A 144,179-nucleotide genomic window follows, 5' to 3' on the forward strand; every position below is an offset into this window, starting at 1 on the left:
AGCGCGCATATGAGTAACCATGCTTGGGCAGGGGAGGTATCACCTGAACGGGCTCATATGTATCAATGCGGAAAAACCAACCTTTCGGAGAACAGAGGTACAGCTATTGTGAGGGCTATGGCTCTGTCTTTTGTGAGACACACATCCGCATAGAACAGACCATGACAGAAACAGAAGTATTCAAGTGGGAGAACCTGCCCACTGTGTCCCCACAACTCACTGGGTGTCTACTGCAGTGTGGAAAAACGTTGTAGCAGCACAAGCAACTGCAAGTGGAAAAACAATGACTGGCACAAAAAGTAATACACCTGGAAGTACCCCAAGCACTTGCAGTATGGAGGCACTGGGTACAGGATTAGCATTAAATGGCTACCACAAAAGACCTGAGGCTGTAATTAATAGGAAGACAGACCTGAGGGAAGAAAAATAACCTTCGATCAAGTAAATGCAGAAAAGCGCCTCACAGGGTATGTTAGGACAAGAGGGACTAATTTGGTGATACTTAGGCAAGTATGTGTGTGTGGCCTGCCTTTGTATGATAAGGATGTTGAGTTCCAACCCAGTTCCAGCACTCTCTTGCCTACATGTTGTCCAAATCACACAATTTACATACTTCAAATTATTATATAGTACCAAACTTACAGCCCAATCCACTGTAACTCCCTATGCAGCATGCCAATGTGGCATCCGCTCTATCCCACAGGTGAGTTTCAACGTGCTGAAGCCTCCTCAGGGTAAGGGAACATTTGATTCCTTGCACTGAGGTAGACCCCCACTGCTGCCATGGGTCAGTGTGGATCTGCACTAGCAGTATCGCTGGTGCAAGTTCATGTTGACCTATGAAGGTGGATCAGGCCTGGAAGGGGGTTAGGATTCAGTGGGCACTTCCAAACTTACCCCTTACTCAGGCCCAATCTGCCCTCCACCCTGCCCCATCTCTTCCTGTTCAGCCCACCCCCTGTCCTGTTCCACCCACTCCACCTCCCTCCTTACTTACACTAGCAGGTGACCTCAGCATCGTTACACAGATCTGGCTGCCTGTGGGTGGCAGCCAGGCAGCACAATCCAGTAGTGTCACATTTGTGACAACTGCAGAGTGTGTTATGCTAGCAGAACATGCATTCCACCAGCATGATGGGCCCATAGGACTGGGCCATTAATGACAAACACATCCCCAGGATTCGGAATCACAATCGCATCCTTAAAACCATGTTATCAAAGGAACATTCATCCTGCCTCTCCATATTTTGATCAGTGTAACTCACTGAAAACTCTTACGATAAGGCAGGTTCGAAAGCATAAGACATAAGCATGGTTCTAAAAGCTCAATTTAAAAAATGATGTTTCCACTGAAAGATAAGCATCATTTTAAGAGTATCTATTTTTACCATTTAAGTTCATGGGACTCTTACAGCTCATCATTTTCCTGCAAAAACCAGATTCTTTCTTTTCCTTTTTTTTTTTTAAGTGATAGGCTGGAGGGGAAAAAAATGTCTGCTCATGAATTTCCTGTTCTCTAAGAGATAACCACTGCATCAGCCACTGGTTTATCTTTACCCCCAGGCAGGAAATTTATCATAATTTATTCTAGTGCATTCTAAATTGCCCTTGTTGATTACTGTTGTGTAAACAGTGGGGAACATTTGCTACAGTTTGGGCTGCCAGTGATGGGGAGCAAAGATTGCCTGAAGAGCTTCAATTTATTAGTGAAGTGGCTGTAATATCAGTAACAAACACCAGTATTCTCTAGCAAGCACTGAAACCCTTTAAGAAAGGAGGGAAAGAAAGGGGGATGCTTCCTCTCTATAGTGCTAATGGACCACTTATTGAAATATATCTGTTTGGAGAGAGAAAGACCCAAATGGGCAAGGTTATATCCCATTAGAAAGTGGCTTCTCCACCTACAGCATGCAATCTCCTTCATTCAAAGGTTTGACATTTGGAAAGGTCAGGATGAAAGGGTTCTAGTGAAAAATCTGTTTGCCCTGCCTGTATACAAACATAAGTCAGGCACAAGTATTCCCACAGCTTCATAACAAAGTCAATCCAAGTCCAAGTAAGATTTAAAAAAAAAAAATCTGACTGAGAACAGACTTCCGTTAAATAGAGTACAAGCTATTTGGGAAGTCTGCAGATGAACACCAGCTGAACTGCGGCACAAACTGAACATGACTAAGCACTAAAAATATAAATCAGTACCTAAATCGCACTTAGCTGTCTTTATTCACACAATTGCCCTGTAATTTCAGTAGAGCTGCCTACGCCTGAACCAGTTTTATAACTAGGTATGAGCAGAAAAGTAGCATGAGGCTCCAAAAGCTCTCTGAGGTTCCTAGAATGAATTGATCCACCAGTTCACCAAGACTTTGGGATGGATTGTAGAATCTAGAATGGCTTCCACAATTCACTTGGGCTGCAAATGGAAGCTTATTTATTATTCCTTCATTGCATTTAGATACCACTTTTCAACAAAGAGTTCTCAAAAGCAGTTTTCAAGAGAAAGGAATGAGGCCATTCCCTGTTTGAAAGTCTTGCAATCAAGAAGAGGTACAGGGAAACAAGAGAGGAAGTGGAGCAGGAGGAATGTGGAAGCATAGATTGATGAGGAAGAAAATACAAATTATACACCCAAACCCACAGCGTATGGATAATGAAGGGAAAGGGGGGCAAGACTAATTTATAAACTGAGACACTGAGGACCAAATCCTATCCAATCTTTCAGCATTGATACAGCCCTGAAGTAAGGGAACAAATTTCAAGATACAATGCATGTCCCATTTGCATGGCTGCATCACAGCTGGAAAGTTGGGTAGGATTGGGTCCTGAATCAAATGCATTGAACTGATCACCCTAGAAACTCAGATTGGCTGGCATTGTTTGTTGATATCCTACAGCCTTTGCTCAACCAAGACATTTAACTGATCAACTGATGCATGGTAATCAAGATTGGGTTGCCTTATGGCTGACCTGCAAAACTCAAGAGTTAATAGAAGATGTTAGAGTGGTGAACTAGGACTATGTTGTAGCTTGTTAGTACTGGGTATGTGAGAAGAGCTGGGCATAACAGATTCCTTCTGCTATTTATTACTCACTGGAAAGCCCAGTGCATAAAAGTAAGTTTAATAAAGAAGAAGAAAAAAAGCACAGCTTATCTGCAGACAGTCTCTAGTCCCAGCGGGTGGCATCAGGGGTCAGTCATGACAGGCACTGGTTGACAGCCCACATCCATCAGAGGGCCTATGTGGCTGAACTTACCCCTGAGCCAAGACAAGGGCAGTGGTGGGGCTAAGTGTGGAGCTTTTCTCAGGCCCCTGATGCTACAACATAGCCCTAGTTCACCATTCTAACATCTCCTATCAACTCAGTATTGTCTGGTTCATTTGGACTGAGGAATGTTTAGGGCTGTTGAGAGATCTGATAGGCCCAATCACTTACACAGGCTTCAGTTGCATTACTGAAACTGTCCCCTCCCACCCCATTCTCTGATGTGGCCTTCTCATCCTGAGGCCTTCTGAAGCAACCTCTTAAGAAGTCAATACATAACAATGACTGTGCATGAAAAGCAACTCCTGGAAAGAAAAAAAGAGGGAATGCAATTTACTCCACCAATAACATCATAGGAGGAACAAGCTGGAAAAGGACAGATCTAGTTAGAGATTTTTCAGTTCCATAAAAGTCCCTCAAATTCATGGCAAGTGTTTTCATTGTGAAGTCATTAATTGGTTTAAGTATTTACACCCCACTTGTCCCCTCTAAAAAAGTCATACAAGGTGGCTAACGCAAAATACAACAGTCATTGAAAATACAGATTATAAAGTTGAAATATCTTTAGGACTTACCAGCTAAACACCAACACACCACACCAGGTTTCTGTGCATAAGGATGTGTCCCCACTAAATGGACAGCTCTGCCAGTTCTCTCTGCTCTCTCCACATATGACAAAATGCCTCTATAACCTTTTTAGAGCAGACCTGAGATCTGAAAGTCCCCTCATTGCCCCAGATACCATGTATCTTTTTTTCTGCCTGAATGAACTGGTTCTGCGAGTTTGTAGCACCATTTAGACTGAATCAGGAAAAGCTGATTCCTCTTCTGCAAGGGATGGTGCAGTATGGGTGTAGCAGGTGAGGCAGAGCCACATGGGAAAGCACAGCAGCTGCCCTTCCTGCTTACACCTGAGAAGACTCTGCTTACTCCTGAGGAGACTCTCTTTACATCAGCTTTCTCAGGTGTAAGGAGACCTTCCTCAGGTGTAAGCAGGAAGGGCAGCTGCTGTACATGGCCACTTTCCCATGTGGTTCTGCCTCACCTGCTACACCCACACTGCACATCCCTGCAAATTGCATGAGGGCTCCTGTTGACTAGTACCTGTGACACATACTGGGTCTAAACAACATGTTTTTCCTTCCTATCCCCAGAACAGTCCTACAATTGTAAGAGCTGTGCAACTGTTGAACAGTCTGCCTCATACAGTAGTGGGTTCTTCCTTGTTGGAGGTTTTCAAGCAGAGGCTGCACAGCTACCTGTCAGGGATGCCATAGTAGTTGCCTGCAGGGCCTATGAGAAGAATTTTAGTATGGGGTACAAAGCTTCTTCTGGGCCCCTTCCCAAAGGGGAAGGGGGGCAATGGGGGCAGGCAGAACAGGAGGCAAAACAGGGCAGGGGAGGGTGCTGATAGCCACAATAGTCTTTGGAGCTCAGGTCTACTAGGCTTCCTTATGAAGAGCCCAGGTCTACCCATGCGGCTTTGGTAGCTAGATAAAGTAATATGGAAAACCAAACACATGCCTAAGTCTCTCTAAAAATTTTGAAATACAGAAAATCAATTGCAGAAAATAATAATAATAATAATAATAATAATAATAATAATAATAATAATAATAATAACAACTAAGTATTTATATACCACCTTTCTGGTCATTAGATTACTCCTCTGACTTTATTCAAGGCGGTTTACATAGGCAGGTGTTTCTAAATCCCTCAAGGGAATTTTTACAAACATAGAGATTCTCTCTTTCAAGAACCAACAGTATTTCAGAATGGATCTTTCTGGTTTGGTCTCTCTCCAGTTCTCCCAGGCAGGCTGACAAGCAGCTCCGTCTCTCAAATGGAGGGCAGCCAAGACGCTTCTTGCTCACACCAAGAGCAGGTGGAATCACTCAACTGGGCTTGTCAGCTGCTTCAAGGTCTTGCCATTCTCAGCTGTTCAGGGAGCTGCCGGTGTTCTCGAACTGGTGACCTTCTGATGTTATCTTTGGGCTAACAGAGGCTCTACCCTCTAGACCAGACCTCCTGCCCAAATTAGCATCATTGTATTTAGGCTTCCACTAGAATGGATCAAAATGAACTTCTGCAGCAGCTGTATCCCCACAGTTGGGTTCCTAAGCTTCTATATCCTCCTCCATGGTTATGGAATCCACAAGCCAAAGAGCTACTGTAGCAGGCCAGTTTCCTCCCAGATTTGACATTGTGTTAAGGAGGGTCATGGATGCTTTTTAGGCCTGATGTGTATGGCTTGCAGCAGTGGTTAACACTGCATGCACGTGGTTGTGCCCCAGCATTATGTGCTGGCAGTGAGTTCAGATGAGATAGGAAAATGTTCAGGTCCCAGGAACTTTCTGGGCCCCCTCCTTTGGTTCTTGGGCCCCCTTTCTGACCCTGGGTCCAGGTACAAATTACGCCCCTCTCCTAGGCCCTGGTTGCCTGCACTGAGCAAGGGGCTAGACTCTCTTTCAATTATAACATTTTATCATTCTTACTGTTCTTAGATGGTTTTTCTTTTTTTCTTGTTAGTAAGTTGAAGGATGAATGGACCTGCATGTAAAATAGTGGTGTGCATTTGTTTCAAAATTATTGCTGAACTGGGACAAGCATTTCAACCACTGCATTCTGTTCAACGTTGATCCAAGCTGAATTCAATGGTCACAAAAGAGTCTTAGACCACAATCTTAGGTGGCGCTAACACTGCTGGAATGAGTGTTCTGCTAGCGGCGTGTGCTTTATGTTATGGCATCATGAAATGTCTTCTGGAAGTGTGCAGAGCCATGCAGAGTTCTGGGTGGCTGTTGCAAAGAAGATCCCCCCACCAACTCTGGTAAGTAAGCAGACTGTACTTAATGGGGTCGGGGTGGGTGGATCAGTGCAGAACAGGGGGAGGGTTGAGTGTGTCAGAGGTGGGAGGGGGTGGCACTCTGCACAGGTGACTTGCACCGGATACTAAACCCTCCGGATATGCTCCCATTGCCTCCTCAGATGCCCACCAGCTAAAGAAGTGGCATATGTCCCAGAAGACACACAAGAGGTAAAACTATATTTCCCCTTACCTCTACCAAGTCTCCTGATTGCCCACCATAGCATGCAGTGCAGCCTATTTTGGCATAGCTGCATGCTATTGTGGGTTGGGGATATAGGGCTGTGGGCTGTTAAGAGGGCAGTTATCTGGATCTGCTTTATTCCTTTGGTTTTTATTTCTGCAGCCAGCCATATCTGAGAGAGAGAGAGAGAGAGAGAGAGCAGGGGGAAGCTGACAACACACTCAGGCATAGTCTTGCCAATATCCAAGAATATGATAGGCTTTGTACAGAAAGCTCCAATCATAGAGGGTGGGCGAAAGGGGAGTGATGTGAAGAAACATCAAATACAGGTGCGTTCTATTCATTCCAGATGACATTGACAGGAAATGGTAAACAGTTTTTGAGATGTCATACCTGAAGCCTGATGGAATCAAAGCAATCATGAGATGCCAGCAAGTCTAAAGAATTCAAATTCATTTCACATCCAAAATGTGAATTCGCATCTTGTCTTTGAAATTTCTCAGTCAGAATGTCTATGGCAAACTAGAGAGATGCACTTAATTTTGGATATTTGTCATTTCAGCTCTAACCTGTGCCAAGTCCATGTTCTTTTCCAGATAGGAAATGCCATTTCCTGAATGCCCAGAAAATGCAACATTTCTGCAAGGCAAGTGGGCCTTCATTGGAAGACATGCAGGCTGGTTGCAGTATCTGCAACAGTATGTATTCACTGCACAAAAAGCAACTGTGTGGGATGGCCCTTAGCCTACTTCCACATCTGTTGCCACCCAAAGCTGTAACTTCAATATGCGGCTTCTAGACACTCCTTAAAGATAATGAATTGACTCACCACTGAATGTTTAGGAGGCTTTACTTGCTCCTTAATTCTTCCTCCAAGGATATGGGCTATAGAGCCTGTGCCAAACAGTGGTTAAAGTATTGGATGAGGAACAGGGCAATTCTGGTTCAATTCCCCAGCCATCCATGAATCTCACTAGGTGACCCTGGGCTACCATTTCTTGGTCTAACCTAGGGTTAGGGTTGTTGTGAGGATTAAATAGGCTGGAGAACCTCATGAGCTCCCTTGATTTCCTTGGAGGAAGTGTGAGACAATGCAAATGTTAAGGAATTTAATTCAAATAGAAATTCTGATCAATTACTGATACACATCCAGGGAAGAATAGAGCAACTCCAGCAGTTATTATGCCGTTGTTGTTCTTTCCCTAATGTGCTTGAGGTCAAACAGCTCCTTGGGTTTAAATTATTAACACATTGGAGGGAAGCCCCATGCGAACAACTAGCTGGCATTTATTGTGCCCGGAAACAACACATTAATTTAATGATTTACTAGAAGGTTATACAAGAACTCTTGAGTGTGCTGCCCTTCCTGTCAGCTATTCATGTGTTGCACTATTCTGAACATCAGCTTCCCAAAGCATTTTCATTCTGCTGTGTGAATGTACCCCAGCTCAAGCAAGTGTTTTTTAAACTATGCATTACTGTGGCAGAGGTTGGTTACAACACTCTCAGCTACCAAACTATGATGATACAGAGATAGATTGTCTAATGTTCAGGATGACTTTTGCCTACCCACATATTGAGCCATGTGATTCTTCAGAAAGCAAACTGATTGTAAGGCACTCTTGGAGTTTCAGTTTGGGATTCCCTGCAATCTGGTTCCAGTGCCTACCTCTGTGTGCCACACACAGCACAAGTCTTTGGTTTCCTACAAGCCTGGCAGACTCAGCTCTGTGCTGTGAATTGGCAAGAAACTGCAGAACAGATTGGATACCAGTTTCAGACACATGTCACACAAATCCTTATAGGATTTCTTTGTCTTGCATTTGACAATTCCCATAATACATCAAAGGTCTATATTTACAACCATTGTTTTCATGATATCTCTTTCCAAATTGGTTTATTTAACCTGTTCCAAGTTCATGCTGTCATCTTGCTGATGTTGGAGCAGTCCAAGACCACCCACTGGTATAGAAGCAAATTGAAGGATGTATTAGGGGACCATCATTAAACACGCACTAGCATCCTCCCCACATATCAGATACAATTTATCTGATAAATTAGATCTGATTTTGGCTGCCTCTGAGGGATCTTCGATCTTGGCTGCCTTTGAGCAAGCTTGGCTCTTAAGGAGCTTCTAAGGAGGTTGTGTTACTGTATTCACTTGCTTCAGAATCCTCTATCATTCCCGTTCATAATCTGTTGAGGGATTATGTTCTTTTTTTCCAACAAGCACAGAAGTGCACAACTTTCCATGTCTGGGAAAACAAAATCGTACTGACTCATGAAATGGTTCACCATATGTAATTTCCCCCCATTCTTCTATATTGTCACAATGTTAGTTGCATGAAATCTATTGAGGGTTTCTCCCAATGATGTTAATGGGACTTGGACCAGTCCCTAAATGAGTAGTGAACATTTTACCTCTCCTCAATTTATGCTTAATTTCCTAGCTCCACAGGATCTGTTTCATCCATATTCCTTATATCATTTTTCATTACTTTCCTTGTTATACTAAGGAAGCAATAATATGTAGAACAGCCAGATGCCTAGATTGTAAAGAGTGTAATGTATATTCCCTGTGGTTCCCTGGATTTCCCACATGAAAGGAAGAATATATGGAGTATCAAAAACTATGTTCAAAGTTCATCCAAAATGCATCGCTCACTCGTACACTTGTGGCCCAACTTTGGCCAAGGGTACATTTCAGTACAGATTTAAGGTATTGTTTTTCTTCTGTATTGGGAGTTATAACAAATGTCCCCAAATGTAGACATTTGCATGCATTTCTGATAGCAGAATAATTTTACTATTCCCACAAAAATGGAAAAACCCAGATATTAAGGATGAAGATACGGAGTAAATGTATTTTCTGGGTGTGCTGCAGCCACACACAGAAACAAATATGCGTGATCTATGTAAAAGCCTGCCCCCCATCATGTGATGATATCCATCACATGGAGAATGGGAGATTTTCACTAATGGATGGAGACAAGCAGCTTTGAGACTATGGGGCATTGAAGCTGTAGATCACCCAAAAGTATGTGGATCTGCAGAATGCCCTGGTTCTGATTTCATGTACAAGGCAAGCACTGGGTCTAATTAATTCCTACCTTGTGAAGTGGTAGTTAGGAACATGTCTTAATTTCAAGAGTTCAGTAAGTTATCTTTCAGCACAATCCTCTACATATCTACTCAGAAGGAAGTTCCATTGTGTTCAGTGGAGCTTACTCCCAGGAAAGTGGATACAGTATAAGATCACAGCTTTAGGCAACTCCAAGGTCAACAAGTAAATATTTTATTCCAGATTCTTGTAACACCGTCAAGCCCAACAAATGTGTTGTGGTATTAAAAGGTCCAGACTACACATGATGTTAAATACTTCTGCCCCCTTTCCTGCCCCCTTCTGCCCCAGGCACTGCAATGGGGCTACTCAAGTCTGCTCCAGTTATATTGCCAATGCAGACAAGAGAAGCACTGTGTCAGGCTTTGCAGCCCAACATGAGGCACAGGATCTCATGGATCCTCTACACAGGATCTCATCTTTCCTCTACTGGTCCCACCCCCCTCCCAAGCTGATCCCTCCTTCATTCCACCCTCCCCCAACACAGAGCACCTCCCCTGCCCCCAAAAGTTGCCCTTCCACCTGGCAGTGCTATTTAGCAGCAGCGGCTTGGCAGCGTTCTCCTCCTGGCGCTGAGGCCCAGTGCTGGTGTTCTCTCCTTCCCTGGGGCTGTAAACATCACATTACAACATGTTTGTGACACCCAATGCCAGCGGTACGCACATAGCACCAGTGCTGGGAAGGATAGGATTGGGTCTCAAATATCCTTCATCTTTGATACCTGCACTCAGGAGTACCAAAACCTGGGACACCACCCAAAGCATTCGCTTTTAGGGCGTAGGAAGCAGATCAATGCACCTCACGTCTATAGCAGGCTGGAAGAAGGTCACAGTAATGGCAGACCTGGGGTGAATGGCACCCCAAATCAGCAGCTGATGCAACCTGTATCACCTCACCTCATATCTGCCTCTGCTTGCACTATTTTCTGCACTAAAAATCCTCCTCCCACCTCTAACTGCACAACACATTTAAGGCAGGAGGTCTGGTCTAGAGGGTAGAGCCTCTGTTAGCCCAAAGATAACATCAGAAGGTCACTAGTTTGAGGACACCGGCAGCTCCCTGAACGGCTGAGACCTTGAAGCAGCTGACAAGCCGAGCTGAGTGATTCCACCTGCTCTTGGTGTGAGCAAGAAGTGTCTTGGCTGCCCTCCATGTGAGAGATGGAGCTGCTTATCAGCCTGCCTGGGAGAACTGGAAGCCAGAAGTGAGACCAAACCAGGAAGATCCATTCTGAAATGTGGTTGGCTCTTGAAAGAGAGAACCTCTATGATGGTAAAAATCCCCTTGAGGGATTTAGAAACGCCTGCCTATGTAAACCGCCTTGAATAAAGTCAGAGGAGTAATCCGATGACCAGAAAGGCGGTATATAAATACCAAGTAAATAAATAAATAAATAAATAAATAAATAAATAATGATAATATTTAATGTCACATGTAGTTAGTATTTCATACATCTAATGAAGCTTGTGTCTACGAAAGTTCATGCTGGTCTTTGTATTGTTTTGAATGCAACAGAACATCACTGCCTCCCCTCTGGAATTTATTCTAGACTAGTGGTTCTCAATCAGTGGTACGGGTACCACTAGTGGTACTTGAGGAGGTGTCTGGTGGTACTTTTGGGACCCCTGGAAACCTGCTGTCCAGCAGTGAGATCAGGAACATGACACAACAAACAGTGGTAGGGAGCCCCAAAACATGCTTTTCCATGCTCACAAAAGCCCTGCTGTCCAACCTGAGCCTCTTACTAGTGTTTGTTGTGTCACATCTGGCCTCCCAACCCAGAGGTAACTGGCAATAATGTCATCACCAGTTACTTCCGGTGGTACTTCAAATAGGTGGACCATGCAAAGTGCTACAGCAGTGGACAAATGACAGAAACACTGTTCTAGACTATCCCAGTCTGAAAAAAGGAAACAGTTTGCAGTAGCTTGAGATACAATTCATTTATTTCTTTGTAACTGATCAAATATGCATGTGAAAAGTTACACATAACAGAACTGAAGAAAATTAAGTGAATGATTGTTTCAATCATGATAACCTCTTTGCCCAACCAAATGTCAAAAGTCCAACACAACAGATGTTGCTCAGTGTAACATAATAAGCAGACCCTTATTTCAGCACTGTGAGATGGGAAGCCCAATCTTAACTTGCACCAGCACAGCCAGGCTGCATAGTCTGCACTGTATGCAGTTCAGATTAGGAGGCAACTGGAGTAAGGGGATACATTTTACCCCTGTTAATGCCCCAGCCACCCCATGGGGCTTCTTGGATGCTTGCCAGCTATATAGCAGGCGCAAATCCAGGAAGCCTGTGCAGGTTAGGATACAGAGTGTGAACTGTCCATCTTATCCCCCTCCCAGGCCCAATCATCCCCCATTCTGCACTTCACCTGCCCAAAAATGCAGCCTCCATTCCACCCTCCCACCACGCTGTCCCGTCTCCCACACTGCCTAGTGCAAATGTGTCTGCTCTGGATGGCGCAGAGTTTGAATGCGGGTTTGTGCCAGCACTGTCAGCCTCGAGTCGTTGCAGACACGCCTTATGGCATGTTTGCAATGCTCAGAGCAGGCATGGATGGCTGTACTGGCTCCAGCAGGTGAAAAGATTGTATACCACCTGAATTCCTTGCAGGAAGTGTGTGACATAAATGCAAATCAATATGCACCTGTCTGGATCAAAACATTCAGTTAACAGTGGACAGTTAAGCTGTGTCATTTATCAGACAATAGAGAGTTATCTTCACTTGAAATGATATTTTCTAGGTTGTTTTTTATTAATACAAAGCACAGGGTTAACCTACAACTCTGCCCCCATGTAACTCTGCCTTCTTCTCGGACCTTTCATTTAAGATCATGTAACACTAGTCATATTACTCTACCTCTTGCAATGTTTCAGATTAGTCATTGTCTACGAATGATATCATTTCTTGGCTTGTTCTTCATTAGCTGTTCTGCTACCACATTAAAGAATGTAGATTTCATGCACTTGGCCACATCTGCTTGGGATATTACACATTTCATTTCATGTTCATCTTTTTAAAGTGTAAATAGAAATACTTTAAGCAACTGTTTTATAGGGTCAATTTCCAAAAGGCTTATACACTGAAATTTATGCCAAAACAGGCCAAGTGACTTCAGTAAGGCTGTTTCAGAACAATTAGTCCATCAGCTGGAGACGTACACAGTTTTCTAGCACATAATAAATGCCATTGGTAAAATTCCATTAAAACCAAAAGAGAATGAAGCAGTTCAAGAACAAGAGAATCGACTGGAGAAAGTTCAGAACCTCATAAATCTATGTTTCAAATTTTAATTGATTTTATACCAAATTATGACTTCCTCCAAATAATACTGGGAACTGGTGAAGATACTGAAAATTATCTGTTGGAGGTTCTTATCACTCCTCACAGGAACACAGATCCCATGATTACTTGGGGAAAGGGTCTGGTGGGCCACTGTAAAATACAGGAAGTTGAACTAGATGGGCCCTAGGCCTGATGGGCTCTTATGATGTGGGAATGACTATTAAACCAGTTTAGTGCCCCAATCCTAACTGTCTCCCCCTCTGATGTAACTAGCATTGTGCCATCGGAAGCTGCTTTATGGCATAAACCAACCTCTGCCAATGAAAAGGGCGGGAAAAGGGGGGAATGGGGGCAGGGAGAGGTGTATTGGGGCAGAGGGCAAAGGGGAGCATTTTAGGCCCAGGAGGGGATCGGTGGTGCTGGCCTATGTCGAATCCTATTCCCTTTTGCCAGCTTGAAAGCTCAACGTGGGGCTTCTCAGACATGTGCCTGCAATTTAGCTGGCGCAGTTCCGAATAGCCCCATTGCACAGACTGGTTCTTGACATGTGGTAATGTTCCCTTCTCACAAGGAGACCTCCAACCTGCTCCTAGCCAATGCTGGATACAGTGTGAGCCACAAGGCCCCACTGCACCAGCATTGGTTACATTGGGCTATAAGTTAACTGTGCAGGCAAACACCTGAATGTATGTGTTTGTAGACAAGAGCTACCCAGTGAGGTATTAATGCAGCATTATCAAACATGTTGCATACTCCCATCACTCAGGCCAGGCAACTTTCTGAGCAATGGCAATAGTTCAGGCTTCTATATTGCAAATGACAATTTGCACTGGGCCCTCAGCCTTCACAATTCTTCAACAAAAAGTTGAAAAGTTGAAATTTGCAAGAAACATATCACAATCTAAAATTCTTACAGTTTTGGTTGATGTTGTCTTGAATTAAAATTTATGATGTCAGAATGACTGTAGAGATCTAGGGATGAGCTCACAGAATTGTGACATTCATGTGCATTTTGTTTCATTAGCATAACGAACTGCTCTACCTAACTTATTGGGAATCTGACTGCAAATTGTTAAGCACCTCTTCCCAGAATAATTTCAAACAATCCACTCTATACTTTAATTATCAAAAATGGAACAAACATTTCAGCTTCATCTGTATCACCCAAAAACTGTGTTACTTTCCAAGTGTAATTTCAATGAGAAAGTATGTTAAATTAAAATCTTCCAGTGTGGCATCCTTCAATTTTGTTTTTATTACCGAAAGATCAAACAACTTGACACAGCAAAAATTCTCATGAGTTTGTGGAAAAATGCTGATTGGTTTGTTGGCTGATGGCCGGGGAAATGTTATGACCGAGTAATTATGTGTTCTGGACAGATGTATTAACCAGGCTTCGGACTGGAGCCACTGGGTATTATTTTAGTCATGAGGCTAAAGGAAAGTCATCGTTTTCAAAGCACTGGCTAACCAGTGCTGCTTTTGAGATGCCTGAGCCAATGATTCCTTGGCAGTAACTTCCAAAAACTTCACTTCTGATATAGTAAACAAAAATGACATTAAGGGTTTGGAGTTTCTTTCCATTTAAAAAATTGAGTTCATTTCTACTGAGATATTTTCCTAGTTAGCAATTGACACTGAAAATAATTGTTAAGTTTCCCATCTTTGTTTTGGTGTTTTCCTCAAATGAACTGAAATGGTAAATCTAAAATAGTTTTAAAAATGTTTTTAAATTAAAGTCTTGGACATCAGTGTATTCTCTATAATAAGCACAATATAATATGCCAGCAGGCTTCCCTACATATTGCCCAACTCCTTCAAAATTTGCTGGCCTGCATGATGCAGCATCTCTGATGCAGCTGGTACTGTATCCTACAGATTGGCTGGGGGCCCAAATGATGGAGAGTTAAGAAATTTTTCACTTACTTCCTCTGCAGGTACCTGATCCCAATGGGCCTACTCAGATCTATGATAGCTGATGTAAATCTGTTAGGTTCAAGGGGGCATGTCAGACCCAGGATGGGATCTCTGGATCTCACAGAACTGTTGCCTCTGAGATCCACAGCCAGCTTGCCAGCAGCCCGGCCTGATCCCAGCTGCAGCCTACACCTGATCAGCCCCTGCTGCCACCTTACCTGCTCTGCCCATGTGGGGTTTACTGGCTTCTGTGCCATTGGCAGTGAGCTGCTCGCTATCGGAGTGACTCCAATGATGGCAGCCTGCGCAATGCTGTGGTGGATCACAATATGTGATGACAGATTGCGAGATCAGCCATCCCATCATGAAAACAGCATTGGACAATAAAGGATTATTCCTTAACTGCAGTGCTAGGCATGTTTCCTCAGAAGTAATCCCATTTAGCTCAATACTCTTACTCCATAGTAAGTGTGCTTAGGGTTGCTGCCCAAGATAGTGGAACAAAAGAGAATGTTAAAGGAAAAGTTCAGAGATGCAATTGAGGCTTTGTGGATTATATGACAAGAAGTTATGAGCATATAAGTATTTGTATTAGCTTTGATGATTATTATTTTTTATGCAACCTGTTTATAATTTCTAATTTAACATGCAAAATTAAAGAGAATGACTAATTACCATACCTGTAACTAATCGGTATTGATGTTTGCCAACAGAAGGTGTTAGAAGGGAAATATATGGGAGCTACCAAGGCAAAATTACATCAAACGTTTGATCTGCCCTTGCATCTCATCTTTGTAAAGCTTTTCCTTTCAACCAAGAGCTACGGTGAGAGGTAGAAAGATATACAGCTGATGCTTCAAGCTGAATGACACCACGATAAACTAGGGTTTCTCTAGAAGATAAAATACATCATAAATCGATCCAACACTTACCTCATTTTAAATATTACTGTCTTCTTTTATCAGGTAACACTATATAACCTCCCTTTACCTCCCTCCTTCCCATATTTTATTTGGGATTTTAATTCTGAACAATGATCACAACCAGCATTTTTTGAAAATTAAAATACAATATATAGCTTTTGAGGTTTAGGTTATCTGATTGAATGATTTAATTAAAAGCTACAGGGGAGTCTCTATTATTTCCTGCAGATAATGTCTGTGGAATAGAGGGTGTTAAAACTTATTCTCTCCTTATCATCTAAGGAAATGACCTGCTCTTTTGAGGGTGAACAAAAGTACCTAGGTGTCTATTGTGGCTTGTTGTTAGAGCTAGATGAAAAATTAATCAGTTGTACTCAAGTAAGGGCACATTAACAGCCCAATCTTAACTCACTCCCTGTGCAGTGATATAGCAGTACTAATGCAGCCTCCACTGTATCCTGCAAGGAAGTTTCAGCATGCGGAGTCCCTTGCCCCATGGTAAGCCCCAGCAGCTTCCATGTGTCAGCTTGGACCTGCGCAAACTCTATAGCTGGAGAAAGTCTGTGTTGACCCATAAAGGCGGATCAGGCCTGGGAAGGGGGTTAGGTTTTGGTGAGCACTGCTGCCACCGCCAAACCCACCCTTTCCCAAGACCAATCCACCCTCCTCTCCATCCTGTCACCACCCTGTCCTACCCACCAGCCCCCATTCCTCTCTGCCCCTGCCCTCCCCTTGCAAACCTATAAAGGCTTACCTGGGAGTAAGTCCCATTGAACTCAAAGGAGTTCAGTTCTGAGTAAACACACATCGGATTGTGAAGTGCACAAGTGGAGCAGTTGTTCTCTGTGCTATGGGATACTTGTACCTATTGACTAATTAGTAGCTATACATTTGGTAAATACCAAGTATATTTTTATAACTATATATATTTATACATCACATATATTTACAACTATCCATAATATATATTTACATTACATAAAATTATTAATCTTAATTTTGGTCAACAGGACAGCATGAAACAAAATACTCTACATCATTTTAAAAAAGGTCTGAGGACACACGATATAGTCACCTAGTTGAAGCTAGGCAGATATAGATCAACCTGGATTAATGCAGTAGCATAGCTAGAGGGGGTGCAAAGCACTACGTTTTGCAGGTTCCTGAACACCTCTGTTTTGCTCTCACCATCTGGAATGGCTCTGAGGGAGGGGGAGGGGCCACTTGCACGATACTTTCAGGCACCTGCAAAACTTAGTGCTTTGCACCCCCTCTAGCTATGCCACTGGATGAATGACCTTCTGGGAATGCCTTGCAAGGCATCTTGAGTTCCATGATGGAAGAAAGGTATGATAGAAATGTAACAAACAAGCAAATACATCAAATGATAGAAAATTAAAATTACCACCAGCCTATTCAAACCTCACAATTATGAATTAGTCCAAACAAACAGATCTGAAAGCCCAATTCATGCTTTCACATGAGGAAGTGGGAATGAAAACTCACTTTTACTTGACTGGGGCTTTACATCACAGTTGTAATGAATATACATATGAGGTTGCAGGCATTGAAAAGCAGACTGTGATCTAGCTTGCTGGTGCATCACAACTGTGATACGAAGCCCCAACTATGCAAAAATAGTTTCAGACTAGCAACCCAACAGTAGCACATTAACTGGGTTCTAGAAAGTAGTCAGGATTCAAATTTGAAGGATATCCAGCAAAAAAGTGCTTCATGATTGTGGGGCAGCCACTTATAACGGCCCTGTACATATGACTACCTACATAAATAGCAGTGATTTGATAGCTAGTCAGTCACCTCACTTTTCCATTTTCAAGAATCGGGAAATTTGGGTTTTTTTTCCATTTTTTGCATAATGTGCAAGAAATGTCACATTTCTAGTGACAGCCTTCCAACTATCATCTACTAAGCATCTACTAAGCATCTACTGCCAGACAACTGAGGAGCTGCATCCTGCAAGCAAAATACACATTTGTTTTGGGACCAAAGACATGCATGTGGGGACACCATAGTCAGCCCATATATAAGGTCAACTGAAGAAGTTGCCACAGCCAGCAGGCTGCTAGGAGAGCACCAATCTCTGTCCACCTACTTGCCTCCATTACTCCTCCTTCTCCTTACACTTCCTGGCTTGGAAAAGGAAGAGGGAGGTACAGAAGTAGAGGAAATGCAAAGGGGAGGATAGTGCTGAGATTGAAAATTAGAGAACAAGACAAGTAGATGCTGGCAAATCATTAGGTAAGGAAGCAGTGTTTGGCACGCTGCCTCAGCCTTCTGGAGGTCTTGGGACGACCCTAGAGAATGCGTTAGGTGGAGGATGGTAGTGGCACAGAAGAAAGCAGAGAGAATAATTGGCATAAGACCAGAATTCCCTTTCAACCTAGAGCTACAGCTGTGTTCCGCTCTTCCAGTGCAGTTGCTATTAGTTGAGTAACAGTAGAGGTGTCTCTGCTCATTAACAAAAGAGCAGTAGCAATAATAGTCATTGGTGATGTCATAACTGGGTCCTTTGAGGGTGCTTGGGAATGTGGGGAATTCTCAAGTCTTGCCCTGTATCTACTATGAAATACCATCTGTGTGATTACATTGTGACATGTTGACTGTAGCTGAAATATATGAGCTTGAGTTACGGAAGGCCTGACTTTGCTCCTTACACTGTTGCAGGAAATCAGGTGGAATTCCACTTGGAATTTCTTTGATCTGAGAAAATGATTGTTTTTTTTTAAGCTATGAACTCCAAAAACATAGCTTGTAAATCATTGTCGAAGCTTTGCTTAATTCAGGAAGCATGAGGCCTGTCCATTGCTCACATAACTGTTCTTTAATCCTTCAAAATCATGCTTGGGGAGGGAGCTCATAAAACAGCCACAACTGTAAATTCTTACATGGTAATGTTGCATTGAAATAATCAAGATGACCCTAGAGTAAGAGGACTGAAGGCTGTATCCTTAATTTCAGTTTGACTTAGGGCGTAATCCTAACCCCTGGGTTAGGCTGGCACAAATCACTTGTGCTGACCCAAGGATGTGGCAAATGTGCTGTAATGCACGTTTGCATTGTCCTAAGATTCAGGGAGGCCAGTGCAATGAGTTACACTGGTTTCCCTACGCCGGATCCAGGCCTGCAGAGTACATTTGATTTGGCTGAACTTGGTCAATGCAGGGGTCTTGGAGGGCATGGGGAGGGCGGGAAGAAGGCGTTTTGGGGTGGGAGAGGGCAGGCATTGAGCATTCTCAGGGCCAGGCGGACCAAGAGTGGGAGGTGGGGCCAGGATCCGGCAGTTATGCTGGATCCTGACCCTGTTCCCGGGTACGAAGCAGCCTCCTGAGGTGGCGCATATCTGAGTAGATCCATTTGGGTAAGGGGAAAGTTTTCCCCTTGCTCAGGTTACATTGATTCTGGCCCCAAACTTGTGATGGATACAGCACAGGCCCACTAGCCTGCCTGTTATAGTGCAAGTTAGGATTGGGCTGTGAATCATGAGAAGTTGGGCAGAATGTTAGCCTTGTTCTCAGAATCTTTTCATGTCTCTAAATTATTCTTTTATGCAATCAAGAAGAAAAAGGTCAACTGATTTGTTATTTTTTCACAGTTCAGTGTATTTTATGTGTGGAATATGATCCATGATGTTATTTATTATGAAGACAGAAACACTGTGTGTTATCCTGGATTCCATAATTTAGAATAAACTAGAGTCATTTTATGTACACATTCCTAGAGCAAGATACATAAACCACCTTAACCAAGATACTTGTTCTTGTGCCTCTATCAGACTTAGAGCCCATAACTGATGAACTGATTTTCATACACATTGTCTGTGGAATTGTGGTAATCTATTTCAGAGGCAAGTACAATCTCTCAGCCACTTGTATCCTTGTGAAGATCTTCAAAGAAGTTCTTCAGATTGGATCTCAAGTCCTATTCATATCTTCTCCACTCAAAGAAGGAGCACATGGAGGGGTACCAAGATCATGTTGTACTAGCCCAATCCATTCTAATGTGCCAACACATTCCCAAAGCTTGCTGTTCTGAACATGGAGTTTCTTTCTCCATGTGTTTGCTATCCTGAAATGCTCCAGGATAGTGAACATGGGAATAAACTCCTCCCAGCATTCAGCATTTGTTGTGGGGTGTAGTTTTTGAATCACATTGATGTTGCTGTGGGTCTAGCAATCCCAGCGGCCCTCCGTGCACTTCTTCTATGTATGAGGGAGGCTTCAATGTCTTCAAATTCATCTTCTGTGAGAAGGGAGACTCTGAGGAAAAATGTATTTATGTTCGTATTTGGGCAAGGACTTGGTATTGGTTTACATATGCATGCACACGTAGTGGCACTTGAAGTTGAGAAACTTCCTACAAAGCCATGCTCTACAGATCTGAATGCCTTAGAAGCAAGATACCACAAACACTGCTATGGGGTTTTCTTAACAAAAGGGAGACGTTTTTGGTCAACACCAAAAATGGAGCACAGTTTTCTTCTCAAATTTTGTATGGGTGAGTTTGCAGTGAGCTGTTATCTTCATGCAAGCAGATTGACAGGGGTTTTGTGTGTCCATTTATGTCTGCCTACTCACCTCCATTGCTCCTTTTTCTCCTTTCACTGGTTTGGAAACGGAAGAAGAGGACAGAGAGGAAAATGAAAGATGAGGGTAGAAGAGTGCTGAGCTAGAACATGGGAGAGTGTGAGAAACAGAGGCTGGCCCATTCTTGGGGAAGGACAGTAGCATTGGGGAAGGCAGTAGACTCATGGGGAAGATAGCAGCCATAAAATAAAAATCTTATACCTGTATTGGAGAACCCACTCAGCGCTGCACACATTTTTATGCTTCTAGCTTTGTATTGTTGCAAGAGTCTAATCCAGTTTTTTCTCTGGTGGTGGAAATCCCTTGGATGAAATCACGCATGTGGCCTCTGGGACCCCAAGTGCCAGGTAAACTGAGAGTTTAGCATCTGGGCGAGGAGAAGGCAAGTGAGTTTTGGAGAAGGAGAGGAGGAAGACGACGAGAGGGTAAGAGTACTCTTTCTAACTCTTTGTCTTTCTAACTCCCTGTCTTCTAACCTTAACTTTAACTTTAAATCAACCTTAAAGCAAAATTGAAAGTTAGCACCTAAGGGAGGTACGTAGGTCTACTCTGAGCAGGAGCAGAGTCCTACTCATGAGTAAGAGCCCAAGGGTCAGGCACTTAAATCAAAGTTGAAAGTTAGCTGCACCTAAAGTAGCACCTAATCGAAGGAAGAGAGGAGGATAAAGTGGAAAGCAGGTTTTTCTACTTTGTTTTAAATTAACCCTATACTTAACCCAAGTTAAACTTAATCTAAGTTAGAACATAGCCTAAACAGTTCAGTAAATTGGGACACAAGATCTAGACAGCAATAAATAATTAAAAACTCAAATAAAAACTAGCTTGAGGTTACAAAGCAGTCCAGCCTAAGAGAACAGAACTAGGAGGGAAAGAACCTAGGAAGGGCCAATTCCCATTCAGGAGCCTGCAGAGTAGGTTACGCCCATCAGCAGCCTTTTGTCTTCCTGAGCTTTTGTAAACTCACCTGGGAAGACCAGCCCCCCTTTCAATCAGGAAGGAAGGAGGGAGGAGGAGCCAGCCAGGAGCATAAAGCTAGGCCTGCCATAGTGTGAGGCTCTCTCCAGATGCATGTGGCCTCTGGGAACCCTAAGTGCCAGGTAAACTGAGAGTTTAGCATCTGGGCGAGTTCAGCAGCAGGGCGAGGAGGCCAGGGCCCCATATACTGCCCTTCCTCTTCCCTTGAGAAGAGGGCTGCTAACCAGTGTAGGGTTTATAAAAGTACTCCTAAATAAAACAACAACAACAACAACAAAAAAGCTATGCAGTCAGACAGCCAGCAGCAGGGAGGGGGCTATCCAGTGTTCTGCATTGAGTGCCACATGTATGATTATATGCCTCTGGGGCATAAGTCATGGGTGTGTCCTCGGTGCAAGGAGCACCAGGGTCTCAGGGAACGCGTCCGCTCCCTTGAAGCCTTGGTGGCCGACCTGGAGAAGCGCAGGCAGGCAGAGGAGGACCGTGGGGAGACTTCCGGGGACGATCAGGCTTCATCCCAACCTCAGGCGTGCAGCTCCTCGGCTGCCCGGGTGGGAAGTCTCGGGACTGGAGGACATCATCCTGGAGAGGAGGGAAACAATCCCCTAGGGAGGACCCCTTCTCCAGGGGATGGGCCTGTATCCGAACGCACTTGGGATACTCCTCGGCGAGAGGGGGGTCGGGGGCTTCTTGTAGTGGGGGATTCGATTATTAGAAACATAGAGAGGGGGGTTTGCAATGGATGTGAGGACCGCATGGTGACTTGCCTGCCTGGTGCGAAGGTTGCGGACATCACTTCTCGTCTAGACAGGCTAGTAGACAGTGCTGGGGGAGAGGTAGCGGCTGTGGTGCATGTCGGCACCAACGACGTGGGCAAGTGTAGCTGGGAGGTCCTGGAGGCCAAATTTAGGCTTTTAGGCTGGAAACTGAAAGCCAGGACCTCAAAGGTAGCGTTCTCTGAAGTGCTACCTGTTCCACGCGCAGGGCCAGCTAGGCAGGCGGAGATCAGGGATCTCAATGCGTGGATGAGACAGTGGTGTAGGGAGGAGGGGTTTAGATTTGTTAGGCACTGGGGAACGTTTTGGGACAAGTGGGGCCTGTACAAGAGGGACGGGCTCCACTTGAACCAGAATGGAACCATACTGCTGGCGCATAACATTAAAAAGGTGGCAGAGCAGCTTTTAAACTGATCCTTGGGGGAAGGCCGACAGGAGCCGAGGGGCATCCGGTTCGGGACTCCTCATCCCTATGGGATGAGGATGGGGAGGTTAGAGAACAACAAGACAAAGGCAGGGTAGGAGAAGAAATTGGCAAAGGTAGCGTGATGGGATGTGATAGACGGTTTGGCACAATGAGAGGATGCGGGGACATAGGAGCGAATAATCAGCCCATCCTAGGGCATTCCGTGTACAAATGCTTTTATGCGAATGCCCGAAGTCTACGAGCAAAGGTGGGAGAACTGGAATGTCTGGTGACAAGGGAAAACATTGACATAGTGGGCATAACGGAAACCTGGTGGAATGCAGAGAATCAGTGGGATACCGCAATCCCAGGCTATAAACTCTACAGGAGGGAGAGGCAGGGGCGTGTTGGAGGTGGGGTGGCCCTTTATGTTAAGGAAGGGCTAGAATCCAGCAAAATAGAGATTGAAGGTGGGTTCGACTCCACCGTAGAATCTCCGTGGGTTAAATTACCAAGCTTGTGCAGCGATGTAATACTGGGGGCATGCTATCGTCCTCCAGACCAGAAATCGGATGGGGACCTTGAAATGAGGAAGCAGATGAGGTAGGTGACAAGGAGGGACAGGGTTGTAATCATGGGGGACTTCAATTATCCTCATATTGACTGGGTCAATTTGTGTTCTGGTCATGATAAGGAAACCGGATTTCTTGACGTGCTAAATGACTGTGGCTTAGAGCAGCTAGTCACGGAGCCCACCAGAGGACAGCTGATTCTGGATTTAATATTGTGCAGTATGCAGGACCTGGTTAGAGATGTAAATGTTACTGAGCCATTGGGGAACAGTGATCATGCTGCGATCCGTTTTGACATGCATGTTGGGGGAAGAATACCAGGCAAATCTCTAACAAAAACCTTTGACTTCTGACGGGCAGACTTCCCCCAAATGAGGAGGCTGGTTAGAAGGAGGTTGAAAGGGAGGGTAAAAAGAGTCCAATCTCTCCAGAGTGCATGGAGGCTGCTTAAAACAACAGTAATAGAGGCCCAGCAGAGGTGTATACCGCAAAGAAAGAAGGGTTCCACTAAATCCAGGAGAGTGCCCGCATGGCTAACCAGCCAAGTTAGAGAGGCTGTGAAGGGCAAGGAAGCTTCCTTCCGTAAATGGAAGTCTTGCCCTAATGAGGAGAATAAAAAGGAACATAAACGGTGGCAAAAGAAATGTAAGAAGGTGATATGGGAGGCCAAGCGAGACTATGAGGAACGCATGGCCAGCAACATTAAGGGGAATAATAAAAGCTTCTTCAAATATGTTAGAAGCAGGAAACCCGCCAGAGAAGCGGTTGGCCCTCTGGATGGTGAGGGAGGGAAAGGGGAGATAAAAGGAGACTTAGAGATGGCAGAGAAATTAAATGAGTTCTTTGCATCTGTCTTCACGGCAGAAGACCTCGGGCAGATACCGCTGCCCGAACGGCCCCTCCTGATCGAGGAGTTAAGTCAGATAGAGGTTAAAAGAGAAGATGTTTCAGACCTCATTGATAAATTAATGATCAATAAGTCACCGGGCCCTGATGGCATCCACCCAAGACTTATTAAGGAATTGAAGAATGAAGTTGCTGATCTCTTGACTAAGGAATGCAACTTGTCCCTCAAAACGGCCACAGTGCCAGAGGATTGGAGGATAGCAAATGTCACACCTATTTTTAAAAAGGGAAAGAGGGGGGACCCGGGAAACTATAGGCCGGTCAGCCTAACATCCATACCGGGTAAGATGGTGGAATGCCTCATCAAAGATAGGATCTCAAAACACATAGATGAACAGGCCTTGCTGAGGGAGAGTCAGCATGGCTTCTGTAAGGGTAAGTCTTGCCTCACGAACCTTATAGAATTCTTTGAAAAGGTCAATAGGCATGTGGATGTGGTAGAACCCGTGGACATTATATATCTGGACTTTCAGAAGGCGTTTGACACGGTCCCTCACCAAAGGCTACTGAAAAAACTCCACAGTCAAGGAATTAGAGGACAGGTCCTTTCGTGGATTGAGAACTGGTTGGAGGCCAGGAAGCAGAGAGTGGGTGTCAATGGGCAATTTTCACAATGGAGAGAGGTGAAAAGCGGTGTGCCCCAAGGATTTGTCCTGGGACCAGTGCTTTTCAACCTCTTCATAAATGACCTGGAGACAGGGTTGAGCAGTGAAGTGGCTAAGTTTGCAGACGACACCAAACTTTTCCGAGTGGTGAAGACCAGAAGTGATTGTGAGGAGCTCCAGAAGGATCTCTCCAGACTGGCAGAATGGGCAGCAAAATGGCAGATGCGCTTCAATGTCAGTAAGTGTAAAGTCATGCACATTGGGGCAAAAAATCAAAACTTTAGATATAGGCTGATGGGTTCTGAGCTGTCTGTGACAGATCAGGAGAGTGATCTTGGGGTGGTGGTGGACAGGTCGATGAAAGTGTCGACCCAATGTGCGGCGGCAGTGAAGAAGGCCAATTCTATGCTTGGGATCATTAGGAAGGGTATTGAGAACAAAACGGCTAGTATTATAATGTTGTTGTACAAATCTATGGTAAGGCCACACCTGGAGTATTGTGTCCAGTTCTGGTCGCCGCATCTCAAAAAAGACATAGTGGAAATGGAAAAGGTGCAAAAGAGAGCGACTAAGATGATTACTGGGCTGGGGCACCTTCCTTATGAGGAAAGGCTAAGGCATTTGGGCCTCTTCAGCCTAGAAAAGAGACGCCTGAGGGGGGACATGATTGAGACATACAAAATTATGCAGGGGATGGACAGAGTGGATAGGGAGATGCTCTTTACACTCTCACATAATACCAGAACCAGGGGACATCCACTAAAATTGAGTGTTGGTTAAGCGGGTTAGGACAGACAAAAGAAAATATTTCTTTACTCAGCGTGTGGTTGGTCTGTGGAACTCCTTGCCACAGGATGTGGTGCTGGCGTCTAGCCTAGACGCCTTTAAAAGGGGATTGGACAAGTTTCTGGAGGAAAAATCCATTACGGGGTACAAGCCATGATGTGTATGCGCAACCTCCTGATTTTAGGAATGGGTTAAGTCAGAATGCCAGATGTAGGGGAGAGCACCAGGATGAGGTCTCTTGTTATCTGGTGTGCTCCCTGGGGCATTTGGTGGGCCGCTGTGAGATACAGGAAGCTGGACTAGATGGACCTATGGCCTGATCCAGTGGGGCTGTTCTTATGTTCTTATGAAGTCAGACAAGCTGGCTTACTGATCATTTCTGAAAGGCCATGCTTGAGCTGAGCTTTCCCTCTTCAAAGATTCTAGCCCAATCAGGGGCCACCTTCCATGAATCCAGGGGAAATGCCCAAGGGAGCCTGGGGTGAATGGCCATGCCCTCCTTTGTACTGAAAAAGGGTTAATTGCTTTCTAGTTGTTGTAGGTAATACAGCAACTGAAGTCCTTAATCTCTGGTCTTAGCTCTTTCATTGACTGGTCCATGACATTTCTTTGACCTCATGATTTCCTTTAGCCTGTTTCTTGGGTGTAAAATTCCTTAGATAGGGGCCCTCTCCCTGAACAGTCCTTGGCTGCTGCTGGTCTAGACAGATATTTTAGCATTTTAAGGCCTGGTTAAAACTTATGCTAAGTGAATTCCTTTTCCAGATGCAAGTCAGATGCCACCAGGGGAATCTGCTGAGTTTCACTAAGCTGCTGTATATATGAGAGAGAGAGAGTTCTAATGATTGCTGCAGATAAAGTTCTGATATCTTGTTTTTAGATATATCTATACTGTTCAGGGTGTCTTTCTGTTGAGCAGAAAGTTGGAGAGGGTTGATTTGGTGGCTTCACCCATTCTTTAGAAGCATACAGAATTAACCTGATAAACTACACATTATAGCATCAACAAAAATGAGTGCGATGAAGCCACAATGTTTTGTTTTAATTAACGCAGCATAAGCAAGCTGCAGCTTTGAGTACAGAAGTGGTGAGGTGCTTATGTTATTCCTTGCTGTCATTTTTCCTTCCAGAATCATGAGTAACCCTGAGAGATGAGTGTCCAGTAATACATGAGAAACAGGCCTCAGTGCAACCCAGAAGTGACTCCTGGGAGCTCCAGAGACTGCCTCATGGTCTACTGTCCCAGGAGCTACAGATTCATGGATGCCGGAATCCACTGATAAGACCGTGCCTTCTCCCTGTTCTTCCCCGTCCCAGAATGGCTCCCCCCCATGCCCCCACTCACTTCGCTACCACCCGGCACTCTGGATGAGCACTGAGCAGAGGTCTGCCAGCCTCCAACCGCTGCTGGTCCAGCATGGGCTCCACTGGGTCAACTCCAATGAAGGGCCAGCACTAACAGTTGCAGGTGTACCTTACGGCACATTTGCGACAGTGCACGTCATCAGTAAGCTGGTGTGCATTCTTCAGGATTGGGCTCTAACTTTCCTAACAGTCAATTCTATGCATGCTTACTCATAAGTAGGTACCACAGTGTTCATTGGAGTTTACTCTCAGGAAAGTGTTATATGCAACCTAAGAAAGTTAGTCAAGAATAAGAACCATTGAAATCAATGAAACAAATTATCTGGATTTATTTAAAATCCAATAATTGTAAATGAAACTTTGTCATGACTAAGTTTCTTAGGATGCAACCAAAAGATATACCCTTTAATGCTTCTAATTAAAAGCACAGAACTTCTATACAGAAAGAGATGACAGTACTGCTAATATAATCCATTATATTTGTAGTATCTGGTGAGGTTTAGACTAGCAAAGACTGATCACCTCTACAAAGGTGGGGTGCTGATTTGTATGGTCTGCCCCGGAGACAGATGAATTTGGATGGCTGCTTGAGGCTACCCAGGTCAGTAACTTACCAGATATGCTGAATGATCTCTGGAAAGGGGAAATGACCAGAGTGTTGAATCAGTTGGCTCCTGAACAGACTTGCTGTAGAGCTACAGTGGCTCCTTGGTTTACCAAGGACTTGTGAGCAATGAAATAATTCAACAAAGGGCTAGAGCAACAGTAGAGGAAAATTCATGAGAAGTTTGATCAAACATGAATTAGAGCTCATTTTAGGGCCTACTTTGTGGCAGTGATGGTAGCGAAGAAGGCTGTCTTCTCTGCCACCATCACATTTGCATCACCATCTACATGTTCAGTAGAGCATTTTGAGTACTTCAAGGTTTGCTCCACTCTGCCCTTTTAGGGAGCACACTGGAACATACTGTTGACCACTGTGATAAATTTGCAAGACACTTTGCAAAAAAATCGCTCAAATACACCATGACCTTGGATTATCAGTTTCAGAAGCTGTACCTACAGCATTTGTCAGTTCCAGTATCATAAATTCTTTCCATTATATACAGCCTGAAGATGTACACAGGATTCTCTGGAGCTTGATACTGTCTTCATGCCTGTTTGACTCTTGCCCAGACTGGGCAATACAAATCTGTATGGGGTCTAATACAATCTATATGGAGTGGCCTGCCTAAATGGGTGGAACAGATTCTGAATTTACCTTTTTAAGGGAGGGAGCAATGCCTATCATCCTGAAGATCACAATTGTTTGTCCCCTCCTAAAAAAAAAAAAAAAAAAGCCGTCTTTGGATTTCACCAGTCATTCTATATATGTATTGGCCAGTTTTGAATCTCCCTTTTTTGGGCAACATGATTGAGTGGGTGATGGTGTATCAACTCCAGAGGATCTTGGATGAAGCAGATTACCTGGACCCATTTCAATCTGGTTTCAGGCCAGGCTTTAAGACAGAGATAGCTTTGGTCACTCTGTGGATGATTTGTGCCAAGGACTAGATAGGTGGAGCCCTTCATAGTTTGGGACCAGTTTATCTGAGGGACCACCTTCCAATACATTCAAGGTTGCCCTCTATCTCAAGGCCACATTCTCTCAGTCCTATGCATGTCTATTCAGAAAAAAGTTACATTGTGTTCAGTGGGATTTACTCCCAGGAAAGTGTGTATAGGATAGTAGCCTAAGGGGACTCTTGCAAATCCTGCCTGACACAGAATAGAAAGATGGTGGCGTGAGGGTTTGCCTTCTCCATAGTGGTGCCATAGTTATGGAACTCCTGAGAGATTTAATAACTTACAGTCCAATCCTAAATAGTATGTGTACAGTATATCCAGTGTCACATGGATGTTATATATAAAAACATAGATTGTTCATTCACAAAATTGCTGCATCCTCTTCTCAAAACCTACAGAAGGAAAACCTGTGTTTTATGTCAAAAGCTCATAAAATCTTTGTTGAATCAATTCAGGTCTGGTTTTGTTTTTTTAAATTTTGTTGCTGTTTAATGCTGAAATTGTTAATTGATAGTGCAACTGTGCAAAAATCACATGTTCAGCCTGGAACTCCTGTTGACCTCAGTGGTGTTTTGGAAAAATGAAAGAGAATGGCCTCCTATAAAGCTCTATTGGAAGTGTTTAATTTTGATAGGGATAATATATGGCTTGCCAAGTCAGCAAACAATGATACTGTCTTTGACAAGTAAGGTTAGTTAAATATAGATTAACCAATGAAGCTGAAGCAGTAACTGTCAAATTATCAGGAAGCAATTAAACAAACAGACATTTGCTCTTTATACTGGCTATTCCTGGATTACATGGGGATTATGAACAGAGACAAGAGAAATGACAGAAGAAGCTAAACAGCCCATCAAATCCAGGGCTATGAAAATGACTGTGCTCAGTGGATCAGTTTTCTTGCTCAGAAATAACTAAAGGCCATTCTGTAGTCTTCTGAGTATGGAAGTCTGAGCGCATATGAGTAATTTGGGATACAATAAAATGAAATATGTGTCTCCCTAAGGGACTGTCCCTTGTTTCTTTGCAGTATTTATTTGATCCTGGCCTGGTTGGTTGCCATCTGGCATTCTGCCTTCCATTTCAGGCATAAGGTCTCCAATTGTTTCTACAGCTGCTGTCCGTGCTCTGCACTGCTCTGCAGACCCATAACCCTTACAATGGTTTTGGATTTGCTTCACTAAATACAGCTAGCATGGTGCAGCCTAGATTTGGGGCCAGTTCACACAACAGCCTTCCAGGCTCATTTCAATGCAGGCACACATAGACAAAGCAAATGTGTCCATGGTGAATCCATTCTTTGCATCAACCTGTCTCAAGCAGAAACCTCTGGTGCATACTGTACACCACATTGCAGAGATATGGATAATTCATGCCCATGCAAGCCAATTTACACAAGCAGATTGCCGCATGCACATTGTACATGCACATGGAAAAAAGTCTGCATACAAATTAGGGTAATAATATTTCCAAATCTATATTCTGCCACTTCACCAAGTTAGAGATGAAATAAAGGTCACTTCACGATAAGTGCTAATAACTATTCACCAAACCATAAAACTCCTTGGAAAAAAACAAAAACCAATAGCAATAAAGTAGAAACAAAACACCAGCTGTTCTGTATCAATCTGGCTGAGGTATGCAAAGGGACTGGGAATGGGAGCAATAGACAGTATGGTGCAGGTATTTGGCAAGTGAAAAGGTCTCTAGGACCTAGGAGAGCTCCCAGGTAGCTGAGCCATTGTTTAATCAAGAGACAAAGTTCCACTGAGACTCCCTAGCAAGACTGATTACTCCACTCTTGCCCTTCAGTGTGTCTGAAATGAGAGCTGAGGAACACCTCATAGAACATAGGAACTTGCCTTCTTCTGAGTCAGAACATTGGTCCATTCAGCTCAATTTTGTTGACACTGATGGGCAGCAGTTCTCCAGGGTTTCAGGTGGGAGAGTCTTTCTGAGGCCTACCCAGAAATGTTACAGATTAAGGGCACAATCCTAACCCCTTATGTCAGTACTTTCCAGCACTGGCATAGCGGTGCCAATGGGACGTGTGCTGCATCCTGCAGTTGGGTGTCACTCACGGAGTCCTCCTCAAAGTAAGGGAATCTTTGTTCCCTTACCTCAGAGCTGCATTGCCCTTAAGTCAGTGCTGGAAAGCACTGACATAAGGCTTGTGCCCTAAACCTTAGATCTTCTGCATGCACAACGTATGCTCTTCTACTGTGCCATAACCCTATCCCAAAATGAGGTCCCATCTCCATCCCCAGTAAATGAGAAACCTCAATATAGATAGCAATGGTGTTTTCCTCATTTAGTTCCATTAGCATCAAACTAAAATATCCTGCTGTGTCTGAAACAAGATTTTTGCAACACAACAATTTAGTTATTGCCAATGATTGCTTTAATCTATGATTTACATGATTCTCAAGCTGAGTTTCCACCATGAGTGATAATGGTTTGTCTGAATGATAATGCTGTGTCTGAAACAGAGCATTTTACAACACAACAATTTAGGTATTGCTAGTGATTACTTTATGATTTATGTGATTCTCAAGATGAGTTTCCACCATGAGTGATAATGGCTTGGTTTGTCTTATTACTATAAATTAAACCATAAAATTGTTTAGCTATGGAAGTGGCTTTGTGAACTATTTTTGTTGAAAAGTATATAAATATTCTTAATAATAAATATAAGGCCTCAGACTACAGTGTATTTTGACGAAGACAAAAAGGAAAGAAAAAACCAACAGTATTCTGGTAAAGACATTGCAAAATACATACTGGAACCAAGCTATAGCATGTAATAAGAGAGAAGAAATAAGGAATGACTTGACAATAATGAGATATATAGAAATACTCATTATTGTCAAGTCATTCCTTATGTTTCCAATGCAACAATTTTGCAGTTTTTGATCATGTCTTCCATTTGATCCAAATATATTTCCATAAGAAAATGCTATGATTTTGAACATTTAGATTTTCTAGTCACTCAAGCAAGCAATATATATAGTTACTGGAAAATACGCCATTCTTACCTGGCTAGCAGGACTATTGCAATTTTCAATTATATCTAGAATATGGCTCTTCTAATGTTCTAGGCTGGTAGTGCTGATAGCAAAATGGGTGACAAACTATATTACCACCATTATCCTTCACACCACTGCTCAACTTACAACTGGTGATTTGCCCCAAAGCTCAAACTGACTAGTCATCAAAATTTTCTGGATTCTCATTTCCTTTGCAAAAGTTCCTAAATCTCAGATCACATGAGGCTATATCGACCTGAAACATATGGTCAATATGGCAAAGACAATATCTGAGGATATACAGAGATAACCTCAATAATGATCTTCAATACTGAGAAACCTCAGCTTTTCACCAGTGGAATGAGAGGTAAGAATTTCTAGGACAGAAGGTCTGTCTTCAGAGTGGTTTGAACTCTGTGACTTCTCATTTTAATTAATTAATTAATTTTTGATGTGTTTTGTATGCAAATAATGTAGGATCAAAATCCTGCATAACCAATTGGCCCAGTCTTATGGCTGGCCAGTTGGGTGGTGGATCGAAATCCTACTGTCTGATTGGCCCTCTAGTTAGTCTGCCAATCAGGTGGTCTGAGACTGTTTCAAGAGCACAAATTGTGGGGAATCTAGGCAGGGGTATAAGGGGTATAAAGCAAGGAGCGTTTGCCTTGTGTGTTCATTGATAGGTTCTGTTCTAAAGATGGAATAAATGTGTTAAACTGTTATCTCTTGGTCTTCATACATTTGCATGAACCCTCTGTTTAGCATGATGTATTCAGCAACTTTAGAGAAAATTCCTGATCTGCCTACTAGATTGAATTGGTTGAATCAGATACAGGAAATTGTATTCATGTTTTACTGCTGCTCTGAAACCAGACTTCAGCTGCAATCCTAACCACACTTTCCTGAAAGCAAGCCCCATTGAACAAAATAGGACTTACTTCTGAGTAGACCTGGTTAGGATTGTGCCATTCCCATAGTGTCCTGGACAGTCACATATTCTGGTCACAGTTCCTACGTTTCAGAGCTGAGGCCTCATATGATACACACGTTTTAAAAAATTCTAAAGAAAAGATGAATTTGTTCAGAAATGGATTTGTTACTTATTATTGAAATAACAATATGCCTGATAATATTTATCCATTCATACACTTTTTCCTGTAAATATGTTGGGTTTTTAAAATAATTTGTCTTTGGACTCAAAGCCATAAAGAAGGTGGGAATAAAGCACCTGAGTTGGCTGATTTCTAGATTATGGGATGCAGCATATGCTACCCTTTTTTCCCATGGCCTTCAGAATTCCACAGTGATGTGTGTCAGAAAGGTAGGAGAATCCACTGGAAATCCATAGGAGAATCCATAGTCTGGTGCTAATTCTCAGGAGACACTGCTGCCAGCAGAAGTCTTACGAGCTCTTGCCTTGGGAAATGCAACCTGGGGATAGCAGTGCTGTCTGGATCCACCCTAAAATGCCAAGATTTGAAAAAGTGCAAGTCAGCAGTGGGCTAATTATTCATGGTACCACAGTAATGGCTGGAAATGTTGTTGCGGGTTCTCTCCTGACAGTGCCTCAGTGTGTGAGGAAAAGCAGCCCTGGTTCATTCTCTTTGAACAGGCGGAGCCCATCCCAGCTGGCCGAGCAAACGTTCCACTGCACCCAGACATCCCATCGCTCCACATGTGCCTACGGACCACCAGTTGTCTCGTGTTATTCAGGTTCTGTTTTTCCTCCATCTGAAGCACTATTTATACAAACAGCTTTCTTCTTCCTTTCAATTAGGTACCCAAAATTTATTTACTTTTGTGGTTCTATCATCCACGCACAGCATTTTAAGCTGCAGCTCATGTCAGTCTGCGGTCATGTTTGTTATTTATTTTTATTTCTGATGAAGTCAGCTTTAAATCAAATGTCAGTGTCAGGAGCGAGTGTAGCACACAGACAGTGCACCGCCTCCCCCACAATCTACCCAGATGCTGCCAAAAGGGTGTTGGGTTGAACATGTGGAAACTTTGAGGTCCTTTGCAATGGGGTTGTCTCCCATTTCAAGCCAAGCAAACCCCAAAGGACTCTATGAAGAAAAGTGCCAACCTAATAAGCATCATGCCGCTGACGGCTTTCATTACACTGCAAAATTTAGTCAAAGATTATTATCAAAATAACTACCAAGTAGTCATTGTATTTCAAACTTTTGATTTTATTTTATTTTAAATAACCCTCTCAATCTGAACCAAGGGCTACATCAGACTGGAAAGTAAGAATGGACAGTTCTTTAACCACTGTAAAACCTCTATTCTACAAAACAGCATGTGTCTGATTCAAGGCGTACACTCAGAGAGGTTGTGTGCATCATGGCCTTGCAGTGACCCATCCATTCTCAAAATGGCTAAGGGCACAATCCTAACCCACTTTCCAGCACCAACATAAGAGCAATGCAGCTCCTGGGAAACAAACATTACCTTACTTTGTGGAGGCCTCCATGAGTGCCCCCCAATTGCAGGATGCAGCACATGCCCCATTGGCACAGCTATGCCAGTGCTGGAAAGTGGGTTAGGATCTGGGCCTGAATCGCATGTTTAAGTCTGGAAATGGGAAATTAATAATTACCAACCAAAGTATTCAGTCGTACAAATACAATCCATTGCTAAAGTATTTTATGACCTGCATATTTAGGACAGAGCCCCCCCCCCTTCCAGAAACTAAAAGAAACCCCTGCCAGTTTGAAAAAGTGTGCATATGTGCTTAATCAACAACCATATTCTTGAGCAGTAACCAGATGTCTGATTAGTAACCTTAGCCTAACATGGAACATATAAAATCCCTCTTTCTAGGACAGGGAGAAGCTTAAAAGCAGACAGCTGTTTACTTGATTGTCCATATGCAGTGATTTTCAACCATCATGCCACATTAGTGAGGCATCATGGCACATTAGTGAGCCACGAATGGTCTGCAGGTGTGCCACAGGAGTTTGGAGGACGTTATACATTCATACAGCCATTGGGCCAGCAGTGTGGTGTGCCTTGTTAAAACATTGATGGTGTGCCTTGACAATTTTAGCACTTCTCAGCGTGCCATGAGATGAAGAAGGCTAAAAAACACTGGTCTATAGCAAGGAGTCCCAAACGGAGAGGCTGCAATCCTTTGCAACTTACCTAGGAGTAAGTCCCACTGCAAATACAGTAGTTGGACTTACTTCTGAGTAGACATGCATAAGATTTGTGCTGTTAATCTTTAAAGCTAGTAGAGCCTGCAGAAAGTGACTAACCATCTATTGGTTTCAATGGGACCTGCAACCTGATTCCATTCATGCTTACTTGGAAGCAAATTCCACTGTCTTCAAGGTGGCTGACTCTCCAGTAAATAAGCAGAGGATTCCCAGCCCTGCACTGCAACCCTAAAACACATGTATTCAGAAGCTAGCCCCACTGAGTTCACTTCGGCTTATATTTATGAAAGTTTGCATGGCATGGCAGCCTTCATCAAAATCACTTAAACTGGATCAGGGCCCTTCTCTGAGGGGAGCAGGAATCAGGGTTGTGAGGTTCTTAGAATTTAGAGTTTAAGCAGGACTTAAAGTTCAGAAGCAGAGTTCTACCTCAATGTCAGCATTTGCTTGGTCTTCAAGAGTTGCTTATTCCTCCTCAACACCCATCTGGTCATTAGCCATTGTTGTGGCCTGGGGCTGGTCTATTCCTCTTTTCTCTTACCTGATGTGTACTGGGCTCATCTCTTGTTGGATAGGATATTAACCTGACTTGAAACAGCAGTGCAAAGCAAGATGTTTTCTTCCTGACTGAAACATCAGCCCTGAAATATCAACCTAGCTGTCACACTGTCTCTGAGAGAAATTTTATCAGGGGGGTACAAAGTTTCCTTTGGACCCCTTCCCAAAGGGGGAAGGGAGGGGTGAAATAGGGTGGGGGAAGGGTGGCAACAGAGGTGGGTGGAGTAGGGGTGGGGAGGGGGTAAAACAAGGCAGGGTGAGGGTGACAACAGCCAGAACAGTCTCTGGAGCTCAGGTCTACTGGGCTTCCTAATGCAGAACTGAGGTCTACTGGCCCTGTAGACTTGGCCTTCCATTTTTCACTCTTCATGAGGCCAGCTCAGATCCCAGGAACTTTCTGGGCCTCCTTTTTGCCCCAGGGGATACAATTAACCCCTGTACTCCCCCCCCCCCATGGGCCATGGCTGTCAGAGTGAATAACAAGAAAGGCACCCAGGTTCTGCAGGGTACCTAATGTCATTGAAAGCCCAATCCTATCCAACTTTCCAGCTCTGGTGAGCCACAATGCAGCCCCATGGTAAGGGAACACATGTTCCCATACCTTAAGACCCAAGCGTCTGCCCCTCCACCACAGGATGCAGCACACACCCCACTGGAACCAGCATTGAAACGTTGGATAGGATTGGGCCCTGAGTCAAGAATGTTCCCCCTTGGCTTGCCTAAGTGTTCTTGACTAGATCATCACATTTGCTCTTAAGAAGGTGGCATGGCTGGACTGGGGGGTGGGTGGGTTTCAAATGTTGTTCTTGGCTGGGGTGAACATAATGCACATTCCTCAAGATCCCTTTCTTAAGGAAAACCAGCAGGATCAAGATGCATCACCTCCCCATCCATCTCCTATCCCCCCACCACCACTCCGCCTTGGTCAAACATCCTACAGTGGTCAAATAATTCCATGATTTCCCGTTATAGTTGGTGGGGTTAGAAAGGGGTGGGCTGGGAAACAGCAGGGGAATGGGGGCTGATCTTATGCAAACATCTCTTTGTTTGATCCTGGGTGTTTTGATAGGGGGGCAAGAGGCAGTGGTGTCGCTAGGGGGGTGCGGGGTGTGTGGGCCGCAGCGGGTGACACGCCAGGGGGTGGCGTGCCCTGGGGGGTGACGCGCTAAAATCGCGCTGTTAGGAGCTACCGCGTCATGCCACAACCGTTGGATGCGGAATGGCCAGCGGAACACAATGCAAAAGACCCCATTGAGATCACGCCTTTCGTTCAAAAGTTATGACCAAAAAACCGGAAAGAAAAAATGCATGGAGTCCTATGGAAAGTAAAAGTGAGCCGTATTGCGCGTTTACTCGCGAGTAGGCATACTTGCCATAGTCCGTTGGAAAGGGCAGGCTGAGAGGACTCCAACAATGTCAGAATGGTCCTAATCCAATGAGTGCAGCCCCCAAAAAACACCCGAGGAGGAAGTTCCCCCTCCCAGTCGCCAGTGTATTCAGCTCTATGGAAAGGGAAAGGAAGCCACGTGGCTGCGTTTACTCGCAAGTAGGCGAAAAGGGCAGGCTGAGAGGACTCCAACTCAGAATGGTCATGATCCAATGAATGCAGCCCCAAAAAACACCCGAGGAGGAGGTCCCCCCCCCCAGCTGCAAGTGTATGGAGCCCTATGGGAGCCCTATGGGAAGTGAGCAGCCTCAGGGTCGCTCACCCTGAGTGAGTGTGAGTGTGGTGGAGTAGGCAGACGTGCCTTGGCTGGTGGTCAGGCCAGGCAAAGGGGAATGTGAGGACACCAGAATGGTCCCGATCCGGGACTGGAGCGCAACAAAAGCCCCAGAAGGCAGCCTCCCCTCCCCACTAGAAAGGACCAACAAAGAGGCTTGAACTGGTAAGGGGAATGTTTTCTATTTTGCACTTGCAAAGTTTCTCTCACAGCCCAATCCTACCCACACTTTCCTGGGAGTAAGTGTCCCCCCCAGGTGGGTCTTTGTATTGATGTGCTTGAAATAGAAGGACTTTAATCTGGGCACTGGGGAGGGCTGAAGATCTCACTGATTCTTGGGGGGGGGGGATATTGCAGGCAGGCTACAGAGAAGTTTCACTTGGTGGAACAGGACTGGCTTCCCCTTATTTAATTGGTTGGCAACCTTCAGTCTTGAAAGACTATGGTATAAGCCTACAGCACCCGGTATTCCCAGGCAGTCTCCCGTCCAAGTACTAACCAGGCCTGACCCTGCTTAGCTTCCAAAATCAGACGAGATCAGGCATGTGCAGGGTTTCTAATTATTTCTTTCATTTTAATTTAACTATTTATAATTATTTATTTTAATTTGCTTGATGTTGTCACTTCTGGCCATGACATCACTTCCAATGGGTCCTGGACAGACTGTCATTCTAAAAAGTGGGTCCCTGTGCTAAAGGTATGAGAACTGCTACAATAAGTTGTTAGTAAGTTGACACAGGGGTGTGTGTGTGACTTCACAAGTTTTCAGAATCACTAAAATCAGAGTTTGGAGGAATAATACCATCAAGATATATATCAATCAATGTATAATTTCATGCAGAATGCAACGAAACAAACCACATTGAAATATCTGTGTTCTATCAAAAGGTACTGCCAAAAAAACAGTGGGGCGGAGCGATGGTACATCACCACGCCCACCACGTGGGGTGTTGCCCCATCCACTGCATGGGGTGACAAGCAGGCCTCCCGCACCCGGTGATGCAAATCCTAGTGACACCACTGGTAAGAGGGAAAGGGATCTCATTTGCAAGCAGGGCTCAAAGGAAGAGGACTTTTCTGCTGGCCTCCAAGCCATAGCAGCCCTGGGGAGAGCTGGAGGTGGGCCTGACCCCCCCCCATCTGTTAAAGGCTGAGTCTGAACCGCACCGCTCGCCTCCTTGGCCGAGTAGAAGCATAGGGGCGGTCTCAGGACGGACCAGCTGCAGAACCGATTGGTGCTCAGTCACTGAGACGCTCTTCATCCGTGTAGGCGATGCTTCTCCAGGAGAAAGAGAAGCCCCCCTCGGGCTGTAGTAGTGAACGAGTTAAACTAATGCCGGGAGAGATGGGGGGGGCGTCCCAATCCCCACTCAAACAGCAACAACGCCCTACAGAACCAGGAGGGTGTGGTGGTGCTGGAGCTGGACTTAAATCTAGAAGAGCTGGGTTCAAATCCCTACTCAGTTTCCAGGATGATCTTGGGCACTCACTGTTTCTCAGACTCATCGCCTACCTCACAGGGTTGTTGTGAGGACAAAAAGGGTGAAGGAGCTATCAGCTGTGTATACTCCCCTGAGCTCCTTGCAGGAAGGGCGGTATGAAAATGTGAAAAATAAAAAATATTAGGGCATAAACGCTGTTCTTCAGTCTGCGTTTCGCTCCCCACTCCTGGAATGGCTCCAAAGGAGAGGGGAAGGGGCTGCTTGCACGCCCCAGTGAGGCTGCCTTCAAAACTTAGTGCTTTGCACCTCCTCTAGCCACGCCACTGCTCAGACGCATTTCATCACCTTTTGGCCCAGGATCTCTCTCTCATACACACTGAAGACAACATTCCATGTCTCAAATGAAGCAAGTTCTAGTCCACCAAAGCTTGCAGCAGGAGCCTGTGCGTGTTTACTTGGGAGTAAGTCCCAAGGTGGGACTTACTTCCAGATGAGTGTGCCAAGCCTTTTAGCCTCCATCTTTGATGAGTCAGTGCCACAGAGTCTTTTTTTTATTTTAGATTTCACAGGGTGACTCTTGAGAATTGTACTGAATCCAGGCAGGGTTGTGACAGCAGAGGGAAAATAATGTAGGGCTCGATTTGTAGGGTCACTGGGTTTTGTACAGAAGAAAATCGGATGAGTTTTGTTTGGTGAGCTTAGAGCAAAAGAGCTGGAAATCCTACCACCAAAAGGAGTTACGCTCTCTGAGGTTCTTAAGAGGCAGAACCTATAAGTACCTAAGCTGTTAAAGTACTGTACTTAAGATATTTGAAATACACAGCGGGTGGCATCCGGGTGGAAAGGAGGATATCAATATTTGATAAAATAAAATCAATCATGGGAGTTGAGGAGACTTAGAGCCCAACCCTATGCATGGCTACTCAGAAGTAAGTCCCATTATAGTCAATGGGGCTTACTCCCAGGTAAGTGTGGATAGGATGGCAGCCGTATACAGCCGGAATCTGTCGACCACCACGCCTTTAATTTCCAGTTTGTTCCCTGAGATTTGCTCCCAATTAGGATAAGCGCCTACATTCAAGCACACCAATCAAATGATTAGAAATGATGTCTACTGGGAGACAGAACAACTCGCGTCTGGGATCCACATAGTAAATTCATAGTAAGATATGCGGAAGTCTGCATTCGACCGATGTGGTGACTTCAGAATTGTCTTGGACTGGCAGTTCAAGGTCCCGGATCAGCTAGCGGCCTGAAAACAAAATCTTCCCCTTCTGGGTCCGCAGCAACCCCCTGATACAAGGCACTGAACATCAAACCAATGCAAGTGACTTCAGTAGGGTTCATTCTGGTCAGAGGTGGCGTGAATACTCCAGACTGGTGCTCTGCTGCAGAGTTTTATTGCGGGCGGGGGGGGGGGAGAGCAATGCCTTACAGTAGAACCGAGAACGCGTAAGAAATAGCCACGCAGACGGGACCGATCCTTCCTTGACTTTCTTATTTACGTGGTATCCAAAAAACTTTTTAACTGAATGTATTGTGGGCAGTGGTGTAGCTGGAGGGGGTGCAAAGCACTAAGTCTTTGCAGGGAGCCTCACCGCAGCGTGCAAGGGGCCCCTCCCCATCGGAGTCATGGGGGGGGAGCAAAACGAAAGTGAACGTTCCGAAAAGGAAGGGCCCTTTGTACACTGCGGTGTGGCTCCCTGCAAAACTTAGTGCCTTGCACCCCCTCTAGCTACGCCACTGATTGTGGGACAAACTATTGGTTATTTCTACGATTGTAGTGTAAGAAACTGGCTGCCCAAGCCCATGCATGTCTACTTAGAAGTAAGTCCCACTATAGGCAATGGGGCTTACTCCCAGGTAAGTACGGATAGTATTGCAACCTGGGAGAGGTGTTCAATTTTTTTTTGAAGGGGGAGAAAAGAAGTCGATGTATTTTCAGACTGTTTACACACACACACACACCTGTCAGTCGCTTTCCAGACACCACATTAATACTGCCCAGACCATTGTCGTTCCGTGACCTTGCTGGTTTCAGGCGTGTGCTCCAACGTGTAATCGTTGTTTGTTATGTCTCCGAGAGAAGAATAATGGAAGTCAAAGGAGGGGAGAGTTGGGAGAATTCACCCTAAACCATGACAAAGGCTTTTGATTTTTTTTTTTATTTCCTTCCCTGTTCCTTCCGTGCTAACTGGAAAGCCGCAGTGCTTTCAGATTCAAAATAAACCATTCATTCCTCCGCCATCATTTTTGGATTCATTTTCTACAAGCTGCAATCCCAAACCCGCTTATTTGGTAGTTAATCCCACTAAATCCAATGGGAACGACTTCCAGATGCAATTGGCACTGTAAACTGGCGATCCCGAGCCAGGCATGCTCCTATCATAAATATAACCTGAATTTCCTATCCTAAATACAGCCTGAATTGGCAGAAAACGTAGCTTAAATTAGAAGTAAGTTCCTTTGGATCCAATACTCTGGCTTCCTACCAGTGTGAGGTTTAGGATCACAGTTTAGAAAGAAAGAAAGAAAGAAAGAAAGAAAGAAAGAAAGAAAGAAAGAAAGAAAGAAAGAAAGAAAGAAATTCCTAATTTCCATTACCTTTTTGCAGCGTTAAAAAATGCTAGGGTTAGGGTCCCAGGGAGGTCCCTTCAGATCTGAATGCAAGGAATCTGTTTGAACGCCTTTTGCAGGCTAGGCGGGAGCTTTGTTCTAATACCCCTGTGATATTTTCTGACTGTAGTTGCAACCCTTCTCGTTTCAGTCAATCGGATTTGAGCAGCATTTAAGGAAGGAACGGTAGACAATGATTGAGGCTGGGTATACTTGGGAGTAAGCACCGCTGAACTCAGTGAGATAGACTCGTTTCCAGGTCAGCCTGGCTAGTAGGATGACGCTAGTATATTATCACTGTTCTGTTTATGATTTCCTTCGCTCCATCCATTGAGTAAATACTTGCAAGAAACTAATGCTGCTGCAAGATGCTACTCCTGCTGTTCCAGTCATCGAGGGCGCAAATTAAAGGCTTAATTATCTTGCATGTTTTGTTGTTTTTGGGAGCTTTTTTAAGGAGAAGATACTGAAACATTTGGGGGGGGGGGGAGTTTTTGACCATCTGAAACATTTTGATGGGAAATTTTGAGACAGCCGCTCCCTGTCTTCTGGGTGGGATGCGTAAATATTTATCTACTTCTAGCCCATAATAATTTGTGAATTCAAACTCTGATTCGACTTCAAAGAGTTCAGAACTCTGGTTTCTTTGACGCGAATATTTTGTCTGCGGGAGTTTTGTTAGGAAGTGCTTGCTTGTTCCAGGACTGGGAAGAAGCTAGTAATAGGGGCGTCCTGTGTCCAAATGAGCCTCTAGGAACCATAAGCATCATCACTCTAATTCCAGGCTGGGATGAACTCCTTTGGTTCCATTGCAAAAGCCAAACTGAAGTTGCCAGCATTTTAAAGGTTCAGACGAGTGGGAAAATACATCCAGACTCTCAAAGACAGTAAACAACAACAACAAAACAATCTGTGCATGTTGACTCCCGATCCACACCAACCAGTGGCGTAGCCAGAGAGGGGTGCAAAGCACTAAGCACTGCAGCGTGAAAGGGGCCCCTCCCCTTCGGAGCCAGTCCAGGCTTATGCCTCCATTTGGCCCCATCCACCTGGAATGGCTCCGAAGGGGAGGGGCCCCTTGCAGGTTGCGGGAAGGCTCTCTGCAAAACTTAGTGCTTTGCACCCGCCCTCTAGCTATGCCACTGATCCCAACCCAATGAAAATGAGAGAGACGATCTTGACTGGAGACACTTCCTTCCCCCAGTCCCAACCTTACTTACTCAAAAGCCAGCCCCACTTTGTGGAAGGGGAATCGGACTTCCTCCGAAGTAAGCGTGCTTAAGCAGAAGTCTTAGAGTCTGATGGGGCCAAAATCAAACACTTTGAGATAGGGGAGCTTGGCATATGTCATTGGCGTAGCTAAAGGGGGTGCAAAGCACTAAGTTTTGCAGGGAGCCTCACCGCAGTGCAAATGGCCCCTCCGCCTTCGGGGAGCATACGCCTCCGTTTTGACACACATCCCCAGACTCCGAAGGGGTGGGGTAGGGACTGCTTGCTCTGCGGTGAGGCTCCCTGCAAAACTTAGTGCTTTGCACCCCCGTCTAGCTGCCCCACTGCATGTGTTCAGAGCTGCCGCGTGCACAATCCTATGCATGTCTACTCAGACGCCAGCCCCACCTAGTTCAATGAAACTTACCCCCGAGGAAAATAATCGAAGCCTTTCTGTGCTGCGGGTCCATAGGGTGCACGACTTGCTTGGGGATGGTCTTGCTGATGGATTTTAAGAGGTGTCAGGTCAGCATAAAATAGAGACAATAGCCTGGGCCAGGTACTTTAAAACCTGGATGAATATCTGTTACAAGGGTGATGAAGATCCCCTGTTACAAGGCGTCCTGAGGGATTCTTGCTTATCCCCAGGACTATCCCAACTTTATAAAAAAAAAATACAATTAGGTCTTTCAAGTGATCTGATAGGAACCTTACCCCTAATATCTGCATATAAAATGATAAGGATCAGATTGCAGGATACAGAAAAGCAAGAGCTTACAGGGGCAGCTAAGAAAACCTGTTCGCCCTTTTTCATCTTTCTTGGACGCAAGAATCAAGCTGCAATTATCTATACTGTTTGACTGATCCCCAGGAATGCCGAGACTTCACCATAGCAAGATTTAATATTTTTCCATCTAATCTCCTATGGGGTAGATTTTCGGGATGGAGATAAGTGGAAGATCATGTCCTTGTGATAATCACACTGTTGAGACTCTTGTGCATATGCTATTTACTTGCTGCTTATGTGATGATTTGCGACTACAATATTTAGATCAGAAGGGCAGGACACAGTGCGTTCCTTGTTAGAAGGAAGTGATCAAGAACGCATTTGCAAGACAGCTAAATATCTATGTCTGATTTTTAGAAGGCACAAACATCTGCGTGATATTTACAATATGTAAAAGCCATGATTGTTGAGAAACTGTGTTCTGGGGATTTGTGTGCGTTTTGGGGGATTTGCATGCTTGTATGAACCAAAAGATGTGTGATATTTTTAGGTTATTTTATTGACTTTTTATTGCTTGCATGTTTTATTTGTTGTCTGTGATGCCAATAAAGGTTTCTGATATCTGATTTTAAGAGGGTGCAAGGAACGGGGATATATTGGAGATTGTGGGGGGGGGGGGTAGGTCCTTCACCCTTTTCTAGTTACAGCAAACAGGTCCCAGTGACAGTCACGGGGAGTTCCAGTGATGGGCCTGGACTAGATCCTCCTTTGTCATGACCACAGGGTTGCTGTCACTCTGCCCTGCTGCTGCTGCTTTGGGCTCTGTGGCTGAGCACCTGGAATCCAGACAGACCTGTTTCCTTTTCCAAACCACCTTTTTCGACTATGCTGCTAATTTAGCACTTTGCTGGCCACTGAACAAAACAACAAGGAGAGAGTTTTAATTCCAAGCGACTGGAAGCTTTAGAGGTGCGGTGTCCAACTTCCTGCTGTATTTGTATTGCAAGAAACAGAAAACTACCTTGCAGTCTTGTTCTTTACAATAAAGAGCCCTCTTTAAACTCTGGCAGGTGATAAATACTAGCAGCACAAGTCCCACTGTGCTCAATGAGGCTTATACCCAGGAAAGTGTGTATACTGTATAGGATTGTGGCCAAAATAAGTAAACAGGATTATTTCTTTCTTAATACACTTTTACTCTCTTGTTGTAAACGAGCTGGACTTTCCCCAACTTTCCCAAACTCTTTCACCTGCATTTATGGGTGTAGTATAAATTCTAGTCTTCCTGGTTATTATGTTGATTATGAGTAGTGAAGGATGCCTGAGTAGTTACTGTAGGTCAGCAGGACTGGTGAATAAGGGTGGGTGGCATCATGGATGAGCTAGTAGTTCAAATACATTGAATTGTATCAGGCAGGGGAATACATCAGGCTTGTTCTGAGTGCTATAAGCAAGTGATTCAAAGCAAGAAAGGAGGGACAGTGAACAAGGGCCTGATGGAAACAAGGGCCATATTAAAAAAAATATGTAAATTACTTGAGGAAATGGATGTAAAGTGTATGTGTGTATGTGAATGTGAATACTGTACTGTCCTTCTGGCTGTGTTAATTGTAGCTGCAGTGGGAAAAGAAAGTCATGCTAAGCCAAATTGTGTAGGCTGGTGGTACCAGAATTTGATTCTACTCCATTTGTACTGACCTTGCAGTACATGCACACACACACACACACACACACACACACACACACACACACTGTACTGCTGTCATGGCTGCTGTGAATAAATCCCTCTTTTCTTATTTTGTGTACATTTGTGCTATATGTACAGATCTCACAGACTTACAGCAGCCCTCCCATCTCTCTGACCCCATGTGGATAGTGTATCTTTGCTAACTTGGGACACTGTTTCATGTATTTGACCAATTGGGTTCCACTCCATGAAAATGTATATCACCATTGATCTAGTCCAGTGGTTCCCAAACTGTGGGTCGGGACCCACTGGCGGGTTGCAACCCAAATTTTTGGTGGGTCCTATAGCAGCTGAGCAGAGTCTCCTATGAAAAGATCAGATAAATAATTGCCTCAAGCCCTGAAGCTATTCAAAAATCAGATAGTTGCTAACTACCCTGCAACCAGCTCAGCTTCTGCAGTTTGCAAACATTATTGCTTGCAAATAAACAAATAAAATATATTATTTCTTTCTACAGTAGATCTTTTTTTTTTTTTAAGTCTCGTAAACCTAGGTGAGTCCCAAAAGTGTCATTTAAAAAAGTGGGTCCCAGTGCTAAAAAGTTTGGGAAACACTGATCTAGTGTTTTAAGATGTCAGATGACTTTTAGTTGTATGGAATTTGGGAATATGATGATGTGTGATGACAGCCATTGACAGAGGTGACTTTGGTGACACTTTTAGAAATTATCTTTTAGAAATTTTAGAATTTTAGGCTTTTAGAAATTATCAGTTTTGCATTGCCAATACCTATTAAATGAAATCCTCATGTTCAGGAGCAATGTACCTTGACCTTTCAGATTCTGAGGACAAAGTGGAACAGTCATTCATTTTTGTTGCATTATTATGAGATTAATGCCGCCTGTTCCTGCTGGAAACAGAGTGATGAATGAGGATAGACTCCGGCTGGATCTAGCAAATGTTCTAAAAATTTCTCTCCTTGTTTGTCTCACAGGGATTTTCTTCTCTGCAAAACAAGATCACAAGCAATCACTTTTGCAAGGACCTGCTTTCTTCCCTTCCTCTGGGCCTTCTGTGTGGTTATCCTCTATATATCAGAGCATTTGCATTAGCAGAACAGACATTCTTGGGTGCAACTAAACATGGATCTCAGAAGCAAAGATTTATATACAGGTGACACTGGCCAAATGAATGGAAATCTGATATTGCTTTACAATACTTACAATACAATCCCTGGAGCAAAGGATTGTATTTTGAGATTTGGCTAGGAGAAGAAATTAAAGCCTTTTCTACTTCTCACCATTCCATATGGAAAACAGAACCTACAAAATGTCCTCCTCTACACAAATCCACAAATTCAACTTAAAAGTCCAGAAGCCTTGCTCTCCTTTGCAACTGGTTACCCTAGTAATCTAGTCTGGTACATGATTTGTTAAGCTACACAATTGTTAAGAATGGAACATTTCACAGAGTCATATAAAATCCACTTTAAGGTTGCAATTTTGTACATGCTTACCTGGGAGCAAGCCCCATTAAACACAATTGAGCTGACTTCTGAATAAGCATGCACAGGATTGGACTGCAAGAGACTCATGGCAAATTTGAATGGAAAACTTTCTAGAATGCTTCTAACTCATCTAGGTACATGGTCGATGCTCTGTAAGAACTGCATGCATTGCTCACCAGGATGTCAATTAGATAGTAAGCTCCTTGGGGACAGGGGCCTCTCTTTTGTTTGTGTGTCCTAGGAAGTATCACATATACTGCTGACACTATATTAATCATTATAAAGGAGCAGTGAGTTGCTCCCCGGCATCTATAGAATAATTTTTTTTAGCATTCCACCAATGATCCATATTTTGGGTGAGGTTATGGTAGTGTGCAAAAATCCAGTTCTGTGTGGTCTGGTTCTTGCACATATGAGGCAGGGAGCCCCATGCACACACTTTCCTGGGAGCAGATTTTCAGTGTCCACCACTGTTTGGATGGTTGGGTGAAGCATTCCTCATTGTGCTGGAGTATCAGAATCTTCCTGTGCTTATTGTAATGATCAAAATAGAAAAGTGCTCAGTTTCTCATTTTCCACTGGTCTCTGGGGCACGGAATCCTCTTCCCTTCTTTATTGGTGAGTTTCCTAACTGAAATGGCTCTTCCCAGACTCGGAGTAAGAAAGATGGGGTAATTAATTTTATCTGGACTGCTTGCAAACCCACCCACCCCCACCCCCAAAGGCTGTTTTGTTTAGTTCTGCTTTATGGCAGCCACTCATGCTCTTGATGCTACTACAGATAACTGAGAAAGGGAAGCAGACTGGCTTCTCCCTAAATTGGAGACTCCAGGGAAAAGAGTGGCTGTAATATCACCAAATATCTAGCAAGAATTCAAATGACGGGGAGGGGGGGAGGCAAAAACTGGACTAGATCATTGAATCGTTACCCAGCAGCTTGATGAACACAGAGACTGCGGGAATTTGTAGTCTTTATTCAACAACACAGATTTAGAGTTTGCCTGGCATGACTGCTTGATAAAAGCTGCTTTTTAAAAGCCATTTCTGCCCAACATTGCATATATGCAACAGGGATCAAATGCGTACACCTGTGGGCTGGGCAGAAATGGGTTATAAAAAGCTGATGGATAAGAACTCAAACAGGTAAAGCCACTCCTCTAATTTTAGATTATATAGGAACTTACCATTGTTCCATCTAGCTCAGTATTGCCCACACAGAGAGTGGTAATGACTCTGCAGGGCTCTATCAGAAGCCTTTCCCAGCTCTGCCTGGGGATACCAGGGGTAAATCCTGGGACCTTCTGTAGGCAAAACAGCTACTTTTTTTTTTACTAAGGTTCACTCCTCCACCTATCTAGGTGTCCATCCAAGTGGTTCAATTGAGGCACAAACCTGACCTACTGCAAGGTAAATCAGACACAACAGTCCCTACACTAGGGCTTTGGGCTGGAACACTGAATCCAGTCCAAATGAATTGGCTAATCTATTAATTGGTTAATCTGTTTTTTAAAAATCTTAATTGACTGAAAAAGTGTTCTTCATTAATCAGGCATCAGTTTGAAAATAAATAAGGACAGTATTTTAAAAAAAAAACTGCAAAAAGAAATTACCATCTTAAAAGAGGCACATCCCTCTTTGTCTGGCATAGCTGAGAATGCCTCTTCTAAGACAATGCTTGATAATACCTGCGTCACTTGCACAGATCAGCTAAAAAGTGAAAGCCATTGTTGTCAATAGCCGAATTCATTAATAGACTTACAGTGCAATCTTATGTGTGTCTCCTAAAGAATAAGACATAGTGCATTCAGTGAAACTTGCCTCCAGAGAACTGTGCTTAGGTTTGCCACCTTAAATTCACACAATTACTGCTCCGTTCCACACCCCCTCCACATTATAGCTTGCAGCCATGCCAACGGAGCACACACTGCATGCTGCGGTGGGAGGCAATCAGACAGCCTGCTGGATGTAAGTAAAAATATGACTCACTTAAAGATATTTTAAAAATATTTTTACTTACCCCCGTCCTGCAGGCTGCCAATCACCTATGGGTCTCCTCATATGCTAGGCAATTTGGTTGTGTATGTCTGAGGAGAGAAAAGGGGTGGGGAGTTTTAAAAAGAGGAGATACAATCCAGCATGTGTGAGTGCTGTTAGATCCACCCTCCCTGAACACCCCTCCCAGTTCATCTCCTGCAAGATCCCATTACCCCCCCCAGCAATGGCCTGTCCCTCCCGCTGAGTTAGTGGTGCTGCAGAGCCTCTTGGGCCCGCTCCCATGCACACTACATCTATTGCTGCTTACAGTAGTGTCCTGGCAGCATGTGACAGCTGCCTGGCTTTCATGCTGCCATAAGGGACCTTGCACTGCCTGCAAGTTCTGGCAGCTAAAGGTCCAAAGGCTCCAGCTAAAGGAGTGGGGCATTTGTCAACAAACAGCACAGTCCTATGCATCTTTATTTGGAAGTAAGTCCTGTTGTATTTGACAGAACTCATTAGCAAATAGGTTGTCAGTAAGCAACATAAGAAAGCTTTCTGGACGCTCTTAAAATTAAAAGAGGCTCTTTAAGCCTCTTAAAATTGCAATAACCTCTCTAAAATAATGTCCAATCATTCTGACAGTTGAACTATACATATCTATTCAGCAGCATGCGTCCCTCCCATCAGTGGAACTGATTTATCTCTGCTGCAAAAAGAGAGGGAGGCACAAGGCCACATGGGTAGCATGACTCATGTAGCACGGCTGGTGAGAGGGGTATATTCATATACCCTCCCCGGCAACACATATCTGCTCCCTCTCCTTTTATCCCCCAACAGCCCTGTAGTGTAGGTTAGACTGAGGGGTAGCAGTGGCCTAAAGCCACAGAGGAAGCTTCATTGCTGAGTGGGAATTTAAATCCTGGGCTTCTTGGTTCAAGTGCAACACTCTAACCACTACCCAACATTGCCTCTCCAGTCACTTCTCCTCCACCGTTCCTCTTCTGCTCCAGCTACCTCTTCTTTTTGGACTGCAGGGAGCAAGAGGGAGAAAAACAGCAGCAGAGGCAGGCCCATGGCCGGAACAGGGAGTGGCATTCAATGCACTGCCTTAGTCTCTGGAGGTCTTGAGTAAGTACAGTTCCTAGGTGACAATGGAAGATCAGTGCAAGAGAGAGAAGCACAAACAAATTGGTGAGCAGCCCAAGGCCCCAGAATGGTGAAGAGAGGCCAAAGCCAACATCTCAACACTGTTCAGTTCACAGAGATCTGAGAAGGAATGCTACCACCATGTAGCCTGGATCTGACAGCTCCACACTGACAAAGGCTGTTGGGCCTCCATGTCATGCACTTAAAATGTGAAGTCCTAGAAGGGCAAAATCAGTTGCAAATACAAGGCAGTGTAGTTGGGAATGCCAGGTAGCCCCTCTCACCAACTCTGGAAAGCTGACAGTACCAACTGTATTAAGGTGTCTCCTAGAATCTGAAACCAGAGCACTGACTCATTTCAATAATGAAGTTAGGAAGGCTTCATTGACCATGTCTTTGCTTTGCGCCCCCCCCCCCCCAGGAAGCATAAATAAGAGCTTGAACAGATAACACACAAACAGGGTTTTAACAGGGCTCCAGGGAAAGCATTGTTTTACAAGCAGAGTCAAATCCATATTGCTTGCGTGTGTTAAAAACGTATATATTTGTTTTTGAGATCTGGGGTGCCTTACAAAACTGACACAGCCAGTTGGAGATTTTTTTGAAAGGATTTGGAAGGAACCTGACCACCTGATAGACATGCAGAATTCATTTTCCTTAAGCAGTCATGTGAAAAAGTGAAAGGTGGAGGGAAACACTGAAGAATTTTCTTCTAGTCTGACAAGCTTGAAATCATCATTTAGTGTGCTTTTGCTTCCTGGTGAATGAATGCTCTTGCATTCATTTCTTTTAGAGGAGGGGGAGGGAGAGGGAGAGTTACATAAGAGCACTTGCTCAGTTGTTATTTGAGCTGGAATTGGGTCTTTGTGTCCCAGCCCAATACACTCTCCATATTACTTCCAAACAGCTGTTAGCTGACCCGCCTGCTATGTTGGTCAGACAATGTCAGGCAAGGTTTGGGGTTCAAATTCACCATCAACTTTGAAGCTCATGGGATGATCTTGGACCATTCACCTGGCTTCAGATGACTGGTTAAAGGAGTCATTTATTCATGGTTTATTCATTGTGAGTGAAACCTGAACCTCTGTTTGCATCTGTTAACACCATGACTTATTTAAAGCGTAGTTCTGTGCTGCATGTTATCAAACAGCTGTGCTCCAGCTGAAGCTTACAAACCATGATTAAAACTCTGATGGAAGATGGAACTCTCAAGATGGAACTCTGGTTTTAAATGTTAGTTGAAGCATGGGTTGTAAACCAGAGTCAAAGCACAGCTCCAGGTTCAGATATGCTACAGAGCTGTGCTTTAAAGTTAACAAACCACACTGTTGACAAACATGAATGGAAGAAGCAAGGGGAGAAGGGAGCATAGAGGGTTCATATCACTTTCACAATTCAATAAACCATGGTTTATTTGGTTATTTGAACCAATGCATAATCTTAGCCTATCCTACCTCACAAGATTGTTGTGAAGATAACTGTGGGGAATACACAATGCATACCACCCTGAGCTCTTTAGAGGATGGGTAAGATAAAAATGTGAATAATCGTCTGTTCTATTATATATCTATTCTAGAGTTCAGAGTAGATAACATATTTGCAAATGTCAACATGGGTTTTGTTTATGTAGGGTTTGGAAATCCAGGTATCTTTATAAAGAAAGGTTGCCCTAAACTGAGGATTAAAAGAAACGTTATGCTAGTACCCTATACACCAAGCAGTATTCAATTTCTCCCTGAGCAGCTATCAGTGCTTCCTGGATACCCCTACAGCTTGCCTGTAATCATCTCCCCAAACAGTTCCAAGGGGGTAGGTGATTTTGACTCTCTGCCAGCAGCCACCCAGAAAACAACTGGCAGTTAAGATGGGATAGGAAGTGAGATCATCCTTTTGGCCAGAGGGGTGCTTCCCCCTCTCTCTTGGGAGCGCAGGGTAATTGATGGTTAGAAATGAATGATAAAACAAGTAACCTTGCCTCTTACTTGAGGAAGTTTGATCTGGAAACTTTAAAGACGTGATTTTGATTACATATGTTGTTGCTACGTTTCACTATCACAATCCCAATCCCAATCCCAGATTTATGCTTCATATAGGTGGGATGAATTTCCTATAGGTCCAGAATCAATGAAACTATCCATTATATAAAGCTTTTCATTTTTTTCTTTTCAGGTAATAATATTTGTACAGCACCACAGTCTCTCTAGCTTGTTTTTACAGTAGCTGAAACTTACACCTAACAAATGGAATAGGATTCTAATTAGGGCCCTAATTTTATATAAAAAATTTTATAGTAGTCATTAAGAGAAAAAAAGGATACATCAGACAAACAAAGTGGTCAGACATAATTTACATTGTTTTAATTTATTATTTTAATAACATGACATATTGAAAAAAATAAATTTCTTATAAAACAGCACAAGTATTTATCAATCACCCTGTGACCTTGAAGTGCAGAACTCTACAGGCTAGGAGTTACTGAGCTGTTGAGTAGAATTATAACTGCATATTTATCTGTAAAATTGAGACTTTTTTGAAACTGAAAACTGAATATTAATTGGGGGGAGGCTAAAATAACCCTGCTGTGACCGGTACCCTCTATGGTGATGGCTCCAAAATTAACTTCTTTATTCAATAAGATGATACATATATACATAGACATCTAGTTTAAGGCTTCAGCCCCTAATGTTTTCCATTACTTCCAGAGTCTCTTTGATCACAGTGTCGCACTCAAGATGATGATGCATAAGAGACAGTCTGCAGGATCTGATACTTGGGTTTATATTATATCCTAAAATGAGGTCATGCATTCAGCATTCAGCTGCAGAAAATACTCACCTCATCAGGCTCCCTTCTTTAAATCTATGAGTGGCAGGGAGAGACTTATTTTTCCTATGATCCAACATAAGCTATATGTTTTTTTATAGGAAAGAAAAATCAGCAGAAACTTAATGTTTCTCCACACTTTATGGGAAATTTTTTTTTTTTACTGAGTATTGATCAGCATCAAACAAGAATGTTTTAAGTAAAAAGCACAAGTTCCCTTGCTCTGAGCATGTAAATATCGGAACATAGCATTTAACTGTCAGCAGCCCAAAGACAATACCATTGACAAGTACCTGGCGCTGGCTATTCAAGCTTTATTTTTTCCTGGAAAGCTGTTTGGGGCGACAGAGTGGCGTCCGGGTTTCCCAGGTTGTTGTGCTGACATACTGCAGTGGCAGTAGAGGGCAGGAGTCTGACAAAATCTCATTAATCATTTTAAATTAAATCCAACATTCCTCTCCAACGCTGCCACGGAGAGAGCTCATTTCCACCAATGAAAAGGCCTTTGGAAAATGATCCAATATCCCAGCCTTGTAGCTTTCTAAATAAACAGATCTGTGATGAACGCATGGAGAGGAAATAATGTTATTTCTAGCCCTACCTAATGATGAGCCTTAATTTTCAGGCCCTGCTCTCTTCCACTTTCCCTGCTAATTTTCCTTAATTAAACTATTTCAATTTTAAATCTACTCTATCCCCAGAGTTCAGGATGGGTAAAACAGGCTCAGAAAAATCAACAATATGAAACTTTCCCTGCTAATTTTCCTTAATTAAACTATTTCAATTTTAAATTTACTCTATCCCCAGAGTTCAGGATGGGTAAAACAGGCTCAGAAAAATCAACAATATGAAATAGCTAAAAACTACGTATTATGGACTCGAAAAAGTCTCAAGCTTCCTTAATCCATGCCATAAACCAATTTATGGTTTATGGGTGTTAAAATGCTTCTGAAAAATGCTCTGCCTCTGAATTTGCTGAGCCACACAAGAAAGACATTGCACAACTGGGAAAGGTCTCTCTAAGTACCACCATTCTGTAGATGTGGTATGAAAATAGTATGGTATGAGGGAGTGGAAACACTCTTTAAAGATGTAGGGACTGAGGGTGTTTAGGGAAGACTTGTCCATTTGCAACTGGGAAAAATTACTGTAGATCAGCAAAGGTTTTATAAACTGGCAAAGAGCAGGTTCATATTCCCTTTGAAGTTGCCAATGGTTAGCATAGGTAGATGTGAGCAGGCTTTTTTTTGGTAGGATAACATTTTACTAGCCTTGTTTGCAAAGGTTTTATAGGTCAAGTCAGCATTCCAAGTTATGTATTGAGCACACAGACCTCATAATTAAATGGCACAGATTTTGATTCAAATTCCTAATAACAACTTGTAGATTTTGAAGTTTGTATCTGATTATTCTTTAAATAAAAATGAAAACAAAATGTGCACATAGGAGAAACAGGAAATCCTTTAAGTCTGTCCTTTGTCCATTTTAATAGTGCTTCAGAGATTAGAGGAGACAATTTTCCAAAAGCAATAAAGAAGCTGGTAATCAACTCTAAAGCTTATTGGGTGAGATTTTTATTTAAAACCATAAAGGCAGAGAGGGGAAGAAAAAAAAACCCAAAATTCAGCAACCTGTAATTTCAATGTTTATTTGCTACTCACTAGAAAGAAAATCTGTCTTGAAACAAAACCAAACCCTGAAAAGTTTTGAGTTTCATATCTATTCTAGTGTGACTAGACTGGATGAGAGGTAATCCCAGTTTTAAAATTCTTTCTTGTCAAAGTCAACAAACAAAAACAGTAGATTTTCCACTGAGACACATAAAGCATTACTCTTTGGGAAAGGTAAGTTGTGAGACATATTTATATTCATATATTGCAATAAAAAGTACCACATCCCATTGTTTCAAGTAAGGGTTTTAAAGCAGTCTTTCTCAAACACCTGCAGGTTCTCAACCATTTTCAGGTTTGGGAAAATAGGGAGGTTTGAGAGAGAGTGAGACAGAATGAATCCACAATCGTGCAAGCCTATTTAGGTTAAAGTGTCCCATTTTCCCAAGCTTTTTATTAAGAATGGTTTTTATGTCCTTTTTCCAGTTTGCCAATTTTATTCTGTGGTTTTAAGCTGCTTTATTGTAACATTGGTTAGTTTTATAAACCCACCCTAAGCTGCCACACACTTTTACAATAGAAAGGCAGGATATTGCTGTGTTAAGTAAAGGCTTAAGAAAATCTGAGAAATTGTTTTGTATTAAGAATAATGTTCTAATCCTTCCCCTTTAAAGTGATTTGTGTGCTCGGAAGCCTCTTCAGGTTTCTTTCTCAAAACATCCTATATTTGAGGAAAGTTGCATGGTAGCCCTGAAATCAAGAATAATGTTAAAATGTACTAAATACATGTATATTGACTGATTATAACACCAAATTTATAATTAACTGAAATTCATATATTTTACTCAGTTTGTTAGTTGCTTAAAGAAATATACACATCTTAGATAAGTTTGTAGACTCTACTTTCATGGTTAAGATCTCTATGCAATGCTGCACCTCTTGTAATTAAATTCATGGCTGGTAATTCTGTTTACATATGCGTACAAACTTCTTTTATGAGAAATAATGAGTTGTAGCCAAAGAAAGTTAATCAAGTCCCAATGAAGTTAATTGAACTCAGGGCACAATCCTAACCAGGTCTACTCAGAAGTACATCCTATTTTGTTCAATGGGGCTAACTCTCAGGATAGTGTGGTTAGGATTGCAGCCTCAAAATGATAAATCACAACTAACTTGTTTCATCAATGCTAAGTAATGACTTCCTTTAGATACAACCATTTTCCATAATGGACCTACCCCAACATATTCACGTCCCACATACTAAACTTCAGTCTGGATAACTAAAGAGGACTGAACTCCTGTGTCTTAACAGTCATGTAAAAATGGTAATACAGGAGTAAAAGGAACTGCACTTGCTGAACAGCCCTCTTTACTACAGGAGGTATAGGAGTCTTGTCCTCTTTTGCATTCTATGATTCTAGTTCAGACACAACTAACGGTGCCATTTTACTAAGTGCTTAAAGGTCTCTAATATTGTGCAATTAAAGTGGCTTTTCTACCCTAATGTATGGAATTCTAGTAAGAAAAATGAGATCAGTGTCAAAGACAATAGGCACTTTCCACTAAAAGGATTGTACTTCAGCTGTGCTAACAAAAGACATTGTTTGCACCCACCCTGCTCATTAGAGGACACTCAGGATAGCAGACTTAATGCAGAGGCACCTCACTGTCAGAAGCTCCTTTCACATATGGAAGATGTTTGTGATAAGATGCAAATGCATCAAAGCTCTGGCTGCTACCTGGTGGCAAAATAAAATAATACTAATACAGAGATTTAAGTGTCAGCATTTGGCTGGTTCTAGTGAAGCTCACTTTACTCATACAACATGGCTTTTCCACCAGCCCCGTAGTCCCTCCAAAAGTAGTTATTTAGGGTTGAGACACCCTCTGGTTTGATATGGAATGTCATATGGAAAGAAACTGTAGTGGGAGATATTCATGCACCTGGGTGGTGGTGATGGTGGCTTTTGTAAGGGATCTTCCAATTCCTAACTACAGATACAATTCAGCCTTCAGCTCCTGTCCAAGACCCTGTGAAATAAACAAGATTTATGCAACCCACACTGCCCTGTTCTTTCATAATCTTCACTCTTTTCAGTGGTTAGGAAAAATTTCTATTCCAAAGTTTTTGAGGGCACCCAAAGGTAAGTCAAGTCCAGGTTGGAAAAAGCTGTCAGGTTTCCAGGCACTAAAAAATGAAGCAAGAAGACAGCCTGAGATGCCATTCTTCCAGATTGATGGTTGTAGGTGGTAGCCAAAGATTTGTTCCCCCAAACAACTCTGCTCTTTCACACTGTCTTCCTGTATATCTCTTCTCATTCAAATCAAAATCTACCATTTCTGGGAAGCCTCTGGCATGACTCTTCAAATCCTTTAGGTCACTGCAACTGAGCCCAAGTATGCATAACCCCCCTTACCCTACTTCCACTTTCCTCTGCATTCTGCATTGTGTCTGTTTTTAGATTGTAAGTCCCTTGGGGAATCAACCTGACATCCTCATGTGTTGAAGAGCACCGTGTATGCCAATAGCATTATAGAAACAGGTAATAATAATATTAACCACAGTAGCTTCACAATGTAAAGACATTAATACAAAAGTCATAAACTAGAGAGAAACAGGAAAGAAAAAAAAAACTTTAGTTAAAATATTTTACAATAAAATAATTATGATTATAAATCTCTTTAAATATGTACACATTACATGGTATTTAAAAAAAGAATGAACTGGTTAAAGTTCTCAAGCAACTCTACTGCACAAGTCCACCATCTTGTCAGTTTAAAATCATAATGTCAGTTTAACATTCAGAAATGGTACTGTGTTAGACTAATGGCAATGTTTTGTGCAAACTGTAAGCAAAATTAAGAAAAAAAATCTGCAAAAAATTCTTCGGCTCCCATGGTAAATTGCTAAAAAAAGGTTGCTTGCGTACATTTTGATTGCAGACAGAGGTTAGAATGACCAGCACTAATATAACCCCCATATCTACCAAAAAAAGAACTCCTTGAGTGAGTGTAATTTCTTGTTAAACTACAAAGTCTAAGTCCTAGCAAATTGTGCTTCTTTTAGGCAGCCACGTGGCCTATAAGGTAGATATTGTCATAAAGGTGCCCAACAAAATCTTCACTAATGTTCTGAGCAGCACGACGTGTGTTTCGGATAAATTCTCTCTTTGACATTTTATTCTTCACATGAGGACTAGTAAGATCAATGGATAGCAGGATCAAAGAGTAGCACAGCACATACACAGCATCTAAGGAAAAAGGAGAATAAAAAAAGATGTAAATGTCTTAAAGAGCTTGAAAGCAGGTTATGTTTTAAGAAAGATAAGAAATCTATGCTTCATAGAATGACAAAAATGTAGCTAGATCTTAATTTGCAATACAAGATAACATTCCAAACCACCTGCAAAATGGATACATTCTCTCTTCTTACCTGGGCTAAGGCCAAGCTCTCTCATCAAATCAGGGTTGCAAGCGCAGAATCTGTGTGAGAACTTTGTAATAAGAGTCTCAAGATATTCACCTCGCTCCTCAGGGGCATGAATGTGTTTGAAGAACATTCTTAGTGCATTTGGCAAGAACTGGTTTCTGAAGTTGTGTAGTGTCACAAGGTCATCTAATACATCTCGCCTAATTTGAGAAAGGAAAAAGACAGCATTTTTAAACAAAATGCAAGACTGTAAATATTATGCATTTAGAAATAATATCTGGGACTTTTCTTTTAAAAGTCTGCCTCCATTGGCTTGGATCCAAAAGGTGCAACTGGGTAAATGTAAAGCTTCTGCTCAATCAAGGCAAGGTCTTCCGACTGTTACCAATTTCCTCCTGTGACCCACTCTGCTCTTGCAAGGGTGCTCCTGAGGGTTGGGGAATTTTGGAAACCTCCATAATAACATGGAGCATGGCACAAAAAGCTGCAGTACGTATGCAGCAGTTGGCAACATCCATGAACCCCACCTTACATGGATGGAAGTACTTTGGGATTCCACAAGTCACCTTAGGATCCAAATAATTATCTGTATTTTAAAGGAAAGAATATACAACCAGAACAAGAAGCATACAGTACAGGCTATGCGTACTTACCCAAGAAGAAACCCCATTGAACACAGTGGAGCTTACTTCTAAGAAAATTTGTATAGAACTGCATTGCTAAGAAATATATTTAGCACTTGAAGTATAACTGTGACTGGTACTGTACAGAACATAGAAGTACTACTGGAAAGAATTATAATGAGAGTGTGGGAAAAGGGTGTTCTGATAAAACATACTTGTTTTCTTCCTATATATCAAATGGCAAAAATGGATGTTAATTCGATTGCAAAGAATGGCAAAAGTACATCAGAACACAGTTCCACTCTTAAAATGTTGAAACAAAACTGAGCTATATTGCAATCTAATACAAATTAGTTTGCAAAGAAATACAAAAGTTAAAATGCAATAATGCTTTTTAGTGTATAGTTGAATATGCATGCTGGATAATCTGTTAAAAGCTGCCTAAGATAATTGGTCAGAGCTGGAACATAGAGGTCTAAAAGAAAACTAAGGCCATATAAGGACCAGACCCGATTCTGTTCTGAATCACAGGATGGCTCTTGGCATGATTCTCACAGATGTAGATACAGTACATTAAAACAATACTGTTTGAAAACAATAGGCCATCTGCACAATGTACCCAAGAAGAAAGTGAGGCTGGATTCCTGAAAAATTCAATGCAGAAGACCATCACCGAGCCAGTAATAAGAGTAATACATTTTGACGAAGCACCTTTATGATGTGCAACAACAGGGATCATCCTAACAGTCAAAAATATGATGTGAGAACTGATCTCATCTCTTATCAACTCCAAAAAGCGCTTGGCACAGGCTGGCAAAACAAACTGGTGAAAAATGAAACATAATACAGGTGTGCCCCAGGATCCACGGGGGTTCCATTCTGGACTCCCTGCAGATACCAGGCATCCACTGTGACGCCCTCTGAAAAGATACAAGGGGAATGTTAAAAATAGCTTTTTTACCTTATTGTACTGAAACCACTGCATTTTCACAGCTGCAGGCAGCCTTCCAAGCTGCCTGCAGCTTCTTCTTCATCACTGGAGGCTCCTCCTTTCCCCACAATGTCACTCCTGAATGTGTCGCAATCAGGAAGAGAATACATCATGATGCATTCTGGGGCAACACTGGGGAAAAGAAGGAGCGTCCAGTGACCAGGAAGCAGTTGCAGGCAGCTAGGAAGGCTGCCTGCATTCGTGAAAAAGTATTGGTTTCACCGTGATAAGGTAAAAAAGCTATTTTTAGCATTCCCCTTAGTGTTCCCTATTTTTTAAAAGGCCTCTCCAGTACCAGCAGATAACTGAAAATACAGGTACTGAATCCATGGATACCAAAGTACACCGTATAGATTTCTTGTTTCTTTCACCATTCATGAAAGCAAATTTTGCAACCATAACACTGGAAATACTGTCATGCAACAGTGTGATGTGTTCAGTGCTTGGGTCTCCAGATTTCAAAAATCTGAGTTGTCATTGTTGATGACCAGAATTGATCTTGGGACTATGTGTATCCTTAAACGCTTGGGACATTTCCCCATAGCAACTCCAAATTAGTGCTGAGTAAATTACATGATCATTACTAAGCATTACTGAACTGGCCAATGTCACCCACATAGTTTTCAGCCTAATTCTGTGCATGATTCTATGCTACTGAGGGTCAGAGAGCTTACTCCCAAGTAAGTATACAGAGGATTGCAGACTTACAGCCTGATCTATCACTGGAGGCAGCACTGGTGGCCAGTGTGTTACCTCAGTAACAGCAGTCACAAAAGTGCAATATGGTACTTCACTGCTGCTGGGCAATGAGATCAATGTAGATATTAACAAAAAGTCAACTTTGATACACTGAGTTCAGTAAAGATCACAATCACAGAGATGAATTGAGCTCAGAATCACCAAAGATATTGGGCAAGAGTAACATTTTAAGATTTCTTGCGTAAACAGGGCAACAGCTCAGAGATAAGACTCTGAAGTTATCGAAGATCTACAAGCCAAACTAAGAATACTTACTTCTTAGGTATCAATTAAAAGTATCTTACTTATAAATTAAAGAGCCACAAAGCAGCAAGCAGTGTTGCAACACTTTAGTTGGCCAGAACAAAAACATTGTCCTGCTTTGGAATGTGATATTTTGGCCCCCAAATGTATCAACATGGCTATCTACAATGTTATGGTTTTGAATATTTAAGGAAGCACCAATTAGAAAATGATTTGCCTTGGTCCAAAGCCTCTGCAACTTTATTTCAACTCACTGTTATTTTATGTTTGAACTACATCCCACCCCCTGCAGTAGATGGTTATAATGTAGCATTATTCTGAAGAAATCCTGTTCAGTGCTTCTCAAACTGTGGATTAGGACACACTAGGCGGGTCACAAGCCAATGTCAGGTGGGTCCCCAATCATTTCAATATTTTATTTTTAATATATTAGACTTGATGATACCATGGTATGTGACAGCATGTGGGGAAATGCTACAGATCTATACTTTTAACATGCTACTATATTTATGCTTTTAACAATGATAGTAAATGGGACTTATTCCTGCGTAAGTGTGGGTAGGATTGCAGCCTAGGATTGTTAAAAATGTTCCTGCTTGATGATGTCACTTCCAGTCATGACATCACTTCTGGTGGGTCCTGACAGATTTTCATTCCAAAAAATGAGTTCCAGTGATAAAAATTTGAGAACCACTGCAGTGTATACCATACATCAGGGGTTCCCAAAGTTTGTGCCACAACACCTTGGCAGGGGTAGCCAACCTTTCAACTTTAGGGCTCCTGAACCTCTAACAATTGTGCAGAGGAGGGAATTTCATCTGTGAGATGTCAAGCTGCACCTGCTGAAATTCCCTCTTCTACACAATTGTTAACAATCTGGGATCCTTAAAGTTGAAAGGTTGAGCACCCTTACCTTAGGGTGCTGCAGCACACTCATAGGGGCATCATAGGATGTGCCTGATGGCCTCCCTACGTGTTCCCCCAAGCGCCACCATCTTGTGACATCCAAGATAGTGGCACCTGGCTGAGCTGGAAAGAAGAGGCTGTGGGGTTGTCATGACCCAGGTAAGTTTGGGAACCACTACCAGATACTGACAGTATATGTGAAAAGCAAACCACCACAAATCTGACCTTGCTTAAGCCATTTCTGCCCAATGTTGCATTTACGCAACAGGGATCAAATATGTACACCTGTTGGTTGGGCAGTCATGTGTGTGTGCCCCCGATGACCATTACGCGATTACATGATGGTTACGCGATCCCGGCGTAAGTCAGAAGGTCGCAAAGTGGCACACACCTGTACTCTGAACATCACATTACGAAAGAAAACGACTGATGATGCTACAGTGGGGGGGGGGGGGGAGGGTTGCCAAATATAATTTGTATAACATAATGTAACTGAAGGATCTCTTTCCTTGTAAAGAATTTAGAGCATTTGATCCACCACAGAAAAAAAGAATCCAGACATAAAATAGCTTCACTCGTAACAAAGACAAATTAAAATTAGGCTTCTGTTGTTGTAACTCATTTGCAATACAGTACATTGTTGCATTTATGTTTCATTGGTATTTGGTATATTGGTATTTCATTACCTGAGCAATGTCACTACTAAATTAGTATTTATTCTGCTTACTAACATTCCATTATTCCACAGTATATTTTAATATTATAATAAATAAGTGAATACCAAGATCAAGATACCTTTCATCAAGATAGATTCTCAGTTTCTTCCAATTTAGTGTTCTTGTACAGAAGATAAACTTCGCTATTTCCTTTGGTGAATCATCCAGTATTCCCTTGGACATGAAATAACTGACTCCCTGGAATAAAGAAATGTTCTATAAGATCTGCTTAAGTAGAGTATTTTGGATGGAGTAAATCCTAACAATTATGAAGAAACATTACATTGAAATTCTATTTTCAGAACTACATTTCAAGATGCTGAATCTAACTCATACACAAATAAATTACATTAGTTGTGTAGCTATGGCTGAGATTTTATATGTACTAAAGCAGGGGGAAAAAAGATCACCTCAAGCATATTTTTTCTTCCCCTTAACAGTCACAAATATTTCAGATGTAAAATTGCTATGGAACCATATGGATTCCTTCTAACTTAAGAAGAACACTTAGCCTTTCATTTTATTTTAAAATAACCATTTTCATGTTGTGTATGTGGTCACCTTCAAATAAACACAACAAGGCACATATGTACATCAAACATATCTGGAAGCCCTAAAACTCATTCCAAATGTTAAAAATTTATGCCAGAAAAATGACGGACTGAGCATGTGTCATACAATGTTGATTAGTCCAGTTCTTTTGTTATTTCCATATTTCAGAAGTATTTTACTAGGGTTTTTTTATTTCTCTTTGGAATCTTTATGCATATGGGATAGCATCCTGACCTTTAGGAGAGTGGTGCTCCTTCACTGGAAGCTCCTTCCATAATGAAAGAACACTTTCTGCTCCTGAAAAGACTTGTTCTGTTCCCACAAAGACTGCTTGTGTGAACTGAACACTCCTCCTGGTCACAGTGGGAACTTATGATGATGGAGTTCTGCTCTGCCAAAGGTTTGGATACCACCTATAACAATGTGGATTTTTTTAAAACCCTAAAAATCATGAATCACACTATGATATCAATTCCAAAGTAGTAGGGATAACATGTCATGAGAGTTATATCTTATAACTTAGTCCTATGATCTAATGCTTCACTGCCAGCTGACGTAGCTCCAGCACAAGAGTACAACTGTATTCTCGTAGTAGAACCTGTCCATTGACACAAAAACTGCAGCTACTCCAGGGGTTTCTCAAGCCATAGCACAAAAGAAACAGGCAATTGCACTTGTCTGGTACTGACAAGAACAGATTTACTGATGGACCGACACTGTGACATCCAAAGGATCATTTAATGGCCCAACAATAGCAATGCAACTTGCTCCGCCTTAAAGTGAGTCATAGCTTGGTACCTCCAATCCACTTTCCAAGTGTAGGCAGTCACTTTAACTATGCAAGCAGTCTACTATATGAACTGTGACAGTTGAAGCAGAATTAAGACTTTGATAGTCTGATTTCAACTTCTTCCGCAGGACTGTATAATTACCCTGTTACAAAGCACTACTATATAAATAGACTTGCAACTTCATTGTATTTTCACTTTGATTTATATCTAAAGCTGCAAGCTTGGATATAATTACTTGGAAGTAAGTCCCACTTACTCAGTGGAATTTACTGCCAGGTAAACAAATATAGGATCACACTATTAATATTTCAGTATAGCAGCTTACAACCCCCAAGTCAAATTTCAAAGATGTGATTTATGTAGTGCAGTGGTTATCACACATTTAGCACCAGGACCCACTTTTTAGAATGAGACGCACCGGAAGTGATGTCATAACCGGAAGTGACATCATCAAGCAGGAAATTTTTTAACAATTATAGGCTGCAATCCTACCCACACTTACCCAGGAGTAATTCCCATTTACTATCATTGTTAAACGTACATACATAGTAGCTTGTTAAAAGTACAGGTCTGTAACATTTCCCCAAATACTGTCACATACCAAGGTAGCATCAAGTCTAATATATTAAAAATAAAATATGGAAATGAATGTGGACCCATGTGAAATTGGCTTGCGATCCACCTAGTGGGTCTCAACCTATAGTCTGAGAAACACTGATGTAGTGTACGGTATATCTTACAAAGCTAGCTATTTTGCCGAATTTCTACTATATATTCCATTATAAAATACAGAAGCATAAGTTCACTAAAGTTTCATTTTCAACTATATCAGAGAAGGATATGAATACTCTATGAGAAAAAATAACCTTGATCTGGTCTTGCATCCTTGCTGATATAAAATTTACCTTTTAAACCTGCTTCCCTTTTTATAACAGTTTTACAATGGTGCACTGAACACAATGGGACTTACTGCTGAGCAGACATGCCCAGAATTGTGCTGTTAGAGATCTAAACATATATGAAAGGCCAACACACACATACTATACACCAGGGCTTTTCAAACTGGGGCATTGTGATGGGGCGGGGCGGGGACAGTGAGGAGGCAGTCATGCATCAGGATTGCATCACTCAGGGGGGCTGCAGGAGCTTGGCTGTACTTACCAGATCCTCCTGCAGCCTCCTGCGTGACCGTCTGCAGGGCTCCCCAAAGCTTAAGAATTGAAAGTGGAGCAATCACGCCCCACCTCCGCAATACCAGAAGTAGAGCGCGATTGCTCCACTTTCACTTCTAAAGCTTTGGGAAGCCCTGCAGATGATCAGGCATGGCTCCCCACACCCCTGGGAGGCTGCAGGAGGCTCTGGCAAGTACAGCCAAGCCCCTGCAGCCTCCCCAGCAACGCGATCCTGGGGATCGCATCACTGCCTTCTCCAAACCCCTGCAAGGACTAAGAGCTGCTCAAACTCCCCCAGAGAGTTTAAAAACCACTGCTTTATATATTGTCATGCTTTATGGTTTTATGAAACTCGAGCATCAAATAAAGCTAAGTTTCCAGTTAAGGAAGATTACTACACTGAAGGTTATCAGCATTTTGTACAATACAACTGCAGAGTATTGCTTTTCTTGATTATGTTAGAAAATTGAATCATAGGCCTAAAATGAGAGACAGGCGTGAGCGCAAAGTAGTATTCTCATTTTTAAATCCCAGTCTTTCGAACATTTGTCTGAAACAACTAAAAATGGATTTCAACAGTGTATACATTCAATGAAAATATGCTTAGGGGGTCACAGCTTTTGTCTGTGTGGTGATGGATTTTCTCCAATTTCTCATTCCACTTACCTCTTCAGGATTGGCATTAAAGGTGAGGCTGCCCTCATCCAACTGCATATACAATTTTCTAAAAGAAAATCCAAGAGGTGGACTTTTATTGTATATGGAACAGTGACCCCAAGTGGATTTGCACAACCTACAAAAACAGAAGGATGTTGAGTGTCAAATTAAAATGCCATGCTCTAACTTTCAAGCCTGTAGGAAAGTTACAAAGTGTCAGGATTCCAACAATTCTTCCAAATATTTTTGAAACATTATAGGAGCACATCAAGCAAACCACTGAGGCTACAGTTCACAACCAACTCATAGCACAATCCTATGCATCTCTACTCAGAAGTAAGACCCATTGTGTTCAATGGGGTTTACTACCAGGAAAGTGTGCATAGGATTGCAGCTCAATCTAGCCATTTAGACTTTAATGGGAGTACTCCAGAGTAGTACACTGATGCATGATTTTTATGGTAAGGTTTCATTTTGCTTGGCACACAAGAACAAGGCCACAACACACAGGATTTGCAGAGCAACACGTGAACATCTGATTTGTTGTTACGATCCCAAAGATCTTTAATCTATAATCAAGAACGGAGCTCCAGAATTGATGAAAGGACCCTAAAGTCAGATATGTGCCTACATTTACACAAAACACACATAGGCTTTCACAGGGTAAGGGCTTAATGGTGCTATCTGGTACTTGCCTTCTCATCCTAACAGTCTCATTAATATTGCAGAAACCAACTAGGTATGTAATGTAAACAACAGTTGACCCTAACCTTGAATTGAGAAACAATAACCCTACTAGGCATTAGTACAGAGCAGCTTTTATTCCAGGGAATCAATCATTCTACAAGAAAAGAATGCAATGCTATGTCTATGCACACAAGTCAGTTGGGGGGGGGCGGGCAGACAGACGACACTGCATACAGGATCACAACCCAATACTCTCTACCTCGTCAGACAAATTCCAAACATTGAGTCCAGATTGTATCAGAAAGCTTTGTTTACTTCTGTTTAACCCTGTGACATAATTTTATTAAGTCCAGTTGAACCATTTCCTGACAATTACTGAAACAGACCCCACTGACGTGAGCATGTTATACAACCTTGGAAGGGCTTGCTGAATAGCTTAATTGGAGATTCTTCTGTGCATATGAAACCCAGGTAGGATCTTCCAGGGTACTGGAATCCCCCAGGACGAATCATGCATTCCCCACATAAGCCTAAGGGGCTTCTCCAGATCAAGCTCCTGGTATATTTAACCCAAGGTTTCTATCTGCTGTTTCATTTCCTATAGTTTCTGTGCACTAAAAATATTTCACTAGCAGTAACATTTAACTGAACAATTCTGAAACAAAATTAAAATTGTAACCATATTATATTATTAGATATGAAATCCTATGCAAGTTACAGTACCTACAGAAGTCTTGTGCAACTTACTGTATGATAAGTCAGATTCAATTGGGGGGGGGGGAGAACCTGTTCTGGCAAGAGCCATATTCCAGGGCTTTGTAATATTGAGAGCTATCACACATGCACCATTGATTTACTTGCATAGGGGCACACTAGGATGCCATGCTGTCCAGGAGACATCCCTCTCAGCAATAATGTTATACAGGTGGGACCTACGTATCTGCGGGGATCTGATCCTGGACCACGCCCGGATACCAAAAATCTGTGATAATCAAATTTGTTAATTTCTTCCCACTTGGCCTATGAACGCAACCGGAGCCCTTCTGAGCCTCAGAGAAGCCGCACGCGACTTCCGGTTTAGAACAAGACTTCTGGTTTTTGCCAAAAACTGGCAGTCACGTGAGACTCCGGGCGGCATTCGGAGCTTCAGAGAGGTCATGTGGTGGCACATGGCTTTTTCCCCTCCCATTCTCCCACACAGCAGCTACATGTATTCAATTCAGGCAGACAGACACAGGCAAGTATGAGAGGGCAGCCAGTTTTTTTGCTGCTCCCAAACTCTGCTTGTCAGAGCCAATCGCTTTACCAACAAAGCTTTTCCTAGTTAAGATAACAACTTCATATAGTCCACAGTACTGCTCATTAAACCATTCACTCTAGCAGAATTTAATAGGCATTTTAAAAAAGAGTAGGGGTAGCAGTCCAATATTTTTTTTTTTTAACTGAGTAGTATTCATTATTACTATGCTGAACAGTTTGCAGCTGTTGAAGCAGTCACAATGGCCCATTGCTGGGAGTGTAGTGCTTCAGCTGTGGGGTAGACATCTAGGTGAAACTTGTACAGGTCCTTTACCACTACATTAGGTCTACAAACTTAAACAGAGAGCTGGTGTGATCTAATGATATGCATAATGAACTTTGGTTGCAGAGGTCTGATTTCAAATCCTTGCTTAGTCAAAAAACAGACTGTGCAACCTTAGACCAGTCACTCTCTCTCAAGCTACTTCATAGGCAGGGGAAACAAACGCACTATGTATACCACTGTAAGCTCCTTGGGATAAAAGAGTAATAAAGAAATATTAACGATTTCCACAATGCACTTGCAAAAAGTCTCCAAAATGTCTGTAACTAGAATGGGCACTCCTTCCTGTCACTTTTAAGAATTTAACTGCTGCTGAAATTTCATCACTGTCCTTTTTTTCAAGTTGAAATTTTAGCAGCCAGCACTTGTTCACATGAACCTTAGATAGCATGCAATCATAGTTAATTAGCACTTGCTACAATTACAAAGTAACATCACTTTGGATGTTTTGTTTAAACCAGGCAGTGGCATGGACCAAAAGTTCTGGATCTAAATGCCTGTTGCAACCTGTGCTTATGACCTCTCGTTAACTTACCCTTGCCACAGAAGCTCATCATTAGCAAGATCCTGCCAGACACAGGAGGCCAGGCAGAGGTCTGTTGCATTCAGGTATGACAAAATGGTAAAGCTAAGCTCAGGAGGCAACATTTCCAGGTTGATGAATCCTTCTTGTTCTTTCGATTTCCGAGTTTTCAACAGATGATAAATGTCAATGCCACCTTGCGCATGTTTCCGATGGTTTGCATTTGAAACATTGTTAGCAGCTATCCTTCTACTGTGCTCTCTGGAAAGATAGCTTTGACCTGCAAATCCCTGGTGTTGTAGCTGCTGGTTCCTCGCCACTCTCCACAGCCCCTGACCCATCTGCAAGCCTGCTGTGGATAAAGAGAAAACAGCAAGAGTTAACTCATGTAAAACAAACTAACACATATTTGAAAGAATAAGAAAATAAAGACTGCCGCCTTGCATGCACTTATGCAGGCTTACATCCTACTACACAGACGTAACTGTATAGAGCAGGGGTGTCCAAAGTTTTGGCAGGGGGGCCACATTGTCTCTCTGACACTGTGTAGGGTGCCGGGGGGGGAGGAGAGAATTAATTTACATTTTAAATTTGAATAAATTTACATACGTTTACATAAATGAATATATTAAAGATGAACTTATATGAATGAATGAAGGTCTTGCAAAAGCTCAAGGCCTATAAAAGGCCTTGTATAAAGCAAGGTTGACCTTTCCTTTGCTGCCACTACTGCATCACAGATGTGAAACATCAAGTAGTGGAGGGAGCCCTCATCCACAGCTCACGCGAGACATCAAACAGTCGCCCTCACGCTGAGAGCAGTTGCGTCGAGCCAGTGTGGGCTCCAACAAATCTCCAGAGGCTCATTGGAGACTGGGGGCTCCCTGAGGGCTGCATTGAGAGGCCTCAAGGGCCTCAAGTGGCCCCAGGCCGGGGTTTGGGCACCACTGTTATAGATCCTTCTTGACTCCAATCTTAGGCTACAATCTTAGTCATACTTTCCAGAGAGTAAACCCTGGAACACAATAGGTCTCACTTTTGAGTAGAAATCCTTGCGATTGCACTGTTAGAAATTTGGAGTGGTGTTTGATATCTATAACCTTTCATCTGCTGTCCCTGGTGTGTAGGAGTGGGTCACTGGGAGGGACACTAATTGAGGAATGCTAATTTCCCATAATGTGCTTGGAATGTTGCCTTGTGCTGTAGCTGAGTGACCTCTTTCTGTTACCTATCTGGTATGGTCTTCAGATCTGCCTGCTCTATTACATTTGCTTCTGAAGTGAGGTCTTCTGGCTAGTCATGCAAAAGGTGAGTTTGGAATTAGAGAACTAAAGTTAATTTTCATGCAAAGCATTGCTAACAAACAAACAAAAAGTCATGAAAAGTATGAATCACGGGTCTATAAGAAAAGAAACTTGTTACAAATGGTCATAGTTTCTGAGAGTTACCAAGCTGAGGCTGCAAACATTACTAAGCATTACCTACTGTAGAAGACATCATTACTAAAATCAGGTTATTTTACTATTTACAGAAAAGAGTTCTTTTCTGCACAAGAAAAGAGAACCAAAGAGTTATGGTTATCCTCCGCATAATGAATGGGGGGGGGGGGAGAACGAGATCAGGGGCTTTAATAGGAAGGAAAGGGGAAAGTGGCTTCTGCCAGCACAGTTCTCATGAGCGCTATTGCCTAGGATGTCATCCCCACTTGCACAGACCTCAAATTCTTCAGAGCAATACTAGCCATAAACTCAAACTCCAAGAGCAGTTATTGGAAGTCCGACATTACAATTCTGGAATTTACTGTTATTGGTCAGAGAGAGTGAGCTGTTCATTTCTCCCCTCGCCCACAAGGGCTTACAGTAGCCCAAACTCTTCCAGAGAGTTTGGGAACTATTAGAAGAGGAGAACTAAATAGTATGTAGTTCCAGAAAATAAGACTGAACAGTATAATCATTTTAGTTTCTACATAAATCCGAGTCACTCTTGTTTGAAATCTTCACTCAGACTAGGTTTAAAAAGTACTTTCAGTCCAAGAGTCTCAAATGAGAAAACATTAAAAAAAAATTTTTTCTAATTGGCTTCATCAAAATTAAGATATACATACTTATTATATATATACACTATATAGCTTAGGCTGCAATCCTAACCACACTTTCCTGAGAGTAAGCCCCACTGAACAAAATAGGACTTCTGGGTAGACCTGTTTAGGATTGTACCCTAAATCTAGAAAAGTGATGAAATTCTGCCTGCTTCCCAAAAGAATGCATATTTACTATACATATATTTTTAAAGCATCAGATGGCTAGTAGGATTAGAAATAGAGCTACAGATGGTGCAATATGTTTTGTGTCACTAAAGATCAGCTTGGTAAGTCTTACAGATGCTTAAATAGCCAGTGAGAGAAAGGGGGAAACCCACTAGAACCTATAATCATTTCACCACTTGCATACAATTTGTTTAGTAGGGAAACAGTCATTGCTAAAGGCGGAAAAGAAGACTGGAAAAATACTGGGCAATAGGTGATCTAGAAATTAGATGCTGGTGCCAAAGGATGTGAAATGAGTTTCCACATCTCTCTGTACAGAGCTCATAGTAAAAAGAGAAAAAGTTTCTGATGCCTCTGACACATCTGCAAATCATAACATTCAGACAAACAAGAAGTTGTACCACTCTTGTTGTGCAAAGTACTTTTGGGCTCACACTTTGGAAAGCCTTCAAGGGAAGAGAGTTTAACAGCACAGGACAGACACTGAGAACAACCTTCTGTGTCACATTCCATAAAAGATGTTTCTACTTTCTGAGTTTATTGTGAAATAGAGCATTACAAATATGTGAGTCCCTACTATACACTACACTATACTATACTATTACTATTAAATGTTTGGGATTTTTTGTACTATAAACAAAATTAAAATGCAAACTTTTAATTATTATGCCAGAGATGTTTGAGAAACGGGGAGACCTAGAGGTCTAGGTTGCCTGGTGAAGGATTCCATGCACATATACTATGAGCACGTTTGCATCTGTGTCACATTATGCTGAATCTCATTTGGCATATTTATATGGCCAAATTTGCACTACTTTATCATCACCCTTATTTTTTCACCTCCACTTTGTCTAAATCTAAAAAGCTATGGGCGATGTTCTGTTCATGCAGGGATACCTTTTGGCTCTCTAGCCTCTGGAAGCAGCTTCCTATCCCTGCAAAGTCCCCAGCAAGGTCAGGGGGACCTCTAGTACCACAGGAGCTGGAAGAGATTGCTGGAGGAAGCATTACTTGCTTTCTGAGCTGTGAGTGGTGAGGTGGGAAGTTGGATCCCAGACACCACTTCCTACAAAGACATCTTTTTCTCAAAATAAAATATTTCATTATTTCCAGTTTTTAAACTACTTACTGAAGTGGCTGGTTTAGGACTCCGCATTTATTTTGTTTTTCTCTGCCACTAGATATAAGTAAAGGAGCAATGACATTGCCTGTATAAACAAGCTGCATTGGGAAACGAGTCATGGCATTACATGTGAGGCTACAATCCCATGCACAGTTAAGCTGCTTACATCCTCTTGATTTCAATCAGAATTAAGCAATCTGACTATGTAAAAGACTTCAGCCTAAATAACTTTAGCATTTTTGGACAAGCACCAATTTATCCTCTTTGCTGGTGCTTATCAGTCTAAAGAGAAATCAAAAACTGTAAATTATGGATGGCTGCAGCAGATACACTTAGCTGAGACCTCCAAATTCCACATTTCATTTTTTAACTTAAAAAAAAACAACAGAGTCCAGATGTAGAACTTAGTGACCTATTTTGTTTCCTACCTATTACTTCTCTTGTAGACGGCAATTAAAAACAACATCCTCCCTGAAGTCTAGTTCAGACACCTTGTAAATTAGGCACCTACAGTAAGTATTTCAATAATAGCTTGTATTTACACACAAAAAAAGGAGGAGAGCTGGGTAAGCTCAGAGTTCCTCATCATAAAAATCTCTCATTTTACTGAGGTAAACATGCAGGTAAACTTTTTGAAGAACAGGCCTTAGGGTTCAATCCCAAACATGTAACTTGCAGAATATATACACCCAGATCATAAAAGCCACTATAATAAAATGTGAATGCATTACAATGACAAAAGCATTTGATAAATTGTTTATTCTAAACCAGCTCTATTTAGATAAGATCAAACACAGGAAAGTAAAAATCAAACTCATATAATGTATGAAAAAACAGCACATATAGTGGCCCACCAGGACTCTTTTTTCCCTGCCCAGAGGAACCCAACTCTGCTGAATAACTTCCCTGCTGTCAAGTAACCCCAAAGCAGCAGTGTAGGTTGCATGGGTCAGCTGGAGGAAAGCCATGACAGCTTGATAGAGCATGACAGCTTTATGTTGCTCACCTCTGATCAAATTTACAAACCAGCAACAAGCAGAACCAGATTCATAATGTGGATCTTGCAAATTTTTGGAGGGCCAACACATCAACGCCCTTCTGAACTAGGCCACACAAGCAGTTCAAGAGAAATGGGCTCCCAATGAAAGGCACTATTCCACCAGCCTTCCAACAATAGTTTTAAGTGCAGATAAGTGCAAATAAGCTACTCTAGCTTATTTGTGTAAGTTATGTACACAACCACTCACAGAAAAAGAGGTGCCTTATGGTACATAGGTGGTAAATCATATTGAGCATTAAAGATGAAAGTCATTGCAATCACTGCTAACTGCAGAGCAGAGCTTACATCCTAAATATCTAAAATCAAATATGAATGGACACTGAATGTGGAGACAATTTACCCATCCCCCAGGTGGGAGAGATACAAACAGTCCATTTTCAGAAAAGGAGACTAGGAGGAATAGAACACATAAGACAATTGTGCCTCTTGTTCTCTCTGCAACACCATTAACAGAAGTGACAGGCATCCACTTTGGATATATTCTTAACAGTGCCATTGCACATACCTGGTACTACAAAAACACTGAGTGTTAATAGTTTACACATAGTTTAAGTTCAGGAACTTCAGTTGGATGGATTGTCAGTGACTTTGTCTACTATTTCTTATCAAAAGGCACTCGCACCAATTTGTGAGCACTAGAAATGTTTGGGTTTATTTTTTATGACACAGGCCTTTGATCCTCTGCAGAACCAGATTACATGCTATGTATAGTCTAGGAACAACAGATGCTTTCATAACAGACACAAATGGAACAAAAGCTTCTCTTTTTCAGAACAAATAACTATGCCACTTTTTTGTGCACCTAAACAATCAATAGTGCTCAGTATTGCTTTACAGTGTGCTTCTCTCCTTTGAGCAACAGAGCAAAGTTTTATTTAAAAAATAACCTGCTTGTAGGCTCAAGATAAGCGATAAGAACATATCGAAATGGAAGCAGAAGTGTCACATGTATATCCCAATAACCACAAGTAGTTTTTTTTTTTTTTTTGTCAGAAAACCTTGCATTGTTTTGGTCAAGTGCCAAGGTTGGAGCCTGGTAGAATTGCAGAGCAGGGAAGCAGTTGCCAAAACTCAGATGCTAGTATATATATTTTGCAAAGAGGATTAACAATATTTAGGGTTACAGCTCCATGCACATGTACCTGAGTTAATGCTGTTACTAAACATAGATACTGTTCTACTTTAAGTACCAACTGAACAGATTGCACAGATAAAACAGACTGACATGAATAACTACTAGCAAACCATAAAACTATTAGCTTAAGGCTGCCTGTAGCTTGTTCAGACTCTTATCTCAGATTTCCTCCCCCCACATCCAAGCAATTGCTTTTAGTTGTGCAGTAATCCCAAGATGCAAATTTCCAAATTTCACTATAAAACACCATTGGTAAAACCTCATTTCTGATTACTAATACCATCCAGCAGAATAAACAGCAACAATGTGTAGTGTTATGTTGTTTGGCTTTCAAAACTCCCTTCCCCCAACAATATACACATCAACACAATATAACTTAGCAGCTCATTTAATGGAATGTCCACTATTCTAGACACCAGATGGATACTGTCATCATAAAGTCCTTCAAAGTTATGACCAAGGAAATAATACGATTGCGAGATTTCTTTACCAAAGAACACTCTAGCACTCATTATAACATGCTGCGATTCTCTTTTATAGATGCTTGAATCAATTCTTATTTTATAGGGGAAAGTTTACAGTCAGCATGCATCTTACATGTGATAGACTTGTGTAAATTTAACTTCACAGGATAAGCATACAAAAAACAACAAACAAAACACCTACAGTTTAAATACTGCAGGGGATTCTGCTGACCATTCTATTTACTAAATTTAGGCCCTGGAGGGAGCCTGAAGTAGGCGAATGAAGCTGCTGTCCCCAGCTGTGTCTCATTTTTAAAGACATAGTACACATTTTATTATTATTAATTAATTATTATTAACAGTATTTATATACTACTTTTCAACTAAAAGTTCACATAGCAGTTTACAGAGAAAAATCAAAAACCAGCATTTTCCAGGTGTCAGAGACTTTCACGGCAATTTTGAGTACAGGTATGTCCTGGAATCTGCAGGGATTCAGTTCCTGACATCTCTTCCCCCTCCCCCATGCCGGGGAAGCCCTTTAAAAAGGTTTAGGTGATAGAAGGTAGTACCTTGCAACATAGGAAGTGAAGGTTGGGGAGCTGAGGATGACAGGGAGGGGCTTGCCTAACATCACTTATTGAGTTACTGGCAGAGGTGAGATGTGATCCAGGGAAGTTCTGATCTGCAGCTCAGCCTCCTGCAAATGTAAACATGTCCCCAAATTTATTCAGAAATATGGCAAAATACCACAATTTGGGATCAATGAATCTGCTACAACAGGCACAGTCTATGAAACATCTTGATAAACATACCAATCTGATGTAGAGTTAGGCATGCCAAACTCTGCATAGGATCAGGCTGCATATCTACAATCCAAAACACACATGCAGTGCCACTGGCGTTGCTGGAGAAGGGCAAAACACTAATTTTCTTCAGATGCCTGACCACTGGTGTAAAGCGGCCCATCTCCCTCACCTGCAGAGCTAGTCCTGGTTGCAAAAGTTGCATCAAGTACCAACATCAAGTATTTGCATCTTTTTAGAGTGTGAGCCCTTTTGGGACAGGGAGCCATTTAGTTATTTGATTTTTCTCTGTAAACCGCTTTGTGAACTTTTAGTTGAAATGCGGTATATAAATACTGTTAATAATAATAATAATCAAAGAATGGGGCTGGAATCCTACACCATATAAGAAAAGTGCTGTATAACAAAAGCTTTTGCAGCTAGGACTGGCTCTGCAAGTGAGGGAGATGGGCCACTTTAACACCAGAGGTCAAGCACCTTCCGGTTTAGTTGGGAAACCAGAAGTATTTTTTAAAACAGTAGGAGAAGCCTCAAAGGACCACTGTGGAACATTGCACGAGGCTCTGTGTGCCTCAGTGAGTATCCTGGAGGGAGCGGCATGGTAGTGGAGGGACTGCATGTTACTGACCTGCCCTCAGTCGGAATGAGGGCAGGTCCACTACTGCTACAAATGCACTAGTTTCAGAGTTGTTCCTGACTTAGAGACCTGGATTGTATTTTTACCAGATACTGAATTAATCTTCCTTTCTGTTACCACAGTTTTCCACTTTAATTATTCAAAGCAGAAATTTCAAATGGGAACAATCTGGTCAACAAAATGAATTTTTTCTTTTTACAGATCATAACTGAGGGTCAAAGCCACTTCAGTCAAAAGCAAAGCATGAGAGGCTTGTGAACTTATCAAGGAAACAAGATGAAGAGTACTAGATGGGCCCAGAGCATGTTCTGGGTGCCTATCATGCAATGACCTGGCTGAAGTTAAACAGGTCTAGGTGTGGTCAGTGACAGAATGGGCAACCATCTGGTAACTCTGAGTATGCCATCTTGAATTCCATGATTAGAGGTGTTTGCTTTGGGTGAGTAAGAAAGCATTACAGCCTAAGTCTTACTGAACACAATGGGCTTACTTCTGAGTAAAATATCATTTTCAACACCTTTATTCATGATGAAAGAAAAACAGGATATTATTAATGCAATAGATAATGGAAGTCAGCAATTGCAAGTAAGGAACCAGAAGGCTGATTTGGAGTAAAAAGATACAATCTTCAGAGGTGCTCCTTCAGAGCTCTTTGTGTGGAAGCAATAAGATTTTGACATTAGCATGCCCTTTTAAATACTGATGGCTCCAATCCTGAACATACTCACTAGACAGGTAATAAACCTCTATTGAACATTGTGTGGCTTATTCTTGAGTAAATATTGTATGTGCAGGTCACAGTCCAGACAGTCCCCTGACAACAATCACTTCCTAACAAAGCAAACTTCCCTATACTGAGCCCTGAGCAGTTACTTACTTCTTTGCAAGATCATTTAGGGTTATGCCTCTAGAGACATACAAAACTTTATGACATGCTAATGGCACATGCCCTTTAAGCACTTCCACTCATAGCCCAATCTAGAAAAGAGGCTCCTCTACTTAGCTGCATAAGGAAAAGTTGTGATTTCAAAATTCTGACTTTGAGTTCAGCAATCCTGGCCAAACCCTGGTCACCAGGGGATGTTTCCCACCTGAGATATGTGGAGTGACTCAAACCCAATAAGAGGCAATGGGACAGATTTTTGCTCTGCAACCAATCTACAGGAAGCTGCAGTCCGAGGCATACATTCCTAGTAGAAGGAAGCCCCCTTGAACACAGTGGGGGTTAGAGCCCAATCCTATGCATATCTACACAGAAGTAAGCTCCATTATGGTCAATGGGGCTTACTCCCAGGTAAGTGTGGATAAGGCTGCAGCCTCCTGCCTATGCAAGTCTACTCAGAAGAAAGTCCCATTATGGTCAATGCGGCTTACTCCCAGGTAAGTGTGGATAAGGCTACAGCCTCAGAGCCCAGCCCTATGCATGCCTACTCAGACGTAAGCCCCATCATGGTTAATGGGGTTTACTCCCAGGTAAGTGTGGCTGAGGCTGCAGCCTTACTTCCGAGGAATGCGCCCAGGCTCTGCCTCCAGGGCTGCCCCCAGTCCCAGCAGCAGGAGAGAAAGGGGTGGGGTCGGGAGCCCCCTCTCGCCTCCCCATTGGTAGCCTCCCTCAGAAATGGGAGGCGCCCACTAGCCAGAACTCCTGCCACTCCTCTCCCCTCGGCTCGGCTCGCCCCCTCACCTGCGCCAGCTCCGCTCCCAACCGCCGCCGCGACGAGCCGTGTTCAAATGGGGTGCGCGAGCCTCAGAGCTGGGGGGCGGGTGCGTGCCGGGTAGCCTCGCGCCGCCGGAGGAGGAGGCTGGCTTCCGGGTTCCTACGCAAGAACATGAATCGTCACCTCTTCCGCGCGCGCGCTCCCCACGACGCTTGTTTAGTGTGAGCGCTGCGGCGCCGCCAGTGTTGTTACCGGAAGTGACGTAGGCCGCTTGGCCGGCCCGGGAACAGGCCTGCGCGTTCGCGGCGGCAGATTCGCCAACAGAATTTTTTTTGAGGGAAGGGAGGTTAAAAAAAATAGGACGCTCTCCTGCGCTGGACGCAGCCTTGCTGCGCGGCCCTCTAACCTCAAAGCCAGCGCTTGCAGCGCGGAGTACATACGGTGTAGAATCTGCGGGTGCGGAACGAAAGACGTGACGCGTTCCCGCGGGAGCGCTCAAACGGCCGCTCGAAAGTGGGGGGCGGGGCTGGAACCGCCTCAGGAACGCGGGGAGGGGGAGGGCGGGTCTCCAGGTGTTCTAACATCTCTTGTCAGGTTGGTGTAGCCGTTGGGCGAAGGCTCTGGAGGCGGGAGGGCTTCTGGGAGCTGTAAGTTTTATGGGGGGAGGTAAAGGTAGGCAGAGGTGGAACTGCTAACAGCCCAGCCCTATGTCTGTCTACTCAGAAGTAAGTCCCATTGTAGTCAGTGGGGTTTACTCCCAGGAAAGTATGGGTAGGATTGTTGCCCTAGAACCCATCCTATACATGTCTACTGAGAAGTAAGTCCATTAGACTCAGTGTGGCTTACTCCCAGGAAGTGTGGATAGGATTGTAGCCTCAGCCAGGTCCACTGCTGCTGCTCCCTCTCCCCCCTCCCTCTTCTGTAGGGTTGCCAACCCTCCAGGAGTCTCCCCAAATCAGCATTGACTCCAGGTACCTAAAGTGGTCCTGAAGAGTGCATCATGTTGGGAGGGGAAAAAACACCTCCAGCAATACCTTCAGTCAGTCAGACCTGGCATAGAGCTCTCTCAGAAAGATGTCTCCATAGTGTTGTGGTCTGCCAGCCCAGTCCTATGCATATCTACTCAGAAGTAAGTCCCATTGTGTTCAATGAGACTTGCTCTCAGGAAAGCATAGATAAGATTGTAGCCTGTAGCTGTGCTCAGAAGGAATCTACACACTGAACTCAGTGGAGCTTGTGACCTGGCAAGGGTGTTTATAGCACTGTTTCTCAACCAGTGGTATGGTTACCACCAGTGGTACTCAAGGTGGTGTCTGGTGATACTCGTGGAACCCATGGACACCTGCCGCCTGGCAGCAAGACCAGGAACATAACACAAACGGCAGTTGGAGGCTCCAAAGTATGTTTTTCCACACTCAAAAAAGCCCTCCCATCCATTCTGAGCCTCTTATTGGTATTGTTGAGTCACATCTGGCCTCCCAAGCCAGAAGTAACTGGTAATGATGTCATAATTGATTACTTTCAGTACTATTTGAAATATGAAGTGTTTCAGTGGAGGACAAATGTTGAAAAACACTGGTCTGTAGGCTCCCAACTTGAGCATCTTTCTTCAGAGGTAGGGCCAGATGAGAACAGAGTGTCTTCCCTCCTCCCACCCATTGCTGAATTATGAACTGGATATTTTAAAATAAGGCTGCCATTCTAAGCGGATCCTAAAGGTTTGATTCTGCTTCAAAGCTAATGTCATTAATACCAATAAGACTTGCTTCAGAGAAGGTCTTTTTTAGGATAGGAGTGTTTCATATTATACCATTACTTTTGTTTCAGAAATCTAAAATGGGGGATAAAGCACCTATCTCTCCCAATGACCTGCACCCATTTTCTGCTGTCCTACCGCCTTCTATTTTTTTTTATCCTTCCCAGTTCCACTGTAGTCTGATTCAACTTTTCTTGGAACAGTGAGGTTTATTTATTCAGATGATTTCAGTGGGACATCCCACGCATAGAATTGCAATTTTTGCTTCGAAGTGTGGTTGCGTGACAACTGTTCCATCTTCATAGGTACCCTCAAAGAAAAAACCTAAATCTTTTCATCTGTAACATCACTTGAGAATGTTGTTAAAATGAGATTTGGTATTTGCTTAAAATTGGATTGTAGGATAAATATAAAAACTACTTTCCCTGGAACATGCATCTGATTTTAAAGTACTGCTCTTCTGTGTTCTAGCTTACATTAAGCACTTCTGTAATCTCAAGGAAGACCTATAACATGGCTACAGGAGACCTAAAAGGAAATTTGCGTAAAATAGAGCAAGGCCTTAGACTTTTAAATTATCCAAGAGATGTGGATTATGCAGGGTAAGTGGAGGTGTATGTTGTTGTTTTTTAGCATGCATGCACACACAACCCATTTTCAGTTATTCAGTAGTACAGTCATTTCTGCCATTACACATGTTCTGTGTAACAGAACACAAATTGGATGTAATGCAATCAATGAATGGATGAACACTGTAAAACATGAAGTTTTGCATACATGTGTTGGCTGTTGCGTGATTCCTCTGGTGCATGGTGGGATTTATTTTAAAAATTTCTGTATTGCTTTTCTGTGTTTAAAGTGGTATATAACAATTAAAATACAACATAAACTAAATTTTAAAAAATTTACTGCCATCAGAGCTCTGCATTAATATGGCATGTTAAGTTGACATGCATACTTTGCTGTGATGGTTCCTCCATAATTTTTCTGTTTCTTATTCTGCAAATTTCATTGTGTTAATCATAAATATGGGAGCATAAAGTAACAAGAATTATTATAAGAAGCATCCTGGTCATTAAGTCGCTGGTGGTGAGTGTAAAAGGAAGGTTATCGATTGAAGAGAAGCTTGATGTCATAAAGCATTTTGTTTCAATTTTGGCTAATATTTTTGATGGTTTACCCCAAACCTTCCCATAAGCCCTGTTATTTTTATTGCACAATTTTCTATATTGTGAAATTGGATAAGAACTGAAGTATCACAGCAGAAATGACTGTACTTGATTGATAGAAAGAGTATCCATAAGTATAATGTAGAGGTGTGTGTCACTTAATCACAGAGATATGTTTCTGTTTATGCACAGGGATATATTTATGTTGTTAAGTCGTTATGTGAACATTCAGCCCCATCTAGTGCCTTTGTCTTGTAAACAGACACTCCATGCCAGACAGTCGTTGCACAGGCTACTGGAGACTCTGGTATATTGGAATCCATTAAATTTTTAGTAACTATTTGGCTTTTTCCACTTAAAACAGATTGGCCAGGGGTGATCCATCTGCATTTTTGCCCCTCATCAACTATTGCTTTACATCTTTCTCACCATGTGTAACAGAGCTTCTGGTGGAATCTGATGTGGAACTTATGGGAAAGAATGACTTGCGGTTTATTGATGCCGTTTATAAGGTATATAAGGAGGAAGATATGCTAATGTGATACTGTACCTTGTTTATCATAACCAAAAAATTGCTATGCTCTGGCATCTAACAGATTTAAACATGTCCTTGTTTTTTTACAATACTACCTCAAAATGTATTATGATATAAACTTTTCTAGGCAGCAGCCTAGTGAATTGGATCAGTGGTCTTTAAACCTTTTGGCCGAAGGGCCGCATCAAATAGCAGGTACAGTGTCGAGGGCTGGGGAAAAAATTAAATTATGAAATTTAAATAAATACATTAGAGATGGAGCTTAGATGAATAAATAAATGAATGGGCTCAAATGCCCAGGATTTCTCCAAGCACCAACACAGCCCAGGAAATAAAGCACACACTTAAATGGCCCCCATTCCCCCACCCCAGAAGCACTACTCCAGTTGTGTTTGGTCAGCTTGGCCAGAGGCTCTCGGGATCAAAGGCTGGTAGCGGGCCAGATAGAGGCTGGTAGCAGGCCGCATCTGGCCCCCGGGCCGGGGTTTGAAGACCCCTGAATTGGATGTATGAAGCAGACTTGGGAGGAATGCATGTGTGCATATGTTTGTCTGGCTAGCTATACACATAGTTGAAGTATAGTAGAGGATTATTTTCTATTATTCATGTGTTATAGATGTTATAGGGCTCGCTACCATAAAATACAAGCATGAGATTAATCCTCCACAAAATCATTAATGCAGATCAAACTGCTATAGGGAAACTGGTATAAACAAAGTTAAACTATAAAGTTAAAAATCCCATAACACCTTTTCAAATAAAATTGTCATGCCATCTAAAAAAAGCAAACAAACACAAAAACCTGAAGCTTTTGGCACATTTTATCAAATAAAGAATTCTAAAGGTCTGTGGTCATAAATGATAAGACCATGCAGCGTGCTCAGCTTATTGTACATCTTGAATGAGAGTGCTTTCAGCTAGGCCTAAAACACTGATCTTAATAAAATGAGGATTGGAGATCACAGGAATGCAGAAAAAACAAAACTTGATAGTGGATGCCCTAGTCATGATATGTAATTATAGTGTTAAAAGTCTTTATTTTCTTTTTCCCTTGCAGCTGCTCCGTGATCAGTTTCAATATAAGCCAGTTGTATCAAAACAGCAGTTCCTCCAACATGGTTTTGCAGAAAGAAAAATACAGATTGTCTGTGATGTTATTAGTTTAGTCTATAAAAGGCATAAAGAATTAAGTAATGTAAATAAGGTACAGATAAAGTTATATACTCTTAATGTAGTTCTTTTGGGGTGGGGAGATAATGTTGTTAAGTTTTACAGTTAAATTATCTTTTCATGGGCTAAATAAAACCAGTTTAATAATGTGTTGGGTCTCTGCCAAATACAGAATGTGCAGGCGAAGATCACTGTTTTTAGCTTTCCCCTGTCGTAGCCTTATGAGCTTCTGATGTCAGCTTTTTCACAAATGACTGTTCTGAAGAAAACTTTGCCAGAATAACTGCTCCACAGTAAATAATAGCTCCAAAAATACAGGAGCATTTTTTGTCTCTACATTTTCTCTGCATTTTTTGTCTCTACGTCACTGGTGGCAAAAAGAAGCAATTCAGTTGGGCTTTGTTATATTAGATATTTACCATGGGGTACTATTTTAATTGGTGTTTCCCATCCACAGTCAGGGCTGACTTTAACACGATTTTGCCAATTCAGTACAATCAAGCACTGCGCTCTAACGGAGAGCAGGTAACCCACAACCGGCCCTTTGCATGGAGGTGGTGTGGCAAGCGAAGCTCCTGTGTAGCTTGCTTGCCAAAATTGGCCCCCAGAACCAGTTGGCAGTGACATTGTCATGTCACTGCCATCTACTTAGGAGTCGTACTTCATGTAGGGCGCCATTTGACCCGGCTTGCCGCCACTGCTTCTGGGGGTTGGGGACCCCACAAAGCTGCTCGGCATTGGACACCACAGCTTCTACAGCTGGCCCTGTCCAGTGTTATGGTCTGTTTGGTCAGATACGAGAGGCAGTTCTCAATTTTATAAAGGACATACTATTGACATATTTAATTGTGTGATGGTTTATGTTTTCCTCTGCTATGATATACAACTATATATACAAAATATATATAACTGATTTTTGAGGAGATTTTTTGATTTTTTTTTCTGTTACTGATATGTATAAAGGTATAAGAGCTTGATCCTGACTGACACACACCTGCCCACCACTAACGCGCACTCTCGCAAATGTGCCGTAAGACACGCTTGCGGCAGTCAGCACGAGCCCTGCGCCGGAGCAGGCTTGGCACAAGTCCGTGCTGGGCCGGCACTGGTCAGAGGCCAGTGGAATGCCACCTGGAGCTCTGTGAGCGCCAGGCAGCAGAGAGGTAAGTTGGCAGAGGATGGCGTGATGGGAGATGTAGCAGGACTGGACTGGTGCCAAATCCAGCTCTGCCAAATCCAAAACCCCTTGTCGGGCCTCTCGGCCCAACACGGGACTACTTTATTCTGGCTGACAAATGCCCTCTTCCACAAGAAGGCGTCAGGAGCCACCTGCTGCTGCCCGGCATCGATAGGATGCAGCGGCAGCCGTTTTAGTGCCACTGCAGCCTTGGGCACCAGACAGCTCAAGATTAGGCTGTAATTCAGTTAAACTTTGGATACTCATTCCTCTTTTTCCTCCTATACATAATTTACAGGCAGTTAAATTACATGGTGCTATGCTTCAGTTCAATTTGAATTTCTTGAAAAGTTCTGTCAAATTGTTTTTGAATCAGTGTAAATTTGCTGTTGTTGATCAAATTTATTTTTTAAAAGCTGTCAAGTGCATGTTGATGGTGTTCACTTGGTGGTGGGGGGGGGAAAGGGGACTCACAAGCTTAGATTTATTACTTCAACAATGTGTCCCAGAATCTACATAAACTGTGCTGCATAAAAAGGAAAATTCTGGTACTGCTAAAAGTGCTGGTTCTGTCTATTTTTGTAGGCAAAATACCAAACAAGAAAGAAAATCCATTCTGTGAAATCTCAGCCTCAAGTGAATTTTTCTGACCACCTTGATTCTGCAACTTTCAATACTATGAATTTTCAAGAGGTAGGAAAATTAAATTATTTTCAACAGCCAACTGAGGGCCCAGTCCTAACCAGTTTTCCAGTGCCAGTGCAGCTGTACCAGTGGGTCATGCGCTGCATCTTGTGGTGGGGCAGCCGTCACAGAGGCCCCCTTAAGGTATGGGAACATTTGTTCCCTTGCCTTGGGATTGCATTGTGGCTACATCAGTGCTGGAAAATTGGATAGGATTTGGCCCTGAGGCATTGTGATAAACCTGACTCTCAGTAGGGCAGAAGTATCCTTTATTACATGGATTAAAAAATGACTTTTTCAAAAGTTTAGAATTTCCTCAGCCCAACATCTTGTGAATTGCCTTTGAATGAAAATGATGAAATTTCATTCATCATTTCATTCTTCGGGCAGAAGGTCTGGTCTCGAGGGTAGAGCCTCCGTTAGCCCGAAGATAACATCAGAAGGTCGCCAGTTCAAGAACACCAGCAGCTCCCTGAACGGCTGAGAATGGCAAGACCTTGAAGCAGCTGATAAGCCAAGCTGAATGATTCCACCTGCTCTTGGTATGAGCAAGAATCGTCTTGGCTGCCCTCCATGTGAGAGATGGAGCTGTTTGTCACGCTGCATGGGAGAACTGGAGGCCAGAAGTGAGACCAAACCAGGAAAATCCATCTGAAATGTGTGGTTCTTGAAAGAGACAACCTCTATGATTGTAAAAATCCCCTTGCGGGATTTAGGAACGCCTGCCTATGTAAACCGCCTTGAATAAAGTCAGAGGAGTAATCCAATGACCAGAAAGGCGGTATATAAATACTTTATTATTATTATTATTATTATTATTATTATTATTATTATTATTTTCAAGCAGATATTCAGTTGCTAGGACTAAATACAGGGATCCAAAGGTGCGTCTAGATGAGCTAATAATGCCAGCTCCCTGTCTTTCGCCTATTTTCCAGCCCACTGCTAGACAAAAAACCGCTTCTGAATGCTAAGGGACTCTATGGACCAGTGTGAGATTGTAATTGTGGGAAAATTATCAAAAGTGCGCTTGTGTAAGTGAAGATGCTTGCAATAGAACTTTTAGGTCTTGGTCAGGGATATTATAGACTTTAATTCTTCAGTTAATTTCACTGTACACTCTGAATCTAATACAGATTAATTGGATCAGATTACAGACATCTGCAGGATCTGCAGTGCATTATTTCTAGGCAGCCTGGGTCCCAGAAACCTGGGATTTATCCAGTTCTGTTTAATTTCAACAATAGAAGTACAGGTCCAGCCTATTTATACACGGATTTGACTCAACACAATGGCCCCTGCAAATCAGAAGGAATGTGCTGATCCCTTTAAAATCAGTTTAAAAAACTGAACAGTCCTTTAACAATAGCCTTGTTAATGAGGGGGGGGGGCAGCTGGCTGACAATCCATCAATCCTTCTCTCTCCAGGTGACCCCTCCCTTCCCCCTGAGTAGTGAAAGAAAGGTGCTCACCTTGCATTGATAAAGGGAGGGGCTGAGTCAAGCACCTTTGTAAGTGCTTGCAGGATGACTGATTGATGGATTGTCTTCTTAATGACTCTTATTTTACATCATAAAGGTCAGCAAGGCTGTTTTTAAATCACCAGAGCAAAGAAACTTTGTTTTTTAAATTGATTCACTATAGTGCCTTTTTTGCCATCCAGGTTAGTGCTTGGAATGGAACCCACTTGAATAATGAGGCTCAACCTGTAATTGGAAAGGACCATAGTTTAGTATTTTAATTTGGGATCCAGGTTTTTATTGTATTTTATTTTTTTTAATGTGTGTATATAGATATAGTGATAGATAGATACAGATATAGATATGTTTTTAGTATGTTTTAATTGTGAGCCCCCTTGAGTGTCCTTCATTGGACAGAAAGGTGGGATATAAATCTCCAAAATAAATAAATAAATAGTGTCATTCAGAAGGTCCCAGGTTTAGTCCTTGGAATCTCCAGGTAAGGCTAAGAAAAAACTCTTCTACAACTTAAGAGTCTCCCTGTGCCTCAGAACAACTAGAAGTTACCGGCACGAACTGAAAGTGCCTTCCAGTTGCATCCCGGAGATCCTCTGAGGCCTTCCAGCTGCAAGCTTGGCACCTGAGGATTAATGTCCATAGTGGGGTGTATCCTTGTTTAACTAGAAATCCATTTAATCAAAGAAATCATGCAAACCATAATTATTCTTTAAAAATAATTTGATTGTCTCTCTTTTTGATGCAACACTAAATTGATCTTAAGGTTTTTTATCATTTTGGCTTCTACCAGCACTTATATCTTTAGGAGGCCATGTACCCTTAGATTCAATTTCTGGCTCTCACAATTTATAGATATGAAGTTAGTGCTGAATTGAAAGGACAATAGTGTCCAGTTTAGTATTTAGCATTCCTTATCCTTGTTCTACTGGTCAAGAGAAAAGGTGTTATTGACAACTAATTGCTAAATATTGAGTCTTCGTGTGTCAAACCTATTCTGCCTGCATATTCTACAGCCATTGGTTTTTTGTTTTTTTTACATGCAAAGAAACCTCAGAGAGAACGTCATAAAAGTAAAATCAATGTACATATCCCTGAAGAAATCATTCTTGAAGTAGTTGAGAAAGAAGATGAAATCGTTCATGGTGATGATGTTTTGGAAGAGGAAATAGTTCATAATGATGATGTTGTGGAATATGTGTCTGAACCAGTAAGGCATTTATTTATTACTTACTCATTGTTTGCCTGTTGAAATGAGATTGAAAGGTAGTGCTTATTTTGTTGTACAGCAAGTCCTTACTTAAAGTTGTTAATAGGTTCTGGAAATGGCAACTTTTAAGTGAAACAATTTATAACACAACCCATTTTACTGTTTGGTAATTGATAAATAAGAGTTGCATCCCTACAGCATATTTCTGGTCACAAAAACATTGCCAAACTTCTAAACAGACTCAAAACACTTCTAATATTAAACATTGAAATTAATGTGAGCTTTCTGGGTTGGAGAAAACATAGGGAGAACATGCAAACACCACACAGATAGTGGTCCCATTCAAGAATCAATTTTTTGTTTTCTCATCAACTTTATAATGAAACAACTTAAAATGAAATAACTTTAAGTGAGGACTTGTACAAAGAAGTGATTCAACTTCCAACTACTTTCAGATGTATAAGCCTTTTTAGATAATATAGTTTATGCATTATTATGTTACAATCAATTTGATTGACTAATGATGATTTAATGATGTTAGGATTCAACTCTTGGAGGCTGAGAGATCATAGCTTGCTAGGATCTCAACCACATAATAATTTGAGTGGAGGTTTGAAGCCAATACTCTCTGTATAGTTCGTTGTCAGTTGTTCAAAATTTTACTATAATCACAAAATTTAATTTTTCACATGTTTATACCACCCTTCCTCCAAGGAGCTCAGGGTGGTATACATAGTTCCTCACAACAAACCTGTAAGGTAGATGAGACTGTGAGTGACTAGCCTAAGGTCACCCAAGAAGCTTCATGGCTGAGCAGGAATTTGAACCTGGATCTTCAAGGTATATGTCCAACTCCCAAACCACTACACCATCTTGGCTGATGAGAGAAGTGAGAAGTATTGGTAAACTTGAATGCATGACTGAATCACAAAAGCTGTTAACTGGAAAACTTATTGCTCCTTGAGTGAACAAAATAATCTTCTTTGCAGATCATGGAGGATAATAGTAATCAGTTGAAAGAATTGAAGAGCCAACTTGCTGAACTGCAGGAGAAGCTTAATAAACTGAACTGGATGGAAGAGAAGTTGCAGGTTTTAGAAGACAAATTGCAAGGGAAGGTGATTGTAGATGAGAAAGACTGGAATAATCTACTAAGCAGGGTCTTGCTCCTTGAAACACAACTGTTACTGCAGTCTAAAAAGGTACATATTTACAATTCATATTCAGAGAGCAAAAGAAAAATAAAATTCCTTATATTGTGTCTGATTGTTAATAAAAGATTTTTATCCTCTCACACTATAATGAAGTCATGGAAAACTGGAAAAACTTTAACTGGAAAAACAAGCAGGCATGTTCTTTCAATCCCTTTAAAGTGTGATTTCTTAAAAATGTCTATTTCCTGCACTAATTTGTAAGACAAAGGAAATTATTCTGTTGTCTTCAAGTGACTGACTTTATGTATATAATAGTGGCTAATGCATTTTCATGAGAAAAGTTTTATGTGGGTACTTCCCTTTGTGTGTACCAGTTTCCATGTACCCTCTTCAAAAGTTCAGTTTAGCAAGGACCACACAATTTTTCTTTTTTCCTAGGATTTGTCTCCTCGATTGTTAGTAACTTATCACATTAGTAAATATAAAAGCGTTCAGGTTTCTACATATCCTGTGATCCTTTAACATTATGAAGTTTATTTTGCCAATATGAATGGCACAAGGCAGCAATTTTCAACCTTTTTCATCTCATAGCACACTAGCAAGGTGCTAGAAACTCAAGGCACACCATCGGTTTTTAAGGATATATTTTATTTAAATAATGAATGCTAAGGTATAGAAATAACAAAATGCATCAACACAAGCTTAGACAGAATAACACACCCAATCCGAAAACAACAACTGACTGAAGGATGATACTTGTTCTGCCCTCTCTCAAACTTCCCAAATGGACCTACTAATAAATGGCCCTCCCCTCCCCCAAACTTCCGCAGTACACCTGTGGACCATTCATGGTACATCAATGTGCTATGGCATGCATGGTAGTAGAAAATAAATGGAATAAGGCATATATTACAAGTTATGTGGCATATGCATTGTATCAGTAAAGCATTACTTGATGTTCCTGCTTTGGGTTGGGAGTTGGCAACAGGTTGAATGTAGTCTGCAAAAAAAAAAAATTCAAAATTGAAACCGTAAGTTTCAAGGAAATTTGGAAGTTAATGCTAATGGTAAACCATGAGGAAATCAGGAGGTTAGAGTTGGCATGAAAGAAAGGAAGAAGGAACTCACAAACCTGTAGCATGTTCCTAATCGAAACCTGTCTAGATCATTGCTATTGTCCAGAAATAGATTTAAAATGGAGTTTAAAAGTATAAATATTTCTCGACTGCTTTTCTAATAAACAGATCTAAAGGGGTTTACGGAAATAAAACTTGTGCAATTTTAATCTAATGTTATTTCTAATTGCTTTAAGATATTAAAAAAATACAATTATTAAACCATGTCAGTAAAGTTTTGATCTTGGTCGTGGTTGAAAACTGGTGTGAAAATAATAGTGTTTTCCTTGACCGTCAGGCTATTCTATAAGCCAGGGGTGTCCAAAGTTTTTGGCAGGAGGGCCACATCATCTCTCTGACACTGTGTTGGGGGGCCAGGGAAAAAAGAATTAATTTACATTTCAAATTTGAATAAATTTACATACCTTAATATATTAGAGATGGAACTTCTATGACTGAATGAAGGTCTTGCAATAGCTCAAGGTCTACAAAAGGCCTTGCACAAAGCAAGGTCGGTCTTTCCTTTGCTGGCACTGCTGCATCACAAATATGAAACAGCAAGTAGTGGAGGGAGCCCTCATCCCACAGCTCATGTGAAAGGTTGAACAGTCACCCTCATGCTGAGAGCACTTGCGTCGGGCAAGCATGGGCTCCAGCAAGTCTCCAGAGGGCCAGAGTCTCTCTGGAGACTGGGGGCTTCCCGCGGGCCGCATTGGGAGTCCCTGAGGGCCACAAGTGGCCCCCGGGCCAGGGTTTGGGCACCCCTGCTGTTACGTGAAAATCCCCTTTTTCCCTTCCAAGTTGTGTTTTTATATCTAGTTATGTATTTTGGACTATACAGACCAAGCAAGCAGGCCACTCCTCCCCCAGCACATGTTTCTAAGGGGCCATGGCCAAGCTACAAACACATGAATTACACAAACTCCCAATTCCTTGCAGGTCAATGTATAACCTAATCACTGTGTCTCCTGATTATGCAAAACAAGCATGCACCTATGGAGGAGGAAGTCTATTGTTCTTTTGTTGTAGCTTTAACACTCTTAAGCACCTTATGCAAATTGCCTCCCTCCCCCAGAGCCAAGCTTTTGCTGATAACTGAGTTCTGGACCCTTCCACCTTTTCTTTACATACTCCACGTGTACCATTGTGTGTTACTGAGCATGCCCACAGCTCTGGGATACTTCCGGTCAGTTTAGATCAACTTCCAGGGCAAAAGACAACTTATAAGAGAGAACTCAGAGCACATGCTCTCTCTCTGACTGCCCACCGGCCAGAGTGGCCAGACTCTTCCTCCAACTCTCCCCCCCCCCGGACAGGTAAATATATCATTGCGTCTAAATTCCCCCCCTTCTTCCCTACCTATTCCTCCCTGCTCCCCCATCTTTAGTCAGCAACTGGGTTTAGCAGATTAAGGAACCCCTATAATACCTCCCTACTTTCTGTCCATTTCTGATTCTTTTTCGGATGCACCCCAAAATACATAGCACACGCATCCACCACTAGTTAGGTACACCAGACCAGTACTAGAAATCTATACTTATCGATTCTCCATGTGTATTATGTTTTACCTTTGTGTATTTTTGCAATAAAAATATAATCCTTTGATTGAAAGTTACCTTTCTCCCAGTCTCATTAAGCTAAACAAGAGATTTCTTTGCTCTACGCTGTCTTGTATCCAGCCTATGGTCCCGAAAGTTTCCAAAAGGCTAATATAACTAATTCCCCTAAACAAAACAGCCTTTTTGGTAACACTGCTATAAGCAAAAGGATTGTCACTAAGAAGACTCTCTCCCTGATTTCCTTTGGAAGTCCACACTAGATGACGGGGAGATTTATGTGGAGGAAGGGTATTCTTCTAGGTACTCGATGTTGTAAGGAGTGTATTACACCTTGGTCTGCTCACTAGTAGATGGTACTGTAGGAGTTAAAGACATTTGTTTGATGTTCTTGAGTGTGCAAAGTGTTTCATATATGTGATAAGGCTATAAGATGAGTGAATATTACTGGAAGTAGCTTCGGTAAGCCACTTTGAGTTTGTGGCTGAGAAGAGCTTTGAACTGTGAACTTTCTGATTCTTAGCTCAATCTCATAGCCACAGGGTGACACTATTTGTCCAAGTTGAGCAGAACTGCTAACTATTTTGGAAACTCGTTATAAATGGCAAAATGTCTTTAATTTCAGGCTGACGTATCTGCAGATTTTAATAACGTAAGTGAAGAAAATACCTCTAGTCGAAATTCAACTCCAGCCCCTTCTGGTAAGCCTTTTCCCAATCTGCAGTTAGAACTGTATTGTAGCATCTTCCATTTACATGCATGTTGTCAAACTGAAATCCAGTTAAAAATAGTTTTAGTATATGCAGTAGCCACTTTTGTAAGTGCTGTTTATCACTGTGTGTATGAGAACATTTGTTTCCTTACTTCAGGGCTGCATTGCAGCTGCATTGGCACTGGATAGGACCCGGCCCTCAGTTTTCTAACTTAAATTTAATGGTTTGTAAGGTAACTCTGAATAAAGATTAAACTTTATCTCATACTACTTAGGTAAATTTTCTACTTGTTTCTATGTCCTCATTTACCTTCTCCAATCTCTCTATATAAATTTACCCCTGCTAACTGGTTAAGAGGCACTTTTTCAAGTGGGTGCTCCTCTTTTATTTAGCAGGGGAAGAGTAACTGACCCACCTCACCCCAGCAGTGTCTTTTCTAGTGGCTGTCTGCTGGTGTTTTGCATCTTTTTAGGTTGTGAACCCTATTGGGGCAGGGAGCCATTAGTTATTTGATTTTTTTCCTGTAAACTGCTTTGTGAATTATTGTTGAAAAGTGGTATATAAATACTGTTGATGATAATAATAATATATACATATTAATACATTTGATGTACAATATAAATATTTATAAGTAAGCTCATTCCTAGTATATGCAAGTTAGAATTGATTTCGCATATGATGTAATACAGCTGTTGCCTTCAGGCTCAGAAATCCACCAGCAAATAATATCTCTTAGGGCAGAGGTTCCCAAACTAGTGGATCACGACGCATCAACCAGGGAAGCACTCAGCACTGGCCCCGTAAGGGATGGGACAGGGTGGGGGATGGCAGTAACACAAACCCAGGATCACTCTGCTGCCAGGGAAACGGGGGGGAGGGGTTTGTATTAATCAGTGCCAGCTTCCAGAAGGTGCAGGGAGTCCTGCAGAAGTCTCCACAGGACTTTCAAAACCTTTGATTAACTAAATATAGTGATCAGAAAACACTTCCGGTTTCGTGATAAAAAACCGGAAATGGTTTCTAATGGTCACTATTTTTTGTTGTTTGGAGGCTTGGGGAGCCCTGCAGAGGTTTCTGTGGGGCTCCCCACACACCCCCTGAATGCCTGCATTCACTTTGATTGCAAAACCCCCCCTTCTTTCTCCATCAACAGCATTATCTTGGGGGTCACATCATTGCCATCCCCCTGTCCCTGCAAAAACGTACTGGGGTCCCAAAGTCGAGTAGGACTTTGGGAACTGCTATCTTAAAGCACAGTTCAGATGGCATGTTGTTCTGGCAGAATGCTCATTCCAGCTGTTGCAAATGTGATAGTGCTAAAGAATATGGCCTGGCCATCACTGGAATACAGACCACGAACACCTGCTGCCTCAGGTTGGGGGGGGGGAAACAAGACAGGACAGGAACAGGGAGACAGCACGGGCGGGGAGGAGGGTGGGCCTGGTGGCTGTTAAATCCTCACCAGGACCGATCCTTCTTCAAGGGACCACAAGGACTTGTGCCAGTGATATTGCTGGCGCAGGTCCAAGAAGACCCATCACACCTGCATGGGCCTTCTTCAGGGCAAGGGAACAAATGTTCCCTTACACTCAGGAGGCCTCAACATGCCCAAACTCCCCCACAGGATACAGCAGATGTCATGTTGATGCCACTGCATCAACACACAGAGTTACAGTGGATTGGGCTGTTATGCAGTCTTTTTTTCACTATATATTAAAATTAATTGCTATGCTTTTTGAGAATTTTAGTCTTTTTGTATAGAAAGCTCTTTTGTACTTGTTTAGGATAATGTCAATCTCTTCCTAGCTCAAACAGGCTGAAATTTCAAAAGGGCTTAGTATAAGCCTGGTATTGTTCACACTTCCTGTAAAGTTAGTTTTAAATTGGTTTCTTTTGCATAAGATCTTGATTATAAGTTCTCATGACACTTGAATTTTTGCTTTGCATTGATGCTAGTGATGATCACTCCTAGATAATTTTTGCAGGTTGTTTCTGCCTTATTATTACAATGTACTGTTTTGAAGTAACCTGAGAGAAATATTGTGAAACTTTGCTAGTTCTTTATAAATTTTCTTCATCAATATATTCAGTAAATCAGGCTGTGTGATGGCTGACCTAATGTGAGAGCCAAAAGGCAAAGGTGATCTTTAGACTGCATACTACTTCACAGATCGAGAGAAGGTGGAGCTGCTGGAGAGTCTTCCTTCATCATCTGGATATAATTCGCTGTTATCCACAGATCCATCTCCCAAAGCCACAGTTGTTAATTGCACTCAGTCCGAGGCTTCAGAGGTAAGTTAAAGCTGGCAAATGCTTTGCCTTTGAAGAACTATAGTATAAACATTAATTTTTATTTTGGGGGGAGCTGTTGGTAGCAACAGAACTTTCTTTCAGACTCTTTTGGTAAAATAAGTGCTTGTTTTAAGTGTGTGTATTTAAACTTTGCAGTATTAATTTAACCCATTCCTTTTAAATTGCAGGAGACGACAATACAAAGGATGAAAAGAATAAACAAAATGTAAGCAATAGAGAAAAGGCAGGACAGAGTTATTTCTCAGTGGGGAATTGGTTAGTTTTAAAATGTGTATAGAAAGTGCACGTGTTTTCCAAACCTCAAAGGTCCTTACATTAGGTGTGGCATTTCCTTAAGACTCTACTAGATAATAAATCCAGCCACGGTTCTGTGTTTGTGGGATAATTCACTGTTTTTGTTTCCAAAATGCCACATTAGGTGCGTTTAGTTGCTAGAAATTAAAGTGCTAATTTAATTTTTCAGATAATTAGATTTTCTAGAAACATTTTAGTAAATGGTGATGAAGTTTTGTTCAAACTCTTCAGCTTTTGCATTCCAAAATTTATGGTAGTTTCTTCAAATTCTGGAGCACTGTACATTTGTATGTGCTTGTGGAAATATCAGTTGCAGTTTTGAACTTTGGTTTAACTGACTTACAGCAGGGATTGGTCTCATTCAGTGTTCTTTGTTTTTTTAAATCATGTGCAAAATGTTTGAACTTCAAAATTTAAAAAATGTATTTTTGAATGCATTCAAAATTCTGGACTTTTGTCCCTTTAAAATTTTGACTCTTCAAAATACATAGAAAATTCAATTGATGTTTTCTTGAAATTTGCAATGCAGGAAGGAGCACATTTCGTTTAGCCTGTTTAACCTATTTATATAATATCTTTAGGATTGAAGAAACCTCAGAGTTGTTGAAGACCTCAAGTAACACTTCTTAGAGTATTCTACCCTACACTGCCAGATATCTGAAAGCAATTATGTGCATCTGTACAAACTTTAGAACTATCTGAAGTCTTTTGTAACCAAAATTATTTGAAACTCATTTTTATGAAAATATTTGTAATGTTTTTGTCATTGACATAGTTTTCACCTAACTATGTCTAATTATTTTCTGGGCAAAAAACTCTGCGTGTGCAGTGAAACTGTTCCTTTAGTCTGTTTTTGTATTGACATTTGCTGGCACTGGGCTAAGTAGTATGTTTTTTAAAGTGCAGGCTCAAGGACCATGGTTTACATCCTGTTGGAAACACTCCAGCTGGGCTTTACATATTGCACCCCAGAGAATTGCATACATACCATCCTGCCATCTGTAAAGTTGTACAAGCTTTAATGAAAACCCAAGTACACATATTGTAAATGTGTACTACTTAGGTTTTTTAATTTACATTTTTGTGCTCAGTCAGAAAGTACCAACACATTGTAGCTTCCATTAAGACTGACAAAGTGAAGGCCATTTTTGATCTGAGACATAAAAATGTGTACGTAGGTCAGCAGACTTTGACTAGGAAATGTGTTGAGCGTTTTAGTGCTGTATTACCTGGCACATTTTAAGACTAGCAGCACAGATGGAGGCCATCCAGTCAGTATACTGAGAGAGACAACACTTATGATTCAAAACCATATAGAGTGACTCTTTGGAGACAAAAGTTTATGTAAAAAAGTATGTAAAACATACTTATGTAAGTATGATATACTCAAATGAAAAATAAGAGTGGTGTCAGGAAGGCACTTGAGATATTTAATTCTCTAATTGCTGCTTAATTATCCATGTTGTGTATGAAACTCTGTAATCGGTTAATATTAGCTCAAATTCTATCTGTTCATATGATTAAGATATTTCAGTGATACTGCAACAGCATTTTACATCAAAGGAAACTTTAGTGGTATGATTTGCAGATGATGACAAAGCATCTGTTTTCTTTCTGTTGAAAAGATAATTTGTTTGTAATCTTGAATGCATTATATTCAAAACATGACAGCTAGCCAAAATTATTTAACAAAAGAATAAAAACTCTTAGCAATAGGATACTGTGTTTTATAACACTTTCTTAAGAGGAAGATGTTTCAAAATAATCATTTTGCAACAAACTTCTTGTTTTCAGATTTATTTATCATTGGGCCAATCCTACCCAACTTTTCAGCACTGATGCAGCCTTGCCAATGCGGCATGTGCTGCATCCTGCACTGGGGGGCACTCAATTTCTGTTACCTGAGGGCTGCATTGTTGCTGCATCAATGCTGGAAAACTGGATAGGATCAGCTGAGCTTATAGTCTTGTTCTGTTTTTGATAGGCCAACCATATGCCTTGGTAATGACAGAATGCTTTATGAATCTAACTTTGAAAAGATTATATAATGTAAAGCATTTTTTTACCAGACTTTCAGCCAACAAAATTCCCATAATGGCATTTATAAAGCTAATAAAAATAACTGATTTGCTTCCAGGGCAGTTGGTGGATCTACTGCCTCTGAGAACAAGAGAACCCCACTCCTAGCCGAAGAAGCAAGAGCAAGTGGAGATGGCAAATGTGACGTTGTCTTTGTTGGCTCCTGCTTTCCTTGCTTGCAGAGCAATTACTTTCATAACATTTTGTGATGGGGAATAACAGGCTGACTCACAGCCCAACTGTAACCAACTATCCAGCGCTGATACATTTGTAGTGCAGCTTCCACTATTCCCTTACCTTGAGGAGGCCTCTGTGACTCCCCACTCCCCCCTCAGGATGCACATCTGAGAGTGTGTTGGCACACCTGCATCAAGCGCTGGATGTTAGGATTGGGCTTTCAGTCTTAAATCTGGTCTTTATCAATATCAGTGGATTGTTTTTATTTTGTATTTTCAAAGGAGAATACCTTTTGTAGTCTCTTCATTTCTAACTGTGTTTTGCTCCTGAGCCAAAGACTCCAACTGCATAGCCTTTTTCTAAATATGTAAATGTTTGTTTAAAGTACTCCAAATACTCAATAACCCTTTTAATGACTCACATCCCAATCCTGAGCAGCCCGGAGCTGTGGGACCCAGCAGCTCCACAAAGGGCTCCTGCCGGATCCAGAGCTTCCCATGCTACTACGGGAGGCTCTTCAGGAGAAGGGGACGTTCGTCCCTTTCCCCCGAGTAAGGGAAGCAGTCTTGCAATGGGACTACTCACTTTAGCAGTGACTGTTTGGTCACCACTAAAGTGAAGGCACTCACGTAGGGTGAGCAGCCCTACCCGAGCACCCTGGATCCTGCAGAGCTCGGCTCTGTCGACCTGCCTCTCCCCTGCCCCCGGGAACGCCCCCATTCCCTGTTCTGCAGCCCGGGGGTTGCAGGCGCCGCCGAGCTGCGGAACACGGGCGCCTGCTGGGTGGTGGCTCAGCACCAGCCGTAGCTAAGCCAGTTCCAGTGGGAGCCTGGCGGTAAGCCCCGCAAACGTGCCTTATGGCACGTTTGCGACTGATCCGCGCTGCGGAGGTGCAGTGCGGACCACAGGATTGGGCTCTTATTGTGCCCAGGATCCAAAGAGGTCTGTTTGCGAGCAGACACATAGCCCAAGAGGTTGGAGAAGACTACTGATGTGTCCCTTCTAACTACATTCACTCCCCACCCTTCAATGACACATTGAATCCTGCTCTAGAGGTTCCATTGACTTTCAGCAGTGGGTTATTGAAAGACTTGAAGCAGTGCAGGGTGGTGTGGAAGTAGGGAAGCATGTGATCTTTGGAATCTGCCCTATATCTATAATGATGTTCTTCTCATGAAGAAAACATTTTTAGAGTTGGTTTTGTGAAATATAGTGGGATTCTGGCACCACCTTGTGGTGTATGAAAAGTTTCTGTAATTTTACAGGGCTGGACACTGCTGCTGTTTTTCATTAATAAGGTGTTCTATCAGCAACTTTTTGTAAGTTTGACTCAAGTCACTGTTTTCTTCCCAGCCTCTACAATTTGAATGCAACTGAGTGCTCAAATAATCTGCCTGTAACACTGCAAATCACTCTCATGATGTGATGAGGGAGTCTCATAGGCCAAATGTGAATCTTACTTTTAAGCCATGTATTCTAAACCAGTTGCAATTCATTGCATGTTCAAGGTTCTGTGGCACATAAAAGGAGTAGTGTTGGCAGTATGAAATACAGCCTTTTGACCTCAGCTCAGTGGATCTTGGTTGCTATAGACTAGATGTACTTTAAAGAAGTAGACTGGAAAAGTGTGTGTTTGCATAAATCATCACAGCCATTAAAGATAGGCACAAAGTGGATTTAAGTGACAAGTTTACATAGGGTTAAATAATGGTTAAGGATTTCCTAGCTTAGAAAAATAGTCTAGCAACAGAACTAGCTGGTTAGGAAATGTGTGGTACTCCTTTGGATTATGAATAACAATCTGAACAAGCATCTCTCAGAGATGTCTAATATGAACTATTTATTCCTATGGCATGGGAGGAGCTAAATGTCCTCTTGAGGATCTCTCTTCAACTGTAAGGTTCTGTGACCAGTTATAGCAAGGGCCTGAAGATTTACAGTCAGGTGGGGTAGAAAACCATTTTGGTGTCAGAACACACTTTATAGTGTCACAAATGGCAATCCGGAAGCTCACAGTTACACATTTCTGGACTGCTGCACATTAAGGAGCACTCTGTGCACCATGGTGGGTTGTAGGCCCATGTAACTTAATAAGTCAGCAGGGTGGTTGTAACAAGGGGAGGGCATGACAGGGACAAGGGTCAGGTGCATGCCAGAAGTGGGAGGGGTGACACATGGTGTGAGTGACTCATTGCCCCCTGGAGCAAGCTGACACAACCCCCTTGGTCTTGTCAGAATCCTGAATTCACACTGAAATTTAATAGGTATTAATTTGATTTAGTTTCACTAGGTTTTGTGATGAATTCAGAGTCATTTGTTTCCACCAGTACATGAACCGCTGCCGTGGAGAACTGCAGACCTTGTAGACAGTCTCTCTACTAATTTGGAGTGAAAACCTTGTCAAGGGCTCCCTTCTTCCCTCCAATCACCTGTCCTTGATCATGTACCCATTGCGTTCCCATTCCTCTGTTTCCTCCTATATTGTTGCTCTTCTCAAATTACTAATACGTTTTTTTAAGTTCAAAAAATTGGTGGTTCTTGCTTCTCAAATTTGACTATTAAATAAAATTAGAGTAATTCTTCAAATATTTAGCATTATTTTAGAAGCTTGCATGAATGGCATTTCAGTGCACATTCATAGCACTCTGAATCAACTGGCTAAGAATAAATGGGATCAAGCAACTGGTATCACTTAAGTGAGTCTACCAGCATCTGGTTCAGGACTAAAACAGAATATAACAGCAGTGAAGGAATGTTTCAGTGAATGGGGAGGCACCAAAGATTTTCTTTAGAATTAGGCAGCACATGGAGTTGAAGTATTCTGATCATACTTTATGACTAAAGTGACAATCTGGAAAATGTATGACTTAAAGAGGAATACCAGCAGAGCTGTAAGGCAGTATGTTAACATCAAATTAATTGCAGAACCTTATAAATCAGTCTGGAAAGGGAGAGGAAGTGCCAAGAAATAAATACTCCTACAGTGAACCTACACTCAAGTCTTAAAATAATGTGGCTTTACACAATATGTATATTCATGTCAGTTGGTTTTTTTAAAATGTGTTTATATATTTGTGGTCAGGCTGAAAGCATTAATCAATTAGTCAGTGCAGTTAGTTGTTTTAAGTAATTTATCAAACTGAAAACATGGACTCTTTTTTTCCCCTTGTTTAAATGTAGTCTGTTCCTAATGGAAAGACGAGGTCATGTGAATTGAGGCTCTCTACCCCAGTGGTGTAGCTAACACCTCTGGTACCCGGAGGCACAAAAATATTTAACATCCCCCAAGTCGTGTCCAGAAGGTGATCTAAGGTGCAGGGAGGCCACATGCAGCCTTCCCAAGCCTCAGAAGCCACCTCAAGTTCTTAGAAATGCACTTCAGGTTTTCATTAAATCTGGAAGCACCTTTCTAAGGCCTCCAGGAGGCCTTCTAATGCCTTCTGAGGCTCCAATTCTGCCTTGGAATCTGCCATTGAGGGTGCAGGTTGGCACCCCATCAAGGTGTGGTACCCGGGGCATTGTACCCCCATGCCCCTTCCTTAGCCATGCCACTGCCCTACACAAGCTCTGATTATCTTGTACCCAGTAAAGCTTCTCTGTTGGCATGTCTTCTTAACTGTTGGTGATGCTTGGAGCATGCAACAGCAGCTGTGTGTGTACACAACTGACTTGAAATGTAAAGGCTACGTGGATCAGAGCTTGTGTGAATGCTAGGTGTCACAGTAGAAGGGCTGGAGGAGAAAGCAGGTGGCTACTGTACCTGTAAGCCTGTTATCTCCACTGTGCTGCCTCTTCCTTGTTTGTCTGGCCACTTCTTCAAAAGAGACTGGGTGAGGATGCTAAAAACAGAGGATGTCCTCTTTTTCTCCCAGTGTGTTCACCACAGCCTGCTTTGGAGAAGAGCTGAGTGGGAAAGGAGGAGGCAGTGGTGGCTATGGGAGGGGATTGGGGCACATGCACACTGAAACGTGTAAAAGAGGGTGAAAATTGGGGAATAGCTTTAGGCGCGCACTACCTTGGGTTGTGCTGGGTCTGGTGAGGATCTGCATGTTTACTGAATTTCTGTTTTCTATCTGTTGTGGAAAGATTTTAGCGAAGTTAGTACCTCTATCAATGAAACCCGAGTATTTTTGATGTGCAGTTCCTAATCAGTAGATTGCTCTCCAGCATTGTAAACAGAGGTTTCTAGATGGTGCTTTCATTTGCTTTCAGTGCGGCTGTTCCAGAACAACTGATTTGATTGCTGGAAAGTAAACTTGATAATAGGGTAACACATGGCTACAAACATCATAGCATGCTGTCTAGTTTGCTCTGAGAGTCAACTTGGTGCATTTCTATACCGATGAATCTGCGAGTAAATCACACTAAAATAACTGGGGCTTACTTCTGAATAAACAGGTCAAAGGCTGCACCATAAATGTGTTATCTAACTTCAGAGATGTTTAAAAATTTTGAAATGTTACCTGCCCAAGGTCCTAAGATGGATGAGGGCTGTAGTGCAGAAGTACAGGATGCTTATTCTTTTAATTCTGCATTGTTTTCCCACCAATCCCTCCCCACTGAGGCTGCAATAGGCCTCTGAAGGTGGGTGGTCCTAGTCCTTTAGGCAGGAAAATGATGCGTTATGTAAGAGCATGAAATTATTGCAATCTCAGGGCTGATCAGGCCCCCCCCCCCCACTGAATAGTTGATGTATTTAACGTCCTGTCTGGTTTGGCCCTGACCCACATTTCTAATCTTTACTACCTTGAAGTGGTCCAGAGAATTTTTTTTCCTGTTCATTATTTCAACAGAATTTTTCATGCTAAGAAAACTAAGCCTTTGCATAAATTGTAGAAGGATTAGTGTGCTAAATGTAGTGTTTCTCATGCATTCTGTCCCAGTCATTGGCAAATAGCCCTCCATGCATCTTAAATTCTCAGCCTTTCCAATGGAAAGCTCCATTAATCATTGCCACTTATTTGGAATAAATGTACAAAGTAAACAAAGCAAAGGTGTGCAGATAGTACGTGGAGATTATTCAGCTGAACACTTGCAACCTGGCACTGTGCTGTGTTCCTGGAGCATTAAAGTTAATTTTCCTCCTAATTAGGTGGATCTGAAGCATATCATTGAACTCTTTACCTTCCTGGGACCATAGCCTAGAGAACATTAGGCTAGTGATGAACTCATTTGGTAATTGAAGCAATCAGTCACAGTAAAGAGGGAAGGTTTTCCTATGGCAGTAGAGAAATGCTTGGAACCATATAGCAAAGTGAATGAATGAGTGTTGGACTCTTGGCAACTTAGCAGTTTTCCTGCTTGCTTTTAGATGTCGTGCTTGAAATCTATACTCTTCACATTTATAACATTAGTGGCTGGAACTTAAAAAAGAAAAGGGGAAAAACTCTGAATGATCATCAATGCAGACATAAACTGGAGGACGTCTGGTAGGTTATAAATTAAGTGGAATGCTACTTTGAGTTGGCACCCTTACTCACCTACTGTATTTTGTTCAGTTTAGTTTATGGGCTGGACGGTGTTTCAGCTTTCATTCATCACTCCGGCTTGCATACCTTTCCACAGCTGGCTTTTCAAATCTGATTTTCCAGGTCATTTGACATGCTTTCCCCAAGGTGAAATATGTCAATGTGCCTTGTGTTGTATTTTACATACCCCTTCTTAAGCAGGTTACATTTAATACAAACACGTGCAACACTTGCATTTTGCTCGAGTTGAGCAAGGCTCTAGTATCGTTTGTAGATTACAGAAAATGATTTAGAAACACCTGGCTCCAAGATTTATATCTGTGCTTAAATCCTGAAAGCACTGGCTTTTTATAGCTCTTTAGAGAGAAGGCAGGATCTACATTAGCACTTGTTAGTGTAACAGTTAATGCATTGCTGACCAAAACTTCAAGAAGTCTTAAAATAAAATGTCAGAAATTGAGAGGAAAAGCCTCACGACTTCATTAGTATGTCAGAAGAAGAAATGGTGTGGTTCATTATATTATTCTTGCATTTTGGTGCAACTAAATACCAAAGGTATATTGGAGGTATATTCAGTTCCTTTAAAACACACTATGTATTTTTATTCAGCTATTGGGTCCCTTTTAGGGAGAAGGGCGGTATACAAATAAAGTTCATTATTATTATTTTACTTATTATTACTGATACATCAATGGACATCTCTCTCCCCCACCCCCCATCCCCACAATAGCTACTGTCTTTGTATTGGGCTTGGATGATGACGGCCCTATAATGCTTAGCCAACAAATTTTAAGATAATGGACTTAGAGAAGTTTAATAGTGCAAAACCCAAACACATTGGAAGGCCAAATTTTCCACCCAGATTCACCCAGTAGGCTGAATCCATCATTTTTCACCAAATCTCCAGCTCAATTCAATGAGCATCCTATTGAGCTAAATGCCTTTATAATAATAATAATAATAAGTAGGTATTTATATACCGCCTTACTGGTCACCGGATTACTCCTCTGACTTTATTCAAGGCGGTTTACGTAGGCAGGTGTTTCTAAATCCCTCAAGGGGATTTTTACAAACATAGAGGTTCTCTCTTTCAAGAACCAACAACGTTTCAGAATGGATCTTCCTGGTTTGGTCACACTTCTGGCCTCCAGTTCTCCCACGCAGGCTGACAAGCAGCTCCTTCTCTCACGTGGAGGGCAGCCAAGATGCTTCTTGCTCACACCAAGAGCAGGTGGAATCACTCAGCTTGGCTTATCAGCTGCTTCAAGGTCTTGCCATTCTCAGCCGTTCAGGGTGTTGCCGGTGTTCTTGAACTGGCGACCTTCTGATGTTATCTTCGGGCTAAGGGAGGCTCTACCCTCGAGACCAGACCTCCTGCTTCCTGTCTTTAGGCATGTAAATCACACAAGGACTGAGATAAAAGATTTTTAAACGGGGTTCATTTGGAGATGTCTGCCTACCTCAATTCTTTGGTGCAAGAAATTTTAGTGGCTTTTCTGTTTGAAATAGTCTTGGGCCTTGAATCAGGTTGGTCAAATGTGGAAATTAGATTTAATTTATCTGGATAAAATACAGAAGAATACATTGAAAATTACTTACAGGAAATAGAATTTAACTTTTGGAGATGCTTTCTTGTACCAGGGAAATGTTTTGATATTTTTCATCATCCTCCTTGTCCAGATGGCGGAAAAAAATTTAAGGAACGTCTTCCTCCTATAATCGTTTATGGAAGGAAAAAAATAATATATGATTAATCTATCCTAGGCCATGCTATCATGCTGTTTTTAGGAAACAGTCTTTTTTAAACAATTCATTTATACATTCATTATGAACTCTTTCCTATACCAAGTCCAGTTTGAATTGCTGAGAATAACATTTTTCCCCCACAATAGACACAATTGAAGCTCTGATTCCAGCTTCAGGAATTGGTGACATTTTAAGACTGATGTAGGCTAGGATCCTATCCACACTTTCCTGGGAGTAAGCTCCATTGACTATAATGGGACTTACTTTTGAGTAGACATGCATAGGATTGTGCTTAGTCACTGGAAACAAATGGTTTGTTATTTTTTAAAGTACATTTTCAGGTGCTGAGATTTCTTTTAAAAACTGTTCTTAATTTCCTGCAGTTTAGATTAAAAAAATAAGGCATTTGAAATATTTCAGCTGGTCTCAGCCACGTATAGTTGTCCCCATTTAGGTAAATTCTGTATCCAAGTTTCTGTTCTGTTGAAGACTTAGAAAGCACTAAGCAAGTTCTGAACAGTGAGCTGATCCTCAACTTATCTATAGCTTGTATGCTTGAAGAATTGTTATAAACATCTTGTGCAAGCCAGTGTACATGTGCACTCGCATGTATTGTAATGTTCACATATAAATTGGAAGCATAGATAGAGCACTTGATGTGCTTCGGTCAATTCATACTATTTAAAACATGTAGCTACTTGGCACCCCTGACATTCATTGTTCACAGTTTTAAAAAGGGTTATTCATGACTTGTGACATTCACAAAGAATTTAATGGAACCCTGGTGTATTGTGGAGGAAAACAGTCCTAAAGATAGATGCTGAAGTGAAATACAGAGAAGAATGTTATGAACTCTCACCAATGCCATCCCGAAAGGGTGTTTTAACGATTGGCTGAAGAGAATCCAGGGACGTAATTTAGATGTGCAATCTTGCAGTAATAAAAAACATCTTCCAGCTCTGTTTATAAAAATCTGGAGCCTGGAGGACTAATGGTCACCAAGAGGATGCAACTCAGCTGCAAGCTAGGAATTTGCTGTGCTGATGTCCTGCCCATATGTCTCAGGCTTAAATTATGGGGCCACTGAGGCTATAGAAGGAAATTCTTTTTTTTTCCATACAGCATCAGAGCTGCCCACTGTATTGCATAGGCATGACATCACAGCCTGATGAATAGGCTAATATTAAATACTCTTAATGTTTTGGTCAATCCTGAAAATGCATACAAGCAAACAAGAGGAAAAGGGGTATTAAACAGCAACATACGAACACAAGAAGATTAAATGCCACTACTGGTTTCATGTCCCTTAGATCTGTTGGATTGTGGGTGCCTTCAGGCACAATCCTAACTAGGTCTACTCAGAAGTAAGTCCTGTTTTGCTCAATGGGGCTTACTCTCAGGAAAGCATGGTTAGGATTGCAACCTTTATGACATTGTGGGGGGGGGCAGTGTTTACCAGTTGCCTGGGACACTGCTTGCTCTATGTGGTGTCTGTAGGAGGCGTGTCCAATGCATAACTTCCTTGCTAATTCATGTTCCTGTTTTTTCTCTCACCACCAAAGCATCTACTCTCATATGTAGAGGTACACCCTTTACTGAGGCTCCTGTTTCCTGTTAGCATTGGATCTAGTCTTTTCAAGCATTTAAGCTACCTGCAGCCTGCCCACATCATGTTATAACTTTGCATGTGTATAGCAACTTGTAAAAGAAAGAAATATTTTCACCCCAGTAAGCACCTAAACAAGGTTAATGGATGCGCTCCCCCCCCCCCCCGATCATAGCTAAATGAAACTATGAATACTGGACCCACAGATATGGGTACCACCTGTATTCTATTCTAATAGAAGTAGTAGCAGTAGGAACCTTTATTGGCATTACACATACATCAAACATACATACAATCGACATAATTTAGACATGCAAGCATAAGCCCATTAGTTTCCCTAGAAGGTAGGGACATTGGAACTCACTTTTCAGGACTGTGCAGGTAGCACAGTTTACAATGGTCTCAGGACCATTGTAGGTAGGCTGCTACGCTCTCCATGGTTCGAATGTCTCATCAGATAACATGAACTAAACTTTTTTTTAAAAAATTTTTTTAACATGAACCAAACTGTCCAAATCAGGCTAGCCACTCATCCTTCCCAGTATCTGGTCTAAATATTTGCTTCTAAGATCTCTATAGAGGGGACAGTATAACGATGTATGCTGGAGTGTTTCAACAGAGCCAATAGTCCAATAGTCCCGCTGTTCTAGTCCAATAGTCCCGCTGTTCCTCCCAAGCAACTGGTATTCAGCAATATTCAGTAGGGTTTGGCCTCTGAGCAGGAAGGTACCCTATAGCCATAAGGGTCAAACTAGGCAGGGGCCTACATGTATTCCTTGCACTTTTGTGTGTTTAGAAAGAGCCCTTGGGTAGGAGAGGAAAAATCATGGTGGAGGGTGGGGGCGGCTTTGACTTCATTTTGGTTTTGGTCACAGCTGTGCCCCCCCCCCCTGCAATATTCTTACTTGGAAAAAAGCTTCCATTTATTTCACCACATTTCATCTGTCTCCCTAAGTACTATTTCTAAAAACAAAAGCAGAACCGGAAGTTCAAGGCACATGTTTAGAGTTGCATCTAGTTTGGCCCTAACCTGGTGGTCATACCCATGCTTTGTGGTGGCAAATCCCATATACCCCTTTGTGCCTTGCCCACAGTTGTACACATTTGGTCCCTGTTGCGTATATGCAACGTTAGGCAAAAATAGCTTAAGTATGCATTGTGCAGTGAAAAGCTTTCTTTTGCAAAGATGGCCAAACCGTCACAAAATTAAGGCTGTGGTCTTGGGCAGAGTTATGTGCACTCCAATCTGTGTGTTGTTGTGGAATCATGATGCCTGCCTGCCTTGTAACTATGCAAAGCTGAGACATGGAAAAAGGTAGGTTTCTTTAACTGAGCTGCAATCTATGCAATTAAGACTGTGTGTACACTTAGACCACAGTGTTGTTTAATAATTAATGAGCCTTTTAAAATGTAACATCTAATTATGGGTTTTCAGAACTAGCTGTAAAGGCCTCTATTTTGTTAATTACTACCCTTTCTGGCAGCCCCAAATTAAGATTACTATGCTATCTGCTGATGCCAGGAATTGTTCAATTTTGCATTTCCTTGGAGTTATTTATGTTTAAATCTGTCCCAACATTATGACATGGCTCTTCACTGAAATACTTTTTTAACAACAAAAACTGCTGGAGTCTAGTTTTAATGTTTGATCAAGCTGGATAAAAATAGTGTTTTAAAAAAAATACCAAACTCTCTCCAAGTTGGGTAGACAAAAAGGAAAATAAAAAGAGCAAAGAGAAAGGAATTGTGACAGATGAATAAGGCAGGACAAGAACCTGATTGGTAGAACCCATCAAGACTGTTGGGAGGAGTGTTAGTGGAGGGTCACTCTGAGGGCCCCAGATGTCAATGCACAGCAGAAGCTTCTTGATTGTAGTGGGAAATTCAGCCATGCAGTTCTCCCATATTATTGTATTACCCAGCAGCATTGGGGGGCGGGGGGGGAACCACACAAAGTTCTGCAGGGCACCTTAATGCTCCATGATGGCAGCTCCTCTGAGTTGTTCTCGCTGCCCAAAATGGCTCTGAAGACAAGGGGGAGGGACAGCTTCCATGGCATGTTGAGCTGCCCTGCAAAACTTACCACTGTGCCCCTCCTCTGGGAACAACACTGATACTACCTTGGTTTTTTCATGGAAAACTGGTTGAAAGGTAATGTGTGTGAATATTGCTCCCATATGAGAATTTATCATATCAGCAAAAGGGTTAGGCTAGACCAGAAATGAACATTGAGTAGGGAAGGACCCACTTCAGAAACAGTCTTTGACCTGGTCCACAGCTGCAGCAGAATGAGATGGTTATGGAGGATACTGCCTCAGGCTATAAGTGGATGGTAACATTTCTTAATGCTGGCTGAGAGTTTCTCTGATGTGCTAGCTTAATGTGTGCATGGAAGTTTCTACATAGGCAAACATTCAAAAAATCAATAATTCACCTGCATGCCGAAAAGTGATCCAGTCCAGTCCATTCTGCCACCACCAGACTCTCCTGCATGGGCAGAGGAGTTTTCAGCAATGGTCCTAGAAGAGGATCAGCCCTCAGCATGGCAATACTGGGAGCAACAAAATCTTCTTTCTCAACTGATCCAACTCTTCACTCTTGGTCCCACCAGTCCAAAGACATTTTGAAAGATCCTTGGCTTAGCCCAGGTCTGTTGCTACATGACAAATGGCCCTCCTGCAAATCATCATTATCCTTAAATGCAAGACTCCAGTGTTGCACCTGTTTATCAAATACAGCTTGGTCTTTCCGTACCAAGTGGGAAATAGTTCAGCTTTTCTGCTGTCAAGCCTTAAATTTGTGGGCATGCATGAAGCTCCTTTAGTAAATTGGGGCTGCATGCAATCCTAAGTTCAACGTACCTGAAAGTAAGCAACATTGAACAACGTGTACAAGGTTGTGCTGTGAGAATATCCACTTGTCACATTTCTGTGCGCGTCGGCATAACCAAGAGAATCTCATTTATACAGACTTGCAGAAAGACGTGCAATACAGGTGGAACCCATATACCTGTGGTTTTTATATCCCTCGGACCTGCACTGAGCCAGACTCGGCCCAACCTGAACCTGGCCTGGGCCTCAGAATGCCTTAAAAGGCATTAAAAAAAAATCCTTTCCTCTTTCCTGAGGGAAACCGGAACTCACATTTGTTAGCAATATGGGGCCATTCTGAAGCATGCAGGCACCTCAGGCAGATGCATGCAGCCTCTGTGGGCTTCAGAAAGCACTCCTTTGGAGGGTTTAAAGGGGGGAAACCACGGATTTCCTCATCCACAGTTTTCAGTATCCATGGGGGCGGGTGTCTGAGAACGGATCCCCCATGGATACCGAGGCCCCACCTGTATCTTCTGCCATCATTAACTTGTGTGATTGTGTGTGTATTATAGAATTATGTGCATCGCAAAGAAATAAAAATAGTGTACAGTTCTCTGTATGTAATATATGAGAGTACATACACACGCACATAAAAAATTGCACATATTATAATGCAACATTTTTATTTTATAACCTCAGCTAGGTCTTTATGATTCTCTGGAATTGTGTGCAACCTGGTTTTTGTTTCCTCTGCCGATGATAAGCAGAATTTGCCATGCTGCAGGACAGCCACATTCCGCTTCACTTTTGCTCCCCTTTTAGCCATCTTGCTGAGAGTGCCTCATCGCTGTCTTCTCTCTCATATAAGTCAAACTCTGCCTCATTGCTAATAATTTTTTTCCCCTTGAATAATCTCCAAGGGCTCATATTTGACAGAGATGTTTACAAAATTGGAACCATTCCAACATGGCTCCCTTTATGGCATTTGAATGTCTACGAACAGTTGAGTGCTTTTTCTGCTGTGGGTAATAATGTGATAATGTCTCCATAAAATCTGCCATACTTTTCATCACCAGAGACTTGGCTTATGCTCCCTAAGGCCCAGTTTGTGGAATGGGTGTACTTAAACCAGATTGATTTTTTTTTTTTTGGTTTGTTTAAATGAGGGAACAGGGTGAAATTATCCTAGAGCAAACCCAGGTTGTTGCAAGGCAATCTGAAAAAGCCATTTAAAATGCAGCCAGTGAAATGGACATAGACATGGTTTTACAAAGTTCCACCAGTTTGTTTTCTACTCTATTCCCTACTATTCTGGTTCCTTAAAGAGGCAGATGGCAGCAAGAGTGACAGCCTCCTGCTACTCCACTGGGGCAGTGCTCCAATTGCATGGTGGGGGGAGTGTTCAGCAGGGCCAACATCCTTACCTTTGGGGCCAGCCTTATTTGCTATTGTTTTTGAAATTTACAGGGGTGGGGGTGGGTGGATGATTTGTTTAACATTGGTGGGAGTTGTGAAGTGGGGCTTGTAGATGTCATTGTGGGTCCTCCACCCTGTAATTCAAGCACTGTGCACTGAAGTCAGATTTTCCTTCCAGTATGCGTTCCCCAGGAGGTCTCAAAAGGGCTGAGAGTCTATAGTAGCTTGAACTCCTTCACCTTCAGTGGTGTAGTGGTTCATTTTAAAGCACAAGAGCTAATCATGACACCCTCCCCATTAATCATACTTCATTAAGACTGTATGCCCGCTCCCCCAAAATCAACTTTAAAGTACTTCACTACAGTGTTCTTTTTTCTATTTTGAAACTTACTATCCTTCATTTAAAGATTTATGCATTTCATCCTAAACAGTCTCTCTAGTAGCTCCTGAGAAAGGCAATTACCTAGACATTAACATATACCCCTAGGCAAGTTTCTCAGTGTGCTCCCTGCTGAGTCTGATCTTCTCCCATAAGGTCCTTTTGGGGGGGGGGGGAACCTATCAAAAGCAGCACCTGAGCACTTCCATTGAGGTGAGGCATTTCAAATTGTTGCATTCTGCACTTCTGTAACACATCAAATTTGGAGCTAAAAGGTGCTCCTGGAATGTGGGTGACCATCCTAAGTAAAAAGCATGCATGTGTGCCAGAAGAGATCAGTGAAAGCTGCTGGAATATGGCTGGGGAGAAACAAGCTGGGAAAGGATGCTTCAACCTTATGTTGGAAATACACCTATGTATATAAAGGACTCAGTCCACTTTGTTGAAAAAATGAAGGGTTACCGTAAAACTGCCAATGCCAGGATGGTAAGTTTTGAGGTGGAATCACTATTCACCAAAGTTCCAGTGGGGGAACTAATGCAACAAATGAAGATTTTTTCTGAGGACATTGTACAGTTGTTTCATCATTGCCTCACATCGACATATTTCATGTGGAATCAGCGATTTTTTGAACAAATGGATGGTGTGGTCAAGGGAGCCCATTGAGCCTGGTGGTAGCAAATCTCCATATGGAAAAATTTGAATCTATAGCCTTGGAAACAGCAGCACATAAAACTGTAATATGGTCCAGTATGTGGATGATGTCTTTTTGATCTGGGATCAAGGGGAGACAAAACTGGCCTCATTCCTGCACACACTGACATTCACCCTGCCACTTTTTACTATGGAAAAGGAGAAGGAGGGCAAGATACAATTTCTAGATGTACTGGTCAAAAAGAGAATTCTACATTGGGGCAGCAAGTATACAGGTTGAGTCTCATTATTTGCGAGGTTTCCATTCCCAGAACTCGCTTGGATGGCAAAAAATGCACTAAAGCAAATCAATTTAAAAAACAAAGTCTCTTGGCTCCTGTGATTTAAAAACAGCCTGGCTGACCTTTTGAATTGCATGCAGAGGCAATCAGTCTCTCCAGGTGCTTAGGTTTCACTAGGAGGAAGCAATCCCACATTTCACCAGGAGCCACAGTGAGGGGGAAAGAATGGAGGAGGTGATAATCACTGACATTTAGGGTGGCAATCCTAACCCCTTATGTCACTGCTTTCCAGGATGCATAAGCGGTGCCAATGGAACATGTGCTGCATCCTGCAGTTGGGTGTCACTCACTGAGACCTCCTCATATTTTCTTACTTTGAGGAGGTCTCAGTGAGTGACACCTTACCTCAAAGCTGCATTACCCTTATGTCAGTGCTGGAAAGCACTGCTTTCCAGCACTGACATAAGGGGTTAGGATTGTGTCCTTAGCCTCTTTCACATGGTCAGGGGGAAGGGATGAGTGAAGCCTGCAGAATGAATGATTGATGGATTGTCAACTGACTGCCTTCTCTTGCAACAACCAGGCTATTGTTAAATGACTGTTTTCCTTTAATTTAATGGGTACTTCTTATCCCATTGAGAGAGAGAAATCTGTGGATTTCCCCCCCCCCCAGTAAAAAATCATTGGATTAATAGGTTATAACTGTAATCACTTGCATGATTATATCTCTACAACAGTAAAAAGCAGTTTTTTAAACTGTGATTTTAAAGGAATGGATTTTTCGTGTATAACAAGGTTGGACCTGTACAGGAAACCAACACACACAGATACCTGCATAGTACCTCAAACCACCATCCAAAACAGAAAAGAGGGGTGATTAGCACCTTAATGACTCAGGCTAAATGAGTCTCAGAACCCCAATTTAACTTCATAATGCAAACACATGAATACTCAAAGTCTAAGAGGGTGGTGCAGCCTAGATGGCTCATCAGATCTCAAGAAAAACAGACAGATGCAAGAGTGGAGATGTTCCTGCCATATGCTAAGAATGTAACAGATTGGATAGGTAAAGTTATGGAAAAAGCTATCCCATCTACAAACCAACACAGAAGGTCCAGCAAGCTCTATGGTCAGTGAAGAATTCAAGACACCCTCTTTCTGCAACTGGGGTATATCATACGCCCTATAGTTGTGGCAAGGTGTATATATGTACAACAAAGAGCTGTGTGACTTCAAGGATAAAAGAGCATGAGAGACATTGCTTCCTGCAGCTGGCAGAGAAATTCGTGGTGGCAGACCATTTTCTAAAAACTGAACCTGAGAAGAGGTTCAGCCAGATTCAGGTGCTATCTACAGAAAACCATTACCAAAGTCCCATCTGTAGAGAAGCAACAGAAATACAAAAGCATAGACACGACATGATTAGAAAGGAGGAAACACTAAATATCAGCAATGCCTGGCTCCTGGCCCATAAGAACACAAAGATCAGGGGTCATATAATAAACAAAGAGCCAAGGTGAGAGGAAAATGGTGCTGTCACTTTAACAGAGAAAGAACAAGCAAATGAGCAGCACTACTATAACAGTCTAGGCTAGCAAGCGGCTGGTGGTTTGGCTAATAGACAACTTAATGCTTACCTGCTGATTGAAAACACAAGCCTCGCAATCAGTAGGACTTAAAACTCTGGTTTCTTCCAGGGAGGGGGTATGGGATGGTGTTGATCTGTGGATCATGGAACCTTTGAAAATGGCCTCCCCAGATGGGGGCAAAATGTCAGGTGAAAGAAAGATTTTATTGGACCATTGCCTTCAAGCTTGGTCACTTTTAATTAAACAAGCTGGAAAAGGCTGCAAAGCAGTTTCTGGTGAAGAGAGAGCTATTTCAATCCTTGGAAACACTGGACTGATGTTGCTTTGGAAGTAACTCTTTCTGGGTGTCTTTTTGCTCTCAACCTGCATAGTGTTTTCTCATATCCAAAAGGAAACTGACCCAGGACTGCCTTGAAATGATGTTTCAGGATGATGTGCATAAGCGCTGTATGGATAAACACACTCCGTGCAGATCTGTCTGAATCACAATTATCCCACTGTAGTGAGGATGGTGATGGTGTGTGCATGAAACAAGCAACATCTCCGGTTCCCATAGCTTCAGGTGCAAGCTCAGATTCAAAGATGCCTTCCATAAGTGGAAAAGCCTTTTCCACACACTGACGGGCTGTTTCCAACTTAGCAGGAGAATTACCACTAATCCAGATAACTTTTTTCAGTTTGCTCAAGACTTTGCCCTTCTCAAGACCATTCCATGGCCCACTAGAGCCTATATGCTTTATCTTCCTTCTTCACCATGATTCTCATATTGTAATGCAACCTTTGACACTTTGTGCCTCCATATTTCAAGAAGTCTTCCATGAGTGCTTACTCACAAATGAGCACTTAGAGCCCAATCTTATCCAACTTTCCTGGACCAGGGCAGTCACAATGCAGCCCCAATTATTATTAATTTTATATTAACAGTATTAATATAGGAACAAATATTCCTATACCTTGAGGAGGCCTCCAAGACTGCCATCTCAACACAGGAAGCAGTGCACACCCTATAGGCACAGCAGCACAGGCACTGGAAAAGTGGATAGGATTTGGACCAAAGTCCCTTTCTCCTTCTGCTCATGGTTCCTTGGATGCAAGTCTTTTCCAACACTAGATCATCAAATAGGCACAGTTGTGTGTGATGGGTGCCATCAACTTTGCAGCATTGAACATGAATAGGAGGTGGGCAGAAACAATTTCAGAGGGGATTTAGAGTTACTTGTTGAATCAGACAATGTGTTTAAGATGTATGCCTCAATATTTAGTCTGGGGAAATGATGACCTTCATCAAATGCCCTAGATATCTTTTGAATATAACTTGCTAGCACATTTTAGTCAACTGATTATTTAAAAATAACACAGTTCCTTGATTAAAAGTTTCTAAAGTGTTGGCAATTGTACTTGCATTAATTCTCAAGGGGCCAAAGAGTGTGAAGGCATGTTGTGAAGAAAATGAAAAAGAAAATTACAAGCCATGATGTGCATGTACAACCTCCTGATTTTAGAAATGGGCTATGTCAGAATGCCAGATGCAAGGGACGGCACCAGAATGAGGTCTCTTGTTATCTGGTGTGCACCCTGGGGCATTTGGTGGGCTGCTGTGAGATACAGGAAGCTGGACTAGATGGGCCTGTGGCCTGATCCAGTGGGGCTGTTCTTATGTTCTTATGTAAAAATTTTGGATGATTAAATAGGCAAGAAAAAAATATTTGTTCAGCATAAATTAAAATTGCCACTAGGTGGCAATGGAGGAACTTTTAAAACAAAAATGCCTCTGGACTCTGGCAAGGAGGCCCTATCAAAATATAATCTACAACAAAGTAATCAATATTGTGCTCCTCTAGTATAGCAATCAGCTAGCATTCAGCTTCTTTTATTGTGCTTTTCAGAGGGGTCATTTGTGGATCTCCAGCTTTTAATTCTGAAGAGTGAAATTGGTTTAGAATTTTCTTGCTTTAAGCCATTTCTTCCCAAAGTTGCATATATGCAACAGGGACCAATTGTGTACACTGTGGGCTGGGCAAAGATGGGTTAGGGCGCAATCCTAACCAACTTTCTAGCACTGACATAGCTGTGCCAATGTGGCGTGCACTGCATCCTGCAGTGGGGAGGCAGTCAAGGGGGCCTCCTCAAGGTAAAGGCATGCTTGTTACCTTACCTTGGGGGCTGCATTGCAGCTAAGTCAGTGCTGGAAAGTTGTTTGGGTTTGCACCCTTAAGCTATCAAGTACTTATGGTATATTATTTTATACAATATCCAGCACAGGATGATCAGGTTCTTAAAATGAAAATGCCCACTTAGTTGAACTGATTTTACCTGTTAGTTCTGGAAAAATCAAGGTAGCATTAGGGTTGCCATGTTTTGTTGGAGAGACAGTGTGGTGGACTTTGGTCAAGCTACTTGTGTTCCATTAAATGCATAGCTTAGCCTTGCATGTTTGGTTATCATTTAAATAGCATCCACAGGGAGGCCCTATACCTTGGGAAACTATACCTTGGAAAAGGGGGCATTAATACTTTCCTTTCTCTACCATTGTCCTCAATTTCCTCCCCAAGTATGTGGCCCTGAGCTCCTTTGAGGAAGGGCAGGACATGAAAATGGAATATTAATAAGTTGCATAGGTACTATTTTATTTATTTTTGAATCTATAAATATCTAGTTTTCCCATCTGAACCAAAGCAGCTTATATAATCAATAAAATATACTCAGGGTGACCAGATGTCATAAACGCAAAAGAGGACAAGGCACCCCAAAATGTAGGACATTTAAGAAAAATGCAGCACGTGTCAAAATAAAAGCTAAAACACTCAATTGATTTCATGTAGTTAATTTATTGATTTCATGTAGTTAATTTAAACACTACGTTACTTATTATTAAATTTAAAACTATATTACATATAATTTATTAATTATAAGAAGGCTATGCACTGCCTGCAGGGACCACTCACAGAGAATAGGAGGACATTTAAGTTCTTTTCCAGGACATGAGGCTAAAAAAAATGACATGTCCTGGAAAAAGAGGACATCTGAACATACTTATTAACGCTAATGATACTATACATGTATAGTGTATTGGGGAAAGGGCTATCAATATACAGTAAGCAGTGTCATATAACTGAAGACCTTTTTTCCAGTTTGTTCCCACCAATCAACCCCTGACTAGTTTGCTGTATTGGAATTGTGGAAGATACTGCAAGGAGATAGGATGTGGTGTGGTGGTGAACACAGGGTTAAGACCTGGGCTTTCAGCAGAGGGTGCACTGCACAGCTGCAGCCACTAGAGGTGGCCAAGTCATTACAGAGATAAAAGCAGCACCTGGAGTAGTGAGAGTTCCTGGGTTAGAGAGAGGTAGGCTGGCTTTTAGGCTAACTGACCGCCTAGCCTGTTAACTCTTGGACTGACTCATGGCTCTGCTTATTGGGCTGACTCTCTGGCTAACTGACTTACTGGTTGTTAACTCATGGACTGACCCATGATTCTGCTAACAAACCAATGAACTGACTAATGACTTACAGGACTTTTGAACTGATTAACTGGCAACCTGACCAATGAACTGGTGGACTGACTTGTGGCTTAACTAACTGACTACGCAACTGATTAACTAACTGGTTACCTGCACTGAGACTGGTAGGTGGTGGAGAGCTGAAGCTGCATCTGGAAGGACTGTTGCCTCAGGAACTGGGAAGAGGGAGCCTGCAGGCCCACAAGCAAGCTACCTCCCTCCCCCCCCCCACTGGTGCTGGGGTACAGTAGTAGTGTTTGCTGGAGCTGGCTGTGGTTAAACTGGGGGAACTAATTAGCCTTTAAGTGAACATAGGTTCTGTAGGTCAGGTTTATAGCAGAAATTTGACAAGACATTTGTTGAGACCAATGAACAGAGCAGAGGCAGTGAACTGATTTCAAAGAAAAACACTTACAATTTACAAACATGTACATCTCTGTTGGCTATACAGGTCCTAGACTTTGGAACAGGGAATCCTAGAGCTATTCCCTGTGAGTATGTGTGCATGAGAGAGAAAGAGAACATGGCATGATGGATATATCATGAGGCTGGTGGAGCTCATGAATAGAACTGCATATTGGAAAGCTAGGAAAGAGAGAGAGAGAGAGAGGAAGGAAAACACTTCCACAGGTCAGATGACAAAAGCCTCTGAGTCGTCTGCGTCTTGGATGATATCTACTTCCCCCCTCCCTAGTATCCTGCAGACAGCAGTGTACCTCTTGCACAACATATGGATCACCTTTAACCAACATATGGATTTGTCTGTCAACCTGGGGAAGAACCATCACTCAGTGGTGGAATATCTGCTTTGCATGTGGAAGGTCCTGTGTTCATCCCCAGGTAGGACTGGGAAAGACCCCTGCCTGATACCCTGAAGAGCCGGTGCCAGGCAGCATGATGATGTTTGATTAGTGGGCCAGAGTAAGGCTGAAATTCTGTACACAGTTATCTTGGCGTAAGGCCTATTGAACTCAGTGGGGCTTACTTCTGAGCAGCCATGCACAGGATTACACTGTAAGCCATGCTGGGGCCCTAAACTATATCAAGATTAAGATATAGGTATTTAATTGCCTTTATGATTTCTTGATTTGTGTGTGTGTGTACATATACTGTGCATATACATGTACTGTGTATATACAAAAATGTTCATCAAGCCAAACGAAAGGGTTTTTTAGGTTCACAAGACAGAAGGCTCCTTCCCTTTTGTTCTATGCCCCTTGGTTTAAAATGAAGCAAAGATGAAAGGACAAAGCGTTACCTCAGTGGACTTACTCTTAATTGTGGTAATAATGACATCAACCTTCCCATAGTAATTAAGCCATTTCAAAGAAATAAAAGGAGAGAGACAAAACTGGAACAAATTGAGTGTGGGACGGTATGAGTGGGTAAAAGTTTTATGGGAGTGTTTGTGCAGGCCGCATGACTCACTTGGAGCGCCACTGCATGTCTTGTGGCAAATGAATGGCAATAAAACCTTTATGGCACCTGCAATGGCACATTTTTATATATTCCAATCATGCTTATTTTATATAGTGTAAGTAGTTTCATGCTTATTTAATTGAAAAATATTTCAGAAAGTGATTCACCTAGTAATGGATATGACAAGTTACTGATGTAACTTCTGCCTTTCAGAAATACTGCAGGTAGAGGTTTGAGTGCTAATTGAATGCTTAGCTAATTATTATGAAAGGAGAAATGTCAGTATACCTTGTGGTGAAAACCCAGATTTTCCCCTACTTTTTAAATCTCCTATAGGCCTGTCTAGTACCCCAGAGGTTTTAGTGATGCATCACCAACCTCCAAAGACTGCTAGATCATCCTGAGCCCTAGTGGGAAGCTGTGGCTAATGGCCCACTAGATCAAGGGAGCCCCATTCAAAAAAGTTTGGGAACCACTGGCTTAAGGCATTTACTAATCTGAAGATGTTTTTGAAAAAAATGTTTATTTTACTCCAGTAAGGCTTAAGGCATAGTCTTATCCAACATTCCAGCACTGATGCAGCTGTGCCAACAGGGCATGCATGGCATCCTCCAGTGGGAGGGGGGGGTGCAGTCATGAAGTCTTCCTCAAGGTAAGGCAACATTTGTTCCCTAATAAAGGTTGACTTGACTTGACTTGAACATTTGTTTCCTTACTTCAGGGCTGTATTAGTGCTAGAAAGTTGGTTAGGATTGGGCCCTTAGGCTGTAATCCTTTCTTACTCACAGGAAATAAACACCTCTACTAATCTGTATCCTCTCCTGTCAAATCAGTGTTGAGAGTGGAAAAATGTAAAAAGCAAAAGTTGCCCTTAAAAAAGGGCATAAAAAGGGGACATATCCTGCAAGCAGGGCTGGCCTTAGGAACTGTGGAAAATATAGATTTGGGGGGGCGGGGCGAAATATAGATTTTTATTTTAAAAGTTTCATACTACAATAAATACAAAGGAAAGAAATCACATTTTACATTTTCAACTACAGTCACATCAGCTGTTTAACTAGAACACAGACACATCACATTATAGGTGGATTCACCCCATCTAAACACTCTCACCATTTTTTCCACCTGTCTCTACTGGTTCTCACCCTTTCGTAAGCCGTGACACCATATACTCTGGAGACCACAAAGCGGACCCATCCCTGTATGTTGGTGGACTTTTTCTCCTTTATTTCTTTGCCCCTTTGGATGCCCAGTGCAAAAAGGACATACAGATTTATCAATCTTACCATAGACCATGGCACCTCCCACCTATCGTCTCCTCCCTTCTGTTGTCCCGCATTACTCGTCCTCTTGGGTCCCCTCATACCTCCTGCCGGCTCCTTCCCAGAGATGATTGGTCCAGTTCAGGCCACTTAAAGGCCCTTGCTATGTCCCTCCACAACTCCTTTGCCGGCATACACTCTTAGGAACTGTGGGGCCCAGTTAGAAACCTTTTTCTTGCGAGGCCCCAGATTCACAGCCATGGTCTGTAGCAGCTTCCAATGTCCCTTAGTCTTTTACTCATATTTACAGGAACAACAGAATCCTAAAAATATATATATATATATATATATGTATATATTTACATATTTCTCTTTTTAACTTTTCAGAAAAATAGATTTTTACACTGTTAACATATTATGTAATCCAAGTAAAAAAAAAATATTAATAGTATAAACACTACTGACTTCTTAAAAATTCTGAAAAAAATTAAAATCATTGCTGTTCTCCATAAAACTTGCAGTGTTTTGTTAGGTATCCACTGCAATTCAGTGCTGTGTATATTTAACAAGATGAATAGATTTCAGGAGAAAGAGAGACACGCATTAGGCACACAACCCAATTGGGAGCAATTGATCCAATTGGTTTAAAGCCAGCCCTGCCTGCAAGATTATCTGGATAAGGCTTCATGTGTTCATCAGCTGCCCAGTAGTGTGTAGAGTTGTTTTTCCCCCCTGCCTCTAACCTCAAATAGCTAAATTCAGCTCACTTGAGCATGAGAAGATGGTAGGGTACTTTGCCTTTGATATAAATGGTGCTGAAGTACATTTTACTTTGTACATTACATGCTTGCCTTGGCATAAATTGACTTTTTTAAAAAGCTATGCACTGTTTTAGTCAATAGTAAGGTGAAATGCACTTCAAACACTTCAGCAATTTGTTAGAAATCTGAAAGTATAAATGCAACAATGTGAATGAGAACATTGCAAAACTATTTGCCTTTTTCCTTAAAATAGTAAGTGCAGGTTTTTTTAATGGCATTGTACCCTAAGCAAGTTTGTCATGACTAAGCACTATTGATTTCAGTGGGAGAACTGAGTTGTGACTAACCTAAATTAGACTAACCTCAGTTTCATTAATTTCAATGGAATTTGTGATTAACTTTCTTAGGATGCAATCCCAGGAATGCATGCAAGCTGGCAAGTATTTTGCCCTTAACAAATGCTGATGGTGTAAGTTTATTTAACACAAGAAGCAGAGCTTACAATAAATTGCAACCTGATGCTACAGGTGTATACTTGGATTTAAGTTCCACTGACTTCAGTGGGCCAGGTCTGTTTGTGCATGCGCATAGGATTAGGACCTTAGTCTTTTTAGGCCTTCTTTTGTCCTTGCTGAAACAGATTAGTGTGGCTGTCAGTCTGGAATACATTTAACTGTGACTCCACCTGACATTTACACCCAAAGCACTCCAGAGATTCGATTAAGATAAGTAGCTTTCCTGTTTGTGAAATACAAGTTACTTAACTTTCCTGAATGATGGGGGGGGGGGGAGAGAGAGAGAGAGTTTTCTCCATAATTCTTTATTATCTGCTAAAAGACACCTTTGTTCTTTCCTGCTTTATGTGTACCTTTCAAGTAAACATAAAGCAGGAAAGAACAAAGGTCAGCTCCCTGTCAGAGGCAGTAGGCAACATGTAATTTCTTATGCATTAATACAATTGTATTGTTGGCTAACAGGTCTAGCAGAACCTAATCAGTGAGGAAGTTTGGGATGGCATTCAAAGGATCAGCTAGTTCAGTGGGGCCAAAGGGTATTACTGGCCTTTTTTTCACCCCCCTCAAAGAGCAGCAGCTTGTGCTGCATGACAAACAGTGTTTGAGGTGGGGCAGGGAGGAGAGAGAGTATGAACAGCAGGGTGATATGATCAGGATCTAGCTATCTCAAGAAAGAAAGCCCCACAGTCTGAGGAGTGGCATTTTTCACGGCCAAGTCCCTCTGGACAGATGTATAGGATACACTAGAAAAGGACTGCAGCTATAAAGATGTATCTTAGCTCCTGAGCCTTCAGGGTAGGGTGGTTACTGACCTAACTAGAAAAGTTACGATTTTCTCCCAGAAAGTTTGTAATGATGAATGCATTGCAGACATTTGTTGCTGACACCCAAAGAAGCATTTGTCAATGTACCATTCCAGAAACTGACCATAGTTCATGCCAAAGTTTATTTGCCAAGGAGTAACACCCAGAAACCCTACACTTACATCATCTACATACATAACCTTTTGCATTTACTTCCAAAGACAACCGATCCCTAATTTAAATAGCTCATGACATCCATGAGTATGCCAATGATGTTGGGAACATGACCAGAACCTCAGACAAGATAAAGGTGACTAATCAGAACTTGAAGGGAAACTAAGAAATGTTTATTGCAGGGCAAGCCTTTCAGAATCTGAATGAACCATCTGATCACTTGTTTCAATAGCACTTTTAGGGTCAAATAGCTATGAGGAGGTGATTTTTGGTGGAAACACAGCACAGAAGAAAAAGATTAAACATTTCCTACTTCTGACTAAATCAAAGCTTTACACAGCTGCTACTTGAGAGTAGAGGCAAGCATTTAGCTTCACAATGATTCATTTAGCCACATGTGTTTTGTTTAGCCATTAGTAGGTGTTGCAAATGGCTTTCAGCACCAATGGCCAGGGAGGGGGAGGTTGAATCTAGTTATGTGCTTTAAACTTTAGTCAAGTTTAAGGCCAAAGTAATGCCTGTAAACCAGACTTAAAGCACTCTTCTTCCCCTGTTGTCTCCAATATTCTTTCCCCACTCCCCACCTTGCATTGTTATCCTAAGCCTGAACAGGAGCCAGTATGCTAATTTCCCCAAAGCAGCTGCAACTTCCAGATCACACCCAGAGTGCCTGATCAGCTCCTAAGATATGGAGAAACTCCATGCAAGTCAAAAACAAGACCATTTGGTGCAATAATAAAGCAAAGGACTCAAGCCACCTTCTAAACCTCTGATGCTCCCCAGCAGCTAATCGGACCATCACTTGCAATGATGAAGGGGCCTCCATTGAACACTCCCATTTGTAGAAGAGGTGCTGAGCACAACAGTGGCACATGTTTCTCAGCCAACTTGTACTGCAGTTGCCAGCAATACTTTAGGGTTCAGGGACTGGCCAAGCGGAATGGGTCCACTAATGGGGGTGAGTCTTTAGCTAGTGCTTACCTGGATGATTTCTGACACTGCCCCTGGTCAATATGAGTCCCTGTCTCCAGGAACAAAAAAATGAAAAGCCACTTTCCCCCTTTTTCATTTATAAATTATTCTTTAGAATTTGGGATATGTGGCAAATCTAGAGCTACATTCACCATGTGAATTCACCATTCACCAAAAGCCAGAGTAACAGCATGGTACATGGAGCATGGAGGACAATAAGTCTTGTCACTCATGATCTGACCTCTAATTCAATAGTTCCTAAACATTGTATGGAACAAGGTCCAATGGAATAGTGCTTTACGAATTCATATCACTTTCAGAATGATCTGTCTTGCTCTCCCCTGTTCTTGCCACTCTCTGACTGCTGTTTGGTTACCCATTAGCAATGCATTTTGGATTGATGATTCTAGACAGCCCTCAAATTTCTTGGAAAAAGTCTATTTTTCATTGTGTGATTATTTAAAAAAAATACATTTACAGTTTGTTAGTTGAGATACTATCTGGCTATTTTGTAGAAAAGCAGGAAATCTTTCCTTTTTTTCATTTCCTTAACTGGCTAGATGCCAGCCTATTTGATTCATAGTTATTTGTTATTTGATTAGCCCAACAGTAGCCTATTCTCTAGGCAATTTGTGTATATTCCCCCCCTGCCAAAAAAAGCAAGAACTAAACCCCTTAATTTCTCTTTCTTAGCAAGTTGGCTTTGACCTAACTGACCGAACTGCACTGTTTATAGAAGGTCCACGCTGGTAGAAATTTAAACTCAGTGGTAATTTGAATCAGGGGTGGCCAAGCCTTAGCACCCCCACTTTTATGTAGAGAATCTTGAATGTGCCATTCCACTTTAATGTCGCTTTTAGTGATTACCACACTAGCTAGACAGAGCTTCCAAGTTCAAGAGCAGTATATCTCTGAGTGCCAGAAGGTACAGAGCAAGAATCATGGAAGTGCTATTGCCTATTCGAGGCTTTCCAAAGACACCTGGCTATTGATGATGCCAGAAAGGTGGCCTGAATGGAGCTATAGTCCAGCCCAGTATGACTCATTCCAGGGTCTGTATAATGTGTGTTCATTCCTGCATAGATGAGCCATCTACTTGCCCACCTTCTCGTCTTCAAAAATGATCTCTTTGCAGATGACTTTCCCAAAGACAGGTATGTCTGCCCAGCTGGGCCACCAGGGCTCATTGGCCATCTCTGTGCTGCCCCCCTTAGCCCCTGACGTCTTCTACAGCCTGCCCCTCGCTTCTTCAGAGCTCCTCCAATTTCAACCTTCTTGGGTATGCTAGTGACCTGCCAGGTAGTGGAATGCAGTTCATGAGCATCCACCATATTGGCATTCTTTCCTGTCTGTCATTCTTTTCCATTCTTTTTCCCCATTTTCCAAACAGAACAAATCAAGCATTGTATGCATGGTTGCACATCAGAAACTTGGGGGTGTGTTGTGTGAGGAGTAGTAAATACAAATACACTGTAATCAAATACACTGTAAAGTGCTGTAGTGCTTTATTATTACTGCAAACACTCAAGTATAAGTCAACTTCACAGATAAGTCTAGGACAAAATTCTTATCTAGGACAGATAAGTCTAGGACAAAATGAGCCAAAATCATGGAATTTTCATTGACCCTCTGATAAGTTGGGGGGGGGGGGTAAACTTAGGGGGTGTCTGACTATAGTTTTGTCTGATTTTACCCAAGGTCAGACACTGAGAAATAACCTACCAGTAATTGTTACCTATTACTGTCTGTAACTGTAACTGTCTGTCTGAAACTGTACAGACTCTAATTTATTAAAAATATAGTAAAAAATCATAAGATACATTTTTAATCATTAATTTTTAAAATTCTTGTTTTCACCACCTTTTTGTAAACACTATCAGAGTAAGTGCACTCTAAGCAACATACCAGTAGAACTATTAATCAAATCCTTCTTTAAGGTGCCAGGTACGTTAAGCCACAGGCTCTACATATAACATACAACACATAACTGGGAGTGTGCAGTTCAATTCACAGTGGAGAGACAAGAAACAAGGAATGAGCATGAGCAAGTGCAGCTGCACATAGTTGCAACCCTAGTCATCCGGGTCCAGGTTTCTGTCGACCCAGCTACCCTACATTTTAACTCAGGCATTTTAAGGCATTTTAACTCAGTTTCAGTTGGTGCACCAGCTATGTGTGTTTCTGACCTGGCAACATAATCCAAGGTTTAGTTATCTTGCATTTGGATCACTGTTATGTGCTCTACATGGAGCTGCTCATGAAGACCCTCCAGAAACTTCAACTAGTGAAAAAATGCAACTGCTTGAGTACTACTGGGTACCTGTTGGCATGATCATATAAGACCAGCTATAGCTGATATGACTGATGTATTGGTTACAAGTATGTTTCCAGGCCCAATTCAAGGTGCTGGTAATGACTTCTGAAATACTACAAAGTTTAGGACCAAAGTAAATCTGGAACCACCTTCGTGCATCTGAATCTGCCCCTCCTATGAGATCTTTTACAGAGACCCTCCTGCGGTTCTGACTTATTCAGAGGTATGTTTGGCAGTAACTCATGAGAAGGTGTTCTTGGTAGTGGCCCCTACCTGTGGAATTCCTTGTTCTGTGAGATGTGTCAAATGTCCTCATTGCCAGAGTTTTATGGTTGCCTGAAGATCTCCCCCCCCTTTTTTGAAAGTTTTTCTTGCATTGTTACAAATTAGGTTTACGCTGGATGAGTTGCTTCCTCTTGCTGCTTTTTACCTTTGCTATTTTCATTGCTACTCATGAGCAACCCTGAATTCTTGAAGATAGAATGGGGATTTTTAAAATGACTGAATAGACCAGTAGTTAGGCTAGTTGACTAAAAATTAACCCTGTTTCCAGTGGTGTCACTAGGGGGGTGTGGAGGGTGTGGGCCGCACCGGGTGATGCGTGGGGGGTGACGCGCACTGGTGGGGATGACGCACTAAAATCACGGCTTTTAGGAGTAACCCCATCATGCCATATATTGTTGGATGCGGAATTCCCAGCGGAATGCAATGCAAAAATCCAGAGTGAAATGCCTCCTTTCCATCAAAAAGGAAAAGCCAAAAAAACCGAAACCAAAAAATGCATGGAGTCCTATGGAAAGTGAAACTGAGCCATATCGCGTGTTTACGTATGAGTAGGTGGACTTGCCTTAGTCCGTCGGAAAGGGCAGGCTGAGAGGATTCCAACAACATGAGAACAGACCCTATCCAGTGAATGTAGCCCCCAAAAAACACCCAAGAAGAAGGTCCTCCAAACTGGTGAATGTATTGAGCCCTATGGAAAGTGAAAATAAGCCACAAGGTTGTGTTTACTCACGAGTAGGCAGACATGCCTTGGCTTGTGATCAGGCCATGCAAAGGGGAATGTGAGGACACCAGAATGGTTCTGATCCAATTGCACTTGAGTTCAGCAAATGCTCCAGAAGGCACCCCCCTAAAAAGAATAAGACAGAGGCTTGAGCTGGTAAGGGGAATGTTTTCTATTTTGCACTTGCAAAGCCAGGTGGGTCTTTATATTGATATGCTTGAAATAGAAGAACTTTAAACTGGGCACTGGGGAGGGCTGAAAATCTCACTGATTCTTTTTTTTTGGGGGGGGGGGGTGTTATTGCCGGCAGAGAAAATTCACTTGGTGGAACAGGACTGGCTCCCCCTTATTTAATTATTTCTTTTATTTTAATTTAATTATTTATAATTATTTATTTTAATTTGCTTGAAGATGTCACTTCTGGCCATGACATCACTTCCAATGGGTCCTGGACAGATTGTAATTCTAAAAAGTGGGTCCCAGTGCCAAAAGTTTGAGAACTGCTGTAATAAGGTGTTCGTAAGTTGATACGGGGTGTGTGTGTGAGAGAGACTCTACAAGTTTTCAAAATCACTAAAGTCAGAGTTTGGAGGAATAATACCATCATGTTATATATCAATCAATGTGTGATTTCATGCAATGAAACACACCACATTGAACTATCTGTGTTCCATCAAAAGGGACAGCCAAAAAACCTGTGGGGGCGGGGCAATGGTGCATCATCACGCCCACCACCTGGGGTGTTTCCCCATCCACTGCATGGGGTGACACACAGGCCTCCCGCAATGGGTGACACGAAACCTAGTGACGCCACTGCCTGTTGCAAAATAAACTGTGAAGAAAGCTGTTTCACTCTGTGAGAAAGACAGGGTTCTGGCTCCACCTGAACAGAAACCAGAAGACTGGTTGTAGGTAGATAATGTTGTAGGTCTGCTCCTCTTCAGGGTTACATTTCTTTCCTCTGTCATCAAATCAACCTGCAGTAGCTTCATTAATCTAAGAATCAAGTAAGTCAAGCCAAGGGTGGAATGATAAAACCAGTGCTAGACCTTGTACTCTCCTCATATCCCACCTCCTCTCATTCCACTTGCTCTTCCCATTTACTCCTCCTTCCTCTTCTTTTCACTGTTTCACGTCTTTTCACATTCCCAGCCATAGTCGGGACAGATCTGTGGCAATCACGTGGGAGAGCAGCACCCCCTTAGCTCAGCAGTTAACTACATAGACATGGTATCCATTTTTGAGGAACAGCATCCTTGTCCAGGTTAGGCTTGAGAATGTCTGCTTGGCTCTGTCCCTCTGGTAAGACTGCCGTCCTGCTCATGTACCATTCACAAACCTTTGAACAACGGGCAGCCAAATCCTAACTAAAGTCCCATGCTGCAATCCAATGATGAAGCCTCTGCTGCATCCAGCAAGGAACTAGAGGCTGCTGGAGGTCTCCTCGGGTAAAGCCCCAGCAGCCTCTATGGAGCTACTTGGAATCATGCAGCAATATCACTGGCACAAAACAGCACCACCCCATGTCAGGGGAACAGAATACAGTGGAGGCCTCCTCCACCATTTCCACTTCCGTCCCAGTCCTGATCCACCCTCTCCCCACTACCACTAGCTAGTGGAGATCCTACCTGCTTTGGCAGGCAGTGGCCTCTGATTGGCACCAGTAGGCCAATGTAGGCCTTTATGGCAGCACTGGGATCCACTGCACTAACACAATGTGCCTTAGGGCACATTTGTGACAGTGAATGTATCCATCCTGCTGGCAGAGACTGGCATAGGATTAGGTGATGTGAGCTTTGCGTATACAATATAATGGTGGTTCATATGCTGGAGCTCCAGTATGCGACAGGGGAAGGCATAGTTGGTTGGTATATATTCTGAATAGTGTAATCAGGGCTGACAACATTATTTAACATTAGTAACGTAGGCCAGGATATTTTATATTCCTGCTTTTAAATTACAGTACTAAAGCATGAGTCAGTGTGGGAGTGGCTTACATTGACTCAGAAATCTCACAGAAGCCAAGAGATGATTCACCTGTTCAAATGAAGAGAAACAACCAATGAACATGATGACCCTAATAGGTATCATTGGGGTTATTTGTAGTATAGCAAGTTTTGTAGATGCAGAATTGTAGGTTAAACAGGCAAAGTTGGTGCTAATAAACTACTCCCAGTTGTATCGGTACTTTTTAATTTAGAAAATGCACAGGACTTTTTTGTAAGGCTGCTATGCTATCTTTTTTACCAACAGTTCTTGTGCCAACTGCCAGATTTTTCCTGGCCTTTCACTGGAAACTAGTCCTGTTCACTTTTTTTTTTTTTAAACTGGGTATGCTGAACCCAGGTAGAGAGGGAATGGGACCATGCTGGCTAGCCCTGCCTCTTTTACCAATGAGTTCCTTAGCGACAAACTCTCAGTGTTCCTGAATTTAGTGCCTGAATTTAGGGGGTGCAATCTAGATTGCAATCTAAGGGTCGGGGGCTTAAAACCTTCCTTCTGTACTAAGGTCTTGACAAATCTCTCTCTTTCTGTGTGTATGGACAGAGAGAGAGAGAGCTGTATGTATATAGTCCAGGAAGGAAGCTGCCACTAGGGTCCTCCATGGCTGCGATTAAAAAACAAAAAGGTTTGGAAACACAATGATGCTTTCAGTGGATTTGGAATAATATAATAAAATTATACACAACAAAATCACAGTAATAAAATTAAAATCACAGTAGCATAAGTAACCTAAAAATAGTGGCTTAAAACATAAAGACAACAGATACCGTAGTAAGAAACTCCAGCAAACCCCTACCTACCACCTAAAGCCATTTGAAATAAAGCTCCTTTGGAAAGTTTCCAGAGATGGTACTGATCACAATTCGTCTGGGAGAAATCCAACATTTGCAGCTTTTGGACCGTCTTCAAGGCTGGCTGATGATCCTGTACTGTTGCATTTCAGACATGGATCTTGTTGTTTGAGATTCTCTTAGCTTCCATATAGGTTCATGGGACAATAATTCTGCTTCCTTACTAGAACACTCCAGTCAAATAATTAATTCAAAGGCATATGTGAATTTAGTTCTCATCCCACACATTGTTTGGTTCCCTGCCCCTGTTGCTACTCCAGACTCTTTTGCTTATCTTTGGACATTCTGCTCCTCTACTTCCTGGAATTCTCTCCAGTTCTTTACCTATTGCACAAATCTAGTCCTTCCCTTTTATTTCGGTGAGCTTTTATTCCTAGATTGACTGGTGTTTCCTTTGCACACAGAAAGTGAACTGAAAAGAAATATTTCCTGTGCATGGCCCCCAAATAGGCACACCAGACAGCAGCTTTTGGGTAAAAGACCACTTTATTGAATAACAAGAAATGCAGAAGGGCAAATCTAAACTCCAACTCCCCAGTGTGTAGGCCACTAACTTGGCGGAAATGCCATTAACTGTCTACCTCCCCCAGGGTAAATTGGGTGTCAAAACATCCTGACTCCAGGCCAGACTCTGTCAAGGATAGAATAGCCTGAAGATAACATCAGAAGGTTGCCAGTTTGAGGACACCGGCAGCTCCCTGAACAGCTGAGAATGGCAAGACCTTGAAGCAGCTGACAAGCCCGGCTGAGTGATTCCACCTGCTCTTGGTGTGAGCAAGAAACGTCTTGGCTGCCCTCCATGTGAGAGATGGAGCTGCTTGCCAGCCTGCATGGGAGAACTGGAGGTCCGAAGTGAGACCAAACCAGGAAGATCCATTCTGAAATGTTGTTGGTTCTTGAAAGAGAGAACCTCTATGATTGTAAAAATCCTCTTGAGGGATTTAGAAATGTCTGCCTATGTAAACCGCCTTGAATAAAATCAGAGGAGTAATCTGATGACAGAAAGGTGGTATATAAATACCTTGTTGTTGTTGTTGTTATTAATAGGCCTAACACAGTCAACCCTGAAGGCTCAAGGCAGCTGTAAGGCACAGGCTTCCCCACCACACCTGTGGTGGCCTGGCCAAATCCAGTCAAAGGTATTCTCCAGCCAGCCTCACCAACCCGAACAGGTGTCATTTAAACAGTCCTGGCTTACCCCTTGATCTTGCAAACCTCAAATGGCATGCCAAAAAACAAGCCCTGTCTACCCAACCTTCATCAACTTGTCTAAAGTGACCAAATAGAACAACAAACAAAACCATCCCAAACCATTACCCGCTACCCAGGCCAGTCTGGGGTAGGTGAAAAAACTGTCAGCCAGAAGTCAATTTGGATGACAGCAAAAAGTTCTTACCCAGTCCCCAGCAAGGTGACCAGCTAGTCTCAGGTGGAATCTAGAGAAGAGGAGTTCATCATCACAACACAACTGAGGAGGGGCAAGGCAGGCATGCTTGGAAGATTGAGCAAAGAAAATTGGCAAGATTTACATGCAACAGTGAAACCTTCTGTTGCATCTGGCTTCTTCTACCCTTTCCAAATGTTTGGCCAAGATGTTTTGTAAGAGTTTCAGCATCTATAAATCCCTAAACACATGAACTTCAGTTATTGCTTTATGTGCAGTGCTGGAAGACCCTGATTGTCATGTGGGCTGTGTCATGTGTCACGTGTCATGTGGGTTGAAGAGCTTTTGCAGGCTGTATCTGGCACATGGGCCTTATGTTTGTCACCTTTGGTAGTGTGTGTGTGGGGGGGGGGGAGAAGAGGGATCAGGGTTTAGTGGGTGCCAATGTGACTTCTCCATCTCCAGAGCACTTCAGAATGATTGACTTTTAATAAGCCTTTTCCTGACTTGGCTGAACATAGACCTTGATGTATGTACACATTTAGTGTTACCTTCCAAATGCCACCTTTTTTCCCCATGGAAACATTTTTTTTAAAAAAGAACACAAGATTAGACTTGTTTTCCCAAATACCTCCAAAGAAATGTGCTGGCAAACAAAAGGAAACTATGATGGAGAGAGATAAGCAGCTTCATTGTGAGTATACCTCAGGGGTACTCATTTCTCCTGATGTCAGAGCATTTATCCTCTTCTTCAGAAATGACAAATCAAAGAGGGCTCTGTTCTGTGCCTTTGCAGTAAAAAGATCAGAAGTGGACCCAGCACTTCTTTATCCTAATGAAGGTATGCAGCTTGAAGGGAAGAAACATCTCAAGGCATCTAAACATCTAAAAGACAACTCTCTCTCCCTCCCTCTCTCTCTGTACACATATACTTTTATTATCCAATATATTTTTTGGAGTGGGTTGTTGGACCTTGTAGATCAGGGCCTTTCCTCACTCCCCCCTTTAAATCTCTGGTTTTTAACTGTGGGTGTGGACTTTTTTAGTGTCAAATTTTAATCTGAGCAAGGTGCATTGTTATAGTGGCTTTTAGGGCAGGCCTTGCCAGTAAGTTATGTGTTTATCTTTTGAGGGGAGATATGGGGAGGGGAATAGTGCCACCATCAATAGAGTAACGGGCCATGGAAGATATGGTGGTGGGGCGAGGGCTGGCCGTTCCAGGGAAAGGAGGGTCCATCGTAGACAGATGGTCCCTCTTTCCAGCCTTCCCTCCAGCTCTCTGACGACTGGGGGCCTTGGCAGTAGTGCCCTGGGTCTGAAACTGCTGCTCTTAAATGCCAGGTCAGTCAACAATAAAACCTGTCTCATCCAGGATTTAATCCTTGGTGAGGGTGCTGATCTGGCTTGTATTACGGAGACCTGGTTGGATGATGTGGGAGGAGTGAACCTTTCCCAGCTTTGTCCTCCAGGTTTCCGGGTAGTGCAGCAGCCACGACTGCAGGGACGGGGAGGGGGGGTTGCGATAGTCTATTGGGCGTCCATCTCCCTTGCCAGGAGCGCTGTCCGGCAATTCACTGGGTTTGAGTGTCTATATGTCTCGTTGGAAGGGTGGGACAGGATTGGGATTCTGTTGGTGTACCATCCGCCTTGCTGCCCAACAGTCTCCCTGCCTGAGCTGACTGGGTTGATCTCGGATGTTGCATTGGAGGCCCCCCGCCTAGTGGTGTTGGGGGACTACAATGTGCACGCCGAGGCCCCAGAAGTAGGTGCAGCTCAGGATTTCATGGCCACCATGGCAACCATGGGCCTGTCACAAAAGATCTCTACCCCAACCCATGAGGCTGGACACATGCTAGACCTGGAGTTTTTGTCTGGGCAAAGGGATGGTGATCTGGATGTGGAATAGATTAACATCACTCCGTTGTCATGGACAGATCACTTCCTGGTAAGGTTTAGACTTGTTGCGGCCTCCTGTCTCCGCAGAGGCGGAGGACCTTATTGTTGGTTCGCCCCCATAGACTGATGGATCCGAATGGTTTCCTGAAGGCTCTGGGGGATTTTCCTGCTGCTAAGGCCAGTGACTCACCTGAGGCTCTGGTTGATCTCTGGAACACAGAGATGGCCAGGGCTGTGGATGAGATTGCTCCTGAGCAGCACCTCCCAGCCAGCAGAGTCAAAGTGGCTCCTTGGTTTACCGAGGAGCTTTGAAGGATGAAGTGGCAGGGTAGGCGTCTTGAGCGACGGTGGAGGAAGACTCATGACAGATCCAACCGGACGCAGGCTAAGGCCCACTACAGGGCCTACTCTGTGGCGATAATGGCAGCGAAGCGCTCTTTCTTCTCTGCCACTATCATGTCCACACATAGCCAGCCAGCAGAATTGTTCCGTGTGGTGTGGGGTCTCCTCCATCAGACCCCATCAGTAGATCTGGAGGACCACACGGAGGTCCGCTGTAACACCGTTGCCAGGCACTTTGCGGATAAAATCGCTCAGATTCGCCATGACTTGGACTCCATGTTGACAATGTCTAGTGATTTTTTTCAGCTTGTAGTACCTGAGGATGTGGACAGGATCCTTTGGAGTGTGAGGCCATCCACCTGCCTGCTGGATCTGTGCCCAGCATGGCTGGTTAGATCTGCCCAGGAGGGATTGGCCGAGTGGACAGAGAGGGTAGTAAATTCTTCTTTGAGGGAGGGGGTGGTGCCTCTGGCATTAAAGCAAGCAGTGGTTCACCCCCTCCTGAAAAAGCCCTCTCTGGACCCCCTATGTTGGACAACTATCGGCCAGTCTCAAACCTCCCATTTCTGGGCAAAGTGATCGAGCGGGTGGTGGCATCTCAGCTCCAGAGGATCCCGGATGAAGCAGATTATCTGGATCCCTTTCAATCTGACTTCAGGCCTGGCTTCGGGATGGAAACGGCCTTGGTCGCCTTGGTGGATGACCTACGCCAAGGACTGGACGGAGGGAGTGCATCCTTGCTACACCTCTTGGACCTCTCAGCGGCTTTCGACACCATTCACCATGGTGTCCTTCTGGGACGGTTGGCCAAAGTGGGGATCAGGGGCACTGTTTTGCAGTGGTTCTGGTCCTTCTTGGCCGACAGGTCCCAGATGGTGGTTTTGGAGGACTCCTGTTCGGCACCCTGGCCCTTGAGGTGTGGGGTGCCACAGGGTTCTATATTGTACCCCATGTTGTTTAACATCTACATGAAACCGCTGGGAGAGGTCATCCGGGGATTAGGAGTTGGGTGCCATCAGTATGCTGATGACACTCAGCTCTATCTCTCCTTTTCACCTGACTCCAGGGTGGCTGTCTCTGTCCTGGAGCGTTGCCTGGAGGCAGTTGGGATCTGGATGAGGGCGAACAAGCTGAGATTAAATCCAGATAAGACTGAGGTCCTCCTGGTGCAGAAATCCACAATGCGGGTGCTGAACTATCGCCCTGCTCTGAACTATTGCCCTGCTCTGCACTCCCCCTGAAAGAGCAGGTTCGCAGCTTGGGGGTTCTCCTGGACTTGCAGCTCCTCCTGGATGTCCAGGTGTCAGCTGTGGCCAGGGGTGCCTTTGCCCAGCTTCGGCTGGTGCACCAGCTGCGGCCGTACCTGTCTCAGGTGGATCTGGCCATGGTGGTCCATGCCATAGTGACATCAAGATTAGATTATTGTAATGCACTCTACATGGGGCTGCCCCTGAAGACAGTCCGGAAGCTACAGTTAGTGCAGAATGCGGCGGCTCGTGTAGTTGCTGGGGGTCGGCGGTTTGACTGTCACGCCGTTACTCCAGTGGCTGCACTGGCTGCCCATTCGTTTCCGGGCTGAATTCAAGGTGCTGGTTATGACCTTTAAAGCCCTAAATTGCTTGGGACCAGTGTATTTGAGAGACCGCCTTCTTCCGTATAATCTGGTCCATTCTCTAAGGTCATCAGAAGGGTCCCTATTGGTTGTACTGTCATTGAGAGTGGTGAAGGGAATAGCGGCCAGAAACAGGGCCTTTTTGGTGGTGGCACCTGCACTATGGAATTCCTTCCCCTTTGAATTGAGAGCTGCTTCCTCATTATTAGCGTTCCGGCGGGGCCTGAAGACTTTTTTTATTCAGGAAAGCCTTCGAGGCACCATAAGGGCTGTTGTTTAAATTTGTCTTTTACTGCTTGCTATGAGAGGTATATATGTCTGGGGTAAGTGAAAAAACTGCCACCAAAACTGCCGCCATTCAGATGGCTGTGGTATGTGCAGAACTTGGGCTCAGTTGACTGCTGTAAATTGGCCTGAGGGGATCGTTGCCTGTGCCTTTCATGAGCCAATAGATAGTCAGTCTGAGTTTGTCTGAGCCAATCATTATAAAGTTTTGTTTGAGCCAATGGGGTCACTGTTGAGGAAAGTGAACTGAGTGCCTTGTAACATAAGAACATAAGAACATAAGAACATAAGAACAGCCCCACTGGATCAGGCCATAGGCCCATCTAGTCCAGCTTCCTGTATCTCACAGCGGCCCACCAAATGCCCCAGGGAGCACACCAGATAACAAGAGACCTCATCCTGGTGCTCTCCCCTACATCTGGCATTCTGACTTAACCCATTCCTAAAATCAGGAGGTTGCGCATACACATCATGGCTTGTACCCCATAATGGATTTTTCCTCCAGAAACTCGTCCAATCCCCTTTTAAAGGCGTCTAGGCTAGACGCCAGCACCACATCCTGTGGCAAGGAGTTCCACAGACCAACCACACGCTGAGTAAAGAAATATTTTCTTTTGTCTGTCCTAACCCGCCCAACACTCAATTTTAGTGGATGTCCCCTGGTTCTGGTATTATGTGAGAGTGTAAAGAGCATCTCCCTATCCACTCTGTCCATCCCCTGCATAATTTTGTATGTCTCAATCATGTCCCCCCTCAAGCGTCTCTTTTCTAGGCTGAAGAGGCCCAAACGCCGTAGCCTTTCCTCATAAGGAAGGTGCCCCAGCCCCGTAATCATCTTAGTCGCTCTCTTTTGCACCTTTTCCATTTCCACTATGTCTTTTTTGAGATGCGGTGACCAGAACTGGACACAATACTCCAGGTGTGGCCTTACCATCGATTTGTACAACGGCATTATAATACTAGCCGTTTTGTTCTCAATACCCTTCCTAATGATCCCAAGCATAGAATTGGCCTTCTTCACTGCCGCCGCACATTGGGTCGACACTTTCATCGACCTGTCCACCACCACCCCAAGATCTCTCTCCTGATCTGTCACAGACAGCTCAGAACCCATCAGCCTATATCTAAAGTTTTGATTTTTTTGCCCCAATGTGCATGACTTTACACTTACTGACATTGAAGCGCATCTGCCATTTTCCTGCCCATTCTGCCAGTCTGGAGAGATCCTTCTGGAGCTCCTCACAATCACTTCTGGTCTTTACCACTCGGAAAAGTTTGGTGTCATCTGCAAACTTAGCCACTTCACTGCTCAACCCTGTCTCCAGGTCATTTATGAAGAGGTTGAAAAGCACCGGTCCCAGGACAGATCCTTGGGGCACACCGCTTTTCACCTCTCTCCATTGTGAAAATTGCCCATTGACACCCACTCTCTGCTTCCTGGCCTCCAACCAGTTCTCAATCCACGAGAGGACCTGTCCTCTAATTCCCTGACTGTGGAGTTTTTTCAGTAGCCTTTGGTGAGGGACCGTGTCAAACGCCTTCTGAAAGTCCAGATATATAATGTCCACGGGTTCTCCCGCATCCACATGCCTGTTGACCTTTTCAAAGAATTCTATAAGGTTTGTGAGGCAAGACTTACCCTTACAGAAGCCATGCTGACTCTCCCTCAGCAAGGCCTGTTCGTCTATGTGTTTTGAGATCCTATCTTTGATGAGGCATTCCACCATCTTACCCGGTATAGATGTTAGGCTGACCGGCCTATAGTTTCCCGGGTCCCCCCTCTTTCCCTTTTTAAAAATAGGCGTGACATTTGCTATCCTCCAATCTTCTGGTACCGTGGCCGTTTTGAGGGACAAGTTGCATACCTTAGTCAAGAGATCTGCAACTTCATTCTTCAATTCCTTAATAACCCTTGGGTGTATGCCATCAGGGCCCGGTGACTTATTGATCTTTAATTTATCAATGAGGTCTGAAACATCTTCTCTTTTAACCTCTATCTGACTTAACTCCTCGGTTAGGAGGGGCCGTTCGGGCAGCGGTATCTGCCCGAGGTCTTCTGCCGTGAAGACAGATGCAAAGAACTCATTTAATTTCTCTGCCATCTCTAAGTCTCCTTTTATCTCCCCTTTCCCTCCCTCACCATCCAGAGGGCCAACCGCTTCTCTGGCGGGTTTCCTGCTTCTAACATATTTGAAGAAGCTTTTATTATTCCCCTTAATGTTGCTGGCCATGCGTTCCTCATAGTCTCGCTTGGCCTCCCCTATCACCTTCTTACATTTCTTTTGCCACAGTTTATGTTCCTTTTTATTCTCTTCATTAGGGCAAGACTTCCATTTACGGAAGGAAGCTTCCTTGCCCTTCACAGCCTCTCTAACTTGGCTGGTTAGCCATGCGGGCACTCTCCTGGATTTAGTGGAACCCTTCTTTCTTTGCAGTATACACCTCTGCTGGGCCTCTATTACTGTTGTTTTAAGCAGCCTCCATGCACTCTGGAGAGATTGGACTCTTTTTACCCTCCCTTTCAACCTCCTTCTAACCAGCCTCCTCATTTGAGGGAAGTCCGCCCGTCGGAAGTCAAGGGTTTTTGTTAGAGATTTGCCTGGTATTCTTCCCCCAACGTGCACGTCAAAACGGATCGCAGCATGATCACTGTTCCCCAATGGCTCAGTAACGTTTACATCTCTAACCAGGTCCTGCGTACCGCACAAAATTAAATTCAGAGTCACCTGTCCTCTGGTGGGCTCCGTGACTAGCTGATCTAAGCCACAGTCATTTAGCACGTCAAGAAATCCGGTTTCCTTATCGTGACCAGAACACAAATTGACCCAGTCAATATGAGGATAATTGAAGTCCCCCATGATTACAACCCTGTCCCTCCTTGTCACCTCCCTGATCTGTTTCCTCATTTCAAGGTCCCCATCCGATTTCTGGTCTGGAGGACGATAGCACGCCCCCAGTATTACATCGCTGCACAAGCCTGGTAATTTAACCCACAGAGATTCTACGGTGGAGTCGGACCCACCTTCAATCTCTACTTTGCTGGATTCTATCCCTTCCTTAACATAAAGGGCCACCCCACCTCCAACACGCCCCTGCCTGTCCCTCCTGTAGAGTTTATAGCCCGGGATTGCGGTATCCCACTGATTCTCCGCATTCCACCAGGTTTCCGTTATGCCCACTATGTCAATATTTTCCCTTGTCACCAGACATTCCAGTTCTCCCACCTTTGCTCGTAGACTTCGGGCATTCGCATAAAAGCATTTATACACGGAATGCCCCAGGATGGGCTGCTTATTCGCTCCTTTGTCCCTGCATCCTCTCATTGTGCCAAACTGTCTATCACATCCCATCACCCTACCTTTCCCAATTTCTTCTCCTACCCTGCCTTTGTCTTGTTGTTCTCTAACCTCCCCATCCTCATCCCATAGGGATGAGCCTTTGAGAGTTGGAGGACCAAATGGAAAACTGCTGCAGGAGAGAAGGCTGCAGTACCAGTGGAGGAAAGGTAGAGGCTGCTGTGTGCAGAGCCACTGAGGCTATAAAAGGGGCTGCACCAGCAAAGAGAGCAAGCTGGGGTGACCACCAGGGAAGCTCTGCAGAGAAGGAGCTGAACCCTGATCTCTGCGGGAGAGCTGAGAGAGCTGCTGGAAGGAGTCCTAGGAGAGAGAGCCTCTTGCTGGAGCTGAGAACCAGAGGGAAACTTCCATCAAGCCTCCAGCCCTTGGCCTGCCTCAAGTCCTGCTGCCTAGTGCCTGCCTGCCTCAGGTCCTCTGTCAATTGGGGGATTTTGAAATAAGGTCTTTCCATTTGTTTGGTTCAGGTTCCAGTCCTCCTAACAAAAGCCTTAAACTTAGTTTGGTGTCAGTGGTCTCTTTCGATCCTGCATAACAGCTGCAAAATAATTCCTAACAGATCCCCAATAGGGTAACCAGCTAGTCTCAGATGAAACCTGGAGCGGGAGGGCGCAGGCCACCGGAACACAGCACAGGGGAAGTGAGGCACAATTAATGTCAAGTTATATCTTCTATCTCGTCTATTGACTTTAATGGTACCTTGCCCTTCTTTGGTTGCATTCTGGTGGTGAGCTCCCTCTCAGGTTCCATCTGAGCAACTAGCTGGTTACCCTATTGGGGATCAGGTAGGAATTTTTTGCAGTCATCCTAATTGGTTTTTGGCTGAAGTTTTTTCACTTACCCCAGACATGTAAGCGAGCTCTACTTTTAGGGTTTTTGGTCCAGTCAATAGGGGTTAAAACAAAGAAAGCAAAAGGCAGGAGGAATTTCTGAGTGCAGTTTTCTGGAGAACAAAAGATAAGGAAGTCACATGCTTTCTTGTCCCAAGAAGGAAACAGAAAGTGGGTCTAGGAGTTGTATGGATGGAGGGATCAAATTATGTGCTGCTAAATAACCTTTTGGCTTAAAATTGGCTTGGAGGTCCCAGAAAAAAACAAGGCTTATTAAGGTGGCTGTAAGAGACACTTTCTTTTTCAAAAGAAACACAAAAGATTCTAGAAATGCCAATTACATTTCTACCTGGGACTAAGAATGTAATTATTCATTATTTCCATTGTATCCCACCTTTCACCTCATTGATCCCAGGGCCAGGATAACATCAGAGTCGTTCTGATTGCATTTAAATAGGGTTGGATTGGCCCACTAAGATGGATATTGCCTTCAGACTTCAGGCTGCTGGGCTAGTCTTCTCACAGCAAAATTCAAAGGGCTCTGGGTGCGACTTCCTTTCCACTCAGGCTCACAACATCAAGATACAAATTACTGTCTTATGTAACAGTTTTGCTGGTCTGAAATGGCTGTTTCATAAAACAACCCTGAGGAGGATCTGAGAACAGAGCAGAAGTTTGATCCTTGGCCTTTCTGGTCCTAGTCTGACATTCTAACCAAATACATGCGCAGAACAGGTGCACAGCTGCTTAATTTGGGGACATCTAATCAAGGTAAGAAAAGATGCCAGGTTAAAACATTGTTGTTGAAATGTGCATTGATCCTTATGGGCATTAAGTATTCTGAGCTTTCTCTTTTGTATTTGTATTTTCTTGATTGGTGCTACTATTGCTGTTCAATTTTGATTACACTTGTTCATTTTTATTATTTTATTGGCTGTTTGTAAGAATTCATTTTATAGCTACTTTTTAAAAAAAATTACAGTTACCCACCTTGAGCACCTGATGAGGACAGAAAGGCAAGACTGAAAACATTTTAATAAATATCAATAATCATAGATGTTTAATAAATAAATAAGATTGTCATCTGAATGAAAAAAGTGTGTGAGGTTTTTTCAGAATCTTTTTCAAAGGACCCAAGTGGCTGATAATGCACTAAAACTCACAGAATCAGTTCAAACCAGAAACAAGATCAAAATCACAATCCTACAGCATGAAATCAGCTATATTCAAACAATGATTAAAGGCCAGATCCTGAGCCTGGCATGCTGGCTTAGTGCCAGCGCACTCTACTGCACATGTGCCGTCAGGCAAGTTTTGCAAGCCTTACTGTGGGCCCAGCGCTGGAGCTAGCCCAGCTTGCATTCTGGGGCGGGCCGAGGGTGGGAGAAGGCATGGCGGGGGGGGGGGAACCCAGCAGGAGGGGGGTGGGACCAGTGGAGCTCAGCTCAGCTGAACCCGGAGCTCCGTGTCAGGCTGCATGTCCTGACAAGGGAATCCTTGATTCTGCGCCAGCTAAAGAGCCACCACAGAATCAAGTAGCCCCATTGCAGGGCTGCTTTCCTTAGCCTGGGGACTGGGACAAATCTCCCCTTACCCCAAGGAGCCGCTGGCAGCTGCCTGGTATGCTCAGGATGCCGGGGCAGCTATTTTGGCACTGCGGCAGCCCTGTGCACTGGGCAGCTCAGGATTGGGCTGTAACTTAGTAGCAGAGAACATAGTAAGGCATTTCCTGGAAATTCTAGTGAAAGGAATTCAGTAGGAGACCAGAATTTGCACACCGTTCCCAAATATGTGCAATGACCAGTTTGCCTGTTCCCCATCACCTGAGCTACAGATGGAAATGCCACCTTGGATTTCTTTTCAGAAAGGCAGGAAGCAAGCCCTAAATGCATTAATAAATGTCAAACATAATATAATATACTCTAATATGCATTATATATAATGGAGCTTTAATGGAACTCTATATATGCATTATATATAATGGAACTGTGGAACTTTATCACTCTGGTTTTGTTTATTCTTTAAGGAAACTGCAAGCAACTCACATCCTAAATATAGGATGCAATATTACAAAAGCTGTGGAAATTATCTTCCAGTTTTAAAACTGTACTTACTCATAGCAAACTACTAGAGAACCACTGATTTTTTCCTACTATAATAGGTGGACATGGTTCTCAGACTCTTGTCGATTTAAAAATGATCATAAATCAAATTGCTTTAAAATTCTTTATATCTACACAGAAGGCTCTGAGGGCTGGATGCATGTAACATAGGCTGCAATCCTCACCACACTTTCCTGAGAGTAAGCCCCATTGAACAAAATAGGACTTACTTCTGAGTAGACCTGGTTAGGATTGTGCCCATAGATATCTAACTGGCAGGGGTTCAAGGGTCTGAGTGCAATGTCTTCACAGAGGTGGAGGGTGCGGTGGGGTCAAAGACTCCTAATTACATTTGCTGACATGAAAGAAAACCAAAGCTTACCTAGCCTGACTAGCTAAGGTTTAGTCCAGGATGGTCCAAAGCCTAACTTCCCAAAGGGTGCAAAATCGTTTGATTGAGGTAAAGGTGGGTCTCCAGGGCATAGCAAAAGTTATGCTTCTGGATATAGCCCTGAATGACAGGCAAAGATGGGCAAGGCCAATCCCAGGCTTGAAACAAAAAAAGCTGTAACTCACTGGTGGAGGTAACTTCTCCGAGATGAGCTTTGACTTAGGCACAAGAGACCTTGAATTGTGAGTGTGAGTGCCTAGTCAGGATCCAGGCAGAAGGGTGATAAAAGCTTTTTGCAAGAAGCTTCTCTTGGGAAAGAGATCAACCCTTTCCTAGGCGGTTTACTTTTAGCTATTGCCTTCTGCTGTGTTCTGGCCTGCCAGAAAATGGCAACCTGTGTCAAAACGACAGAAAACAGAGGCTTAGCAGCTGAAGTAGTGCAGCAAATGCCACTGTCCCCCTTACCTGTTGGCACATCACCACCACTCCTGATCTTGCTTCCTGAATTCAAAATGAGGAGGGGAATGTGGTAGGAGACAGAGGCGAAGCTAGGTCATTTGACACCCGGGTTCCATAAATTTTTATCACCCCATATGACTGAATTATTTTGTCCTCACAACAACCCTATGAGGTAGGTGAGACAGAGATAGTAATAGTCATGACATGGAATTAATAATAATGACCAGAAAAATAAATGCAGTGAATTTTTCCCCACAAGCAATGGATGAAATTCTGCATCAAATGGTATATAACATGATGTTGTTATTCCTAAAAGCCACAATTTCCAGAATTTTGGTCACTAGGGTGTCACCCCCCCCCCCAATGTCTCATTGGCCTGTTTTGAGTTAAGGCAGTGGTTCTCAAACTTTCAACACTGGGACCCACTTTTTAGAATGACAATCTGTCCGGGACCCACCAGAAGAGATGTCATGGCTGGAAGTGACATCGTCAAGCAAAATAAAATATAAATAATTAAATTAAAGAAAAACATAAATAAGGGGAAGCCAGCCCTGTTTCACCAAGTGAATTTTCTCTGTAGCCTGCCTGCAAGAACACCCCCTATAAATAAATCAGTGAGATTTTCAGCCCTCCCCAGTGCCCACCTTACAAGCTCAAGCCTCTGGTTTATTCTTTGAGGGGGGGGGCTGCCTTCTGGAGCATTTGTTGAGCTCCACATTCATTAGATGGGGACCATGCAGCTGGCCTTGCATTCCTCTTTGCCTGACTTGACCAGGAGCCAAGGCACGTTTGCTTACTCGCAAGTAAACGTGACCATTTGGCTTACTTTCGCATTCCATAGGGCTCCATACATTCATCTTCTTGGAGAGAGTGACTTACTTCTTGGGTGTTTTTGGGGGGCTGCTTTCATTGGATAGGAACCATTCTGGTGACATTGGATTCCTCTCAGCCGGCCCTTTCCGACGAACTATGGCAAGTTCACCTACTCATGAATAAATGTGCGATATGGCTCAGTTTCATTTTCCATAGGGTTCCATGCATTTTTTGGTTTCTGGTTTTTTGGCGATAACTTTTGATGGAAACGAGATATTTCTATCTGTTTTTTTGCATTGCATTCCAATGCAATTCCGCATCCAACGGTATAAGGAAGGGGTCTCCAAACCCCGGCCCGGGGGCCAGATGCAGCCCGCTGCCAGCCTTTTTCCGGCCCGCAGCCAACCTCTTGTCTCCTGAAAGCCTCTGGCCCACTCAGCTGAACATGACCAAGACTGTGCTCTTATTGTGTCTGGATGGTGTTCTGAGGGCCAGAGAGTTTGAATGAATGAGCCCATTCATTCATTTATTCACTTATCTAAGTTCCATCTCTAATTTATTTATTTAAATTCTATATTTAAATTTTTTTTCCGGCCCTCCACACCATGCCAGATATTTGATGTGGCCCTCTGGTCAAAAAGTTTGGAGTCCCCTGGTATACGGCATGATGGGGTTACTCCTAACCTTCGCAATGTTAGTGATGTTGGGGCATTTGTGGTGTTACACCCCCCCAAGGGTGGTACCCAGGGTGGACTGCCCCCTGCCCCCGCTAGCTACGCCACTGGTAGGAGAGGAAGTGAGGAGGAGAGGAGAATGGTGTGCTACCATGTCAGAGACTCTCTTCTCCTCCCTTGTATACAGATCCATACACACACATACACACATATGTATGTAGCTTGGTACTCTAGTACTCCAACTGAGGATAACACTTTAAGCATCTGATGAAGGAAGCCCTATTCTGCAAAACCATATGCCATAATACGTAGTTATAATCCTATGCACACTTTCCTGGAAGTAAGTTCCACAGAACACAATGGGATTTACATTTGAGTAGACACTAACTAACTAACTAACTAACTAACTAACTAACTAACTAACTAACTAACTAACTAACTAACTAACTAACTAACTAACAGTATTTATATACCGCTTTTCAACTAAAAGTTCACAAAGCAGTTTATAGAGAAAAATCAAATAACTAAATGGCTAACTAACTAAATCAAACTAACTCAATGAAAAGGATTGTGCCTTAAATCTGTTCAACTCTCTGGTGCAGCAGGACTATTTTTTTTGTATATAAATTCCAGATGGTAGAACCTGATCTGTCGAAGAAGGCATGTTTCATTCCGAGCAAACACTGCGGTTCAGAGAAGGGAACTCATACAATGAAGAGGGAGGAAATGGGGGCAGCCAGTTAAACTGAACTGCCTGCAAGTTCAAACTTGCTGCAAAAGGCAATTTAATACTGGGAAGTATTAAGAACAAGATGGAAAGTGCACAGCCGTTATCATGATGTCATTACTGAAATCTATGGTTTGCTCACATTTGGAAGCCTGGTGTCAAGACAGATGTAGCAGAAACAGAGGGCAACTTCCTTATCAAATCAGAATTAAGAAATGGAGGGGGCATCATTTAGGGGGGGAAATGACAGAAGTGGGTTGACATTATGACATAAAATTATATGTTGTGAATGACATAAAATTATGTTGTGAAAAGAGTGATGAAAAAGGAGCATAATCTCTCTCAAAATACTAGGATTCAAAGTAGTCGAGGAGGTGTTGAAGGGCTCCAGGGCTGTTCTTGCCGTGATGAACAAGGGCTCTGTAAAATTACCATAGCCGCTTAGCAAATGGCCATCGATGGAAGGTTTCTGAAATGTGTAGATCAGTGGTTCTCACTCTATAAGCAATGGGACCCACTTTTTAGAATGACAATCTGTCAGGACCCACTGGAAGTGATGTCATGACTAGAAGTGACATTATCAAGCAGGACAGCTTTCCCAGGAGTAAGTCCCATTTACTATCATTGTTAAAAGCATATACAGAGTAGTCAGTTAAAAACATTTCCCCAATGCAGTGCATGCCATGGTAGCATCAAGCCTAATATATTAAAAATAAAATATTGAAATGAATGGGGATCCACATGAAATCAGCTCGTGACCCACCTAGTGGGTCTCAACCCATAGTTTGAGAAACACTGGTGTAGAAAACCTCAGAGAATGCTGTGGCATGTAGGAATATTTTTTGTCATTAGGAACAGTTCATAGTTCACCTTTCTACCCAGTTGAAAATGCTATGGGTTTCTGCTGCACTTTAATGGCTTCTTTTCACCCACCGATGTCAATTTCAGGGCAGTTCCAGAAAAAGGAAATTCAGGGTGTGCTCCTGGGCTTTACTCACTTGGGTCTGCCAAATCATGTTTCTCTCATCTTTGGTTCTCCCTGCTCTGATGAACCTTACTTCTCCTTCAGAAAAGGGACAGAAGATCTAATGATTCATTTTCGGCTCTCAAAACATTACAGGCCCACCTTAGTTGAAGGTTACCTGGAGAAAGCTGGTTTCAAAATGAGTCCCCTGCCGTCTTTAAAACTTATTTTCAACTTCTTTTTTTGTTGTATTGTGAGTTGATTTATGTATCCACTAGATGTTTACAAGACATTATTGTTTCTGCCAAATCATACAGCTGGGCATGTCCCAGTTTGATTTTATGATTCAAGAGACTTGGCAGTCGCTTGGATGGCAGTTGCAATTTGCAACAGTTTACTTAGCTTCTTTGGATTACTGCAGGGTAAAAAGAATTATGACTAGGCTCTGTACCAGTTACGTATGGTGTGGTGTGGTGTGGTAGGTGAGGAAGAACCTTCCCGTTGTTGTCCATGGAAAAGTGCTGCAGCTGCCCTAACTGCTTACATCCAAGGCTTTCCTTACATCTGAGAAAGTGAGTGTAAGGTGATCCTCCTCAGATGTAAACAAGTGGGGTGGTTCTAGTGCTTTTCCATGGATAATGATGGGGAAGTTCTATCTCACCTGCTGTCCCACACCACTCGTCCCTGCTGTATACCCAAAGGAAGACTATCCTACTGCTAGGATATCAAAACATGATTACTACTAGTAGTTATTTGGAGTCACAAGCAAAGGAAAACATAGAAGTACAGCATTCCATGACCAAAAGTTTCTAGAATCTACAAGACAAGACAAAGGCTGCAATCCTAACCACACTTTCCTGAGAGTAAGCCCCATTGAACAAAATAGGACTTACTTCTGAGTAGACCTGGTTAGGATTGTGCCCCAAAGCAAAGGAAGATGGGAGAGAACTGATAAGTAGTTGAAAAAACTGTAGTTAGGAATGGACTGGTGGTTATAGCACTGCAGAAAAAAGAAGGCCATGATGGCTTGGGGAAAGCTCTGGTGAAGGTCTGGGGTCTAAAGGTGGTGAGGAAGCTGATAGACAGAGAGGGAGACATTCTTCAGATTTCAGAAACAGCATAATGAAAGGTGCTACGCAGGAATGGAAGATGACAATGAGGTCAATGACAGATGAACATTTGTGGAATAGAGAAGAGTAAGGCCTAATTTACACAGGGCACAAAGAAGGGCTAGAATTCTATCCTGTTTCGGCTTAGACTGCAAGTGGAGAAGCATATTTTAGAATGCTTTCCCATGCAAAAAATTTCAATGCATGTACTGTAATTTCTCTCATCCAACTCTTGTGCTCAGGTTTTTGAAGATACTGTTAATGAATAACTTTTGCTCTTTCATGTTTGGAGTTATAATCTGATTGGTGACAGGGTAAACTCCAAATAGGATAAACTCCTTTTTATTTTTGTATTTTATTTTGTATCTTGACATTCAATTAGATTTCTAGCTGATTTCTAGATTTCTTTCCCCCTTCCTATGCACACATCTGTATTATTTTGAATAGAGAATCTGACAGGGTGTTTGGCATCTTTTCTTTATTTAGAGATGACTGAAAGGTAAGGTTAAAGTTTAAAAATAGAAACAGCTTTATCTGAACACTAATCATGGTGCTCTGATGGAAAAAACAGCAATGTCCTCAAAGATGAAAGTATTACTGTCTTAGGAAATGAACAAGCAGATCTCCCTGAATAGAAATTCCACTGTGTTCCCCAAAGTACTTGCAACTGATGTAATCAAAGGTATTGCTATTTTCATTTCTGTGGAATGTCACATCGAGAAACCCTTAGTCGTGTTTTGCTTTATCAAGAATGTTCTGAACTGTCCACGTCATCCAAATTCTGCAGTCGGCCCTGCTTGTGGTGTCAGCTGAATAAAAGAGGGATCTATTCAAGTGGGTGGAGGAAGACGTTACTTTCAGATCAGAGTTAAGTGACAAGAAGTGTCCTAATTAAGAAAGCCTTCCAATCCTGGAGTTCCCAAGAGAATTTTCGCTTCTCAGTTAGCTGTCAAAATGGGGACATAGGCAAGGGCTGCAAAGTTTTCAGGAGAATCATG

At 42.6% G+C, this 144,179-nt stretch overlaps 2 protein-coding genes across 6 annotated transcripts; one reads left to right on the forward strand and one right to left on the reverse strand.

Annotated features, from left to right (window-relative positions):
* Positions 1-53,182: 53,182 nt before the first annotated feature.
* FBXO8 (F-box protein 8) lies at positions 53,183-76,372 on the reverse strand. 3 transcript variants are annotated; one of them, XM_066632039.1, is made up of 7 exons: positions 76,157-76,372; positions 73,602-73,729; positions 66,994-67,333; positions 64,199-64,325; positions 61,097-61,215; positions 56,783-56,979; positions 53,183-56,600 (listed from the first exon to the last, which is right to left on the reverse strand). In XM_066632039.1, the coding sequence occupies exons 2-7, from the start codon at positions 73,609-73,611 to the stop codon at positions 56,413-56,415; spliced, it is 981 nt and encodes a 326-aa protein (XP_066488136.1). In that variant the 5' UTR covers positions 73,612-73,729; positions 76,157-76,372; the 3' UTR covers positions 53,183-56,412. The 3 variants fall into 3 exon arrangements, with proteins under 3 accessions (XP_066488136.1, XP_066488139.1, XP_066488138.1); XM_066632042.1 differs by lacking the exon at positions 73,602-73,729 and having other exon boundaries at positions 66,994-67,330; XM_066632041.1 differs by lacking the exon at positions 73,602-73,729.
* Positions 76,373-76,694: 322 nt separating this feature from the next.
* CEP44 (centrosomal protein 44) lies at positions 76,695-94,122 on the forward strand. Of its 3 annotated transcripts, XM_066632415.1 has the most exons (11): positions 76,695-76,724; positions 78,358-78,488; positions 79,420-79,567; positions 80,648-80,794; positions 82,523-82,630; positions 85,145-85,306; positions 86,296-86,508; positions 89,757-89,832; positions 92,015-92,136; positions 92,325-92,362; positions 93,033-94,122. In XM_066632415.1, the coding sequence occupies exons 2-11, from the start codon at positions 78,400-78,402 to the stop codon at positions 93,079-93,081; spliced, it is 1,152 nt and encodes a 383-aa protein (XP_066488512.1). In that variant the 5' UTR covers positions 76,695-76,724; positions 78,358-78,399; the 3' UTR covers positions 93,082-94,122. The 3 variants fall into 3 exon arrangements, with proteins under 3 accessions (XP_066488512.1, XP_066488513.1, XP_066488514.1); XM_066632416.1 differs by lacking the exon at positions 80,648-80,794; XM_066632417.1 differs by lacking the exon at positions 76,695-76,724 and having other exon boundaries at positions 78,388-78,488; positions 79,497-79,567.
* The last annotated feature ends 50,057 nt before the right edge of the window (positions 94,123-144,179 follow it).

The sequence above is a fragment of the Tiliqua scincoides genome, chromosome 6 (assembly GCF_035046505.1).
Source record: "Tiliqua scincoides isolate rTilSci1 chromosome 6, rTilSci1.hap2, whole genome shotgun sequence".
NCBI lineage: Eukaryota > Metazoa > Chordata > Lepidosauria > Squamata > Scincidae > Tiliqua > Tiliqua scincoides.

Coding starts and splice junctions, on each gene's coding strand:
- FBXO8 (XM_066632039.1), bottom strand. Junction 64,326..66,993: donor GATGAGCTTCTGTGGCAAGG/GTAAGTTAACGA, acceptor CTGTTTTTGTAG/GTTGTGCAAATCCACTTGGG. Junction 56,980..61,096: donor AGAATCTATCTTGATGAAAG/GTATCTTGATCT, acceptor TTCTCAAATTAG/GCGAGATGTATTAGATGACC.
- CEP44 (XM_066632415.1), top strand. CDS start 78,400: ATGGCTACAGGAGACCTAAAAGGAAATTTGCGTAAAATAGAGCAAGGC. Junction 78,489..79,419: donor AGAGATGTGGATTATGCAGG/GTAAGTGGAGGT, acceptor CACTTAAAACAG/ATTGGCCAGGGGTGATCCAT. Junction 92,137..92,324: donor CTCAGTCCGAGGCTTCAGAG/GTAAGTTAAAGC, acceptor TTTAAATTGCAG/GAGACGACAATACAAAGGAT.